General features: G+C 36.6%; 4 protein-coding genes across 5 annotated transcripts; 2 read left to right on the forward strand and 2 right to left on the reverse strand.

The window, feature by feature from the left end:
- Positions 1–44874: 44874 nt before the first annotated feature.
- Positions 44875–47792, reverse strand: chst2a (carbohydrate (N-acetylglucosamine-6-O) sulfotransferase 2a). The gene has a single exon (XM_058756178.1). It carries the CDS (start codon positions 47225–47227, stop codon positions 45833–45835), a length of 1395 nt encoding a protein of 464 aa, XP_058612161.1. The 5' UTR covers positions 47228–47792; the 3' UTR covers positions 44875–45832.
- Positions 47793–50924: 3132 nt separating this feature from the next.
- pls1 (plastin 1 (I isoform)) lies at positions 50925–67744 on the forward strand. The gene is made up of 17 exons (XM_058756166.1): positions 50925–51057; positions 51969–52076; positions 52332–52492; positions 52592–52721; positions 53108–53240; positions 53360–53441; positions 55467–55632; positions 55794–55936; positions 56773–56868; positions 59482–59674; positions 61567–61645; positions 62768–62882; positions 63228–63361; positions 65749–65872; positions 65986–66110; positions 66226–66352; positions 66603–67744. The coding sequence occupies exons 2-17, from the start codon at positions 52007–52009 to the stop codon at positions 66621–66623; spliced, it is 1899 nt and encodes a 632-aa protein (XP_058612149.1). The 5' UTR covers positions 50925–51057; positions 51969–52006; the 3' UTR covers positions 66624–67744.
- A 72-nt stretch (positions 67745–67816) lies between these two features.
- pcolce2a (procollagen C-endopeptidase enhancer 2a) lies at positions 67817–81641 on the reverse strand. 2 transcript variants are annotated; one of them, XM_058752723.1, is made up of 9 exons: positions 81423–81641; positions 81005–81113; positions 79684–79939; positions 76686–76810; positions 76424–76560; positions 75073–75239; positions 74659–74742; positions 72165–72332; positions 67817–70554 (listed from the first exon to the last, which is right to left on the reverse strand). In XM_058752723.1, exons 1-9 carry the CDS (start codon positions 81491–81493, stop codon positions 70424–70426), a joined length of 1248 nt encoding a protein of 415 aa, XP_058608706.1. In that variant the 5' UTR covers positions 81494–81641; the 3' UTR covers positions 67817–70423. The 2 variants fall into 2 exon arrangements, with proteins under 2 accessions (XP_058608706.1, XP_058608716.1); XM_058752733.1 differs by lacking the exon at positions 67817–70554 and having other exon boundaries at positions 72190–72482.
- Positions 81642–88795: 7154 nt separating this feature from the next.
- ephb3a (eph receptor B3a) lies at positions 88796–121323 on the forward strand. The gene is made up of 16 exons (XM_058752710.1): positions 88796–89348; positions 93195–93259; positions 95111–95395; positions 97029–97416; positions 101154–101309; positions 102146–102481; positions 103910–104034; positions 104423–104579; positions 105012–105120; positions 107725–107777; positions 108170–108292; positions 109470–109717; positions 113663–113878; positions 115455–115604; positions 117028–117221; positions 120024–121323. The coding sequence occupies exons 1-16, from the start codon at positions 89285–89287 to the stop codon at positions 120130–120132; spliced, it is 2778 nt and encodes a 925-aa protein (XP_058608693.1). The 5' UTR covers positions 88796–89284; the 3' UTR covers positions 120133–121323.
- The last annotated feature ends 17491 nt before the right edge of the window (positions 121324–138814 follow it).

A 138814-nucleotide genomic window follows, 5' to 3' on the forward strand; every position in this document is an offset into this window, starting at 1 on the left:
AGCTGTAGTGATGTTTTTTTCAGAGAAACAAGGGTCCCACTTTGTTTTAGGTGGCCTTAACTACTGTGTACTTACATTTAAATGAATAATTTGGTACAATGCATTTATTGTGTATATACGTGTTTTTACATTATACTTATATTTTTAAAAATACCTTTATGTAAGTACATCTGTAATTAATTTCTGTAATTACATTTATAATTACACTGTTGACCCAGCCCTCACACCTTAACCCACCCTTAAACCTATCACCAAACCTGCCCCTAACCTATACCCATATCCCACCGCAATAGCAGAAAAGGTGTTTTGCAATACAATATGACCACAATAATTGCATTGTACTTATTTTTTGATGCAAGTACATAGTAGTTAAGGCCACCTAATATAAAGTAGGACCGAAACAAGTATGTGAACTTAGAATGTTTTTCTTAATATCTTAATATAAACATAGGTATTTTTATGCTTTAATACAGTCAAAAAATGACATATAGTACCTTTAAACTCTTAAACATTAAGGGATTACTAAAGGAACATCTATTAAAACATAAAGTGCCTCTCAAAAGCATTCGGACCCTTTAATCATACTTCCTAATGTCTGAATGTCATTGCATTAATATAATTTTCATCCAAAAATGAAAATTCTGTCATCATTTACTGACTGTCATATTAAACCTGCATGACTCTCAGCTAGAGATTATAAGAGTTCATAAACAGCAGAGGAAAGAGAATCAAGCATCATATTTTAATGCATCTCAACGAAAAATGCTGTCCAATTAATCATTGTTGCAACATAATTTGTGGGTATCCATCATTTCTTTTCAAAACAACCATCAATTTCTGAAATCAGTTTTGCAGCTGAAGCTGAATTATCAATCGCGTGAAGGGACGTGCAGACTTAATCTGCATATTTGTCATCTCGATCTCAGTGTGAGGTCCAGATGTCCCTATTCATTTTTCTCTGGATTGGTTGCAAAATGATGCTCTGCCAGAAATCATAAACAAGGTTAATATTCGCAGATGTATGAGCTACAGCAGTACACAATTGCTTGCACTGCCCAAGGCCTTCATTGTTCCATTTTTCCGTTGTCTTTTGTGGGATATGCATAGAACAAAATAAGAATGAAACAAACACACATGCCTTGTGTCAATAAGAAATACAATACAACTTAGTTACGGTCTTTGAATCTGATTGGTCAAGCAGTTTTCCAAGAGTGCTGAAATAACAGTCCAACAGAATTGTGACTTTTTTTGTTGTTGCTTCACTTATCTGTGTTTGAGCATTCATTTGAGTGTTCCAATTGGTTCAAAGACGGCAAATGTGCATGGAACTTTTGATTACCCAATGGGACACATTTATAATGTTGTAAAAATGCAAGTCAAGTTTTTTTCAGAGCTTTATTTGCTCATTTATATTTTCAATATTCTGCACTTCTGATGAAGTGATAAAAAGTAATTGCAACTAATGATTTCAGAGCATGTGAGTTCCCAAACATGATGAATGATGGGATACGCTTATAGCCTCAAATAACACTCTGAAGTAAGTAGTATTAGAGAAAGTATGGATTTAATGTGCTTTAAAGAATAGTTTACCCAAAAATGAAAAAGAAAAATGAAAAGTTGCTAAAAATGTACTCTGGCCATCCGAGATATTTGTTTGTTTCTTGATCAGAACAGATCTGGAGAAAATTTGCTCACCAATGGATCCTCTGCAGTGAATGGGTGCCGTCAGAATGAGAGTCCAAACATATGATAAAAGCATCAGAATAATCCACAAGTAATCCACACCACTCCAGTCCATCGATTATCTTCTTGTGAAGTGAAAAGATGCATGTTTGTAAGAAACAAATCCATCATCGAGGCATTTAGGCAAACCATCATTTCTGGCCAAAACAAAAGTCTATAATCCATAATGACACTTGCTCCAGTGGAAAAGTCCATCCCCATATTTGCTCAGAACTGTTTTGCTGGTAAACATTGCTTGATTTCAGTGATTTATTTGATGTTTCACTTTTTCATGTTGCTTTATTATGTCCTCAATTTCATTTGAATTGACAATATACTGCAGAAGGCCAAAATTTATGCCATCAGTGTCTGGAGATTCTACTGAGCCCTATTTACACTGATATATCTCATTTAGTTCTGAAATGCATCTATAAATCACTTAGCAACTATGTAATTTTCTTGATATGATGCCTTTTTTTTTTTTTTTTGACTGAAAAATACTCACAACCCTCACAACATTTCCATTGCAGTATTCAGTGTATTAATGTTTATGGGGTGTTAAAGAGATAGTTCACCAAAAATGAAAATTTGCTGTTAATTTACTAATTTTCAGGCCATCCAAGATGTAGGTGACTTTAATTCCCCAGTAGAACATTAAAGAAGTGTTTAGCTGTAACCATGGTCCTTGGTTACAGCTGGCATTAAGTGCATGGCACTGCGACCAACTTAACATTTTTCATGCAGCAATGTGGTCGCTCAGTTTTTCTAGATCAGTTTTAATCGTGTAATAGATTTGAACAAAGAAATCAAGTGCTACGCACATGTATTGGCCATGACTTGATTGCAAATACAAATACAAAAATAAAACGAGTAAAGAAAATGCGGTACTTATTAAAAGAATCACCCCTTTATTTAAATACATGAACACAGAAAACCGCTGTTAACAGATTAATGTAACGTTTTCCATTCCATGACTAAATAATGGCAACTTATTCTCTGTATAATATCGAACAATGTAATGTTCAGTTTCTCTCACAGACCAATGATTTTGCTTCCTAAGACCTGCCTGATTGTTTTTTGTTTTGTTTTTTTACTTTCAAGTGACTGTAACCATTGGAGACCAATCAATAAGGGCCACAGTTTCACTGAAAAATCTTCTGCTGTTAACCTACATATTGGATGGTCTGTGTGTGAGTAAATTAAAACAGCAAACTTTTCTTTCTTTTTTCTCTCTCTCTTTTTTTTTGGTGAACTATGCCTTTAAAAGAGAGCTTTTTGGATCTACCAGGGTTTTTTTTTTTTTTTTTTAAAACATCAAACCACACTAGTTTCTTTTCTTTTTCTCTTAAGCTATTGTATTAATCAAATTCTATCTGACAAATCAAAAGAAATTCCATAAAAGTTTAATGGCCTTTTCATGAATAGATAATCCACATCCGACTCCTCATTGACAGACACTTCCAAAAACACAGATGGTACATTTTTAAAACCTTTTTGAAGTGCATTATGGAGCTGCCTGCTAATTGAGTTCTGTGCTTAGCTAAACGCATCATGTCTGAATATGACGACACTCACTGTACTATTATAACAGTCGAGGGAGAAGTGTTTTGACTCTAAGAGTGTGCCGTTACATAATGTATGAGTCAAAGAGATTGCAGCAGAAGCTCAGAGGTGCTTTGAGAGTCATGAGTACAAAGACAGTTTAGTTTCTATGGCCATTCTTCAAAAGGGCATTCTCATTATCAAGTGCTCCTGTGCAAAATATAACTCATAAATACACTAAATTAAGCTCAAAAGCTTACCATAATGCTTACAAATGCTTACCACGTTCCTACGTTAATAATATGCTTAGTCTGGAGATTTTTTTCTGGGTCAATGACAAAGAAAAATGAACAATCTTTTACTTTTAAAAAACTAGTTATAACATATTTGCTAGAAATGTACTCTTTGTACATTGTGCATCATATGTTTTGAAACACTTTTATACCGTTTTTAAACACTGAATACAAAAGTTATTTTATATTTTATTTTGATTTATTATTATTATTTTACAGCATGTATTATTAATGGCATGTGTAATAATCAAGTACAAGTAAGCAAATAGTTTCCTTAAACACTTTTTGTTATTATTTTATGTTTTTTACAAATATGAATTATTAATGTATTTATATTAATTAATAACATTTTATAAAATGAACTAACCTTGCCTTGTTTTAAAAAGGTCTAATTGTCTGATATTTATACAGACTTTGATACAATGTGTGATGTAATTTGATAATTTCCTGTATTATTTTCACTGCATGTTTCTGCGTGTTGACCTTGACCTTGATAGTTTACCAAACAATTCAAATATGTTTATCATTCCTTCACTATCATTTTGTTCTAAACCCACATTATTATTTTTTATTTATTTATATATATATGTATATATATATATAATTTTATTTTTTCCTTTTGTGAAGCCAGGAAATTTTTGAGAAAAAACAAAAACATTTGGGTCATTATATTCCATACAGTCACAATGAAGATGAGAAATAGGACACAAAAGCCATTAGAGTAACTTAAAGGCAATCCATATGACTTCTGCGCGGTTTTCTAATCCACTGTTATAAAACATTTATGGTCTTTTTGCAGCTTGAAATCTACAGTCATCATTCATTGTATTTACATTTAAAGGAACACTCGGCATACAATTAAACATTTCTTGTGTTTTCAAGTGAGTATAATGACAGATAAATGCTAACAATGACAGACTTGCAGATATAAAAACAGTCCACCCACTAATTCACACCAGGAAATGTAATATATTAGACCAAAATTACAAGGCGCTGCATGATGACACCTCACCCACATCTCTGACCTCGCCCTTGAGTGTTTCAGAACTGAGATGAGAAATGTTCCTAAGTCTGATCTTCAATGCAGACTGTGTCTAACAGACAAAGCACAAACACAAATAGAGACTGCTGTCTGCATCCCGTTCGCTCTCCACTTCAGAGCCAAGACTGAACCCTATATTCATTATTCAAAGGCACTGCACAGATAATAACACATCTGCATTTTGAACAGGGTGGGGAAGATAAGAGGGATAGAGACAGAAACAGAAAAAGTGGCAGAGGAAATGTATTATTGGAGACCTCTTTCGTTGTTTATAGTTATTGGAGCGTGTATATTTATTTGTATGTGCTTTATTGTTGGCACCAAAAATACAGAGATGTTGGAAAACCATTTTTAAAAGGACTTTTTTTCTCTCAAAACTGTCTACAGCCTTCGACTTGCCCTTTGATGTCTCTATGCCCGAAGGCTGATGTTATTTGCTGCTCTGCATCAGAGGTCCAGTTTAACCCATTTATTTAGGACTGTGCATCATTGCTGAGGGTCATTTCATGGGAGCCCATGTTTGTTGTAAAATTTTTAAATTATATATATATATATAGTATGTGCTCTGTAAGCAGAGAACTGTATTGAACAATGAGGCTATTGTAGCTGAGTGCTGTCCCCACTGAGATAGGGCTGTGAGACAATAGATCAAACACATCATGTGGCAGGTTGCCAGAGACTTTTCCTTTCATTCTTTTAAACTGACCTAATAATCATATCATACTCTTTCAACAACAAAAAAGGGGATCTTTCATTTGCTGTCATACAAGAATGTTTATTATACATATTATGATGTTTTAATATAAAATATGATAAATGTATTGTTATTATTGTATTCTGTTTAACAAGACATCGATTAACTTTAACACAGTGGATTTAAATTCATGGAGAGCAAACAAACTCAAAGTAGGTGAGTTATGTAACTAAAGAGATTATTCTAAATGGAGACGAACAGGGTAAACAACTAAATGAAAAATGTATGCATGTATGTATTTTTGCCACCACTATATAACATACTAATCTATCTATAGAATCTAAGAATCTGCTGTTTTTGCATAAAGTATAATATAATGAGAAAGTGACATTGTCACCAGTGTTTCCAACTGTTTTCAATTGAAAGTAGCTAAAACTGGTAGCGAACCGTCACTAGATGACATCATAATGGCAAATTCACTGATCAATGTAAAGATGAATATAGATCAGTGGGCAAGATAAAACTTAGATAAGGTTTGTCCAAGAAGTTGTTATATTCGTCCCTAAACTTCTGAAAAAAAGTCTCAAAATGGGTGGGGAAGTAGCTAAATATAGCTACAAAATTGCTAAATTGGCAACACTGATTGTCACAGCTACAGTGAATAAAACCCACGAAGAACACAATGAACAATGCAAATAGTCTTTAATGATTCATAAGAAAGTTGATACAGGACAGACAGGCAGGATGCACACATAGGGACGTAGTAGGGCAGGGGAACACAGACTGGAACTAAAGTAGGGGTGCTAATGAGGGACAGACAGGTGAGGACGATCAACTAATGAAGACATAGGTGTACTGACTAACACAATCAGACAAGGGGAAAACTGGGTCACAGAACGAATGAAAACAACACAAATGTCCAATAGGGTGTGACAGACGTATGATGTATTTCTTGATGTCATATGCTTATCAGTCAACTAAATAAATATCTAATGCGCTTATATATTTAAAAAATGTACTGTATAAATATCATGTTAAATATTTTGAATAAGGGGCAAAAAGTATTTACAAAATAAGGCCAAATACTTTTAGTATTTAGTATATTTAGAATACAATATACTACTAGTATATTGCATTTTAGTCTGTTTATTTATTTATCATTAAAGGTGTTTTCTTTAGACCAATTGTGTTTTGTTTGTTGTGTGTGTTTTGTATTGTGTATATGTGAGCCTTTTACCTAAGAAAAATTTCTGTCACTGGTTGATAGACAATAAAGTTTTTGAATCTTGAATAAAAATGGCATCTGTGGTTAACCACCCTAATAATATTTGTGGTACAGTAGAAAGTCACATGATAAATCAGAGTTGCCTGTTCATTAAATAAGAACAATACTCATATAAAGACAAAGAACATCATTGGGTTAGCACATGACTCTAAAATAATGCAATAAGCATTAACTAATTAACATAAAATGTAAAGCACCCTAATGTCCACTAGTGATAAATATGAAAATATCAATCAATTTTACTGTTTTTTTTACTGGAAATCATGTGGTAATTAATGGTATTCACTTTTAAAATCTTTAAATTTATATACATTGAGATATCAAACCATTAACCTTTTTCACTGTATATAACGTAACATATTTCATATTTACAGTCTTTTTCTGTAACAATTACAAACATTTTTACTTTGTATTTTTAAGATTTATGCATGTCAATTATGACAAATTTCTATCAAATTTAATTGAGTAATCGTACTTATCACTTAATTGTACCTACATTTAGAAAAGAGAAAAAAAAATCATAGGTTTTAGTAAATTACATGCTTTGGCATTAATTAAACCATTTTATACTTTGCAAAGCAAATTTAAAAATGAATTTAACTAATTTTAAATAATAATTTTGCTGTTGTGCACTTGAGCAAGACTTTGAGTTCTTCTCCCTATAATTAGTTCACAGTGGTGGATAAAGTACCTGAAAGCCATACTTAAGTAAAAGTACAGACATCTTACCAGAAAATTACTTTGGTAGAAGTTGAAGTCACCGTTTAGAATATTATTTGAGTAAAAGTCTTAAAAGTATGTGATATTTATTGCACTTAAGTATGAAAAGTTTTTTTATTTTTTTATTTTTGTATTTCTTATATATATTAAATGTACTTAAGTATTGAAAGTAAAAGTACAATCCGAATTCCAGAAATGTTGGGGTGTTTTTTAAATTTGAATAAAATGAAAACTAAAAGACATTCAAATCACATGAGCCAATAGTTTATTCACAATAGAACATAGAGAACATAACAAATGTTTAAACAGAGAAATTTTATACTTTTATTCACTAAATTAACTCATTTCAAATTTGATGCCTGCTACAGGTCTCAAAAAAGTTGGCACGGGGGAAACAAAGGGCTGAAAAAGCAAGAAATTCTGAAAAGATTCAGCTCGGAGACCATCTAATTAAGTTAATTGACATCATGTCTGTAACATGATTAGCTATGAAAGGGATGTCTTAGAGAGGCAGAGTCTCTCAAAAGTAAAGATGGGCAGAGGCTCTCCAATCTGTGAAAGTGTGTAAAAAGATTGTGGAATACTTTAAAAACAACGTTCCTCAATGTCAAATTCATCGGCATGATTCTGTTATTGACATTACTAAATGGGCCCAGGAATACTTTCAGAAACCACTATCGGTAAACATAATCCGCCATGCCATCTGCAGATGCCAACTAAAGCTCTATCATGAAAAAAAGGAAGCCATATGTGAACATGGTCCAGAAGCGCCGTCATGTCCTGTGGGCCAAGGCTCATTTAAAATGGACTGTTTCAAAGTGGAAAAGTGTTCTATGGTCAGACGAGTCCAAATTTGACATTCTTGTTAGAAATCACAGACACCGTGTCCTCCGGGCTAAAGAGGAGGGAGACCTTCCTGCGTGTAATCATCGTTCAGTTCAAAAGCCAGCATCTTTGTTGGTATGGGGGTGCAAAAGTGCATACGGCATGGGCAGCTTGCATGTTTTGGAAGGCACTATGAATGCTGAAAGGTATATAAAGGTTTTAGAGCAGCATATGCCACAGCCATATCACCCTGCAGCCCAAGACTGGTTGCTCACTGAAGCTAAGCAGGGTTGAGCCTGGTCAGTACCAGGATGGGAATCTCCTGGGAAAACTAGGTTGCTGTTGGAAGAGGTGTTAGTGATGCCAGCAGGGGGTTCTCACCCTGTGGTCTGTGTGGGTCCTAATGCCCCAGTATAGTGATGGGGACACTATACTGTAAAACGCACCGTCTTCGGTGAGATGTTAAACCGAGGTCCTGACTCTCTGTGGTCATTAAAAAATCCCATGGCACTCATCGTAAAAAGTAGGGGTGCAACCCCGGTGTCCTGGCCAAATTCCCTCCACTGGCCCTTGTCAATCATGGCCTGAAATTGAATTGGCTCCATCACTCTCTCCTCTCCACCTGTAGCAGGTGTGTGGTGAGCACACTGGCACCGTTGTACTGTGTCTGCCGTCTCGTCATCCAGGTGGATGCTGCACACTGGTGGTGGTTGAGGAGAGACCCCCCAAGAGCTTTGGGTGTACAGCAATATACAATAAAGCGCTAAGGTAAACGTATCTATTAAGCTCACGTACCCATTAAGCACACTTCCATTTTTGAAATCGGATTATAAAAAGAAAAAATAATTTATTATTATACTTGATGTCTTAACCAATTGATGTGTTTGTTACTACACTGAACAAAATTATAAGCATAACACTTTTGTTTTTGCCCCATTTTCATGGGCTGAACTCAAAGATCTAAGACTTTTCTATGTACACAAAGGGCCTATTTCTCTAAAATATTGTTCACAAATCTGTCTAAATCTGTGTTAGTGAGCACTTCTCCTTTTCCGAGATAATCCACCTCACAGGTGTGGCATATCAAGATGCTGATTAGACAGCATGATTATTGCACAGGTGTGCCTTAGGCTGGCCACAATAAAAGGCCACTCTAAAATGTGCAGTTTTATCACACTGCACAATGCCACAGATGTCGCAAGTTTTGAGGGAGCGTGCAATTGGCATGCTGACTGCAGGAATGTCCACCAGAGCTGTTGCCCGTGAATTGAATGTTCATTTCTCTACCATAAGCCGTCTCCAAAGGCGTTTCAGAGAATTTGGCAGTACATCCAACCGGCCTCACAACTGCAGACCATGTGTAATCACACCAGCCCAGGACCTCCACATCCAGCATCTTCACCTCCAAGATCATCTGAGACCAGCCACCCGGAGAGCTGCTGCAACAATCGGTTTGCATAACCAAAGAATTTCTGCACAAACTGTCAGAAACCTCAACCTGACTGCAGTTCGTTGTCGTAACCGACTTGAGTGGGCAAATGCTCACATTCGATGGCATCTGGCACTTTGGAGAGGTGTTCTCTTCACGGATGAATCCCGGTTTTCACTGTACAGGGCAGATGGCAGACAGCGTGTATGGCGCCGTGTGGGTGAGCGGTTTGCTGATGTCAACGTTGTGGATCGAGTGGCCCATGGTGGCGGTGGGGTTATGGTATGGGCAGGCGTATGTTATGGACAACAAACACAGGTGCAAGGATCGCAAAATCGCTAGCCCGACGTCCCGGGCTATTGTGTTTTCCAGTCGGGCTACCAAAATGTATCACTGCCCTGCCCGACGGGCTACCTTAAATACAGATCTCCCGCGGGTCCTTAAAAACTCTTAAAGTGAGTTGTATCAAACTTAAGGCCATAAAAAGTTTTAAATACGTTAAATGGTATAAGAAATGTCTTAATTATAATTTCAAGAGGTCTTACAGTTGGGGACGGAAAGACAAGAGTCGTGATACTGCTGGATTAAACATCAAAAGGCAATGATGTCATTGAATAAATATGAGAGTTTCAAGTCAAAATGCGGCACAAATGTCTTTATGTGAATGTATCTGAAGGGAACCGACTGTCCTCAGAAACGTGTCGTTGGCATTTTAATTTGATTTTACCTATAATTCCTGATAAAGCAGCATTTATGAGCACGGAGCTGCTTTGTGTACAGCGTTCCGGGAAACCGCAATATTTCAGCGCTCTAAAGCGCCACCTCGTGGCAGAGAATGAATTTGCATTTCAATAAGCCTTTCTTATTGTTTATGGTCAGATCAATGCAAATATCAACTCATGTTTTTACGCAGCAAACACATAGAGTTGTAAAAGAAGTTAATGTGCCTTCTAAAAATCTAAACAATTAAGACAGTAATATTTATAGGTTTTAAATTAACATAATTTATATGCTTGATTTATCCCTTTTCATAAGAATGGTCTATAGCCTGAAACGCTGTTGTATAAGAATTTTGTTTTGTGAAAACCTGTATCTGAACTGTAAATCATGTAATTTTATGGCTCAATACTGTATGTTACCATAGACATTGTCCAACCCCGTTCAATCTGTGTTCATTTTACTTGTGCGCCTCTTAAAATGGGTCATAAATTTCCTTAAATTTATTTTTTAAAATTCTGCAGATACCCTGTAAATAGTGAAATAAAATTCCTTCCTTCATATTTGTTGATATTTGTGTATTGAAAATATTTTTGATTGACATTTAAACTCCTATCTGATTTTCTATATTTAAAAAAAAAAGAAGTACATTTTTTTAATTTGGGCTAGTTAATTTAATTTCCAGGCTACCAAAATCTGAAGAGTACCTACCCCGAAGGGCTACCAGGGATTTTGAAATTTTGTGAGCCCTGAGGTGCATTTTATTGATGGCATTTTGAATGCACAGAAATACCGTGACGAGATCCTGAGGCCCAATGTTGTACCATTCATCCACGACCATCACCTCATGTTGCAGCATGATAATGCACGGCCTCATGTTGCAAGGATCTGTACACAATTCCTGGAAGCTGAAAACTTCCCAGTTCTTGCATGGCCAGCATACTGACCGGACATGTCACCCATTGAGCATGTTTGGGATGCTCTGGATCGGTGTATACGACAGCGTGTTCCAGTTCCTGCCAATATCCAGCAACTTCGCACAGCCATTGAAGAGGAGTGGACCAACATTCCACAGGCCACAATCAACAACCCGATCAACTCTATGCGAAGGAGATGTGTTGCACTGCGTGAGGCAAATGGTGGTCACACCAGATACTGACTGGTTTTCAGACCAAAAGAGGAGCCCCGTAATGTGCGTTTTTTTAGATGTTTAAGCCTTTATATCGGGTAAGCTTCACTACTTATTGTAAAATTAAGAGATTAATGTTCAGACTTTTGCATATTATAACCTGGAACTTGTATGTGGGAAATAATTACATTAGATCCAAAAGATAGTTTTAGCAACATAGCGCAGATGCTACAGAACACAGTTAGCTGACTAGCTGTATACGATTGTGTGCTACGCTAATATATTACTTCACAGGCATTACTGGCTTGTACTTTTACATCCATAATATTATAAATTGACAGTTTATTGCTGGTCTGTCGTTTTTACAGTGCTGTAATTTTTAAAGATTTCATATTATTTTATGGTGAGCTTAAAGGGTGCACTGTGGCAGAGGAAATGTATTATTGGAGACCTCTTTCGTTGTTTATAGTTATTGGAGCGTGTATATTTATTTGTATGTGCTTTATTGTTGGCACCAAAAATACAGAGATGTTGGAAAACCATTTTTAAAAGGACTTTTTTTCTCTCAAAACTGTCTACAGCCTTCGACTTGCCCTTTGATGTCTCTATGCCCGAAGGCTGATGTTATTTGCTGCTCTGCATCAGAGGTCCAGTTTAACCCATTTATTTAGGACTGTGCATCATTGCTGAGGGTCATTTCATGGGAGCCCATGTTTGTTGTAAAATTTTTAAATTATATATATATATATAGTATGTGCTCTGTAAGCAGAGAACTGTATTGAACAATGAGGCTATTGTAGCTGAGTGCTGTCCCCACTGAGATAGGGCTGTGAGACAATAGATCAAACACATCATGTGGCAGGTTGCCAGAGACTTTTCCTTTCATTCTTTTAAACTGACCTAATAATCATATCATACTCTTTCAACAACAAAAAAAAAGGGGATCTTTCATTTGCTGTCATACAAGAATGTTTATTATACATATTATGATGTTTTAATATAAAATATGATAAATGTATTGTTATTATTGTATTCTGTTTAACAAGACATCGATTAACTTTAACACAGTGGATTTAAATTCATGGAGAGCAAACAAACTCAAAGTAGGTGAGTTATGTAACTAAAGAGATTATTCTAAATGGAGACGAACAGGGTAAACAACTAAATGAAAAATGTATGCATGTATGTATTTTTGCCACCACTATATAACATACTAATCTATCTATAGAATCTAAGAATCTGCTGTTTTTTTTGCATAAAGTATAATATAATGAGAAAGTGACATTGTCACCAGTGTTTCCAACTGTTTTCAATTGAAAGTAGCTAAAACTGGTAGCGAACCGTCACTAGATGACATCATAATGGCAAATTCACTGATCAATGTAAAGATGAATATAGATCAGTGGGCAAGATAAAACTTAGATAAGGTTTGTCCAAGAAGTTGTTATATTCGTCCCTAAACTTCTGAAAAAAAGTCTCAAAATGGGTGGGGAAGTAGCTAAATATAGCTACAAAATTGCTAAATTGGCAACACTGATTGTCACAGCTACAGTGAATAAAACCCACGAAGAACACAATGAACAATGCAAATAGTCTTTAATGATTCATAAGAAAGTTGATACAGGACAGACAGGCAGGATGCACACATAGGGACGTAGTAGGGCAGGGGAACACAGACTGGAACTAAAGTAGGGGTGCTAATGAGGGACAGACAGGTGAGGACGATCAACTAATGAAGACATAGGTGTACTGACTAACACAATCAGACAAGGGGAAAAACTGGGTCACAGAACGAATGAAAACAACACAAATGTCCAATAGGGTGTGACAGACGTATGATGTATTTCTTGATGTCATATGCTTATCAGTCAACTAAATAAATATCTAATGCGCTTATATATTTAAAAAAAATGTACTGTATAAATATCATGTTAAATATTTTGAATAAGGGGCAAAAAAGTATTTACAAAATAAGGCCAAATACTTTTAGTATTTAGTATATTTAGTATACAATATACTACTAGTATATTGCATTTTAGTCTGTTTATTTATTTATCATTAAAGGTGTTTTCTTTAGACCAATTGTGTTTTGTTTGTTGTGTGTGTTTTTGTATTGTGTATATGTGAGCCTTTTACCTAAGAAAAATTTCTGTCACTGGTTGATAGACAATAAAGTTTTTGAATCTTGAATAAAAAATGGCATCTGTGGTTAACCACCCTAATAATATTTGTGGTACAGTAGAAAGTCACATGATAAATCAGAGTTGCCTGTTCATTAAATAAGAACAATACTCATATAAAGACAAAGAACATCATTGGGTTAGCACACATGACTCTAAAATAATGCAATAAGCATTAACTAATTAACATAAAATGTAAAGCACCCTAATGTCCACTAGTGATAAATATGAAAATATAAATAATTAAAATATAAATGAATAAAACATAATCATATCATATATATGTGAGGTTTCACACAGGGACTTCTGGTAATGTCATTTTACTGTTTTTTTACTGGAAATCATGTGGTAATTAATGGTATTCACTTTTAAAATCTTTAAATTTATATACATTGAGATATCAAACCATTAACCTTTTTTCACTGTATATAACGTAACATATTTCATATTTACAGTCTTTTTCTGTAACAATTACAAACATTTTTACTTTGTATTTTTAAGATTTATGCATGTCAATTATGACAAATTTCTATCAAATTTAATTGAGTAATCGTACTTATCACTTAATTGTACCTACATTTAGAAAAGAGAAAAAAAAATCATAGGTTTTAGTAAATTACATGCTTTGGCATTAATTAAACCATTTTATACTTTGCAAAGCAAATTTAAAATGAATTTAACTAATTTTAAATAATAATTTTGCTGTTGTGCACTTGAGCAAGACTTTGAGTTCTTCTCCCTATAATTAGTTCACAGTGGTGGATAAAGTACCTGAAAGCCATACTTAAGTAAAAGTACAGACATCTTACCAGAAAATGACTTTGGTAGAAGTTGAAGTCACCGTTTAGAATATTATTTGAGTAAAAGTCTTAAAAGTATGTGATATTTATTGCACTTAAGTATGAAAAGTTTTTTTAATTTTTTATTTTTGTATTTCTTATATATATTAAATGTACTTAAGTATTGAAAGTAAAAGTACAATCCGAATTCCAGAAATGTTGGGGTGTTTTTTAAATTTGAATAAAATGAAAACTAAAAGACATTCAAATCACATGAGCCAATAGTTTATTCACAATAGAACATAGAGAACATAACAAATGTTTAAACAGAGAAATTTTATACTTTTATTCACTAAATTAACTCATTTCAAATTTGATGCCTGCTACAGGTCTCAAAAAGTTGGCACGGGGAAACAAAGGGCTGAAAAGCAAGAAATTCTGAAAAGATTCAGCTCGGAGACCATCTAATTAAGTTAATTGACATCATGTCTGTAACATGATTAGCTATGAAAGGGATGTCTTAGAGAGGCAGAGTCTCTCAAAAGTAAAGATGGGCAGAGGCTCTCCAATCTGTGAAAGTGTGTAAAAAGATTGTGGAATACTTTAAAACAACGTTCCTCAATGTCAAATTCATCGGCATGATTCTGTTATTGACATTACTAAATGGGCCCAGGAATACTTTCAGAAACCACTATCGGTAAACATAATCCGCCATGCCATCTGCAGATGCCAACTAAAGCTCTATCATGAAAAAAGGAAGCCATATGTGAACATGGTCCAGAAGCGCCGTCATGTCCTGTGGGCCAAGGCTCATTTAAAATGGACTGTTTCAAAGTGGAAAAGTGTTCTATGGTCAGACGAGTCCAAATTTGACATTCTTGTTAGAAATCACAGACACCGTGTCCTCCGGGCTAAAGAGGAGGAGACCTTCCTGCGTGTAATCATCGTTCAGTTCAAAAGCCAGCATCTTTGTTGGTATGGGGTGCAAAAGTGCATACGGCATGGGCAGCTTGCATGTTTTGGAAGGCACTATGAATGCTGAAAGGTATATAAAGGTTTTAGAGCAGCATATGCCACAGCCATATCACCCTGCAGCCCAAGACTGGTTGCTCACTGAAGCTAAGCAGGGTTGAGCCTGGTCAGTACCAGGATGGGAATCTCCTGGGAAAACTAGGTTGCTGTTGGAAGAGGTGTTAGTGATGCCAGCAGGGGGTTCTCACCCTGTGGTCTGTGTGGGTCCTAATGCCCCAGTATAGTGATGGGGACACTATACTGTAAAACGCACCGTCTTTCGGGTGAGATGTTAAACCGAGGTCCTGACTCTCTGTGGTCATTAAAAAATCCCATGGCACTCATCGTAAAAAGTAGGGGTGCAACCCCGGTGTCCTGGCCAAATTCCCTCCACTGGCCCTTGTCAATCATGGCCTGAAATTGAATTGGCTCCATCACTCTCTCCTCTCCACCTGTAGCAGGTGTGTGGTGAGCACACTGGCACCGTTGTACTGTGTCTGCCGTCTCATCATCCAGGTGGATGCTGCACACTGGTGGTGGTTGAGGAGAGACCCCCCCCCCCCCAAGAGCTTTGGGTGTACAGCAATATACAATAAAGCGCTAAGGTAAACGTATCTATTAAGCTCACGTACCCATTAAGCACACTTCCATTTTTGAAATCGGATTATAAAAAGAAAAAATAATTTATTATTATACTTGATGTCTTAACCAATTGATGTGTTTGTTACTACACTGAACAAAATTATAAACGCAACACTTTTGTTTTTGCCCCCATTTTTCATGGGCTGAACTCAAAGATCTAAGACTTTTTCTATGTACACAAAGGGCCTATTTCTCTAAAATATTGTTCACAAATCTGTCTAAATCTGTGTTAGTGAGCACTTCTCCTTTTCCGAGATAATCCACCTCACAGGTGTGGCATATCAAGATGCTGATTAGACAGCATGATTATTGCACAGGTGTGCCTTAGGCTGGCCACAATAAAAGGCCACTCTAAAATGTGCAGTTTTATCACACTGCACAATGCCACAGATGTCGCAAGTTTTGAGGGAGCGTGCAATTGTCATGCTGACTGCAGGAATGTCCACCAGAGCTGTTGCCCGTGAATTGAATGTTCATTTCTCTACCATAAGCCGTCTCCAAAGGCGTTTCAGAGAATTTGGCAGTACATCCAACCGGCCTCACAACTGCAGACCATGTGTAATCACACCAGCCCAGGACCTCCACATCCAGCATCTTCACCTCCAAGATCATCTGAGACCAGCCACCCGGAGAGCTGCTGCAACAATCGGTTTGCATAATCAAAGAATTTCTGCACAAACTGTCAGAAACCTCAACCTGACTGCAGTTCGTTGTCGTAACCGACTTGAGTGGGCAAATGCTCACATTCGATGGCATCTGGCACTTTGGAGAGGTGTTCTCTTCACGGATGAATCCCGGTTTTCACTGTACAGGGCAGATGGCAGACAGCGTGTATGGCGCCGTGTGGGTGGCGGTTTGCTGATGTCAACGTTGTGGATCGAGTGGCCCATGGTGGCGGTGGGGTTATGGTATGGGCAGGCGTATGTTATGGACAACAAACACAGGTGCAAGGATCGCAAAATCGCTAGCCCGACGTCCCGGGGCTATTGTGTTTTCCAGTCGGGCTACCAAAATGTATCACTGCCCTGCCCGACGGGCTACCTTAAATACAGATCTCCCGCGGGTCCTTAAAAACTCTTAAAGTGAGTTGTATCAAACTTAAGGCCATAAAAAGTTTTAAATACGTTAAATGGTATAAGAAATGTCTTAATTATAATTTCAAGAGGTCTTACAGTTGGGGACGGAAAGACAAGAGTCGTGATACTGCTGGATTAAACATCAAAAGGCAATGATGTCATTGAATAAATATGAGAGTTTCAAGTCAAAATGCGGCACAAATGTCTTTATGTGAATGTATCTGAAGGGAACCGACTGTCCTCAGAAACGTGTCGTTGGCATTTTAATTTGATTTTACCTATAATTCCTGATAAAGCAGCATTTATGAGCACGGAGCTGCTTTGTGTACAGCGTTTCCGGGGAAACCGCAATATTTCAGCGCTCCTAAAGCGCCACCTCGTGGCAGAGAATGAATTTGCATTTCCAATAAGCCTTTCTTATTGTTTATGGTCAGATCAATGCAAATATCAACTCATGTTTTTACGCAGCAAACACATAGAGTTGTAAAAGAAGTTAATGTGCCTTCTAAAAATCTAAACAATTAAGACAGTAATATTTATAGGTTTTAAATTAACATAATTTATATGCTTGATTTATCCCTTTTCATAAGAATGGTCTATAGCCTGAAACGCTGTTGTATAAGAATTTTGTTTTTGTGAAAACCTGTATCTGAACTGTAAATCATGTAATTTTATGGCTCAATACTGTATGTTACCATAGACATTGTCCAACCCCGTTCAATCTGTGTTCATTTTACTTGTGCACCTCTTAAAATGGGTCATAAATTTCCTTAAATTTATTTTTTAAAATTCTGCAGATACCCTGTAAATAGTGAAATAAAATTCCTTCCTTCATATTTGTTGATATTTGTGTATTGAAAATATTTTTGATTGACATTTAAACTCCTATCTGATTTTCTATATTTAAAAAAAAAAGAAGTACATTTTTTTAATTTGGGCTAGTTAATTTAATTTCCAGGCTACCAAAATCTGAAGAGTACCTACCCGAAGGGCTACCAGGATTTTGAAATTTTGTGAGCCCTGAGGTGCATTTTATTGATGGCATTTTGAATGCACAGAAATACCGTGACGAGATCCTGAGGCCCAATGTTGTACCATTCATCCACGACCATCACCTCATGTTGCAGCATGATAATGCACGGCCTCATGTTGCAAGGATCTGTACACAATTCCTGGAAGCTGAAAACATCCCAGTTCTTGCATGGCCAGCATACTGACCGGACATGTCACCCATTGAGCATGTTTGGGATGCTCTGGATCGGTGTATACGACAGCGTGTTCCAGTTCCTGCCAATATCCAGCAACTTCGCACAGCCATTGAAGAGGAGTGGACCAACATTCCACAGGCCACAATCAACAACCCGATCAACTCTATGCGAAGGAGATGTGTTGCACTGCGTGAGGCAAATGGTGGTCACACCAGATACTGACTGGTTTTCAGACCAAAAGAGGAGCCCCGTAATGTGCGTTTTTTTAGATGTTTAAGCCTTTATATCGGGTAAGCTTCACTACTTATTGTAAAATTAAGAGATTAATGTTCAGACTTTTGCATATTATAACCTGGAACTTGGATGTGGGAAATAATTACATTAGATCCAAAAGATAGTTTTAGCAACATAGCGCAGATGCTACAGAACACAGTTAGCTGACTAGCTGTATACGATTGTGTGCTACGCTAATATATTACTTCACAGGCATTACTGGCTTGTACTTTTACATCCATAATATTATAAATTGACAGTTTATTGCTGGTCTGTCGTTTTTACAGTGCTGTAATTTTTAAAGATTTCATATTATTTTATGGTGAGCTTAAAGGGTGCACTGCTATGAAAATCACAGCTTCAGTGTGACATCAGTAAGAAAAAGTATAATTTCATAGATATTGTTAATAATAGTTGGTCATATTAAAATATGTATGAACTTAATACATAACATAGACTATTTATTTAGCAAAATCCTGTCATTTTAATGAATATTACATGAAATTTATTAAAAATTGTTTCTGCTCTAATTAAGCTCAATGTGCTCTCATTAAGCTCGTTCACATTGAACGTCTATGTATATACTTCATAAACAGACTTTAAATATTAACTGTTGGTTGTCACTTTAAGTTAAGTTAATCGATTTTCTATGGACTCTGTCAACTCAAATCTGCAGACTGGCTCTGATCTTTGGCAACTAGCATTGACTTCTCCAGACTGTAAATCTGTGGAAAATCGGGGCAAAAATTGTGTAGTGTTCTCCAGGCTGAAGAGACTATAGATAAGTTGACATCCATTTAAAAAGAGGTTTCATAATGAGGATAGTTTCTGTGTTCATCCCCATGAATGAAATGTTTTATCGGTTTGTTTTATTTGATTTTTGAATGTGTTATTTAGCTGAACGTGGACTAGTCTAGATGTTGCAATTTGCTTAAATGACACTTCACTATGAATATATAACTGATCGACTTGAATGCCTTGTTGCATTTAGGTGTATTTACAGTTTAATGTAGCTCAGAGGGGACATGGATTCATTTAACCTGCAGTTACAAATGCATACATAATGCTTTGTTTTAAACATAAAATGTTGAATACTGATATTCAAATTATTAAAACATGAAAAAATAGTCGAAATTTGAAATTAAGGTGGCAGCAAGAGACAAGTTAATGAGTGAGTCATTGAGAGTCAACCGATTCATTCAATCGGCTGATTCATTCAGGAACAAAGCATTTGACTGTGTTAATGAGTGAATCACTGAATCATTTATTCAATCGATTCGTTCAAAAAGCTGATTCTTTCAATAAGTAAACACCGTCCATTGCTCAGAGACGCAAAACAGCGCTGTGATCTTTGTTTGGAACTATTTTCAATGGCAAAATTGAGCAAAAACAGGCTTGTATAAAATGATTATTACATTATTACTGGGGAAAAACGGCACTCTTTGTGTGACATAGATTACCTATATTAAATTATACAAAAAACATACAGAAGCATTTTTGCCATCTACAATTTAGAATACCTTATTTTGAATTTAAATACACAAATAATTTCACTGTGTGAAATACTGATAATGTCAGATCGCACATCATTACAACAACAATTACCATATTATCGCAGACGATATACTTTATATCGCACAGCTCAGCCTCGACTTGAGTGGAAAATGAAATCGACCGCGGCTGTGAGATGTGTGTGTTTGTTAGGAGTCTAACTCGCAAGCGCCAGACCACTGATTCGTCAAACCTGCTTTCTTGCAGTCCATGTTCTTCTGGCTTTATTTTGTAGTAAGTAACGAATATGCTTCGGGAAATGTATCGGAATAAAAGTATACATTTTAATTAGCAAATGTAGTGGAGTAAAAGTTAAAGTTGACAAAAATATAAATGCTCAAGTAAAGTGCAGATACTCCCAAAAAGTACAGTAGGTAGCCTACTGTAACAAAGTATTATTACTTCTTTACATTACACCACTGTTCATTACTTTTAAGCGTGAAAATTAAAAGGTAAAAAAGCTCACTTTACTACAGTGTTTTTGCACCTTGTTTGCTGTCATGACAAATTCCTGTTGCAAGGCCTTGCTTTGACTTTCCCTGCACTCTTCCAACAGTCTTAACCTGACCCCGGCTCAACATTCTGTGCTATAAACACTGGCTTAATCTGGGAAAGCACCGTCCATTCAGCACAGTATGATTAGGTCCAGGAATCCATTGGTCAAATGAGTTCATTAGTTAGTCAAATAATAAATGTTCTGATACATTTTCTGTAAAGACTGCCTTTCTTCATTATAATCAGCATAATGGACTTGTGTAGGGTGGCAGTCACATACACTCACAGTTCATTCCACGATATGATTTGTGTTTTATTTTGAAAGTGAATGATGACTAAGCATTTTCACAATATCATATTTCATTTTAATGAATTAAAGACTTAATGGGGCTCAGTGGGGGGAAAATACACTGAATATTTCTGAATCTGCTATTGTGGCTATATGAGCAATGCTACTGAAAATGTCTACCTATTCAACAAAATAAGAGTTTTACTGAAACTTTCTACTTTATTCAACTTATTTTATTATTATTTTGTTGTTGTTGAATAATGTTTATATGAAAATAATTTATTTTTAGGATTTTTCCAAGTATTTTTTATTACGCCTAGCGTATGTTGGACACATTCATGGAGAGCAAACAACCTTAACTAACAATATTTGTGGTATTGTTACATTTATAGTTATTTAACTAACAATATATGTGATGCATTACTAATGTTTTTTGTTGTTGTTGTTTGTTTATATAAATTTTTGCTTACTGAATTTTTCAAAAACAAAAACTGTTTTTTAACAAAATAACTACATTTAATTATGCAACTTTAAATTATTCTGAATTTTCAATTTGGTAAACACGAGACCATTTTTATTCACACTTACACTCAGACGTGCACAGCAAGACCCGATTTGGTTAGTGATTTGTTTGGATTTGCAAAAACATTACAACCCTTGTACAACATTGAAATATAAATTTCACTCATTGGCATATTTGCAATATGCTATATCATGGCATCATGGTATCGTGGCAGTATAGTGCGATGTGAATCATTAGCAGAATGAACCTTTTGTTGATCGAAATTAGATTCACTTCAGAAGAACTGAACTATACCACATCAAACTACTAAAAACCATCCTACTTCCTGCCTAAGCAGACAGTCAAAGCAGGGCTTTGTCAAGCAAATGCCTCGGGGCTACCAGATTATCAGATGTACCCAGCATTCTTCACTAGTTCTGCCCCAGAGAGAAGACTCATTAGCTGCTCAGTGTGGAAATGCGACTAAATGGCAGCTCAATAACACGGCTGGTAACAAAGGGCGTTGAAGTGCCCCGGGTCTAATCACTGAGGCTTAGACCCCATGTGCTTCTGTGCAAAAGTTACCGGGGTCAGAGAATTCGAAACTAACGTCATTATCTTGACTTTACCTCGTTGACGTGGGCTAATGCGTTGATTTGTGTGTGAGGCCGGCTGTGCACGCATGTGATCGTGTGTAAGCTTGACAGATGAGACTAGGGCAGAGGATATTCTGAGATGCAGCTTTAAGACTCTTAAACTCCTGCCTTAAGCACTGAGAGCCTTTAAACCATCAGCATTTTGCACCCTAATGTGTTTTCTCATTTCAGATGAGAAAGTAAACAAAATGTTGACTCTCACAAAAAGTCTTTGGCGACAAACAAAGCATTTTATGGCAGGACTGGTTTAAGTGGCTAATGCATATTTTAAAGAGAAGTCAAGATTTAAGGCCTTTCCACACTGAGCGCGATGCGAAAAAGCGAATCGAATCGGCAACGCATGGTGCTTTCACACTGAGCGCGAAACGAATGTTCGCCTTCCGCTAATTCACGCCTGCACGCTAGGTGGCGCCGATCAACAATGCATTTTTCCTCAGATATGTATCTCGTATATGGATTTAACATCTAAATTAAGATAAACAAAGTTTGGTTCTACACCAGAAACACAAGCTATCTATAATGCTTACAAGCATAGGCTACATCCTAAAATATAATTAGAAGTACAATTAGCATCAAGCTACACTTGAAAATGTATGTAATTATTAATGTATTTGCTTACCCACTTTAAACCATCATCGAGTGCTTGTAATAACTTCCGATTGTGATTTATAGTTGATTTTGATTCTATAATAAGCAGACACATGTACTCTTTGTATGTTTAATAACGTTAGACTGCTAATATTTGTCATGAACATCCTTTATTGCTATAAAAAAAAACATGAGCTGCATACAAAACACATACAGAAAATATATTGTCATAATCATGTCTATTTGCTTTCATATTTCATTTGTAGAAAAATGTTTCACTTAATTTTTTTTTTTAATACGGAAGATCTAAACTAGAGAGCGAAAGACTCATAACACTCACGCACGTGCTCTACAGATCATTATTAGAAATGTTATTCTGTATAAAGAACATGTGAGAATAAATCTGTTCTCAAATACCAACGATAACAAGAACTAGCATCCACCCTTTTGCGCAACAGCAGCTGCTCCGGTCACGTGATCCTAGCTCAAATCTTATTGGACGGCCCGTGTTTTCGCTTTGCGAAACTGAAAAGATTTGTCGGACTGGATGAAAAAAAACATTCGCGGTCTATGTGGAAGCATCCATAGGAAGCTTTTGTTTTATTCCAGCACGCGAAATTCGTTTCGCTTTTGCGCTCTCAGTGTGGAAAGGCACTGGAAACCCTGTTTATTTTCTTAAAACACATTCCATGCACAACTGATGTCACCAAGGCTACGTTCACACTGTCAGTTTTTGGCACTGACAACCACATTTACTCAAAGGCATGAGTCTGGAAATGTCCTGTTCACACAGCAACTTAACATCCAGAATACCGTCTGTATGAACGTGCCAAATATAAAAGCTGCTGTCGGTTAGTGGAGATTTGATGGATGAACTCGCAGCTCAATTGGAATTTTAGCCTGATTTTGCCAAGATGTTCTTGACATAGGGTGTCGCGGGGATTCGTAAACGACAATGGGGCAACAACCGATGCCACATCTGCAACACTTCACGATGTTACCACAGAAAGACTAGCGTGTTTCATTAATTTTTTGTTGTCCATGATTAAGTTCTGTCACATCTGTGACACTGGCCACTTGGAGCACAGAAACGCCTTCGTACATGCTTTCAAACATGGCGAACCAAAGGAGAGACAATTGGTATCAGTCCTGCTAGATGGAATTTTACAATGGAGGAAATGTTTCTGGAGCTATGGCAACAATGGATATTGTTGGACATGGATATCAATTTGAATTCAAAGGCATTAAACTTTTAGATCATTTTGCTTATTTTCTATTCCAGGGTGACTGCGCCCCAGTGCACAAAGCAAGGTCCATAAAGACATGGCTGGATTAGTTTGGTATAGAAGAACTTGATTGGCCCATTCTGACCTCAATCCCCTCAAACATCTTTGGGATGAACTGGAACGGAAAATGGGAGCCGGGCCTTCTCGTCCAGCATCAGTGACTGACCTCACAAATGCTCTACTGGATGAATGGGCAAAAATGTCCACAGAAACACCCCAAAATCTAGTGGAAAGCCAGTTAAAGCTTGGGGGATGAACCCCATATTAATGTCTGTATATTTTGAATGCAATGTCATGAAAGTGAGGTGTCCCAGTTATTCTGTCTATATATTTAATAAAAATAAAAACCTTTTGGTTCAAAATGGCCAAAGTCCACCAGAGGTACAGAACCAGAAATAAAATGTAAAAAAAACAACAACAAAAACAAAACAATAAAGACAATAAATAAATTAAGACAATAAAGTTGATTTATGAAAGTGATGTACAATAATACCACCCTCATATGATTATGACAGGTACGTCAATAAATAGTGTAGCAACAGCAACAATTTGTCATTTCCTTACCTTTTCATATGACTCATTCACATGACTGTAATAATAATTAATTTTTTTATGTAGTGCGTGTGTACGCGTAAACAATGCTTTGAAAATGCTTCATGACTTGTATGTGGATTTTAACTAGAAATGAGAAATTATATTGGTAATTTACAATAGAATATCACACCCTTAGGCAATAGAGACAGCAGCAACCCCCAATACAAAATGTGTCAAACAGAGCTACATATTAAGAAAATAACATTTGATATTAATAAAAACTAAGCATATTGTGACATATTATATAAAGACAGTAGATCAGAATTTGCACATTGTTGTTGCACATGCATCACTGCCTGTGTATTACTTTTTATTGTAAAAATTGAGATTTATGCATCATAACAAACATGTTGAGATAACAATCACAGTTCATTTGTTGTTTGCAGTTGTTGTAGATTTTAATGGATGTCATGCAGTCATACATTTTAATTTTACTAGTCAGATGGACATTTACATTTACCTGAACTTTAGCTACATATTACAAATTCACATTTTAATTTTACTGTGAGATGGACAAATGAACATTTATTTAAACTTAAGCTTCAAGTTTACCTAACATTGTAATTTTATTGTGAGATGACAGATAAGAATCACTGAGTATATGAAATTAATGAGGGATTTCTAATAAAGTGCAGATGTAATGGGTAACAAGAATAGCAATGTACAGTGACAAGGCATTACTTTTATAATTATTGGAATTTTAAAAATGTCCATACAAATGTTTTTTCTAGAAATCTATTAGTCTGCATTTACATTGTGCATATCTACTTTGACATGCCATATTTTTGTTCCATAACTTTGCAGAGTGTAATTGGCCATCTGTCCTCCTAGCAGCATGTAAAAACAATACTTTATTTAACGTATATAGCTATATAGCCTCGAAAGTGCGAAAGACTTACTTTACAAATCTCTCAAAAGCTGTAACTCATCTCAGTTTGTGATGTCACGGATTTCATTTGTTAATGAGAGCACTGAACAAAAACTCCAGCGTTTTGAGCATTGAGTGGATTCTAACTTAAACACCTCTGACTGGCCATTGCGTTCAAGAGATCAACAAACATGTCTGTGATTGGCTACATTTCTCACCGCTGCAAAAGAACGTTGTAAATAGGAACATTTCACGTTCTGCAGAGATCAAACTCAAACACCAATGATCCATCAAACTACTCAAACTTTGATCCATCACTTGAAAACCAGATATCATTCTGAAGAACATTAACATTGCCATTTCCACCTGTTGGTACTTCTAATTTATTTCAAAAAGGAACTCTGGTAGGCAATGTTTAAATACACATAAAACTTTATGTATATTTATGTATATGTATATTCATGTATATTTGTGTATATTTAAATTAACACTTATGGTTTATTTAATTGTAATAATACTCTTAAGTCTTATATTAACCGGTTGAACACTGGTTGAAATGATATTTAGAAGAAGAGGAAAAGTCTGCTACCTGAGTTGCATCACGGGCACCAATCCAGGTTCGGGGATGTCATTAGCAGGTTTTTTCACAAAGGTTTTCAGGAAGGTTTAAGTGACTTGACTATGGACAGATGCAAGGTTTCCTCCAAGGTAAACACATGGTTTCTGTGAGGATAAAGAGTTTTAGGATACAGTGCATTGAAACACTGAAACACAATCTGTTAATTAACAGGGTGTAATAGCTAAAGTAAAGTCATTTTGAGATTATCCATCTATCCACATAGCAATTATATTTGGGATTGAAAATAAGAGTGCTGTAACGATAAAAAAAAATAAAAAAATGAAATTCTTGAAGATAAAATGTGCTTAGTATAATCTTCGAAACGTGTGTGACATAACCAACAAGAAGGATTTTATTTGATCATTACACCCTTGACATCTTTAGAGAATTTAAATATGAAACTTTTATTGTACAATTTATGTATGAAAAACATGGTTACAATGTCTTTAGCACGTATCCTGTCTATATTTTTAGCTTTGCACTAGTGTAAAGTGCAACGTTAAGTGTGGTATGATTAAGTACACAGTTTAGGGCCCCTCAGATGCACTAGCATGCACCTAATAACGTAGTGTCTATATTACACAGAACACAAACTTACCTCTGCCTCAGCCCATGTTTTCAAGTCTCTGAAAAACTTAAAACATTGTGTTTCAAATTTCTGACAGCCTGCAGGGCATCTTTGACTAGTAGGCCAAACAAAAGTTTCTGGCAAGAAGATGGAATGAAAGTGATTTGTTTGTAGTGATTGAAAATGGTGACTGTAAGAACATTCCCCAAAAGAAAAAAGAAGAAAAAGAAAAAAAATTAAAGACCTTCTTACCACCTGCAGTTTGAAAGTTTGGAAGAAAGGAAGTTTGGAAGGGAAGTTTGGATTGAAGAAAGGAAGTCTGGAAGAAGTTTGGAAGGAAAGAGTATATGTGTGTGTGTGTGTATTACGCATGAACAGCTTTACAGACTTAAAAATGAACCCTAATGAATATAGAATTTGCTTAATTAACTGTTGTCATATCAATGGCATTGTTTTCAATTGCAATTATTAAATAATGTTTTCTCATTTACTTAATATGAAATATTTTTGTATGAGATCCTCTTCAAATTAGACTCTCTTTTCTTTGTGCAACATTCAGCACTAAGTGAAAGGCTCAGTTTGGACAGTGTTGTCCCAGATAACTGTAAGCTGAAAGAGCACAGAATCAGTGTGAAGAGGGAGAGACAGCTCATCTGCTGTCAGGCTGTTGTGTGAAGCGCTGGGTTGATGTGAACTCTACCTCTTGCTTTGCCTTTGTTGCCGAGTCTCATGCGGCAGGCTCAGTGGACTCTTTGAAGGAGAGTAACACGTCTTCAAAATCTCTCATTCTCAGCAACTTTTCCACATTTCGTTTCCATTTTGCTGCAGCCTCATTCCTGCCCTAACCTCCAGTTCTTAAGACAACCAAACAGATGTTCATAAAGAGTTGCATCATAATAAATAAAGCTAACATCAAAAGTAGCAGTCAGTATGTGATGTGTACACCAGCTGCTTTAAGTAAAACAGTGCATCTTGTGTTAATTGACTGAGAAAGATTTCTCAATTCTTGCTGTGAGATGTTACTTCACTTTTCCACCAAGGCACTAGATATGCAGGTATATATGGTCACATGTGGTCTGGAATCACAAGAATGATCAGCTGTCCTTCTGTCCAAGCTTTTACTGTAGCAGTTTTTACCGTTAAAATCACAATCATTTTTAAAGTGCACAGCAGTTTCAACTTATTAAACTTAATATCAGAACTCTTGGAATGCTGCTCGGCCATTCAGGGGAGAATTTCCCAAAAGCATTATCAGCCAACTAGGTTGTAGGTTTCATCATTACCAACATAGTCCAATGGTTCTGTGTTTCCCGAAACCATAGTTTAAACAAATTATTGCAGCACGGCAAGCTTGACAGCTCTCGACCTGTTATTAGAAGCATAATTTCTTGTTCTCTTTGGACTTAAATAGATCATGCTCTTGGGCACAATGAGCAAGCTAACATACAGTACATTCTATTTTTATAATTCTATGTGTGTGTATGTGTGTGTGTGTATATATATATACAGTATATAACAATCATATGTCGATACATGTTTGTGACAACATTTCTGCAAAACTCAAAAAATGTACCTGTTATATGTATGAATCACTGCAGTTTACAGTTATTATTATTATTACTTTTCACTCAAATTATGATTTACAGGGCCAGTGTTTTGATTAAGAAATCTTTGATTAAGAAATCTTAATTTTCTCACAGTTCCTTGCAAAATATTATGTTATGATCTTAAAACATTTTTACCTTGCTGCGAGATTTGAAAACTGATACTTTTGAATGTTTATGCATAACATATGCTTCATAAGCATGAGTTTTCTAAATGAGCATGTTTGCTCAGTAGCTCACCCGATATGGCTTTGCACTTGCACTTACTCAAACACTCATCGAATGAAGTTATAATAGCATGGTTGCATCACTGAATTCATTTTTATGTCACTTTTGCATTCGTTAACACTATCGTGTGGGTTTAGAATTGGTTTTGGAGTAGGGAGTATGTTATGTTCCAACACAACAGAGCCATTAACCTTTTAGTGACATTTGAATTTTGAACTGCCGCAATGCGTGCTTGTACCAACATAATAAAAACGTAGTATAATAAGCTAACTCTTGTATATAGCAAATGTGTAATACAGTGGCACTCAATGACGTGGGGAAGAACTGAGGAGACTTTCCTTCGACACAATGCTTTTTCAAATCATTGGCCCAAATCCAGAACTACCACTGTCACACTGCAGATACTGTTGAGGAACAATGCATTTTGTGAGTCAGGCCACTGTGTACTGTCATGTCTGGTTTGCTGGAAAAGGGGGAAAAAAATCAGCTGCACAATTGTGTCACACAATGGCGGTACCCTCCGCAATCACCGGTCATCCTAACAAAAAGCCCTCTGAAACGCAAGGCATATCAGCCCGTGTATTCAGGTAACTGGATGTTTTTAAACAATACAGAGCATTGGTGGTAACCAGAGACAGGAAGCAGCAGATTAGAAGTAGCTCGCTCTCACTGAAGTGGTAATTCTAGGGCACATCCCAAGGTACGCATTCAATGTCATCCAGAAACTGAATCCCATTCCAAATCATCCCATTATTAGACATATTCATGTCAAATTCCCAAAGGAGAAATCAGTTCTCTTTAATAGTCTTACCATCATATTATGAATGTATTATTTGTGTGCATGGTTACATGTTACCGTCTAAGGCTCCAGGAACAGTTTAAAAACCCCTGATACATACAATGTGCAGAGTCAACAATATTCGAATGTGCACTATAACCGGGAAATACTTGTTGTGTATTTTTTCACTGTCACTGTAAAGTAAATACAATCTGTGAGCATCATGTTGTGCTCTAGCAACATTATCAAACCTATAATAGAGTTAGTAGTATATGACTTCTAACATTCTGTGACAGTAAAAATGTTCAAATTTGGCAAAATCCTTGTAATTGCATACTTTACCACAGTACAGTGGTAATCAACCACCTGTTCTGATAATGCTGCTATGATCACATCATGGTGATCAACACTCAGTTTATGCACACTGGTTTATGTGGCTTAGTTATGAGGACACAAATGTATGTGTATTACAGAGAGTAGGTGGTTTTTGAGGACACTTCCGGTCCCACTTTATATTAGGTGGCCTTGCTATGTACTTACATTTAAATGAATCATTTGGTACAATGCACTTATTGTGTACATACATGTTTTTACATTGTACTTATATTTTTAAAAATACCTATATGTAATTACATCTGTAATTAATTTCTATACATACATTTATAATTACACTGTTGACCCATCCCTTACAAGTGAACCCACCCTTAAACCTACCCATACCACCAAACCTGTCCCTAACCTTACCCGTATCCACCTCAATAGCAGCAAAAGTGTTTTGCAATACAGTATGAACACATTGCGTACATTGTACTTATTTTCTGATGTAAGTATATAGTAGTTAAGGCCACCTAATATAAAGTGTGACCACACTTCCTGTTTCCCCATAATGCAAATGGAATAAAAATACATACAAAATTATGTTTTTTTTTTTGTTTGTTTGTTTGTTTGTTTTTTTTGAAAATCTTATATATATATACTGAGTCTCTCACACACAGAACTGTTTTCAACACTGATAAATTAAATTTTAAATATATGACAATAAAAAACTATTTTCAGTTGTAATAATAATGCACCTGTTTGAGATACAACGGTTCAAATTCTGTTATGTTGCATTCTTATGCTTATGTCAATTGGATATTTCAGTTTTTTTCCCTCTTAGATTAAATCTTTGGAAATGTATCTTATCTGTTATTCATCACTATCATCAACCCCAGTGGTGCACAGGCCTGCGGGAGAATGAATGAGCACAGAGACTCTGTGCACTACCAAAGCATTCTCAACTTCATTCAGGAAGATAGGTCATGTTTACCCAAACAAATCAGCACAGATGTTTTGGACATCCAATCAAAGTATTATGGAGTAATATGTTACCTTTTGGATAGGAAAGAAACATAATTGTTGACTAAAATTTGTATGTAAGATGTGCTTAAAGTGATTGTTCACCCAAAATGAAAATTCTGTCATGAATTACTCAAACTTATGTCGTTCCAAACCCATAAGACCTTGTTCATCTTTGAAACACAAATTAAGATTTTTTGATGAAATGCGAAAGTATTCTCATAGCTTCCTAAAATGTCCTTACTACGTTTCTGTCACGTGTTTGAGTTCCTGTTTGTCCTTATTTGGTTTGTTTCCTGTTCTTATTATTAGTTTATCACCTTCAGTCTGTTAATTAATCATCTCGTTTGCTCCTTTGGTTTGCCTGTTCTTTATAAGCCTTCAGTTTCTAGAGTTTCTTTGTCTCGGATTAATGTTATTTTGTATGGTCTACATGTGTTGATGTTAATTAAAACCCCTTTACGTTTACTCCTTCGTCTTTGCCTCCTACTGCAACCACGACCCGTGACAGTTTCTGGGCCTGGGAACATTTTAATTAAAAAACTTATATAGTTATAAAGTTCTCGGATTTCATCAAAAATATCTTAATTTGTGTTCCGGAGATGAACAAAGGTCTTATGGGTTTGGAACAACATGAGGGTGAAAGTCAGAGTTTTCATTTTTGGGTAAAATATCCCTTTAAGTATTTGTCTAGCTGTCTAGAGGTGGTTTCAGTTCCTCACCCAAAATATCATCAGCACATTAGTTAGTATGTGTAAAAGAGGAAATACATTTATTTGAGAGGTAAAGGGACAGAAAGTGAAACCTTGAAATAGCATTAACATTCTTTAATATATTTGCAAAGTTATAACACATCTGTTTTTGATTTGTCGTTATGGGGTATGGAGTATTGATTGATGTGCTTTTTTTAAAGGGGTCATCGGATGCAAAATCCACTTTACAAGTTGTTTGAACATAAATGTGTGTTGGAAGTGTGTGTACACATCCATCCTATAATGATAAAAATCCACCTAGTGTTTTTTTTTTTTTTTTAAATCCCTATTTTAAAATCCCATTTCTCAAATTACGCTGTTCTGAGATTCCTGTCAGAATGACGTAGTTCTGCGCAAGCCCCTCCCACGATAGTTGATTGACAAGGACGTCTTACCTTAGACCCGCCCTGAGTGAACTGAGTGAGCTGAGTGAACTGTAAACAGTCCGACCGCCATTGTGTCGACTCCAGTGCAGGGGAAGACAAGATGTCTCCGACATTTTAAGACATCATTAAGCGATTGAGGCGTTTTGTTGTTGGATGTAATAATGCAGTCATCATTTACTCCCGACATCTGAGGATTAACGTTGCTTTCGTTTTTAAGGGAATGCGCCTACCCCGATCTGCCTAAATGTGTCAATGTTCGTGCGAACCATTTGTGATCCAGCTTCATCTACAGAATAAGTGAGTATAAGGTTGTTGTTTTTTTTAATGAATCTTTGAAAATCACCTTTCCTAATAATGTGCTAGTCAGCCAGTTTCGCGGCTGAAGTTTAAAGTATGCTCGTCACGGAAGAGAGGGGCGGGGTCAGCAGAGCTCATTAGCATTTAAAGCAACATGGACTAGAATGGCTTGCTGAAAGCATAGCTGATTTTGACAGCGTAAAAGGTGTTTTTACACTACCATTGAGAAATTTTAACCAAAGAATGTTAGAGTTTTCATTAAGACCCTAAAGAATCATATCAACTTGTGGAAAATGGGCATCCGATGACCCCTTTAAAAGAAAAAACATGGCTAAAACTGTAACATAGCAATGTACCAAAAAAAGAGAAAGGGTCTTTAAATTCTTTCTGAAACAACTGTATGGACCATTGCTGTCATATGGCTATTGGTGTTTTTAGAAACTCAGTGGAATCATACAGTAAGTATGAAACGCATTATAAATAACAGAATAATTTCTAAAGCTTTCTAGCTTATTATCAATATTCAATACAATTTACATTTATTTGTATAGCGCTTTTCATGATACACATCATTTCAAAGCAGCTTTACAGGATATGTATGTAATTTGTTATCAGAGGTGACTAAAGTAATGTTCATATGGCAAAATGTACAGTTCTTGGATAATACAAATCATGCAGTTATTGAATGACATGTATACAAAACCAAAACGCTGAAAACAATTAAGGCATTGATTACATGTTTTGATCATGCTGATCCCAATATAACAGCTAAACATGTTCTTACTGTTAAGGATTGGTGTGCAGTTAAAAATAGAAGGGAAAAAAACGTGGCTTAAACTTCAGCTAGCTTTACTCTGAGGTCAAACAGCTGAGTAAGCACAAGCAGACACAACTCCCTCTCACAGTTTGAACTCCTGATATCACTGAATGCAAATATAGAAACCTCTTCAGTAAACTGGATTAACTGCATGATACATGTTACTGTACCTTACATGGCTGCTGATAGTTTTTCATTCAGATAAAGTGCCTCCCTGGTGAGTCTTTGCAATGAAAGATCTTCTCTTTGATCTCTGGTTCTTTCTACTGAAACCTAAAAGGAAAATTATGATTTTATTTAAGGGCCATTTACAAAACGAAATGATACTATAATTATAAATATTTATTGTTTTATTGATGTTTTTATTGTTAAAAAAACACTGAAAGATATTCCAACAATATTGCTCCTCGTTTCATTATAGTTGTTGTGTGGACTCCACTGTTAGAATGATTTTTTGGTACTAGTTATTGTTATAGTTATCATTATTACTTTCACCACCCTCGTGTTGTTTCAAACCCATATTCTGGGACATTTTTCTGTGGAACACAAAAGGAGAATTTTTGAAGAATGTTCATGCAGCTCTTTTCCATACAAGGCCACGAATCCTGTCCGTGGCCTTCTGTCCACTTGCTACCAGAGGTCGCCCTCCGATTACATTGACTTTCACAACACATAAACTGGTACATATCACCCTGGACTACAATTCCCATCGATGCCAATAAACAACCTTTATTTTTTCAAAATAGTGTAGGCTGACATGATCATATTAACAGTGTATTAGCCAATACACTACCATTTAAGTCTGGGATCAGTACAATTTTTTAATATTTGTGAAATGGTGTTTTTCCATTGCGTGGTACGACTCAGCTCAGCACGACTCGGCTCGGCTTGCTTTACTTTGGCTCGGTTTGCTTTTCTACTGCAGTTAAGTACCACTTCAAAGTGGGTGGGATTATAGATTGATCATTATAGTTGCGCCACCACCTTGTCTACTGACCACAATACAGCCATTACTTTTTCAAGTTGCATGTGACGGTCATTTAAAGCAAGTCATTTAAAAAAGTTGTGCGAACAAATTATACTGTGGTGGCTATTTAAATCTAGCAGGTTTGGTGTCTTGTGGCGCAAATCCAATCTAAAAAAGTACCAGGTACTAGGTATTGTACACAATAGAAAACCCCCCAAAATTGAGCCGTACCGAGCCATACCATGCAGTGAAAAGTGCCAAAAGAAGTCTCTTTTGCTCAGCAAAGCTGCATTTATTTAATCAAAAATACCGTAAAAACAGTAATATTGAGAAGTATTATTTGTTTGCATTGACTGACTGATTGATTGATTGATTGCCTTTTTTTTTTTTTTGACTCTCAGAAATAAAGGTACAAAAGCTGTCACTGGGGCGGTACCTTTTCAAAAGGTGCATATTTGAACCTAAAGGGTACATTTTGGTACCTTAAAGGTACATATTAGTACTTAAAGTGTACGTATTTGAACCTAATACGTACAAAAGTGTACCTTTTGAAAAGGTACCGCCCCAGTGACAGCTTGTACCTTTATTTCTGAGAGTGTAGCTGTTATCTGTCATGTATCGGAAAAGCCTGTGTATGGGGAAATGCAATTAGCATACAGGTTATTCTTGTAATGTTTTCTTTTGTACTTTTTGTTGTGTCTTTTCAGGGAAGAACTATGTTTAAATGTGCAGCGCTACTGAATAGCAGACATGCTGTTGAGTGTGTGTGGGCAGATAGTTCCTTACACGAAACACAAATTCTCAAGTTTTTGTATCGCTGACTTTGCAAAACAATATCTGGATTTGATATCACAAAACCAGTTTTTCTATACCCCTGTCTATACTATGCTAACTATACTAACTATCTATAGTTTTCTCAGCAAAATTATCCCCCTGTATAATTAACACACTACAGTGAGGAGCACCAGAGCAATTAAAACCCCCAGGCTGCCCTCGCTCATTACACAGGCCTACACTTCACTCCACGGAGAGCTGAACACTGTGACCTCTGACAGAGAGAGAGAGAGAGAGAGAGATGAACAGGAGGAGGAATGTCACTTGGATGCTCTTCTATTTTCTCTCACTTGTCACTTTGAAACTAACTTGCCACAATGCACACATAATAAAAGTATTTTAATTACAGAAAAACTGGTTTGCTACACTACTAAATACAATAAATAATAGTGTGTGTGTGTGTAATAGGGTGTGTGTTACAATGTTCTTCACATAAAGAAAAATGTGTTTGGTTTTTGGAGAACCAAAAAAAAAAAAAATTATGCCATTACTTCGAAACCCCCATTTTTTTTGTTTTTTTGTTTATATCACATAACCATGTTTGGCCACATTTAAAATAAAAAGGGCTTATAAAGAACTTAATAAGTTAATAACTTTTTACATAAAATCTCAGCAACTGTGATGATTTGCACAGGCGATTTAGGGAATGGACATTTTTTCGTTTGTTTGTTTGTTTCTTAGTTTATTTATTTTTTTGGCACTTGACATTTCAAATCACGTTCCATTTTCATTGTTCGTAAGAACTGCCCAAGGACATTCTCTCCATAGATCTCTTTTCACAGAGAAAATAAAATAATACTGGGTTGGAACAGCATGCATTGCATAGTTGTTTTGAAACTATTCTTTAGTTCACTGTCATATATCAAAGATATTGCCAAAACTCTTATGACAATAACGAGTGAACTGAACAGAAGACAAGGACAGCATAAAAGGTTCTTTGTGGATCACACCCTGTAAAGACATCACACTGTCACTCAGTAGGTGTCTTGAGGGCAAATTTCAGTCATTTTTATTATTCTTGCTGACTAACATACAATTCTACGTTACACCTAAGCTCAAAAAATCAGACACTGAGACACCACAGTGGTTAGGCATCCACCCATAGTCAGCTCCACAATTCTGTTCTTGAAAAGCAAAATATGACAACTCCAACGCTGAAGCCAAGAAAAAATGGACAGTCAGACAGTCAGTCAGTTTTGACATAAATTTTCACACTGTTTTGACTGCATCTGAGTATTTTGATACAAGCCTGTCTGTAACAAAACAGATCATAATCTAGGAGGCCTGATTTCGACTGCATTTCACCTTTGTGTGGGAGAATAGTTGCATGCAAAGTATGTGTGAAGAATGTGACCAATGTTTTTGGAACATTATTTAAAAGGAAGTCCTAAAAGGAAAAATTCCTTTATTACTCACCCTCAAGCCATCTGACTGTTTCTTCCTTCAAAAGAACATAAAGTCAGGTCGTTCACATTGCTCTGGGACACTGTGAAACTGAATGAGGGCTGGAGCTGACAAGCCAACAGACCAAAAACTGAGTCGTTCATTTGTAAAAATCTTCTTGTCCAGTGCGGATCCGAATCTCATTTGCATATAATCAAATTACGGGCTTTGACACATCACACTAGTTTTCAACTTCTGTCATGCAAATGCCATTGTCTGTCACCGCCATTGTCATTTCATAACTTATCGCAAGGTAATAAGTTTAAATGTTCATGAATATGAATTAGGTTTGAGATCTACTGAGGGGAAATTTTAAATGAATAATGTCTTATTTTGGTCTGTTCCTCACACAAAGCTAAAAATATCTTCAGGAAACTTTGAAAAAGCACATCAAATGAAAGACGGAAATCACAGTTGATATCTCTTTAAAAAGTCTGTTGGTTAATTATGAAATGAGAAGGTGAATAATCAATGTGGATTAACAGTGTTAATTTTCCTTTTATTAAATCTATTTCCGTCTATTAAATACCACTCTACTCTTACTGTTTCTGCAGTATATAGCATGTATACTGTGCGTTTTCTGCCCGACTTGACCTTCCAATTCCAGTGTGACGAATGAAGCAGAAGCATTACATCTACACTTATTCATCATTCGATTGGATTGCATAAATATATAAACTAACCAACTAATGTTTAAATCACAAGATGATAACACCACTATTTTTTGCATTATAATACATTCTGATCACTGTTATTTTAGTATTATTTATATACAATTACAATATTTTACAACATATTTTCATTTTGATTATAGTTGATTTAAGTTTAGATAGATTCTTATTTTTTATTTTATTTATATATATAATTTTAGAAATGTTAGTCTTGGAACTTAAACTTATTTTATTTCACTTATTTGCCAATTATGGCAACATCAAAAATGTGTGTTAAATTTTAATTTAATTTTTTTAAATTATTTTAATTATACAGTATATTTATTTGTACCAACGCTGGTTCTGATTCACACACTATTAAAAAACATGCATTTTTTTCCTGTTATATTTTATAAAAGTATATAGTAGACACTGTGCAGTATTCATAAAGCAGTAACCTAGTATTCCATTCACTCAGAATTTCATAATATAGAAGAAATGTGTCTTTGTATATCAGTCTCTTATCTGCCCTATTTTTGTAAGCCATCTCAGAGAGCTTTTTGTTACAGAATTAGTCCTCGATTGTTCAGTCTGGCATTTATAATGCTATAACTAATTCACATTTTTGTTGCATAATTGTAATAAGGAGCAGTTTTGTTTCATACGCATGTACTACTTCAGACCCCTGATTCTGAAAAGATTTCCTTGTGTCTTCTGAGCCAGTGGGAAAAGCACTGCAAATTCCCGGCTAGCCTTATCTTCACAGGCATCCTGCAGAGAATCCGATATAGGTCATGATGCCATTGTCCCAGCATCAGACACACTCTCACTTCTCCTGTTACTCTGTCCATCTCTATCTCTCTCTTTCAGAGCCACCTGCTACTCTGCCACTGTCTATTGTGGACAGGCTTTGAGCGAGAGCAGCTCAAAGGATCATGTCATGCCGTGTTACACACACCTCTGTCTGTCTGGCTCTGGACTAAAGTGAAGTCTCAGCAGATGTAATCTTCACTTCCCAGACCTATTCACACTCGATAGACGTTTCACAGAGTTGAATTGAAGTGAGTTTAGGCTTTGCAAAAGAGACTGCTACCTTTTTCCTACGCCCCATGACGCTTTGCGAGAATTATGGGAATAACTTCCGTTTACACTGTAAATAATAACGCAATAATTAACATTTTCAAAAAACTGGGTGCAATGAGGTGACATTATTTTACTCACCTTTAAACCGTCCATCATTAAAAGGAAATTTAAAAGTGTAAAAGCATTAACAAATTACTTTCAACATACCATGAATATGACCTAAAGACTGATTGTATCCACAGCAATATTATATATATATATATATATATATATATATATATATATATATATATATATATATACAGTGTATATATATATATATATACTGTATATACACATGCATACATACATACACACACACACACACAAATATATATATATATATATATATATATTTGGGAAGAAATATGATAGATACTTAGTACATTCCAGACATGTTGTCTTTTTTCATTTACTTACAGGTGATTTAAAATTATTTTATGATGTAGTGACCTTTAATTTGGAGTGGCTTCATTGTGTCAAAGATGTGTCACTTTGCTCACAGCTGACTGGTCTAATTTCAGCTTGAGATCTCTTATCTAGAGTGTAACCTGCCCCGGAGAAAGTTAGCCATTACTGAACACTGCTAAAAGCTTAGCCATATGATGCCTAAAACCCAGCGCTGGCACAAATTAAACTGGAACTGGAGTCCCTGGAGTCAGCAACAACAATAGACACCCATGTTGACGAACGCGTGTGGGTGAATTAAGAGATACCCGATACTAGTACAACATCATTTTTATTGTACATAACTTCTGGAGAGAAATAGTGCAGACACTAGACAAAGATAAAACTTTCTAGTGCATGTATGTCGACCACCTGTGTCTGTGCACACTTCAGTTGTATGAATATGCTAAGTGTTCACGTAAAAACCAAAGCAGAAAGTACCATGTAAAAACTAGTGCTGTCAATCGATTAAAAAATGTAATCGCGTTAATCACAGTCATTGACTGTGATTAATCATGATTAATCGCAAATTTAAAATACTAGGATTTACCTGTAAATGTGTTGAAAAAGACAAGCATGACAAACTAGTTCAAGGAAACAGAACCTTTCACACTTCCGGCAGGTATGAGACATAATCCTTATTATTCTTTTATCATTATTCCTTTGTTTTTATTCAGCCATTATCAGCCTTTAAACTGGCAATAAAACGTTTACCAAGCCACATCGCTTCAATCCCAGTATACATTTACCCAACTATTATCAAAAGTGTTTCTAAATAAATACAACAAAACATTTCTTGCGACCTTACGTGAAGTATTATGACAAAATGCATTATGAAGAAGAATTGGACCTGTTCTGCAGGTGCATTTAAAGCTAACATTAGCATCATGCTACATAAGACAATTTATGAGATTAATAGTGCACTTTTACTCAGAACTCACTTCAAACCACCATCAAGTGTTTGTAATAACTTCCTTTTGCGATCACATGTGGAATTTGGTCGTTTACTGTTGTTAAAATATGCTATTTATGGCCTTTTATATCGCTGCACAAATTAGCATTTCAGATGTACACATTCAACTCAAGAAATTCACATACAGACCATATCTATCGTAATCGAGTGTTTATCTTATATAATCTATAGTGTCTGTTGTCAAGTTTATTTCTGCTGTTTTAAAGCCTTAACATGTGTGCTCTGCTGAAACTCACATTGTTTGATGTTATAACCGCCTCTCCATTCACTTTGGGATGGCCGCGGTACATTATAAAAGTATCCCAAAAAACCGCAACCCACGGCTCTGTAATTGTTTCCCGCGAATGTATTTTCAAAATAGCCCACTTGTGCCGCTGCCCTGGCAACACTGACGCTGTACCCTCATCACACAATGATAGATAACCTTCCGCGCTGCGATGACGGGAAGAAGTTGGGGTCAAACCTTATCAAACGATTCATTTGTGTTAAAAAATTTTTTTTGATTAATCGCATGCGTTAACGCGTTAACGTTGACACCCCTAGTAAAAACTAAATTTAAAGTAAGTATATCATGTAAAAACTAAAGTATGAAGTTTAATTACTACATGATGTACTCTTAACAAACTGTTTTAAACATAGGGATACAAAACAACTGAGAATCTAAAAATGTTGAAGGCATAATTTAAAATAATAAAAATAAATAAATACATTCATCCATACATTCATTCATTTTGTCATCATTTTCTCAATGTTGTTCCAAACTTGTACGACTGACTTCCTTCTGTGGACCACAAAAGAATTTACTTTTACGCTTGTGTGTGTGTGTCCATACAATAAAAGCCAATGGGGTCCAATGTTGTTTTGTACCCCGAAGACTGTTATTGTTATAGCGTTCCTGTTATAGAGAAAGACAGTTGAAACAGTCTTCAGAATATCTACTTTTGTGTTCCAGCAGAGGACAGAAAGTAATATAGGCTTGGAAAAACACGAGGTTAAGAAAATGACAAACTTGTCTGTTTTGAATGAACTCTCCCTTTAAATAAACATGAACAAACTGAAATTGAAACAGAACAGCAAGAAAAGTGGAGAAACACCAATTTTAACAGTAGTTCTTTAAGATGGATTTGCACTAGTTTCTCTGTAGCATAAGGGGTCTATATTTGTATTAGTATACATACTGCATGAGAACCACATGACAAAAAATAAATAATCATTGTGCTTTCGTAATCCCTGGATCTAACATCACAGGTTCCTCAATCAAATAGGTTCTCATACATTTTTAATCATGAGATAGGTTGAAAGTGGAAGCAAAGCAGTGAAATTTGCATACTCAGAGCAGGCAGTATGCTAATTACACTTCACACCGAGGTCAGCGGAGAGATGAGCCGATGCATATGCATGTCTGCATCTGAGATGAGACTAAAGCTCTCCAGTGTTCCCTAAAACACAACAGGAGCTCTGCTAATGCATTTATGGCACTAAAACTCCAATGCATTAACACTTAGATGATTCAACATGCATTTACCTAACTGATGCTGTTAACGATCGCTAAACTGCTTGGAAAAGACATCCAAAAATATGGACAACCAGTCTGGGAGGGAAAAAAATGAGGGGGATTGGTATAATTAGTGCTTATTGGGAATTAGCAGGGATTTTGTTAGAGAAAGATTCCTTTTGGATCCTTTCATTCCCCCAGGCCATCTAAATACACTCCATCTTCTCAGCTGTCCTCGTCTGCATGGTCACCATCTGCTCCATTTGCATGATGGGCATCACTGACCAAGTAACCATGACAACTGCATTGAGGACTGTCTCTGTGGCCTTAGAAATGAGTGTGGCAGTAGTTGACAATTAGACTGAATTTGGAGTGTTAAAAACATTTGTGGTCACAAGAGCAGTCAGTCAAAATACCACAAACCTCATGTTTATCCAATGCTTGGCTTTGTGTGTGTGTGTGTGTGTGTGTGTATTTGTAGTGCTGTAACCTAATTGCTGACTGTTTGTTTCGAATTGCTATTTTTACTTCTCAGCCTCTTCAAGCTGTTAAAGTCAGCACTATATTCTTATGTGAAAAACCCAGCAATGACAAAACAATCATTGACATTTCAGATTTTTTTTTTTATATATATATATATATATATATATATATATACAGTATATACTGTATATACACTGCCAGTCAATGGATACACTTTCTCAAAAAAAGACAAGATGCACATTTTGCTTCTAAAAACAAAAAGTTAACATTACTGTCATATGTATGATTAGGGATGAAAACGGAGTCACTGGAGGACTCCAAATAACTAAACACAGTATATGATTATTGAATGTGAATCTCACAAGACTTAACCCACTACTGCCCCCTCTTCTCCTCACGGTATCTATTAGAAAAGATGCAAATATCAGTATCTGTTTAGCAGTACTTATTTACACTGGGGTGCAAATTAAGATGCATATTTCCGATAGTGAATACAATATGAGAAAAGTTTTTAAAACTTTTATACAGTATATAAATTCATATACACAGTGCTGTTCAAAAGTTTATTCTCACCAAAGCTGCATTTAATTAGATTTAATAATAATAATAATAATAAAACAGAAAAAGCAGCAATTTTATAAAATATGAATTACAGTAACTTTTCTCTATTTTAATGTATTTTAAAATGTAATTTATTCCTGTGATTTAAAGTTGAATTTTCAGCATTATTACTCCAGTCTTCAGTGTCACATGATCCTTCAGAAATCATTCTAATATGCTGATTTGCTGCTCAAGAAACATTTCTTATTATTACCAATGTTAAAATCGGTCATTTAATATTTTAATATTCACTGCTTAATATTTTTATTACTAAAAAGAACATAATTTATTTGAAATTCAATTATTTGTGACAGATATTAACATAACAATGAATAATAATTTGTTTGTATTATAATATTTATATTATAGTGTAATTACATTAGAAAATTGTGGTAATACTACAAACATTTAATATGCAATTATTTCCTTGACCAGCTTTCAGGTTACATTGTCATTGCTAGTCTTATTGCATAATGACATAATTTAGGCATTGAAGTATAAAATGTTACTTAATTTGTTCTGTTGATATCACTTGTTCTGTTGTTTCTTTATTTAATTACTGATTGTTTGCTTGATTGAAAAAGCCATGCTTAAGAAACTTGAAGTATACATACGTAATATTATATTCATGTTCAATAAGATACAACCTACAACCTTTCCAGGCATATTTTCAATAGCATATGTGGCAATAGCCAACAATACATTGTATGGCTCGTGAGAAACTTTTCAGTCATGTGTGTCCAAATATTTCACTGGAAAGGTATATTTACAGTAAACCCAAGATCTTAAAACATCCTGTACTACTGGAAGTATAACAGTGTCATCAGGAGGTCATACCGTCATCAGCAACATCCCAGAAGTCATTTCAGCTTTCTCTGTCACCTCATGCTCTGTTTACAGCAGCAGGATAAGGGCACAGAGATGGCGTAGGGCCAGGGCACTTGCTGGGACCCACATTGAGCGCCAACAGATCTTCAAGCCCAGCTATTCAACACCCACTCCACATCCGGCCCCCTGCCCCGACCCCTCAGGGGCCTCCCCACCCACAGCTGCTATTTGTGGAGAACAGAGGCTGCTCTCTCGTGGTTTCCCATCGCTCAGTCGTTCTCACACACACACTGCTGCAATAGCAACACCAGAGACGCTGCAGCCCACTTCACAGAAGCAAGGATTCATAGTCACTGGATACCCCTGAGAGACAGACTGATTGTCTAAGATTTGTGGTCTACTACAGTTGACAGTTTCAAAAGCGTCTACATCAATGACACGTTAGGAACAGAGCAGCTGCCAGTGTTGTTTCCCTGATATTACAGACGTTTGGCTCTTAAAATAGCTTTTGCACTGGTACAGACGTCACTATAGATGCGTAACGTTAACCTAGTTTATACTACAAAATGTAAAAACAGCTATTGGTGCAGATACAGCAAAAGCATACATACACACACACACACATTTTACATACACACATACATACACATACAGTATTTTTTGTTTGTTTTTGAAAGAGGTATTTTATGCTCACCAAGTCTGTATTTATTTGATCAAAAATACATACAAATGTTAATATTGTGAAATGTTATAATTTAAATGAACCGTTTTCTGTTTTACTGTTTAAAAAACTTCAGTGTCACATGATCCTTCAAAAACCATTCTAATATGCTGATTTCTGCTCAAAAAGCATTCCTTATTATTATCGATGTTGGAAACAATTGCGTTGCCTAATATTTTTGTGGAAACCATGATACGTATTTTTCCACAGGATTCTTTAAAGAAAAGAAGGTTCTAAATTTTCATGACCTTTCATGATATGTAGAAACTTAATTCCCTGTAAAGCTGCTTTGCAACGATTTGTATCGTAAAAAGCGCTATACAAATAAACTTGAATTGAATTAAATAATATTTTAAATATTCTTTAAAAACTTTAAATACGCAAAATTACTTCAGGTTATGCAACAGAATATTTTGTCGTCGGTTAGAAACCGTAAATAATCATAAATCCAAATGTTACAATATATTATCTACTGCATTTCGGCAATCATGTCGCTTTGAATTTTGTTGTATTGAAGCAAATTTGAATTTACACAGTGAAAGAAGAACTTCTAGACGTTTGCATTCCCATTCTCCTGCATTTGAATAAAGTGAATGGAACATTAGACGTAGTGTGACCTAGTGATACTTTGAGAAAGCGAGATTTTCAATTAAAATGTGTCAATATGCCCTATGATTTAAATGACAAACTTACGGCGCAAACGTGAGACCAGGAGATGATAAACACAGCCATCAATCTATAGTGAGATTTCCAGCAAAGTTTAACTTAAATGAAAGAAATGCAGATTGTATGTTAAAATATTTGCCTACCGTCAAAGTTACGTGCTCATTTGTTACAAGGGAGGCTGTATTTTTTAAAATGTCTACATGCCTACCAAACCCAGAAGTGAAGATAATCATAGAAATGTTCAGATAATCACATACTGTAATCACAAATTACTTTCCACTTTGATTAAACCAGATTTGCATGCTGAGAAATGAGCCAAATTAAAACCTGCTGGATGTGTTTTAAGAATGCAGTTCTGCGGGCCACATTCAAATCAGGGCACGGCAAAGAGTTATCATTCCTTCACTAACCTTACGTGTATTAATGACGACAATTCTGAATTAAAAAAGGGAAACCCAGACTTCTTGTATGGCCTTAGAAGTGGAACTGAAAGAAAGCATGCAGCTGAGAGCGACTAGCTCTCAAAACTTCTTACACGAACCATGTTAATGCAGTGATTGGGTCATTCCTGTTACACAGTACCTTTGAAGCTCCCTAACATGTAAGCATTTCTATTAAGGAGTGTAGAAAAATCTTAGAAATATCAGGTCGAGCTCAAGCAACTAAAATTCAATTAGATCTTACATAACAGATAAAAAATGAAGAGCTAAAGTTAGCCACAGCTCAGAGAGACTGACTGGGACTTAGCTTACATGAGGTTGTCAACTTACAGTTGATGATTTATGTCATTTTATTACAAAAAAAAAATGGATTGCTGAGTGTACAAACCGAATAATAGCATAAAACATCACAAAATTCATCAAGTACACCGCTAATAATACTACTGCTGTTTTCTTGACGAAAATAATTTCACTTCCTGAAGGATGACGCCATTAAGGAACTGGCTTTTGTTAGTTAAAGTGATATTACAAAAGAAAACAGGATAGCTAGATAGATAATTAAATTACAGAAAGGTAACAAATAGTAACATCTGGAATAGTTCACCCAAAAATTACACTTCTCTTTTATCATTTATTCACCCTCATGTCATTCTAAACCTGTATGACTGCTTTTCTTCCGTAAAAGATACAAAAACAGATATTTAAAAAAAAAAAATGTTTCAGCTGTTTTTGTCTATAAAGTGAAAGTAACAGTAATCCGAAACAACACTGAACACATTCTTAAAATATCTCTTCTGTTATGTTGCTCAGAAGAAAGAAATACATATGTGTTTGGTTAAGTTTTAGTGTTAAATTCACCCACTTAATTGTGATACTGGGATAAAAGAAAACTAACATGATTTCCATCTTTAAAAACTGTTTAATATTTCATTCCTTAAATTAAGACACGATGGGAACACGAAAATGTACTGCATAACAAGAATGACCCGTTTATGGATATGTTAACCCAAAGACAAAGTCAGGAACTAGAGCGCGTCTCAACTGATTTGAGACTATATGTCCCTTTAGTTTATACAGTCCTGAAATGAGAGAATGCCAAATCTAAATGTTTTGATTAAATAAATATCTTGGCGTAGCTTTAATGATCAATGACACATCGTACACAAAGTATTTTTTTTCTCTTATTTGGTCAAACATGTGGTGATGCACAGACAATATTCTGGTCCCAACATACAATAAGTGGCTGTGCACAGTATGATGCAAACAAATACATTCCACTGAGCCATTAAGCATTGAACATAAATAAGAGTTCGTACAGAATGAGTATCAGGCTGTTATCAGCACGAATGCAAAACATCAAACGTCTTTGGCGGTGGTGGTTCATATTTTGGGCACTGTCAACAATGGTCTGCTCAAATCCTTAGCCTCCCCGGCCGTGCGGACGCGCAGGTATCCCAGCAGAGACATGGCATGCTGACAGTACTCCTCCACCTGTCTGATCTGCTGGTAGTTCAACACAGTTCTCCAGGCGCTGGCCGCTTGCGTGGCGTTCCTGGAGGACACGATGAACGGTTTGGTGGAGGCGTTCGGTCCTGTGGTCATATTCATAGCAAAGATCTCAATGTCGTGATTGGCTGAAAGGTTAACGAAGCGGTAAACATTCCGAACAGTTTTAATGGGGTTCTCCACCAGGTCCTCATAGCGTACTGTCATGTATTTGCCTTTGAACCAGGTGGGAGGGTGAAGAGCGGTTTTCAGAGTTCTAGACATTTGTTCGCAGATCACCTCCATGGCTCCAATGGAGTGGTAATCTGACCCGTCTTTTTTGTTCATTTTGTGGTTGGGGTCCACGAATGGCACACGACGAAGCTTGGGGTCTCTGCTGCGCACGACTTGCAAATTCTCCCGTATGAGTCCGTGTCGGGATTTAATCCTGGAGTTGGCCACCGCCCTGGGGTCTCGTACCAAATGGATCACTTTCAGATTCAAAGAAGGGTCCTCCATTAGGGGGGCCAGGACGTTGACATCCAAAATGCGAACTCCCTTGATCACAATAGTGTTGAACTTTAAACACTCCTCCTCCAGCATCTGAAGGCTCTGTGGAGGGCACTTTCTACAGACCTTTTCATCCACCATTCCCACCACATCCTTCCTGTAGGACGTACAGAAGGGGTAGGAGCAGATGACCTTATTGATGGCGGCCCCAAACAGTCCGAGAGTGGTTATGTTCTTGCCCCCTGGACTGTTGTACAGCTGAAAAACGGAGAAGTCGCACCTGTAAAGAGAGCTCAGCATGTCCCTGGCCGCTCCTTGGAGGGACACAGCGTCCCCCGGGTACAGCTTCTGCCAAATGTGCCACATGGGCTCATACAAGAAAAACACATCTGGGTTTTGGTTGAAGAGCTCCCCGAAAAAAGACGAGCCGGACCTCCAAGTGGTCAACACGTACACCAGCTGCCTTTTCTTGACCTGCGGGGCTTTGTAAAGGTAACGGATGTCTGATCTGCTTTGGAAATTCACTGCCTGCATCGGCTGGTTGCATTGCTGTGGCTCTTTGGTCCATTTGTAATTAGCCAGGTTCAGCATGGTCAAGGCCACCAGCAGAAAATAGGCCAGAAACATGATGATCTTCTTCCGCCGTAGCACTTTCATCACAATTCCAGGGTTGGCGATTATTTTGGTGTGGTTTCTCGTGCAAGACTTGTGTTTCCTTCCAAAGCCAGCATTCTTCTCCCATGGTGGTGTGAATTTTAGAGGGTAGGGTTTGTTTTTCATTTATGACACAGGAGAGCCAGTGATGTCCCAAATAGAGCTGCAGTGTATCACATGCAGCGATGATGGCACAGAAGAAAGCGTGACATCTGCCCCAAGTCCATGCAATCGATTATCGATTAGGTGAAGCGTGGGAGAGGAGGGGATGCCCGACGCTCCAAAATACGAGACGAAACGAAAACAAACCGCACCGCAATGCGCAGGCTTTCATTCGGATGCCAGACAACGGGTGCCGGTCATGTTATTTGACGGCAAACAAAGCTAAGTCAAGCACATCTCGTTTTGCTTACCGATGGAAAGCGGCGGGGGGCTCATCCCGATAACATTTTGCGTCCAGGGCACGCGCTGGTGTAAAATGGCGATAAAACGTGCGCGCGCGATCATTTGCGCTCAAAAGAAAGGGAGAGCCGTCATCAGAAAGTTCCTTTTAAAAGCACTGAATCAAAAGAAAAGCCATCTCCCGTCAGAGTGGTACCCAACCTTTGCTCCGTTGTCCGGGCGTACGCTACAACTAATTGTACTGCACGAATTACACGGCACCGAATGACCAAAAGTCCCACCTCCTCTAAGCGCTGATTGGTTGGAGCGAAGAGCGTCTTGGCTTTTACTAATGACGCTATTGGTTCGTTTCGACGTCCGTCAAATCACACTGGTCACACACAGACAGTTATGCGTACAAAGTAACATGATGCACTATATATCATGAAGTAAAACATTTGGAGATTTCAATCACTTTATTCATGACCTATTATAATTTTAGATTATGAAGTATCAAATATTTCTTATCCTTTACATTTCTGTACATGTTTTAAGACTTATCTGTGTAGATGCGTTTAGGGCTTTTTAAAGATCTGCCATGAATATAAAGCGTTCATAGTTCTTCCAGTAGGCTGTTTTTTGTGTTTAAGTAATTAAATTGTTTAATTATTCGAATATATTTACATGTATTATGGATTATATTATATATACTATTATTATATCATTTTAATATATCAGTCTGAGTATAGAATGCGACCTAATGAAAGTTTTTAAGGGTCTCTGGGCTGGTCTTGGTGGGGTTTCCTGCATTTCTGAAAGTTGAAAACCGAGTATTAAAACAGAATCTTTGGGATTAAAATCATTGGAAGCAGAATTTTGTTACATAACTCAAGAACAATGACATAGTTAATTCACGACAAAAGCAATTCTTTGTAGTTAGCGCCACCTGCTGTTTGTTTCTCTCGTTGTTCCCTCCACTTTTTGCATACTACATTCAAACTCCCACACATTAAGGAATAATTCAGAAGAATAAAATAAGGTTGGTATAGAAAAGGTGCTATTATTCACTCTATCACTCTCTCACATGTGTTTGTGAAGGGAGATTAGGTTAATACAGTAGACAGGCCGTTGCAGCAGCGCATTAGGCTGGAGTACTGCCATATTGTGAAGCAAGTCATTGCTTCAACCCACTCAAAAAAACAAAAACAAAAAAAAGTGGCACTGTGTGGAAATATTGTTAAACAGAAGGGTTGAACACTAGGTGATGCAGGCTTGTGATGTGTGTGATCTTTATGTGATTTCCAGATACCGCTGTGTATTTTCAGTTATCTAAACCTGCATTAGAAGAAAACCATGGCACTAATCACAAGAGGACTCCACAGGGTATTTTTCTGGACCAAGAGACCAAATAGCACAATTTCAGGTGAGATCATGGCTGTTTTATTTTATTTTTTTTCTGCGGTTAATGAACTCTGTGTAGCTAAAGACCATTTTCAAATCCTTTCCATGCATATATCACAAAACTGTAATCTGATATGATTATATTCGCCCCCAATATAAAACAAACAAACAAACAAACCATATGAGGATGTTACTCGGTAAAAAAAAAAAAAAAAAATTTTAATAACAATAATAATAATATGCTAATATATATATATATATATATATATATATATATATATATAGTAGTAGTAGTAGTAGTAGTATTATGTTGTTATGTTTTTTCGTATAACTATAGTGGCCAAACACTCTTAGTTTGTCTCACCCTAATGAAACAGCTCTATTAAACAAGAATATAAAATGTAAAATAAAACTAATTTAAGCAGTGTTTGTAACACTTATTTGAGGTGTCTGTTCCGTTGGACTTCTTAGCTCACTCGCTCATGTTTTGTTGGTATCAACAGAGACATTATTGGCTCTGAAATGGATCAAACATAACCTCCATAACATGCATAACCTCACTGTCCACTTGAGTAACATTTTATTAAACTAGAGGAATTATTGGTGACATCCTTAAACCACGGCCCGCAGCAACGGCCTTGGAAATGTGGTAACCGATCCTCTTCTCAGAGCAATCAATAATGCAGGTGGCAACCCAAAGGCTGATGAGTCTCTTAAAGGAGGGAGCACAGTATTGGGTATCAGTCAAACATTCTTGGGCCCTGAAACTGCTGCTTCTCTATCAGTTCATTCATCCAAAATATTTAAAAATATATATATTTTAAACTAAGGAGAGTAGAATCTGCATTGCTTTATTATGGACTGTTCAACGCTCTTTTACTGCCTGTGATCTGTTGCCTGGATCTCTTAAAAAAACAGGAAGTGAGGAGCTTTGTAAGTGGTAAGTTATATAATGTGTGTTTCTTTAAGAGTTTGTTTCACTGACTCAGCTTGCATGTATTATAGTCCATGATGACTTTTTATTCTCCTGGAAAGATTATTTTGGTTGTTGTTATCTAAAATAATTTTCTGTGCTAATGTGTATGATTTATCGTACTGTTTACATCATCTGTGTTTACATATGAAGTAATTAACCGCATAATAATGTTACACTGAAGAATGCGTCTATTCTAATAATATACAGAAAGTTCATATATAAAGTTCACAGTGGTCAAAGTCCGATTAATTTATTATCGCAGATTATGAGTTTGGCACCACTTTTATTTCACTTTCAAATTTATGACAACCATTTTATTATTTTATTTTATTTTATTTTTTTGCACAGATGCAATATTTTGTAGCCTTTTTCATCTACACTTGAATTATTTGTAGTGTACTTTTGTAATGGTTCAATCATGAAATGAGGTTTTATTTTGGTTTCTTTACATCGCACCATGTGCTAGTGCTGTATTGTTTAGGGTCATGTTTAAAACATGAAGGTCTGCTGTCAAACATCTGTCAGCTGAGGTTTCTTGTTCCACCTCCAGTGAGTTCAACAGCGACACTAAAGTGGTAGAATATTACTTTCCAGCTCATTCTTCTGTTTTATGGGTGATTCCCTCCTTCCCATCATCAGGTCAACTGATAAGGTCTGATCAGGAGATAGAGCGTGTCTCCTGTACCTTCGTTCATGCATCTAGTCACTCTAGTTATATACCAATTAAATAGCTCTTATCCCATAAATCAAAGGAGCCTTCCAGGTTTAAGGGTGTGTTTGTGTGTGAGTATTACGTAGTGAGCGTCAAGCTAGTTATATGAGCTTTTAACAAAACCAGTGAAATGTGAAGCCGTTTTGTTAGGTCACAAAGTTATCGACAAGTGTCAAGTGAATGAGCCATGGTATAAAGTACCGTACTCGCGTGTCACAGCTAGAATAAGTACAAATACCAAATGTCATGACAGCTTCAGCTGACACAGCGTTCGGTTGGGCGTTAAACGTTAACTCCAGACCTGTGTCAGTATGAGGCCATCGCCTTTAATAGACATTACGGGCCAAAGGTCTCTTACCTTACCTAACACACGAGCTCCACATATGCTGTGGGAGAGGACAGGCGACACTGTCAAGGTCTCGATTGGAATATAAGCATCTTTTCCAGGTTCATCTCAAGTTCAGTCTTGAGACGTTTAGGAGAAAGGTATCGTTTTCATATAATGGCAGCATTTGTGAAGCTTTGATTTCATTTACTGTCTTATCGCATCGAAATATGCTGATGTTTTTGTGTTCATTAGCTTTCATTTTTGCCGTATGCTGTTTATTCACTCATATTTCTGTGATTGATGATTGAAGACTTGTATCTGGGGATCTGGCATGAAATACTGCTGGGATGTTGACATGTCCTGTGGTGTGACTTAATAGCGTTTCGCTAATTCTCTTGTTTTGTGTCATGCAGCTTTCATGGTCTCATATTATTTGTACAGTACTTTTAAAAATGCATTTTTTTTTTTTCAACTTATCACCAGCAAGGTAAAGGCAAATGGTGATTAAATATGATAAAACCTAAACTTTTAATGCTGATAATTTAATTTATTTGATTAAAATTGAACATAAAAAAGTTCAAAAAATAGTTGCTGAACTGTATTCAACAAAGAATCCTGGTTTTCACAAAATATTAATCAGCTCAACTGTTTTCAACTGATAATATTAACAAATGTTTCTTGAGCAGCAAATCAGTATATTAGAATGATTTCTGAAGGATTGTGTGACACTGAAGACTGGCGTAATGATGCTGAAAATTCAGCTTTGCATCACAGGAATAAATGACATTTTAAAGCATATTAAAATAGAAAACAGTTATTTTGAATTATAATAATATTTCACAATATTTCTGTTTTTACTGTATTTTCAATCAAACAAATAAAGTTTTGTGTGCATAAGAAACTTCTCTCAACAAACCCCACACATTTGGAAGGTAGCACACGTCAACCGCTCATCTGTAAATGCATTTCATGAAGTGTTGTGTCCACCATGGATTTGCATATCATAGAGATACAGCTGTGGGCAAACAGGGTATATAGCACACAAACTCTCTGTGTGGACTTCTGGCAGGTCTTTTGCATGGTGAGAACTGCTGCAGGGACAACAGCATGGAGAGCGAAGTGACACAGATCTCCAGAGAAGATCTGGAAGACCTGAGAGAGGCTTTCAACAAAATCGGTTAGTAAATTCTGTCTGAATCTCATTTAGTGAACTGTGCATCGGAACGTGTTTGAATCATCTGACTTGGTGCTTGTCAAACATTACCAAAACTGCAATAACCGATTACATAAATGTCTGTTTTTATGGCTGAGCATTGGCTCACGCGATTCTATACACATAATGTATTGTTTTATGGAATGCTGAAGTATTATGTCAAGCGTTTGCTGCGAGAATGGATGACTGTCATTGCAAACTGTCGTTCATTCATTGCAGATATTGATAACAGTGGCTACGTAAGCGATTTTGAACTTCAAGAGCTCTTTCGAGAGGCCAGCTTTCACATTCCAGGATACAAGGTACGGGAGATTGTGGAGAAGTTTATGGCAGGTGACACCAACAAAGACGAGAAGATCAGTTTTGAAGAGTTTGTTGCGGTAAGCCTGACTATGAGTTTTTTGTCTTATCTTAAAATGTTGGTGAGCTGGTTGGTGCCTGATCTGATTTGAAAGCTGAGATCGCGATTAATTCTTCAGATATACCAAGAGATGAGAAGCAAAGAGGTGAGAGAAACTTTCCGCAAGTGCATCTCCAGGCGGGATGGGATTCGTTCGTTTGGAGGAACATCTAAGATCTCAAGTGAAGGAACTCAGCATTCTTACTCAGGTGGTGGCGTTTATATCCTCTAGGAAGTCAATATGAAACAATAATGTGCTTTAGTTATGTTCTTACTGCACGTTTCTGGTTATTATAAAGAAACGCTTTGTATTCATTCATCAAAATAACCAGCTTCGCCTCATTTTTGCCCACCTACATTCTGCCCCACTTTCACCATCCAATGAATTCCTGCTGGATAAAATCAAGTCCAGCTCTACATATTTTCATATTTCAGTATCCTGTTTCACTTGGACATGCATAAAAATAGCCTTTGAGCAGTTTCTGCTATACTTGAGCACTGCTTCAGAAAAAGTCCAAATCTGAAGCATTTGAAATGGGATTTGTCAGTGAATGACCCCTGACCCCTTAGGTTTTGTTTTTGAATCCATTCTCAGATGAAGAAAAAGTGGCCTTTGTGAACTGGATCAATAAGACCTTGGCAGATGATCCTGACTGCAAGCATCTGATCCCGATGGACCCGGGGACTGACAGCTTATTCAAATCCGTGAAAGATGGAATATTGCTGTGGTAATATAAGACGAATTGTGTAATGTTTGTTATGCTGTTAAATGCACAGAGGCATTAATTATTCATCACAGTTACTGATAAATAAGAGTTCTAACAACATCTTGGCTGTCTCTTTACAGCAAAATGATCAACCTCTCGCAGCCGGACACCATTGACGAGCGGGTCATCAACACGAAGAAATGCACTCCATTCACAATGACTGTAAGCGCTCTCAATTTAGAAACCCAACAAACAGTGTCATCAAAAAGTAAATCTTTGAACACACACACACACATTTTCATGCATGTTTTATGGGGACATTCTGTAGATGTAATAATTTTTGTACTGTACAAACTGTATTTTCTATCCCTTTACCCTAACCCTTCCCCCTAAACCTACCCCTCACAGGAAACATTCTGCATTTATATTTTCAAAAAAAAAAAAAAAATCTATATGATTTATAAGCTTGTTTCTTCATGGGGACCAAAAATGTCCCCATAAGGACAAGAATTTTGGATATTGCCATCTTTGCATGGACATTTTGTCCCAATAAGGTATACCTGAACCACACACACACATACACAAACTTATCTAGTTCATATTTTACCCCCAAAAAGTAAAAAAAAAAAAAAAAAAAGACAAAATATTACATATCAAAATGTGTAAAGAACCATTTTTGTTTGTTTGTTTTGCATTACCAATTAATGCACTTTCAATTCTCATTAATCAGAATTAATCATTAAACAGTGATTAATCAACAAAAATTAAATGGACCACAACAAATACTTACTTATACACAGTGTTGGGCACGTTACTTTAAAAAAGTAATTAGTTATAGTTACTAGTTACTTCTCACAAATAGTAACTAAGTAACTCAGTTACATCATTATAAAAGTAACTAATTACCAGGGAAAGTAACTATTGCGTTACTTTAAAAAAAAAAATTCAAATATGTCAAATAACTTGGATGCCCCCAATATTAAATATGTTAAATGAAGGAAATGGACACTAAATAGAATAAATTATTATTATAATACATTGTACACTAATCTACACTATTTTAATGTTACTGTGGGACAATGTGAGAGACACCTATCAAATTCAATATATTATTGTAAATATTATCAACCCTCTATGGGCACCTTGGCAATAGAATTGCCATTGGCTAGTAAATTTTGTACCATTGGCTAGTTTACTCGCCAGACTAATATTAATTATCTGATATACTATTTTATATCATATACAGTGTGTGTGTGTGTGTGTGTGTGTGTGTGTGTGTGTGTGTATAGGCCTATATATATCTTATGTTTGTAAAATGGCACAGTTTTTTTAAAGTATCTGACACTTAGCATCAGTCAGTCAAGCATTATAATATGATATTATGATAATTTAGCATTGTATGATAGAAATCTTAGACAAAGCGACGGAGAGATATGCGCCTTCACACTAGAGTTTACGGTACGTCAAATACAGGTAGGCTACACTGCGCATCCATTCAGATGAACTGAAAAATAAAATTATAGTAATATTATAATAAATTATAGTAACGCCGCATTTTATTGTCAGTAACGGTAACGGCGTTGTAACGGGGGAAACAGTAATTCGTTTGATTACTTGTTACTGAAAAAAATAACGCCGTTAGTAACGCCGTTTATTTAAGCACTAAGCATGATAACTATATAGATATCGCTATATATATAATTTTCTTATCCTGTACACATTTTGAAATAAAAAGTATTTAAATATATCGCATAACTTTTTTAAATGATTTTTGGGTGAAATATAACCTAACACGTTCTTGACAAATTTTGTGAGATTCATCCTAATGCACTTTCTGTATGTTTAACATCTTTAAGACCTGCTCACACTGAAAATGACAGCTATATAGATAACACTATCTATATATAGCATCCATAACATCACACAATAATGTTCTGTTTATTATAAGCGTGTCCTGCAGTTTAGTCAACTGTCGTTTTAATGCTCTAGCTTTTTAAAGTCAGGTGGATTCTGATTGGCTGTCGGTGTTAATTAACTGTAAAAAAAAAAAAAAAAGAAAAGAAAAAAAGAAGTTCTGAAAGTGACTCTAACAATACTGTTTATTTGTTTTGTTACTGTTAGTATTCTCACAGAATTAGAACGATTATTAACAATATTATAGTGTGAATGGGCCTTCAGAATCTTTTGAATAAAAGATGTTTGCATTATATTTTGACAACAAATAGTTCTATCTATTGTTTTTTACAGGAGAATTTGGTGTTGGCTCTCAACTCTGCGTCGGCTATTGGCTGCACGGTGGTCAACATCGACGCCCAGGACATGAAAGCAGGAACTCCTCACCTCGTGCTTGGCCTCCTCTGGCAAATCATAAAAATCGGCCTCTTTGCTGACATTGAAATCTCACGCAATGAAGGTCATTACTCTGCTGTAATAGCCTAAATTGAGTTTTTTATAATCATGATGCTGTACTGGTGCTGACTGCTGCCATAAATAAATAAAAGCATGCATGTACACGAGATTTACGCCTCTTAAGAGGTTTGAGTAACACGTGTCTGTGTATTTATGCCTCTGTAGCTCTAATTGCTTTGCTGGATGAGTCAGAGGACCTGGACCACCTGATGTCTATGTCCCCCGAGGACCTTTTGCTACGATGGGTCAACTATCACCTCAAAGCTGCTGGCTGGGAACCAATCAGAAACTTCAGTGACGATATTAAGGTAGTTTATAAACTTCATCACAGAAGTCATCGTTATCAGTTGCTACTGAAAATTTGCATCACTCCATTAGAACTAGGCTTTGGACTAAAGCACACACACACACAAAAAAAAAAAAAATATATATATATATATATATATATATGAAGAGTTTATTTGCAAAAACAGTCAAAATAACCCAACTGCAGTTTCATTGAGATTAATTTGAATGCACAATGAAAAAACATGATTTCTGAGAATTGTTAAAAATGGAATTATTTGTTTTTGCAAATGAGCTCTTCATATATGTGTGTGTATATATATATATATATATATAATTTTCTTTCTTTCTTTTTTTTTTTTACTGTATTTTTGCTCAAAAATGCACCCTTGGTGAGCAGAAGAGACCCCAAACTGTTGAACGGTAGTGAATATCCTAAATATATAAATTACAAATAGCATAGATGAAGGTCATATATTTTCAAAATTTAAAACACATTTCGTGTAAACCTTCAGATGCAAAAATATATTACAAAATGCACTTCAGGGGTTAAGAAAAATACATTTAGTGTAAATGCAAAATGTATTTTTTTTTTAAATTATGGACAACATAAATATATTTAGATTTAAGAAATATATATGTACATGCTTGTTGAGATGTTTTTTGAAATATTTATTTAAAGTATAAACCATATAGGTTATATGCTGAGTAAATTAATCACAGGCCTAGATATGAAAGCCTATCGGCAGTATAAAAGCCCAGTCTTTGATCTGGTTTGACATCAAATCCTTTGAGCTGTCGTTTGCATGTCAGTTAAGATTGACTTATGTAACTAAACAGAGCCTTTTTCTGCTCTCAGGACTCCAGGGCATATTTCCACCTGCTTAATCAGATCTCGCCTAAAGGAGACGGGGATGACGAGATGAGGATTGACATTGACATGTCTGGTTTCAATGTAAGTCATTCTGAATGTTTGGTCAGCGGCCTTTACCTTTTTACTGAGGAAGTCAACATGCTGATTTGTTTCCTGTGTCAGCGTTTGCTCCAGCACTTAATGATACGATGTAGTGCAGATAAGAAATAGGCCGAATTTTGATACCCAACACTGATTGCTGCTAAAACAAAGGGAAATATTATAACAAAAAACAACAAGTCAAGGACCTTAAGAAGGGAAAGCGGTTATGAATGTTGGGTTTGTTTTTGTAAATCGGAATTGGGCAGGTTTATTTGCCTTTAGATTATAAATATTTGTGATGAAAAATTCACTATTACTATTGCACTGATACTATTTTTTTTTCAAAACCCTTTTTGATTTTGACACCTCAGAATACAACATAGACCTTGTCCAGGTAACATTTCACTGCACATTTCACTACATGTCAAGTTAGTGATTCTCAGCTGATCCATGTCTACCTAAAGGAATATGATGTCTATCACTACTTCCTTATATAAGGTCCATTCGGTATTATTCAGCAGCTTATCACTTTGCTCAGGAGCCAATTAGCCTTCTCCATCCCCAGCTCCTCCTCTCAACCAAGTCAGGACTTGGCATTCAGTATTCCTCGTTGAGTTAGACTTATTATCCTCAATTATGTTGTTACATTAAATTGTCACTTAGAATATTAATGATATCTGCTCATTAATGTTGGTTCTGTTCTGTTTACTCTAGCGGGTTATTGCTGCTCTCCCTGCTCTCATCCATGCTAGTGTTTGCCCAGAACAGAACCATACCACCAATCCTAAATCGCCAGTCATCTTTGGCGATAGTGGTCTTGATAGAAATGCATTTCCTTTATCTTTATTACCTTTCAGACCTGCTTTAGCTATATAGCTAACACAAACTATAGCATCCATATCACCACATGATCATCTTTTGTTTATCATAAACACACTCAGCAGTTTTGTTGTCTGTCGTTTTAAATGATTGAGATATTTAAGGTCAGGCGAATTCTGGGTAGAATATAACAATTTGTGGGGCAAAATTCACCATTACTATTTTTGGTTACACTTTATTTTAAGCTGTCCTTGTTACAGTGTAATTATACATTTAATTTAAGTACTGAGTAATATTAATTAACTACATGCACTTACTATTTGGTTAGGGTTAGGATTAGGTTTTGGATTAGGGTTATTTGCCTGTAATTATGCATAATTAATTGTTATTATAATGGTAAGTACATGTAGCATGTGTGATAAGGACACCTTAAAATAAAGTGTTACCCTATATTTCGATACCCTTAAGCCTATGTAATTAACTTATCATGCATTGTTATGGCTACAGACATGAATGATATGCCAAAATATGAAGAACATATATCTCAATTTACTTAAAAAAAAAAAAAAAAAAAAGATAAATAAAAATATAAAAAATGTGAAATTTTATTTTGTAAAACTTATAAAATAAAAATGTGGAATTATTTTCATGACAGTTAACCACATTAATACTACAGTAATTCTCATCATAATACATTTGAATGTTTTACTTCTTTATCAGTTATTCTCAATGGTGATTCTCATTACTATTGTACGGAGCCCCGCACATGACATGCAGGAAAAAAATAGTAGGCTAAATCGTGTGCACGATTTACTATGTCGTTCCCTCGATTTACGTGCACACGATTTATAAATCGAGGGAATGAAATAGTAATCGTGTGCACGTTTTAGAAAATCGTGCGTACGATTTATCATTTTTGTCTTGCATGTCATGTGCGGGGCTGCGTACTATTGACACCCCAAATGACTTATTGAATTATACTCTAAAACTGGTGAAAGTATAATTTTTTAAAAATAATTCAATGGCCTAACAATCACCTAGAGTACCCTGAAAGCACATAACAGCCACAACAGGTTTTGTGTAAGCAAGAACCACTTAAATTTTCATCAGACAATGCAAACTGTAATTTGAGTTTACAAATGTGTCTTATTACTTTTGTACTTGCATGACTTGCATGATTTAAACCTTTGAAAAGAAAGTTGTTTGGTTATTTTAATTAACTAAGACTAAAACCATAAAGAAAAGGTTTTTTTTACTTAAAAAAAATACATTGTTTAGATTTTTTTATTAATTTATTCTTTTTTTTTCTACTAGTTGCCAAACATTTCTCATATTCATTTAGTTGAACTAATACCAAAATAACTAAAACTAACACTGACATTTTAATTAAACAAAAAAAAATATATAAATGGGGGAAAAAAACTATATAGACAAAAAAAAAAAAAAAAAAAAAAAAAAACCTAAACATTCAGTAATATTTTATATATAATTAAAAAAAAAGATTTAAAAATGTGTAATATCTAGTATCTCAATTTGTGTGCAAAACAATGTTTATACTGTTTGGAAAAAAATCACGCAAACACAGTCTATTTTTCAGGCCAAAGAAAGTGACTCAGAATACTGAATGTGGGAGTAAAGTGTATTGTTTGTAATATTACACCCTCATATTGTCCTATTATTGTGCTACAGAACATCCATTAATCACGTAGTAGCAGATGTCTTTTAGATAATCACCTGCTTTAGAGCAGTGCTTCAGATCTCTGGTTCTTTAGGTTTAATAACTGTCTGTTTTAGGAGCGTGATGATGAAAGGCGAGCAGAGCTGATGCTGAAGCAGGCAGAACGTCTGGATTGCAGACAGTTTGTCACGCCCAAGGATGTGGTGGCAGGAAACCATAAGCTCAACATGGCCTTTGTAGCCAATCTTTTCAATATGTACCCGGCCTTGAACCAACCCCCCAGTAATGGCATTGATTATACAATTGAGGGTGAGTTGTTTTATTTTTATATGTGAATGTGCCACACATGTGATGCAAGAAAGGTGTTCTGTTTGCAGTCTGGGGCTCTCTAGCGTTTCAGAGAGCTTGTTGACTGCCTGTGATGAATGATTCTGCGTTATCTTTGCTCTACATCTGAGCTCACATCCTGTCTGAATTATCAAGCAGATATTTCCTATGATCAAAACAAGAAACATACTCAAACAACTACATCCTTGAAAGCATTTATAATACATTCATAACAACATACAAAAGAAGTCCATCGTATTTTAATCTTTATTTTACAATTCATCCACCTGTATTATCATCACCACCAACATATTCTTCTTCTTCTTTCTAACACAAATTATCAGACAGAATTTAAATTGATAATAATAATAATAATAGTTGTTATTATTATTAGTATTATTATTATTATTTCTAACACAAAGCTGGATATAATAATAATAGAAATTACTTGGTAGTAGATTGTTTCCTGTGATATTTTTGAGCATCTGTTTTCCTTATAAAATTATCTCTGTGCAGAAAACTATTGTTGTTGTTATTATTATTATTATTGTTGTTGTTGTTGTTGTTTCTGACACAAAGCTTGATGATGATGATAATAATAATAGTTAGTTAGTAGATTGTTTCATATGATATTTTTGAGCATCTGCTTTTCTTATAAAATTACCTCTGTGCAGAAAACTATTATTATTATTATTATTAAGATAATATGGTTAAGTCAAAGAAGCTGAAGAAGTCGAATAAGAAGTTGTCAAAGTTAAATAAGATGAAGAAGTCAAAGAAGTCGTAGTTCCTCTTTACAACCCAAGTTTAATTCATAAAACCTGATAACAAATAGGAAACATTCAAATGTAAAGTGACTTAAAGTGAGGTAATAGATAAGGTTTCAAGATATTCAGTTACAGGTTACATTTCATGAATACATAATTACTTGACTGATCTTATCAAGATTTTCTTGCAGGTTCTGTAGACATTGCCTGTTATTGGCGAGTTGAACATGTGCAGTGCTCTGAGTGAGCAGCAGGGGGCGTGCTGTGGCTGTACTGCACATGTGTGTTAGAGGGTCACATGTGACCCTTCAGTAATTGGGGGTGATTGGGTTCATCTCACTTTCTGTTTATCTCTCTTCTGTCCTCTTGATCTGATTGTTCCTTTTTCTTCTTCATTCTGTCTCCTTAAATACAGTAGTCTATGTCATCAAGCCTACACATGAGTAGATTTGCCAGAACCCGCTTAACTGCCTTTTTTCTTCCATTCACAGTGCAAAGAGAGATAAATGATTATTTTACCAACATGCCCTTGGCTCCATTCATAACACAGTTTATTCAGTCTGCAGCCTGGCTTTATTGTTAATTATGACAAAGGTCTATTGTGCAAACTAAGAGAATATTTAGCTCGGAATTATGCAACAGACTATTATCATGTAATCACGTTATTATTCAGATTTAAAGTGCCTTATTAAAAAACGTATTTACCAGGAGTATATCATGAGAAACAGGATTTTCGCTGTAGCTTTTTTAGATTTAGCTTCCTCCCAAGTTCACTTAGAACATTTATGAAAACAACTGAAGAAAGAAAGAAAAAAAGCTTAAGAAATTGTTATTGTTATAAACCACAATCATTACTACCCACATTTATATATCAATGTTAATCTGTCAAGTCTATATATAGAAATCATAAAGGTAGCCTACAGCAGCAAAAACAGCCAGTTTAATTTTATGAGAGGGTGGACAGTTTGTACTTATGTGAGTACGGTATAAACACGGACATCCAATTAAAATAGTCAACATATTAAAAATAAATAAATGCATATAAAGTACATATAATCTTCCAAATGAATACCAGATGTAACACTGTTGTTATGTCTTTGACTACAGGGGAAACGCGAGAGGACAGGACATTCAGAAACTGGATGAATTCTCTGGGAGTGACTCCACATGTCAATCACCTGTACAGGTAACACAGCCGTTTGTTTTAGCTTACAGTAAGCCATAGTTTTCTACAGCTGAAACATAAGGACTAATCTTGGCCCTGGAATCAAAAGCTAAAAACAATATAAACCAATAGGGGGAAGAAAATAAAATAAAATCACAATATATAAGACTTTTATTTTATTTTATTTTATTACATTTTATTTTATTTTATTCATAACTGAATGATGATGAGCAGGGCAGGGAGGTTGTGAGATGGTGATAGAAAAGGCAAAATATATTTAACAAAAAATATGTATTTATATGGTTTGTTTTTTTTAATGTGGAAAACAGTTCATATAACTTGAAATTTAACTAAAGTATTGAAATAATAGTATACTATGGTGTTATATACAGAACATTGCCTTTACATGTGTTATTAGTAGTTCTTTTTAAGGCAAGCATCATTATTGCTAATGCTTAAACTTTTCATTTAATTTAAATTGAATTAAAAAGTATTAAATTTGGGCATATACTGTAACTTGTGCATACATTTAGATTTATATTACTTAATTTAGCTGACCTTTCTTTCTTTTTCTTTTTTCTTTTTTTCTTTGGTAGTACTGTAGGAAATAAATCTGTAAAATAACTATCAGTTCATTCCCGGGAGATTATCCATTCATTTTATGGACATTTCCATTAACTCTAAAGTACAATCAAATGCAAGTGTAACATTCCAAATTCCAGTAAAACACCTGTTAAAAAAAATATGGAAAATTCCTTCAAATTCCCACAGTACTTTACACCCTACTTTTATTTTATTCTAGCAGTGTAGCAGTAGATTAAACAGGAGTTATTGTTATATAAATAGATAGATGAAAAGGAGTAGCTGAAACTTTTTTAGGCTGTAACAATATTGTAACGTACCATTTGTGCTATAGATATGAATAATCATAGTGTTTATCACAATAAAGGTTACTTTATTACTTTATATCACTTACTTTTTCAAACTATTAAGTGATGATACATACAGTTTTCATCTGGTGAATGATATAACAGGCAGATATAACATGGTGTTATGAAGAAACTTTTACTTGAGCACAACATAGAAACATTATAACCAAAAGAGTGAAGTTCATCATTCATCGACATTCATCTTCTTCTCCAGTGATCTGCACGATGGTCTCATCATTCTTCAGCTGTATGAGAGAATCCAGGTTCCTGTTAACTGGACTAGAGTCAATAAACCTCCCTATCCAATACTGGGGTCCAACATGAAGAAGGTTTGTATTGAAGTTTTATATTTGAGTTAAAAAAGCTACTGAATGAGATAAACAACTGGCTCACATTCCAGTCAGATTTGTTTTGTTTTTTTACATCACATTAATAATCAGTCAAAAATATGTTTGTTTCTGACAGCAAATTAAATACGGCTGTATTGTAACGTTGAATTTGTGTCCCTGCTGAAATGATTTCCACAGCTGCCTCAGGGTACTGGCTAGCTGCATTTAGAATTTAAAATGCACGCTTTATTCATCAAAAATGCTATTTATGTATGGAGACCTGCAGTTGTTAGGGTTGAATTATACATGTCATGTTAATTTGGTTGACATATGTTTGTTTTGTAGCTTGAGAATTGTAATTATGCGGTCACACTGGGCAAAAAGGAAGCAAAGTTTTCCTTAGTAGGAATCGGTGGTGAGAATATCAATGAAGGAAGCTCCATGCACACCCTTGCATTGGTCTGGCAGCTAATGAGGAGGTACTTTATTTTTACAGTATAGGTTTCAACACAATCTCATGGCAATTTGTAACTATTTTACATTTTGCCAAATTTATGGAAAATTCATATGAATTTGTATTAATCTAATACATTTTTTTTCTACCTGCTTACTCCCCACCGAGTGTTTCTTTTAGGGGTAGACCTTTATTCTTATTATATATATACTGCATGCAGGTATATATTATATTATTTTATTTTTTGATAATAACTTTTTTGTATAATTAATTTAAAATTGCAAACTCATTAAATAGTTAGGATTAGGTTGAAGAATTACAACTTGACCCATATGGCAATAAGTTGTGCTGCTTAATATTTTTATTGAAGCAGCAATACATTTTTTCCCAGGACTCTTTGATGAATAGAAAGAACAACATTTATTTGTTATTAAATTTCTTTTGTAATATTTTATTTTGTAAATGTCTTTACTGTTACTTTTGGTCAATTTAATGTACCCCTGCTGAATAAAAGTATTAACTTATATAAAAAACTATACATATAAACTGTATCTGAATATATATACATATATATATATACACACACACACACACACACAGTATCTCACAGAAGTGAGTACACCCCTCACATTTTTGTAAGTATTTTATTATATCTTTTCATGTGACAACACTGAAGAAATGACAATTTTCTTCAGTGTAAAGTAGTGAGTGTACAGCTTGTATAACAGTGTAAATTTGCTGTCCCCTCAAAATAACTCAACACACAGCCATTAATGTCTAAACCGCTGGCCACAAAAGTGCAAGTACACCCCTAAGTGAAAATGTCCAAATTGGGCCCAAAGTGTCAATATTTTGTGTGGCCACCATTATTTTCCAGCACTGCCTTAACCCTCTTGGGCATGGAGTTCACCAGAGCTTCACAGGCTGCCACTGGAGTCCTCTTCCACTCCTCCATGGAGCTGGTGGATGTTAGAGACCTTGCGCTCCTCCACCTTCCGTTTGAGGATGCCCCACAGATGCTCAATAGGGTTTAGGTCTGGAGACATGCTTGGCCAGTCCATCACCTTTACCCTCAGTTTCTTTAGCAAGGCAGTGGTCGTCTTGGAGGTGTGTTTGGGGTCATTATCATGTTGGAATAGAAGGGAGGGGATCATGCTCTGCTTCAGTATGTCACAGTACATGTTGTCATTCATGGTTCCCTCAATGAACTGTAGCTCCCCAGTGCCGGCAGCACTCATGCAGCCCCAGACCATGACACTCCCACCGCTTGTCTTTGCACTCCTCACCTGGTTGCCACCACACACGCTTGACACCATCTGAACCAAATAAGTTTATCTTGGTCTCATCAGACCACAGGACATGGTTCCAGTAATCCATGTCCTTAGTCTGCTTGTCTTCAGCAAACTGTTTGCAGGCTTACTTGTGCATCATCTTTAGAACAGGCTTCCTTCTGGGACGACAGCCATGCAGACCAATTTGATGCAGTGTGCGGCGTATGGTCTGAGCACTGACAGGCTGACCCCCCACCCCTTCACCCTCTGCAGCAATGCTGGCAGCACTCATACATCTATTTCCCAAACACAACCTCTGGATATGACGCTGAGCACGTGCACTCAACTTCTTTGGTCGACCATGGCGAGTCCTGTTCTGAGTGGAACCTGTCCTGTTAAACCGCTGTATGGTCTTGGCCACCGTGCTGCAGCTCAGTTTCAGGGTCTTGGCAATCTTCTTATAGCCTACACCATCTTTATGTAGAGCAACAATTCTTTTTTTCAGATCCTCAGAGAGTTCTTTGCCATGAGGTGCCATGTTGAACTTCCAGTGACCAGTATGAGAGAGTGAGAGCAATAACACCAAATTTAACACACCTGCTCCCCATTCACACCTGAGACCTTGTAACACTAACGAGTCACATGACACCGGGGAGAGAAAATGGCTAATTGGGCCCAATTTGGACATTTTCACTTAGGGGTGTACTCACTTTTGTGGTCAGCGGTTTAGACATTAATGGCTGTGTGTTGAGTTATTTTGAGGGCACAGCAAATTTACACTGTTATACAAGCTGTACACTCACTACTTTACATTGTAGCAAAGTGTCATTTCTTCAGCGTTGTCACATGAAAAGATATAATAAAATATTTACAAAAATGTGAGGAGTGTATTCACTTTGTGAGATACTGTATAGTAGTCAATATTTGAAGTGGATCAAAACCTTTCATCAAGATTGTCCTAAAACCTAAAAACAAAATGTGTTCTTGTCTTAGGACAACTTTCATATATATATATATATATACAGTATATATTATTTGCCATATGGGAATGGTCATCATGTTATGGTCACATCTATTTTTGTTGAATATTTGTGACATATTAATCATTTTGTCTGTTCATTACAATGAATAACTCCTGCAGGTACACACTGAAGGTTCTGTCTGACATCGGTGATGGGGAAAAAGTCAGTGACCAAGTTATTATCGACTGGGTGAACAACACTTTGAAACAAGGCCAGAAAGACTCGTATATTAACAGCTTCAAGGTGAATCCCATTCACTATCAATGAATTCAATATCAAACATGCCTAAGTTTAAATGTTTTTTTTTTGTTGTTGGTTTTTTTCACTTAAACCTTCTATGTAATGTATGATTTCAGGATAAATCAATCAGTACCAGCCTGCCAGTGATTGATCTGATCGACACCATCATGCCCAAAGCCATCAAATACGAGATGGTGAAGACCGGAGAGCTGACGCCAGAGGACAAGCTAAACAATGCAAAGTAAGTTCGCCCCATGCACGGCTCCTCATAAATTACCCTGATACACATCTGACACCAAATTGCCTGTTGTCTCGCCACCAGCAACCTTATCCGTATCTCTGCTTCCCACTCGCAGATATGCAATCTCAGTGGCGCGAAAAATCGGAGTCAGGGTGTACGCCCTGCCTGATGACCTTGTGGAGGTCAACCCCAAGATGGTGATGACGGTGTTTGCATGCCTTATGGGAAGAAGCTTGAAGAAAGTAAATGGCTGACCTTTCTTGAAGGACGCTGTCAGAAAGCACAACCCTCACTTTGCACTTTTTCTTCTTCTGACTTCCCTTCTGCTTCATTGACCAATACTTTCATGCATTTGTTTTTTTAAATATTTCTTTATGAATATCTCATCTTTGATTAACTGACCTCCTATTAATTACATTTCACTAACCATTTCATTTCTCCTTGCTAATATGCTACATGTAGATTATTAAAAGTTGATGATATTTCTTAAAGGAACAGTTCACCCAAAAATGAAAAAGTGCATCACATCACTTGCTCACCAATGGATCCTCTGCAGTGAATGGGTGCCATCAGAATGAGAGTCCAAACAGCTGATGAAAACACCACAACAATCTACAAGTAATCCACACGACTCCATTAATGTCTTGTGAAGTGAAACGCTGCATGTTTGTAAGAAACAAATCCATTATTAAGATGTTTTTAACTTTAATCTGTCACTTCTGGCCAAAATGCATGTCCATAATCCTTAATAATGCTGTGAAAAAGTGACAAAGTCCATCTCCTCTTGTCCTCTCACATCAAAATCCACTGACAGATTTATGTAACTGTTTTTGCTCGTAAACAGATCTGTGCATATTTCTCTCCCAATTCAGACAAGATATATTTTTTACTGAAGAAAGCAATATTAGAAATTGAGATCCTATATGTAGCCGGAAGCAATGGTTTCAAGTTTAAAATGTCTTGATCAGTGTTGGGCACGTTATTTTAAAAAAGTAATTAGTTATAGTTACTAGTTACTTCTCACAAATAGTAACTGAGTAAGTAACTCAGTTACATCATTATAAAAGTAACTAATTACCAGGGAAAGTAACTATTGCGTTACTTTAAAAAAAAAAAAAATCAAATATGTCAAATAACTTGGATGCCCCCAATATTAAATATGTTAAATGAAGGAAATGGACACTAAATAGAATAAATTATTATTATAATACATTGTACACTAATCTACACTATTTTAATGTTACTGTGGGACAATGTGAGAGACACCTATCAAATTCAATATATTATTGTAAATATTATCAACCCTCTATGGGCACCTTGGCAATAGAATTGCCATTGGCTAGTAAATTTTGTACCATTGGCTAGTTTACTCACCAGACTAATATTAATTATCTGACATACTATTTTATATCATATACAGTGTGTGTGTGTGTATACATATATATATATAGGCCTATATATATCTTATGTTTGAAAAATGGCACAGTTTTTTTAAAGTATCTGACACTTAGCATCAGTCAGTCAAGCATTATAATATGATATTATAATAATTTAGCATTGTATGATAGAACTTTAGTAATTAGAATAACCATGTATGAATGCATTTTTGTCATGTTGACTGAACTTAGGACTGGTGGTGGTGCTTAAGATATTGTTTGTAATTTAGTGTTTCTATAAAAGGGCGGGGGGGGGGGGGGAATAAAATAATAGGCTAATGATAAGATAACAAAACTTCTACGAATTCTACTACTAATAACAATATAAAACGCACTAAGGATTAGTAAACTGCTGGGTTCCTGAATATTAATCACGTTGTCTGCGTTCGCTCAAATTGATTTGCTGAAATGAAAACAGGGACGATAATAGGTGAGCGCCAGCCAATGAGATTGTCGTTTGCGCATTAGTTCCGCCCACTACAAGAGAACCCGGCAGTTCTTAAAAGCTGAAGAATTCCAAAGGAACTCCGTTATTTTGACAGGAAAATACAACAAAGAATATTGTTTACATGTAGCGCGTCAATTCTGCCTGTCTCTCGCTCTGTCTCTTTCTTTGCGTGTGTGAGACAAAGCGACGGCGAGATATGCGCCTTCACACTAGAGTTTACGGTACGTCAAATACAGGTAGGCTACACTGCGCATCCATTCAGATGAACTGAAAAATAAAATTATAGTAATATTATAATAAATTATAGTAATGCCGCATTTTATTGTCAGTAACGGTAACGGCGTTGTAACGGGGGAAACAGTAATTAGTTTGATTACTCGTTACTGAAAAAAATAACGCCGTTAGTAACGCCGTTTATTTATAACACCGTTATTCCCATCACTAGTCTTGATGGATTTGTTTAGTACAAACTAACTTGTTTAAAGTTAGTGGATTGCTTGTGGATTATTGTGATGCTTTTATCAGCTGTTTGCACTCTCATTCTGACGGCACCCATTTACTGCAGATAATTCATTGGTGATATAATACTACATTTCTCCAAATATGTTCTGTTGAAGACATAAACTCATCTACATACTGGCCTGAGGAAGGAAATCTTGATTTTTGAATGAACTATTTCTTAATAATTGTGAATAATTGTTTTGATTTATTCATTGACTCATTAAAATGATTCTTTCAGTTGAGCCAGACTGTAAATAGTTGGATATTTTTTACATTACGTAAATAAAGGTGCCCACAAGAAATATTTGAGCCATGTAGATATCTGCACATTCATTCAGTTTGTTATTTAATCAGGCTTAAATGCAGCTGGCAACCTGTTTTGGATTACAGACCCACATTTTGGATGTCAGTCTAAACAATATTTGCTCATCCAGGGAAGCGCATTGTAATCCAGAGGAGGATATTATACAGTGAAATTTCAGTCGAAAGCAGAACAAATGCCAAAATCGAAATCTTTTCAAGCCATGTCAGCTCTCCAAATAGACAGAAATAATAATTAAACCAGCATCCACATCATTTAACAGTGGCCAGAAATGTATTTATAAAAGCAAACACTTTCCTGGACTCTGCCTCCTATTTACATTCATCACTGCTACTGTCGAGTGAGTCCAGCTCTCCTCTAGAGAGAGTCTCTCAGTGTCATTGTGGAATTCCAGATGTGTTTGAGTTTCTGGGATAATTTCAGCCGAGCTGAGTGTTCCCCTTTGACAATTGTACCATCACGTAGAGCTACGCTCGATTTCACCCAGGAGAATACTGTAAGCCCCCTCTGGGCACAGTGGATTCACTTACAATGTGCCTCATTCTCTCTACTGCATGATATTACTGTAGAGAAACACTAGCAGATCTCAGTATTTAAATGAGTTTGCTGCCCAGTTCCAACACTAATATGCCAGTTTAAATGCCAAAGTAGAAAATGATCCGCCACCTTTGCTAAGCAAATCCCAAAGCTATTGCATGGTAAGAAAATTGCATATATATATATATATATATATATATATATATATATATATAAGAAGCTATAGCATTAGATTTAATGGTATTATTTCACTTGATAATATCAACATTTCAAAAGCTGATTAAAAATGATCAGAATTAAGCTGATCCCCTCAAATACTCAATAAGCAATTGTTAAATGTAGCTTTCATTTCCATTCTAATTTCCCTGCCATGATTTTAATAATACAGTTATAAATCAAAAATATTAAGGGGAAAAAACTGCTATACTCTTTTATACAAATGTTTCCCTAAATTACAACAGAAGCTCTCTTTTTTTAATGGTTTCAGAGTTCAAATAACAGGAACAACTGGGGATCTTTTTGTAGTAACCTCAGCTGACATAATACCAATTTTACAGTGCACTTCATTTTGACAACATTTCATTTTGTCATCTTCAATCTTCGTTCACTCATTACAACACCAGATAGATTAGATAAATGTCAGATTCAAAGGCCAGCATGTCCAGATCTCCTGGAACGTAAATGTCACCACCCCGCAGCTACTGCAAATGATAGAGTTTGTGTTGTAGCGAGTGCTTTCATTTATATACAGGCTTTCTAGAAAGCTCTGCTACAGTTCAGTTCTTCAGTTGAACTGAATGTGAGAGAATCATTGATTCACGTGGTCAAAGATATTTAAAACACAATAAATTATCCTCAACATTAAAAAAAAACAAAAAAAAAAACATACAAACTAAAGATTTTTTAAATGTTCTATATTGGAGTAAATGTGCTTCAGAAATATGAAACAAATTAGACCACTCTTAAATACTGAAAGAGTCCTTCAAGTATGAATGTTATCAAAAGCATGTACATCAAGTGAATCACAGAAGTCATAGAAATGAACAGTCATGGAGGTGACCTGTGCACATTAGCAGCGTATATTCTTCAGCACTCCCAGATCCCGTTGCTTCTTGGTTTTGAAGGCCATCACAAAGTTATGAGGAGACACAATACCTTGTCCCTGTTCATCTGTCTGTCCCATGACAATGTAGTTAAGCCCTGAAACCAAACAAATGAGTGAATTAATTAAATGTCAGTTTCATATGTTGCTCAGTGTTTCAGCGGTTCTGCTTTGACTTTGTTTGGAACTATATTTGCTGACAAAGGGGGAAAAAAAAGAAAAGAAAAAAAAATGGAAATGTTGTCTTAACTGTACATTGCTTAATATTAAAGTGAAAGTTCACCCAAAAATGAAACTTCTGTCAACTTCTGGTAAAACTCAAGCTGTACCAAACCTGTATGAGTTTCTTTCTTCTGTTGAACATAGAAGATGTTTTGAAGAATGCTGCTAACCAAAACAACTGTTTTGTGTTCAGCAAAAGAAAGACATTCATACAGGTTTAGAATAATAGAATAATATTTTTGGGTGAACTATCTCTTTAACTTCTTATTTATTTTTTAACTATTGTATAAAAGCTGTATCACAATCGTGCTGCATTTCTGTTACTAACCATTAAATAACATGTTAGAAATAGTCCACCCCTGTGAAAAAGTACTTTAGCATATTTTTTTTTAAAGTATGAAATTCGTATGAAAATATGGTTAGATATATGGTTAATATGGTTAAGAAATATGGTAAGAGTGTACCGTTGAATATACTGACAAGCATTTATGGTAAACTAAAATATATTTTAATTTCATTCCTATTGAAACTTGTATGTTGTGTAATTAAATGTATTTGCAATATGTAATAGTAATGATGAAGTTGCAATTCAGTACATTTAAAAATATATTACCATTAAATATTATATCAAATAACAAATTACAGTTAAAATTACAATTGTGCATAAATGCATAAAAAAAGTTTACATCTTTAAAGCATGACAAATTTAATTAAACTTAATATTTTAAAATGTACTTTAAAGTAATTTTGACATTAAAACTGTATTGAGTGTTAAGAAACAGTCATGAAAATGTATGCTCTTTAAGAACAATTATTTGTCCATTTACTGTAACTGTTTCATAACAGAAGAACACAGCCATGTTGATATAAGCTCATAACACACCTTTGCTCATGCGAAGTATAACGTGAGGCAAAGCATATAATATTTTGTTTAATCCCTTGCTTTTCATCTCGACAAAAGTTCCACTACAAATGATTAATGTTAAACTGTTCCTCTGAACTGCCAAAAACTGTTCCTGCATATTTCAACACACATTCCTCTATGGCACATTTCTAGAAATTTCCCTCAAAACAAAACAGTTGCTTCGCAGAGTTTCCGAGCAGTGGCTTAATATTTCGACACTAAGTGAGCTGAGCTAAAGCATGGCACAATAAAGTCACATACCATCCATGTGGTTGAAGAGAACTATTATTCTAGCTGTCCGTGATTCAAGGAAACCAACTGAGACTCTCTCCTGAGCGAGCTTAAGTTACACACCGTGACGCTGAAATGGCATATCCTGCCTGAAATATCTCAACACCACAAATGGAGCCAAAGGACTTTGGGGGAGCTCGAAATTTGCACACTATCACCTTCCAAAGTCCACCTCAATCAACTCTAAACATCTGCTGGACTCGCCAAGTGTTAGTTTAGGCTGTGATGGTTTCAATTAAAATGATTAAGGTTGGAAGTTCTGTAGATCAAGGTCAGTGTAAAGATACTCGCCTCTTCTGACCAGAGGGCATTTTTTACAGAGGACCTTGACTTTGGTGCTCATGGTCTTCCCAGCCTGTTGGATGGCTAAACTTCCTTCCTTATAAAGGTGCAGGATGGAGAAGGTGGCAAGGACGCTGTGTTCCCTCATGGCTGCTGAGATAAGGGTGGCGGTAATCACTGTGGGGGGGAAAAAGACTGTATATTCACCAAATCATGCTTTCGTCGTTGAACAATTGCATAAAACGTGTGTGCATGGTAATGTATAAAGTACGTATATTTCTGCTATGCATGCTGCCATTTTTACTGTGCTCAGCAGCTTTACTGCCACTGCAATTAAAAAAAAGAGCTGAGTCTCAGTATCGGCCTGAACACATTTTCCATCTACAAGCATTATTAAACGGAGACCGAGAGGTTTAGTTAACTTTTAAAAGCAGCATAATGCATTATTTCTGTGAATAGAATTGAGTTTACATCACTTTTTGGTGTTATATCTCTTGAAACTTTAAAATATTATATTCTCAAATGTGTTCATATGTGACCCTGGACCACAAAACCAGTCGTAAGGGTCAATGTTTTGAAATTGGGATTTATACATCATCTGAAAGCTACAACTGTTCTCAAAAGTCTGGAATCTGAGGGTGCAAAAAATCTAAATATTGAGAAAATCACATTTAAAGTTGTCCACATTAAGTCCTTAGCAATGCATATAACTAATCAAAAATTATGTTTTGATATATTTACAGTAGGAAATTTACAAAATATCTTCATGGAACATGATCTTTAATTAATATCCTAATGATTTTTGGCATAAAACAAAAAAAACTGATAATTTTGAACCATACAATGTATTGTTGGCTGTTGCTACAAATACACCTGTGCTACTTATGACTGGTTTTGTGCTCCAGGGTCACATATTTGAATGTATCAACTATTGTTAGCAACTTGTTTGTTAATTACAAATTATTTTATTATATCAAGTTATTATAAAGTGATACCAATACACTACCGGTCAAGCATTTAAGATAACTGCAATTTCTTTTGTTGTCGATGTTTTTATGCTCACCAAGGCTGCATTAATTTTACAATTGTTACTGTTTTAAAGTGCCCTTGTTATGGGTAATGAAAGGTTCATATTTTGGTTTTGGGCGTCCCAGACAACAGGTTGACATTAATGGAAGTTCAAAAAACATGTGATTCGCTCAACGATTCAGTTTTCCAAACCCCTCCTTTGCATGACGCTAATCTGCGGTGATTGGTCCGATTGGTCTCATTTCCATTTCATCTTGCTTGTAATGCCTGATAAAGCAGCGTTTGTGTGCAGTGCTGCTTTGTGTGCAGCATTACCAGGGAAACAGCTATTTTTTCCGCTCCAAAAGCAGCACCTAGTGGCAAAGAATGAATTTGCATTTTCATTCAGACCAACACTAAAAGACCAACAAGTGGGCGGGCAATATGGTAATGTTTCATGTTGACATCAAGATGAAAACGACTCATTTCAATGATTCAGAGTCGACTCTTTCTTTTGAGAGACAATAACTTTATTCACGGTGCACTTTCAGATTTAAAACTTTGCAGGATTTTTTCATCAACTTAAAGCTGTGTTGCATACTGCATGAAAGGTAATTTTTAAATATCCATAATAGGGGCACTTTAATATATTTTTAAAATAGTCATTTATTCCTGTGATGCGAAAATGCATCATTAGGCTATCATTAGGCTACTTCAAACTTTCAGTTTTACATATGCTAATTTGCTGCTCAGTTATTATTGGTAATCAGTCAATAATGGTTTTTAATATTATCAATGTTGCATTTTTCTTGCTTAATATGTTTGTAAAAAACCCAAGGAAATATTTTTAGGGAATTCAAAGAACAGTATTTATGAAATAAAAATCTTTTGTACCATAAATGTCTTTACTGTCACTTTTGATCAATTTAAAGCATCCTTACTTAATAAATGTATCAAATTCTTTCTTGTTAAAATCATACAGCAAATAGTGATTTCAAAATTTAAAATAATAAGAAATGATTCTTTAGCACCAAATCTGTCTATTAAAATGATTTTTGAAGGATCGTGTGTCACTGAAAACTGGATTAATGGCTGCTGAAATCACAGCATCACAGGAATACATTACATTTTTAAATATGTTCAAAAAGACTTGTTCAAATGTTTACTGTATTTTTGTATTTATATCAAATAAATGCAGTCCTGGCGAGCGTAAAAGACTTCTTTCAAAAACATTTTAAAAAATCTGAATTATTTAAAAAATTTCACCGGTAGAGTATTTTTCCTCAGATGTCATTTTGATAAAGAGTAGTACAGATATTTTTAAAGAAAATGATACTTAGCTAAACAAGACTAATTTGTTTAATGCCTTTGTAAAAGCCCTGAATGTGTGAAAAAGTGCCTGAAGCTGGAATTTCAAAGAAATTCCCAGAATTCCCGCTTTTATTTAGGTTTGCAGAAAGCAAAAACACATTTAAACCAAACAACGGCCACTTACCAAAGTTACTGGAGCAATAATGGCTTTCAATTGTTCCAGTCCTTTTGCATTTCTGCTTGCAAAGACCTTCTGAATATGTAAGGGCTTTTTTGGAAAAGAGAGTGGAAAGCTTAGCTTTAATAATTCCCAGCTACAGAATGTCCTTATACACTAAAATGGAGTATAAAACACAGCAAAAGTCACATACATTTATTTCTGTTAAACCACTTTAGTTACAAAATAGAAGCACATTAGTCTTCCCATGTGACCGAACTAATGCGTTCCATATGAACCAAACATAATAAATCTTCAATACATTCCAATGTCATTACCTACACACATTTATTCCCATAATGTACAGCAGTTTTACACCGTGCCGCTACTTGCATTTTTCATTTGAAATGAAACCTTCTGGAAAGTGGGCTGTGGACTGACCTGCGGGCGGTGTGGTGAGTGGGATAGTGCTCACAGTGGTGAGAGGGGCACTGGCTGTGCTGAGACTCCGTGATTTAAAGCGGTAATGGCCAATGAATCCATCCGCAGTTAGACTCAGGTCTGACAGGAACATGATGAAGAGATGATTGCCATCAGAATAAATTGGCCTACGAGACAAAAGAAATAAATAATGTTTGAAATTACCATATATCCTTCAAAGTATCTCTGAAAAATAAAGCTTTATCGACCATGTGGATACACTTTATTAATCATAAAAAGCTTAGGAGATGTAACGGAAAGAATACATTGCATTGACTGATTACGGTACTGTTTTGGCAGAATTCAAATTTGTTTTTGAAAGAAGTTTCTCATGGTCACTAAGGTTGCATTTAATCAAAAAAAAAAAAAGAACAAATACAGTGAAAACAGAAATATTTTTACAATTCAAAATAACTATTTCTATTTGAATATATTGTAAAATGTCATTTATTCCTGTGATGCAAAACTGAATTTTTAGGCAGTCATAAGTGTCACAGGATCCTTTAGGGATCATTCTAATATGCTGATTTGATACTCAGTTATCAATTATTATTGGTGCTTAATTATTAATAATGATTTTTATTATCAGTGCCGAAAACCGGTTTTGCTGCTTAATATTTTTTTTTTTTTTTTGAAATCATGATATATTTTTTAGTTCTTTGATGAACAGAAAGTTAAATTAACAGCACTTATTTGAAATGAAAATCTTTTGTAACATTTAAAAAGTTTTTACTGTCACTTTAATTTAATTTAACTGATTCAATTGTATGTGTTCTTGCTGAATAAAAGTAATAATTTCTTTCTTTTTTCTTAATGACCCCAGACTTTTGAATGGTAGTACATTACAATTTTCACAAAAATATTAAGCAACACAACTGTTTTCAACATTAATAATAATAATTAATGTTTCTTGAGCAGCAAATCAGCACATTATAATGATTTCTGAAGGATCATTTGACCTCCACTGAAGACTGGAGTAATGATGCTGTAAATTCAGCCTTACCATCAAAATAATAATTTACACTGTAAATGTATTTAAATAGAAAACATTGTAATAATATTTACTTTTTTGTCCTAAATAAATCAAATAAATGCAGCATTGACAGACAAAACATTCAAAATATTTCCAAAAACATTCCAAGCTGCTGACCAGCAATGTAGACCTGTTACACACTCAGATAAGATTCTGTATTAAATAGTGAGGCAAAATGCAATAATGTTGCATCAACCATTGAAAAATCCATATCAGTCTAAATACTGGAGGTGGATGGTGTATAGGTGCATATTATGTGATGTGGACTGAGGGTCTCACATGGGTGGGCTGTCTCCACAAAACTTGCCGATCTTCCGTGACTCATTCGTTTCTCCACCATTAAACACAGCCACATGGTCATAGCGGCAGTAGCTGTCTCTCTCCACATCAAACTTCTCAAACTTCAGCTCAATGATCTGAGAGGGAGAAGATACTTTGCAATTTAAATAAGATATCTATTCATACTCATCCTCTCAAGGTGCTGTCAGTGATGCATGACTTGTAACATGATCTGAAAAGCACCGAAATGATGAATTATCACCTGGTCTTGAGGAGCAACAATATGCCAGGAACACGTTACTCCTGCTGGGTAGTCTTTATCTGGCCAGTTAGGGGTCTTTATCGTCCCAGAGGGTTTGTCTAAAAGACCCCCACAATACCGGTCACCTGCCATGAACAATCATTAGATATTAGTTGGATGACATAGAAAAAATACAGATCTGAGTCAAAATCTGCATTTTACCCCTTACGCACGTTATCATGTCTGTCAAAAACGGTTGGAATATTATAAGTAAAAACATTGGCATAACACTCTTGTGGGCATCAGGCGAACCGGGAGAATTCCCGGTGGGCCGCTCTGGCCTGCTCATAAATTGGGCCGGCAGACTCGCCTGCTTTTTTTTACATTTATTTTAATTTCTTTTACATACACAGAATAACGTCTGTGTGTTAAAGTTACTGTGTGGCTGATAACTAAGCTAATATCACTAGATTTGAATTTAACATTAAAATGTGACGTTTTCTGTTGTCAGAGCGCGCGCGCCCTCTCTCTCTCTCTCTCTCTGTCTCTCTCAATTTCAATTCAATTCAAGGGGTGCTTTATTGGCATGACAAAAACTATACATTTGTATTGCCAAAGCAATTGCAGCTGGGCTGCTTACAAATAGTGCATATATGTATTAACAAAGAGAAAAAAAAAAAAAAGAATAATAGTAATAATAAATAAAAAGTATTAAGCATGTAATGCAAAATTAATTTCTAATGTATGCAAGTATATAAACTAGAAAAAATAAATAAATAAATAAGATCAGGGATTAGACAAATTTACAGAAGCAAAATGTACATCTAAGTAATATAGCAGAGTAATATGGTTTAATATAATCTAGATGTGCTGGAAACTTCAGATCAGGGCAGATTGAGTGTTTTCTCTTCTGTGGTGACAGGCAGACACATATTGAGCAGCAAACACACAGCAGTTCTTGTGTTCTCCTAACAAATACGGCATCTTATCCTGGTCTGAGAGAGTTTTAAATGTCGGATGGATCTGCTGTATTTTATCAGAGAACTCTGTCCGTATGTCTGTGTATTTGGAGCATTCAGTTAGGAAGTGCAGCTCTGTTTCCATCTGATTCAGATCACAGTGTGAACACAATCTCTGCTCCGGGGGCAGCCATGTTTTTCTGTGTCTGCCTGTCTCTATCATCAGCTTGTGTCCGCTGAGTCTGTATCTCGTCAACGTGCTTCTGAGTTTCTTATCTGACACCGTGTACAGATACTCTGCCATACTGTACTCTCTCTTTAGGGCCGAATAGCATTGCATTTTACTCTGTTGTTGTGTTTGGGTTTGCCAGTGAGTGATGTAACTCTGTTTGATTTGTGCAGAAATTTGATTGATTCTGATGTGATTCAGAGCATCAGTAGATGTTAGTGAAGCATCAGGACTGAAGCTCTGGATCAGCTGAGGGAAGGGGTTGCTTTCTTTGCTCGTCTCTTGGTATTGCAGGGCTTTATAATGATATGATTGGGGGTCACTGAGTTTCAGATGTTTCCAGAATTTAATTGCCCTTTTTTGTGTCTTTATGATTAGAGGATATTTGCCTAATTCTGCCCTGCATGCGTTATTTGTTGTGTGCCGGTGCACGTGTAATATAGTTTTACAGAGTTCTGCATGCAGGGTCTCAATTGGATGTTTTTCCCATTTGGTGAGATCTTGATTTGGATTGGTCAGTGGACCCCACACTCTCTCTCTCTTCCTCTACACAAGCGCGTGTCCCAGGTCGTTGCCATGGAGACAAACCGAAACCATTAATGCTGTGGTGTGAGTTAGCCAGAGTGCGCTAATCGCGGGAAGAATAAAGTGGATAGTAAAAAAAAAAGAGCCAGGTTAAAAAAAAAAGAAAGGCATTGGATGATGACGCAGCCAAATGTGTCAAACTGACAAATATTTTTTCAAGAAGACAAACGAGCACAAGTGAACTGGCGACTCAAGGTACAGTGACTAGCAACATTTACAGTTATGCATTTAGCAATTAAATGTAAGTGACTTTAGTAGTGCAAAAAGTATATTTCTTACTGCACTACTTTATTTTCGTTTGAATGCAAACCATTTTTTCATAATGTAACAGTTGGACTACTTGTTGCAGAAAACTCAGTATGACCATATTGGCCATATTTACATTATTCATATTTTTTATTGAAACATGTCAAAAATAAATATAGCAGGATAGTAAGAACAGATCTGTCACTTCATTTATCCAGATTCCACCACGGTGGGAGGGGGTTGGATGGGGATAGGTGGGCTGGTCTTGAGCATTACACTCCTGGGCTGAAAATGGATCCCACTCCGGCCCTGGTGGGCATCAATCACTTAAGTGAATACTTGCTAGCTAAGAAATAAATAGCCTAATTATTACTTTATGATCACTCTGTTTTCAAATCCACATAATTTGAATATCAAGTCATCGATGTCTGTCAAAAAATAACGTACACAATACATGGTAGTGTTTTCGAGAAGCAGAGGTCCAGTGAATACACTACCGGATGTATTGACTTCGTCATCGCTTACAGAGAAGAAGAAGAAAATGAGGGCCTAAGCGGCTTCAACAAGCTGTCAGTCAGAGACGATAACGTACCTAATACATAATACCTAATACAAATAAATTTGTTCTTGACTCGCTGAAACTTACAGGTGATTTGTACTTCTTTCAACTTCTCAGAAGGCTTTTATCAAAGCGTTTGATAAAATGCCGTTTACTTTTCCAATAAAAGAGGATATATTTTGACATGATTTGTTACATTTAATTACCCCTGCAGAGTTTGGGACATTTATTTAAAATACTGAGGTCTGCAGTGCTGTATTTTAAAATAATTTCCAGAAATTGTAGTGTGCATTTACAGTGCACTAAACGGACTCTATACCCTATTTTTCAGAGGATTCAAATGACCTGATGAGTAAAATAAAGCACAGTCAAGCTGAATTTAAATAACAGGGAAGGGACACTTTCTATATTTGGATGGTAATGAGTTGGTAGTCTTGTTACCTCTTTCATTTGGGCGAATCGCTGAGTATACAGCTAGGAAACCACTCCCAGCTGTGTTGGCATCTGACACCATGACCACTTGCATCTTGTTTCTATTGGTGACCAGCGCTCCGGGTTTGGCGGTACCACAGAAGCGGCCGAGACGCTGCCCATTGATGTGGCCATCGTATACATCAACAAAGTCATATCTGCAAAGACTATCACTCTCAAGATCCAGAGCTCTGAACAAGAGGGAGACAACCTTCCCTTGAGGAACCTGAAGATGGTTAATTGAAAAGAGTCAACACTCATAACAAACAGCATACAAATGTAAAATAGTTACATTTTATTGTGAGAATAGATCGAGAAGAGTAAAGAATGACTTTTTAGCATGAATATCTACACATCATTTACACAGCTTTGTATATTTGAATTTAAACTGCAAATGTGGCACAGAAGCGCTTCTGAAGTGGCATTTAGGTGTCTTTACACAGACTGTTCAATGCTGCTCAGAGCTGAATTTCAAATATAACTGATACTAGGGGCTGAGGCGGGTCAGAGCAGGCTTTTATGTGTCTTTACAAAGAATTTTGAGAAGTCACAGAATAGCCTTAACTCTGCTGTGTAAAGATGACTTAAAGTTGCTCAAAAGACATAAAGACCTAATGCCACTAAAGCCTGACAAAATAATGTCAGCTCGGACCCACCTTAGCGCCTAATATCAAAGTATATGGTTATCATTGCTGTATAAATGTATTCATGCCACCTCTGGGCAGCTTAAATCAGTCTGTGTAAAGATACCTAAATGCCACTTCAGAAACTTTTTTTGCATTTTTGCAGTGTAAATTTGATATTAGTCTAAAAAAAAAAATCGTATTAGGTCACAGCTAATTAAAAAAAAAAAAAATAACAATAAGAAATAATCTAATTCATTAGTAGTGCTAGTGAGTAACTCCTCCTTGCTGGATGCTTCAAGTCGTGTTGCTTGTTGAAGTGTGCTGCCAGTGTGTGTTACTTTTTTAAGCAAAAAGAATTACATTTTTTTGCCTGGTAAATGATAAAACAGCCAAAAATTCTATATAATACATTAAAGAAGCCCAGAATATGGACCAGAACAGAGGCTTGGGGCAGTAAGCAACCACCCAGACCACTCCACAACCGCCTAGCAGCACACTAACAGTGCTATGTGAAGAAGAAGAAAAAACACTTGTATTGCAACAGCTAATAATTACTAAGCTTATTTATTTGAGAGAGAGATAAGGGAAAAGTTTCATGGTGGGAAACATTTTCTTTGACAGAAAGGCCATTTAAAGACTCATATCTCCCACACATCTGTCCTTACAGTAATTCTCCACACACATTTGTTGTTGGGTGGGTAGACACCGGGATACCCCTGACTCCCAATCAGTCCTGTGTCTCCAGTAAAGTTCCTGCCACATGTAAAGACTGGTCTACAACGGGAACATATGGGAAAGCATAGTTTAGTTTGGAACTCAACAGGACTTCACAAGGACTTTAGTGCTCGTACTCTAATTATGCTCACCGTTAGTATTAGTTAATATAAATGAACAACATCATACTTTATACGCTTTGATTTGCTATTGTAATAAATTAGCAAACAATATATCAGGCTACACTACAGGAACTATGTATAATGTTACAACAAACCGGATTCATTGTATTCTTCATTCGCAAAAACTATCATTTAAATGCTTTATGGAGCATGATACAGGGCTCTAAATGTTTATTTAGGAACTTACCTTCGATGTCGTTGCGTAAAAATGACGCTGAACAGGAAAGTGCTCGCGATGATCAAGATTATAATCCTCATTGTATGAGGCGCGTTTGAACAAATGTGACATTCAGAGAGAAAGAGAAGTAAATTCTCCAGAGATATTATACTGCTGGCTGACTGACTGACTGACTGCTGCCTATGAATGTGCTGTTTGTTCTGCGAGAGCTGCAGGGAGCAGTTTCCCTAAAACCCTGAAAGTGAAGGCAACTCGTGTCACATTCACCTCGAAAGTATTGTGGAGGTAGTAAAGCATTACAACTGCTGCTGTAGCCTACGTTTCTTTTATTAGGAACCTAAATGCGATTAAACTCCAGAATGCGTTTAGATAATACAAATATAGCCTATATGCAGTTTAATATCAGGGATTCAAATGTGTTTTGCGCAAAATATTTAGTACTTCATGTGTGTAATGCGACTTTTCCTCTGTATACATAGTTATTTTAAAATAATATACTTTTATAGTATATTTAATAATCTGATTTACTTCATTTCACTTTACGCTGATGGAAGACCACTAGATGTCTACCTTGCACAAGATTTTATCAAATTTGATGCGTATTTCCTTGTGTATTTTAATATGGCCTATCTACGTCATGTAATAATTATAATTTGTGGACAGCACCTCAGCTTAGACCAATAAATAGTAAATAATAGCCTATACAAGTGGAGACTAGTCAGATTAATCAGAAATTAGTTAAAAATCAAACTGACCCTATTGAAGGCCCCCCTGGCCAATCTATCAACATATTTCAGCTGCTTATTTGTTCTCACTTGTTATGTCTGCAGTTTTTGATTTATTCCTGATTGGTTATCATAAAAATGTACTGATTGCTGACATGTCATATACTGCATGAAGCAAATCTGATTGCCACTGAACTTCCAAAAGCAGCCAAAGTTTTGCATTTCTCTTATAAAAGAAAAACTAAGTAACATGAACACGGTGTTACCAGTAACCAGATGCAATACAACTAAATGTTATTATGTTTTTAGGTTTTATGAGCCAAAGTCTTCCCAGAGGTAAACTTTATTGCTCCACAGTTGCTCTTTCATAGCTCAGGTTCTCATTTTAGTTTCATTTTTAGATATTAACTTTAAAACGATTTTACAAGTAATAAAAAGATAAGCACATGAGACAATCGCTAACAAACTATAGGAGTATAAATGTATATCTTGTATAGATCTTGTATCAAAGTTTGCAGTGTTGGGATCTCTTCTGAAAGATTCTTATTGGAGTCGTGTGATAATACTGGCATCTTTCTCTCTCTCAGAAGTCTCCATTTGCTTTCCAATTAATCTCTTTGTCGTCTAGGAGAACCTATTAAGATATTAAAAAAGATCTCATTTATTATTTTTCTCTCCCATGTGCTCTTCTAATTCTGAACAGATTGAGTCGCAAGGCACAGCGTGTGTCCTTCTCGGAAAGACAACAAGACTTATCAGAGAGCAACATGTGGGAGGAATTCTTGCTTTACTCTGAATATTACATACAGATTTGAGCAATTTCCTGCTGACCAAATGTTTGTTGATTGCCCTCTAGCATAACTTGGCCCACCGCAAAATGAGGATAAGTGATTTTTACGATGCACTTACAAGGCTTTATTTATTGTACTTGTCTCTGAGCTCTGGCACCACCATTGAATCGGCCTCTGGCACCACAGACAAGGGCTTCCATTTGGGCTGTAGCCATTCTGTGGATTAATATCGGGCTTAATGGAACGAGATGTGGCCATACAGCCAAGTGGGTGACATATAATTCATTAATGCAAACTGTTGGCCCAAGGGAACGCACTGACCTAGTAATATTTACTCAAGCGTAAATTAGCATCTAATGACTCCACTACAGGTATTACGTGCAAAGGGGAATCGATGTCGAAACTGACAGGAATCAGAGTGGGCAGAGGGAACTTTCGCCATGCTCTCTTCCTTTGAAAGAAGATCAGATTTCAGTGCTTTTCTGAAGTTTCACCCAGATGTGGGTTCACTGGCAGGCTCAAAATGGATGTCAGTCTGTCTTTATGGGAAACAACTCTGTAAACAATTTACACGTAAACAATTACAGGCAAATTGAAGGAGCCCACCCCTTTGTCGAGGGGACTAGAGTTTCAAATATGCACATGGAAGTCATGAAGACCATTACATGGTTTGTTTTTGTATGCCATGGTCCAAATATCGTATGTCGGCTTGTGCTTCTGCTGGAGTCTGTGTTATGGTGAAGCCAGTTTTTATTTCCCTGGATAGTTTGTGAGTGTGTGGCAGTCATATAGAACAGCTTCGGTAAATATTCCCAACCCAGCCCCCCGGTAAGCTGGTTTTCATTCACACTGTTATCTGAGCCCACTCCCAAAAGACACATAGTCAAGTGATGCCAGACCCTGCTTAGTGTTTGATCTACAGCTTTAATTGATTGAAAACTACGATGGTGCCTTTGAGGGAGACTCGCAAAGGCAACGTTAAAATAGGTTCAAGGATAGAAGGAGACACGGATTTGGATCATTTAGTATTTATACCAGCTGTTGCCAATTCGGTGAAAATGTCTCAAAACAATGCAGTCTCACACTGAATAAATAGCAAATGGGAACACAGAAGGCAGGAAAATTGATCAACGGCACTGAATCGCATCTTAAGTTTAGTACCAACCGTGATGTCAGTTATTGAGTTGCACCTGTTCAGTACTGGGATTTGGTTTAATAAACCGACTGTATGTTTAAAAAGAAAAAAGAAAAAGAGAAGGGCCTGTGCCAGTTACTACTGCTTGGGGATTTGGTTATAATGAAATCTTCCGTAAAAATCGTTTTTGGGTGATATTAAAATTAAAAAAGGCAGCTGTGAATCTGTGAAGAATGGAAAAAGGAAATCTTTGAGCACTGCAATAGGAAAATGCTTCAAGGCTGTCTCGGTACTCACTGTTTATAGCAAAACAACAGAAAAAAACTAATCAGTCTTAGGGACAATTATTATTATTAGTTCAGAAAGATATTGGTTGGTTAATTTATAATGTTGTTATTGGACAATGTACAGAGAAACTTTGTACTCAGCTGGAACAACAAATCAAATCTATCAAAAATTAAGCAATTGGTTTTGTGCCATGTGAAATTCAATCATCTCAATAAGCATGAAACTGCTTTTAAATGTCAGTGCAGATTCAATTGCTTCCATTTTAGTAATTGGTCTAGTACATTCACTATGATTTATTTTGCAGTGTCTCTACCATTCAAAAGTTTGAGGTCAGTTAGAGTTTTTAAAGAAATAAATACTATTATTCAATAAGGATGCATTAAACTGATCAGAAGTGACAGTAAAGACTATAACATTGATACACACACACACACACACACACACACACACACATATATATATATATATATATATATATATATATATATATATATATCAAATAAATGCTGTTCTTTTGAACTTTATATTCATCAAATAAATTATTAAGGTTACCACAGAAATATTAAGCAGCAAAACGGTTTTCAAAATTAATTTAAGAAATGCTTCTTGAGCACCAAATTATTGTGAATGACTTCTGAAGAATCATGTGGCACTGAAGACTGGAGTAATGATGCTGAACATTCAGCTTTGCACCACAGGAATAAATAAAAAATTTTAATGTATTAAAGACAAAAAAAGACATTTTCAATTGTAATAATATTTCACAATATTACTGTCTGTTTTTATAAACCAGTAAATGCAGCCTTCCTGAATGGCAGTAAATGCTGCCTTTTTTGGAACAAGTCTTATACTGCCCCCAAACTTTTGAATGGTAATGTATCTCCAGATGTTTTATTTTCTGTCAGAGTTTTAGACAAACCCCGATTATTCACCAAAAATTCCTGTAAATTTAATGTAAATGTGAAGACTGCTGTGAGAAGCCACAGGGATCACAAAACTCAAACCGTAATCCCACTTGAACTAAGCGAAACTTCATTCAAATTCCCGCACAGGGTAGATTAGTGGAAATACAGTGTAAAAAAAGTGTTAAAACCCAAACATAATTTCCTCTCCACAAGGACCTACTTAATCAATGCTACGGACAAGTGCAGACAGGGGGAACACTCTCCAAATGGAAAATGAATTCTGAGTCAGCCCACTGGAGATTAAAAAACGGGCAGCAAATGAATAATGGAGGAAAACCATGAAGCAAAAACAGCATGAAAAAATGTGCTGAATCACCATTATTCCTTATTGAGATTGTCTCCCAATGAAAAAGTATAGCTGAAAAAAAAAAATCCTAATGGAAATGTTTTCGCTTCATTTTTGTTGTCTAGTAAAGGTATCCGTTCCTAAAGTAGAAAACTGGGCGATGAAGAGATTCACATAATCTTCCCTGGTCTCATTTGTATAAAGTGTCTCAAAGTAAAAGTGCTGATTTAAGATATCCGCCAAATCTCATTCAGCAGGAGAGGACCAAAACTAATCCAAAATCACCACCCCTGCCTTGAAACCTGACAATTGTTTACTGTTGTGCGGCTCTCATGACAGTCTTCAAAGCACAGATGACAGAGGCTGCTCCAAACCGCAGAAAAGCGTGACTGAATATTTGTTTAATTAATGTAAAAGACTTGAAACCTACTCAATGACTTCCCAGTAATTAATATAACGTATACAGTCATGCGAATTTGCATATTCTAATGAATTGAATAATACTGCTTTGCAAAAATCATAAGTCCCATTAATGGAACACAGCCTTTACTAGTAGGTGAAACCATATGTGAAATGTGTAGTATGTCTGAATTTATGGATTTCATATAACAGTAGGCGAAAAGTACCCAGATGAGATTTTGATGTGTACATCTGATGGACACTTTACCATCCCATGAGGCACGAGTTCTGAATGGCAGTGACGCAACACAACTGATGCTGTAAGTCACATGACCATGACAATAAGCGCATTCAACCCCATCTCATGAGTAAACAAACTATATTAAGAGTTTTGTATAAAACCATACTTTTCTTAGAAAAAATAATCATTAAGCTTCGCCCTAAGCCCAACCCAAAACTTAATCATCAATGGGACATAAACAGATCATACAATAATGTACAAATGGGATTGTTCGAAAACATACATATGGAAAGGTATGAATGGAACATATGAATTAGCTGCCAATTTGCCAAAATACTTACGTTTAGCCATATGTTGGATTTCATTCATGTTGCACCCCTGATGTGTTGCTTGTCAGCATTTGGTTCTTGTCATTGCCTAGCCCTTAAATCATAATTGGGGTCAGTGAGGCCTTGATGATCTTCACAAAGAAAGGAAAACAAAGTGTGTGATGAGGTGTTTTGAATGGAGAGGAAGTAGGTCACAGCTATGGTCTGTTGCTTCTGTAATTATCAAATGCTTAAGCGACTGAATAAATAGCCATTATCTGGTCATAGTTTGCCAAGTTCAGAGCCGAAGAGGAGAGTGCAGTGACCTTTGTGATTGCATTTACCAGCTCTACTCCTGGTTTCTGAGAAGGTTCGATATTCCTGTGATTCGCAGGCTCAGCGGTGACAAACTGAAAGCTGTTTTCATCGCCACGCCAGTCTATTGCACCCGTGCGGCCCGAGTGGCTCTATATTTCAGCAGTGTCTTGAAAGCGAGCCACACAGGGAGAGTGCTTTATCCACCTCTGTCAGCTTACTGTATTGACTCGCCGCCTGGCCCTCCGGCACCCTCCCTCTGTTCTCCTTCATCTTTCTCTCTTCTTCCTGTCTTCTGTTCCCCAGCCAACCTCTGCCAGTGGCTAACTGTCCAAACACTAAAAAACAAGCTCCTGTTGACATCTGCCACTTGAAACAGATGTGAGGATGGCCGAGGATTTGAAGTCTTGCGTGTATTACAAGGTCTGAATTTATGTTGCACACTGCGTGATACTTTGATCAATGTCTTTCAGCATTTGCTGTGAAATCACGACTATATCAGATGATCAGACCTTACCAAATCCCTGAGATTTGAGCATTCTCTGAACCAGGTAATATTTGCATCATCAAAGATTGTCTTACCCGAAGATCGAAGCTGTTTCCCTCAAGAGTCGGAGTTGCGCTCTGTTTACTGCAAATCTCTGAATGATCTCCCCTAAATTCCCAGGATCCATGATGCAATGATTAGGTTAAAATGCTGTAGTTCTTCTGCCGAATTTTATTTCAGTGTATGAATCATATATTTTCCCAGAGATTATATCATGTTCTTTGTGGTTGTGATTACTTCAGACTGAAGTAATCACAGCACTCCTCAGCAAGTTGAGGTGTTAAGACCAAACAAAGGATTTCGCAAGGAAAAAAGGGGGGTAATTGGAACGCATTCTGAAAGTGTCTCTTAAGAAAATTCTTTTATTAGCAGCAACAAGGGAGTAAGAACATGTTTGTTTAAAAGTGTGAAATCTCAGTTTACACTTTTATAGATAATTCCATAATTAATGTTCTGTTCAAATTAATGTTATGTTCAAATGAATCAACGAAATTATTTAATCATTAAAAAAATGACAACAACTAGAAGAATCAGACATATCCTTAGGTGCTGTTCATTAAGCAATATTTTTTTTTCCAAGACAAAATTAACCAAAGGCAAAATCTAAACAAAACATATACTAAATGCATCTTTTTTTTTTTTTTTGTAATAGCTTTCTCTACGTCCTCAAGTGGTTGTGATTACTTGAAATGTAATATAGGATCAATTATACATCGTTGCATGGTAAATTATACACTGTGGCAGTCCTTACCATCACAAAAGACTATTTTTACTAGTCCTATACTGTTGTTTAATTAAACTGAATTGTTACTTAATGAGTGTTAATTGGTATTTATAATACACTTCAAAATCAGTGATTAGGCTTTCGTGAAAACATGTAGGTAATAAAAGAAACTGTGTGCTGATCTGTGTTTGTCTTTTCAAATAAGTACAAGATTGTGCATGTGAAGCCGAATAAATAAGTTACTGTAGATCAAAATTAAGAGAGTGGTAAGCTGACTGGATTATATGTAATAAAAAAACTTAAAAAAACTGTTGTGTAATAAGTAACAGATTACATTTCTGAAGTAATATTTAGCACTGTGCATGATATCACTAATGTACAGCTTTGAAGATTGTTTACAGTATCCCATAACCTTCCTGTCAACATGCAGCCCATTATTTAATCAGCAGAAAGCTGGATGATGATTTTATTATTGGTGTTGGGTGACTTACACAAATATCCTAGTGGTGGCCATTTGCCAAGTCACTCCCTTCTTAACTACAGTACACCAATTCCTGCAGTAAACAAACAGTGAGTGGCGCTGTGCATCAAAGAATACCCACACATTAGTGATTCGCCACAACTCTGGTTATGGGGATTCTGGAGCTGTTTTGCCTTATAGTGGCATATACAATAAAAGAGTTACACGTCGATTTAACACGTCTCTAAAACAAATAATGAAATGCATAAATAAAATAACATGGGGGAGTACTTGGTCTGTAAGTTATCAGCGGTATCCCGCAGGGTTTTGCTTTGGGACCAATAGAGCTTTCTCCCCCCATCCTTTCTCGCAACTGACACTCCTCCGTGCAGTCGCAGAGAATCAACAGCTTCTTTCACACTGAGGATGAGGATGATGCCACACATGTAGAAGAGCATGATAGACCGCGCTCACGAACGAGATCGTCCGTGGATTCCTTAGTGCGAACAGTTGTGAATGAAAGACGTGAAGACAACCATAGCAAGAGGAGCTGTGCATTTTTTCCCAGGCTGAAATTTCTCAAGGCGTGAATTCGCTCCTCCAGTACATGAATGCTGAGATTTAAGGAGACTTTCTGTCCTGGTGACACATAGACAAAAAGCTATTCATGTTGCAACCTCAAGCTTCATGACAATGGATTATTCGCTGTTATTATACAGCCTTTGGGTACCCGTTATTCTCGCTGTTGAGGGTAAGTGTAAAAGCTCTTTGTTACAGGGCTACTCGGTATCCAAGCTGCTGTTATATGGTCATCAGTCGGCTATTGCTTTTATTAATTCCACAGAATGTATAATAACAAAAATCTGTACCCAACTACAGCTTGTGATCTACAGATCGCTCAGACTGTTCTGGCTCGAAAACTTCGCGTTTGACGAAAACTTGAATAGTCTTGGTGCGATTTTGCCTTTTATTCGTCGGGCAGGGATGTAGATGAATATGCAAACGGCGGCAAATGTATCTACAACATTTTATGGCGTTTAAAGTGAATAAATGAAAAGAGAGAAGAGATTACGTCCGTTTAGGTGTAGCCTTTTCTGGATGACTGTCTGATTTTAGGGTTCATATAATCATTACGAGGGCTTAATGTGTCCGTTTCTGAATCATTACTGCATTTGTTTCCCATTATTTTGAATAATTCTAGTTTCCGAAGGTCGGTTTGGGGGAAAATGTTTTATTCCGTGTGGGATCCTGTATGTGGAAGCTTTACACAGACCAGTGAGGTGTTTGTGTTCTGGCATGTCCATGTATTGATACAGACGATGCTGTTTGTCCACATGCTCCGTACGTGCCTTTGTATAACAAACTGTAAAACCGTAGACTAAATCAAATCTAATAGGTGCTTTTATACATCCAAGCATCTCTTCAATTTGATTGGAAGTGTAGAGTCTTGTGAATGACGGTGTTCTGCTTTGATCGTTGCTGTATTAAAAATCCCATGTAGTTGTTAGATTTTCAGATGTGCTTTGTGCTGCTTGTGACACATGGTTTAGGACTGCTGAAAGCCCCCTGTTGCTCTGGTGTGACACATTTCACCCTAAAGGCTTTTAAGTCACCCAGATAGTGATAGCAGCATCACTTCAGTGTAATTGCCACACATGATAATTGGCTTGCATGATCACAGCTGTTCAAAGGATATACCTACTAGGTGAGAAAACAGAGTCGCCTCAAAGTAACAATGCATTTTGAAATTAAATCCAAGTCAGCTGCTATTTTGAAAACAGTGGTGAGGTGAAACGTGCCAATTTTGAGCCTAGGTGTGGTTTTGGAAAAGCTATTGATACCTTTGAGGTTTATTGATTTCACACTACACTCTTGTTAAGGACTCCAATGAATAGGTTACTCTCCCCTTCATATTTTCTAGCCCTGAAAATGTAAATAAATATATTTTTACATTTGTAAAATTTGTTGTTTGCATATTTAACAAAAAATGCGTACACGCAATTAGTCTCTCTCCTTTTAATTTAATGCTTGAGAATTATTAATTTCATATTCAAAACAAATTGCTGCTTGGCAAAAACAAGATTACAGTCTCACGGCAGGATTTTGTTTGGTATTATGCATAGCTGACTTCATTATGTACCTCGGTCATGTCCCAATAATCCTTAACTACAGTGGAGCCAGATACTCCTTCACCTTGGCCATGACTACCTCGATTCTTCATCAGTTTCAGTGTGAGAATTTCAATCGATAGTGTGTGTGTGTGTGTGTGTGAGAGAGAGTAGGTGTTTGACTCATAGGCCTAGTTTCCGAGCAGGTTTCTTAACCGACTACATTAGCTACACTTCCAATGGAGGTCAAGTGGGCCAAGCACCTAATGACAAGAGGAAAAGTGTAAGGCTGCATCCAGGGTCCCCTGTGTCAAGTCAGTCCATCTGTCAGAAGCCTTCCAGGCACTATGGTGTCTAAATAAAGAACAAACCATACGTGATTTGACCCTGTTAGTTACTGTGGTCTAAAACAGAGTGACAGTTTTTGTCATTACAGTTTTATTACAAGATAATAACACTTTCTTAATTTACATGCACAGTTTAATATTTATTTTTTGTATTCCACTGCGCCGCTTTTCCATTGTTTTTCATAGCAATGGAAACATGCACTAGACAGACACATTTTACTGCTGTGTATTGCATCTTTTGCAGTGTCTCGCACGGCACGAAAAAATTTATCTCTATACCTTGCTTTTGTTCATTCCACTACACTGCATCTCACGCTGTTAAATACAAAAACACTTTTTGTCTGAATGCCCCCTAAATCTGTGTTTAAAAGTACACAATGCATATACGAATAATCAGTACAGACCAGTAGCATACCATGCTTGTGTTGCATCCATTGCAAGTCAGTTCTGTAAACTCACAACAGCGAGTCCAATTGCAGTCAGATTAATGTGTACACATTCTGGATGAAGCCAAGCTACAATCGCATAAATAGGACTGTTAAGGTGCAGTCACATTGATGAAATGTCTGTGACCAGTTTAGCCAATACAGAATATGCATGTGGAAATCTTTCATCATCATCATCATCAAATTGCCTGTTGAAATGACTGGATTTTGAAATTACGTGAAAAATCGCTGAAAAAAATGATAAATGTGAGCACATCTTTAGTCCAATTTTGCAAAAACTGGATTTGTATGACTTCATTTGGACTAGAGGTCCATTCTTATCAAGAACCATAACTATAAAGATGACTAACGTTTCGTCCATGTCAACGCACAATAATATTCTGTTTATTCTAATGGCGCAATTCAGTTATGTCGTGTGCCAACTGAAATGCTCAAACTCTTTAAAGTCAGGTGGATTCTGTTTGGCTGTTAATAGTTTATCATTTATCAGCTAAAAAAAAAAAACATGTTTCCAATGATATTGTTCCTCTGTGTTGTTATCATTGTGATGCGAACTTCCTATTCTCATTGAATTAGAGTGATTATTAAAACTTTATAGTGTTAGTTATTGTTATAGCCATCATCATCGGTGAGAACATTCCTTAAAGTATTTACAGTTAAACTGAAATCAAATATTGCATGTTAACATACTTATTCTAATAAAACAAATAAGCACTATTCTTATTTTACTCCTTACAACTGCCACTAAAGGTTGTTTGTTTTTTCTTTATAGTCTTAGATTCTGATAATAGTGGAGTAACAAAAGATTTTAAAGAATAATGAGGCGTTTTGTACATCTGCTGACTGTACAAAACAAAGTTTCAAAGAACATCCTGTACACTCATTTGTGCAAAACAGACTGCGATGAGCTGCTTTGTGTAAAAATAAGTATCATGACGTTGTTTTCCACAATGCAGCCAAATGCACAGATGCAAAGAGCCTTAAGGAAAGGCTGAATGCGGTCATAAGGAATTGATCAAAGCATCAAAAGAACTTCCCTCCAATTTTATGAATATTTCACGCAGCGGCGAGATGCCCTTATAGCTATTTCATCACACAATTAACTCTCTCTGTGATTTACAGCGCTGTAAAAGCGAGGTGTACAATCCACATAAACGCCATGTGTACGTTTGCCATATGCGTATTTGTCGGGGCCTTAATCAGCTAAGTTGATGTTCTGCTCTAAATATTCCACGGATTTGCTCGCAGATGTGTGTGTGTCACATTAATTTGAAGTGAGCGCTCGGCTTCATCGAACACTGACTTACAAAGTGAATAAAACATTCGTATGTGCGGTTAATTTGCGGAAGCTGGCTCATGCAGTTTTGCTCCACTGATCGGAGTGTATTTAGAGAACAGCGAGCGCCTGCGATGCAGAATGTCACTGTGCTGCGAGCATCCCTGCGGTACGCAACAGGATCTGTTCTCAGATCAGCCACAGGCCAGAGCTGGAGTGGGTAGATAAATGCGGATCACATTATTAGTGTGCGGAGTGAAAACAGTGATTAGGCCTTCCGCAGACTATGCAGGGAATTCAAATGAATGAAGTGCTTTGATATGTACCCTTTTAAATTACAGTTTTTAGCGCGCTGATGCTCTGTTGTGTTTGGAATGGAGGCTACTGTTGTTGGAGTCTCATTGATTGCTTGTTTTGCAGAGACTCTTATGGACAGCAGGTGGGCTACTACAGAGCTGGCGTGGACCACCTATCCAGAAAGCGGGGTGAGTTATAGCGGTTTCCTCTTTGTAATTGTCCAAAAGGGTGGATATCAATCAACCCATGCATTGACGAGACAAATGAAAGGTGGCCATTAACAAGCACGATCACTCACAACCTCTCTGTTTGCAAGCAGTAGTTTATTTTACACTTGTGACTGGTGAAGAAATTAACCACAGCGGGTCTGACCTTAAGCCTGACACCCCCACCCAAATCCACTCGCTCCCGTAGTATGATTTGTCTTTGGAATGTGCATGCGAAGTCAGTCAATGGAAATGATGGGTTGCCATGGCAACAATCTTAAGCAGCTCAGCCCTTTCCGCAGGCTGCCGCTCGATGTCTGGCATCTCAAAAGCCATGCATCATCATAAGTAATGTGTTCCTTCACACCTGGAGATAAACACATGCTACCCCTCGCTGCGATGCCTCTTAATTGTGTTGTGAGAAGTTCAGGCAACCCAAATGTCACCTTTGAGAAAGCATTTCTATTTACCCTAACCACCGACATGAATTTAATTGAGCATTTGAGTCGTTCATTATTCCTACTTCCATTTAGTGCTGCTTTGAGGCACAACTTAAAGGTATTGTCTTAGTAATGACCAATAGATCCAGATCATTTTAGGATTTTTAGGTTTTGTGTGACACTGAGTCTTATAGGATATAACCAGACATGATGCAACACTTTTCCAATGATCATTTCTCAGTCCATAGTAAACAAGAAATTGTGGCATGATTTCAAAGTCAATCTGAAAATATGTAATGTTTATATACAGGTCAATGATGAATAATGTCTTTATACCATTTTCAAGAAAATTTCAAATGGTATGACTCTAAAATTGGCATGTGCCAAGGAAAAAAGTAATATTTTCTTAACTTGGAATACATGTGAGTGTACAAATCTCAATTGTTAATTTCATTTCAGTAATTTAAGGCAAAAAGGTAAACCTTTTTATATTTACAAATATGAATTATTCATTCAGATGTACTTTTTTGAGAGTCGCACCACTTTTTACAACCAGAACCTTTCCTTAAAAAGGTCAAATTATCTGACTTTTGAAGAGACTCATTGACGTTGACATACATTTTTGAAGGTCCTCTCCATGATATAATTTTCTGTTTTATGTTGATTTTATTTTTCTTTATGTTTCTGCATGTTGATTGCACAAAAATGTCCCTAAGGAATAATAATACAAGATTATGTCAAACAATTTAAAAAGGTTCTCTTTTCAAGAAAATGCAAATATTGATTGATTGATTGATTGATTGATTGATTGATTGATTGATTGATTGATTGATTGATTGATTGATTGATTGATTGATTGATTGATTGATTGATTGATTGTTCATTATGTCAGGACAGTTGTATCATCCTGACATGTTTGACTTATATAATATCAAAATAAATTTAATTCAGAAACTACAACATGGTCACCATAAAAAAAAAAGATGCATTCAAGTCATTGAACTGCATTTATTTTTGCACAAATGAATAGATCCAGACACACACAAAAAGTGCTATGTCACTGACATATACAATTATGTGGAGAAATATGAACTGTCCTGTCATGGCCACAGCTTATTGAGAGAAAAACCCAAGTTAACAGTGAAGATTTTATAATATATAGCTTTATTGCACCTGGTCGGGACACTGTTACATTCTTTATATATAAAAACTTTATATAAAGAAAGATTTCACTACATAAAGAGTGAGGAAGGTCATAAGTTACAGCATCACTGAGTCCCATGGTTTGCTAGTTTCATTGGAATCAAACAACTCAATAAGCCATTTTTCAATTGAACATTTCATTTCAAGAAATCATTGTGCAGTCAGTGACAGTATTTTATGCTCTTCTCAGTGGGAGGAAGTGAGTGGATATGATGACCACTTGAGCCCCATCAGGACATACCAGGTCTGTAATGTACTGGAGCCCAATCAGAACAACTGGCTCCGGACAGACTTCATCCCTCGTCGAGGAGTACTTAGAGTCTATGTGGAGCTCAAGTTCTCAGTGCGGGACTGTGGCAGTATTCCCAATATTCCCGGGTCCTGTAAGGAGACCTTTAATCTGTTCTACTATGAATCGGATGGAGACATGGCCACAGCAAGCAGCCCACCATGGAGGGAGAACCCCTACGTAAAGGTCAGCTGGAATGATCTTCTTTTAATTTAAGACTTTACATGATGATACATTTTACAATGTTGTGGTGAATTGTGCTGTCTTAACTATTTAATTGGAAATATAACAAATATTTAAAGAGACTGTTATGATTTACTCATGTCGTTCCAAACCTGTTTGACTTTCTCCTTCTATATAACACAAAAGAATATATTATATCAGTGTATTTTCGTCTGTTTAATGAACGTCAGTGGTATCAGATGCGGTCACGTTTTTAATGGGTGAAATCCCAACGGACCAACGGAAACGGAAAGCTGCTTAACTTCTGTGGTTCATACCTTGCTACGCTATTGACGATAGACAATGGACCAATGAAATTTCACCAAAATTTGTGACCTTTAGACCTTTAGAATGACTTGGGGCCCTATGCATTGCGCCGGGAACAACGCAAGTGTTTTTTGCTAGTTTCAGCCCGACGCAGTTATCATTTTCATGTCCTGCACCACGTTGTTTAAATAGCAAATGCATTTGTGCCGATTTGTGCGCTCATGTGCATGCTGGTCTGGAAACGAGGTGCGTTCAGGCGCATTGTTGGCATGTTGCTATTTTGAGGCAACTGAAATAGACTGCGCCATTGTCCAACTAAAACCTGATCTAAAGTCAAAGGCGCGGTATTTTTTAAAATTTTAATTGATTTATTTGTTATTTAAAGAGCGCGTTAGTAATATGCCGCTATAGGCGGGTCCACAATGCGCGTACACTCTACTTATTACACACACAGGGACACGTAGCAGCACACAAACATGCCAAAAAGATTTTTATTGTGTAGGCTACATAAATATAAAAATGCCTACATGTTAGGGCTGTGCAAATAATCAAATTCGTGATTAGTAGTAAATCTCCATCACATGCTTTCAAATGGAGCAGCATTTACTACACAGAGCTGTAGTTCACTGACAAGCTACGCAATATCGCGTTCATTATCGCAGGCAATACATCAGCGATAATGAACGCGATATTGCCTAGCTTGTCAGGGAACTACGGCTCTGTGTAGTAAATGTCACTCCATTTGAAAGCACGTGATGGAGATTTACTACTAATCACAGAACCGGATTTACTGACAAGATGTGCATGATAATCGAATTTGATTATTTGCACAGCCCTACTACATGTCATAATGGATAGTCATTGCATGCATCAGAATTAGGCTACCTATTTGCTTGCGCACGTGTTGCCCTGTTTCGTCTCTGGAGACGCGTTGAGTCTTTGCGCTTGGAAATTCCGCCGTGTAAATAGCGAATCCGCCATGCCGCGAGCACAACTGGCTCTTAAAGGAAATGGGAGATGAGACTCTGATTGGTTCAGTGCATGTTATGCCCAAAACACACCCATTACTCATTAAGAGAATAGGGACAACCCTTTTAGACCGCCGACCATTTTTCCCGTCATTAATCTAACAAAAGTGGATTCGGACACGTCCTAAGTGCACCTGCGCCTTTCGCTTTAGACCATGTGCTTAGATTGTTAAAATAGGGCCCTTGGTGAGAAAATGATGACAGAATTACAGAGATAAAGGTTCACAGTCCATAGAAAGGTTATCCTAACACTCGGTGATTGGACAAAAATGTCTTAAGTTCTCTATTGTCTTTTGTCCCAGGTGGACACCATAGCCCCTGACGAGAGCTTCTCATTGCTGGAGTCTGGAATCGTCAACACCAAAGTACGGAGCTTCGGTCCTCTTTCCAAAGCTGGTTTCTACCTGGCTTTCCAGGACCTGGGTGCCTGCATGTCCCTCATCTCGGCCAGGGTTTTCTTTAAAAAGTGCTCCACCACCATTGCCAACTTCGCTGTCTTCCCTGAGACAGCCACTGGTGCCGAGGCCACCTCTCTGGTCATCGCCGCCGGAGCCTGTGTGCCAAACGCCATAGAGGAATCGGTCCCTCTAAAGCTGTACTGTAACGGAGATGGAGAATGGATGGTTCCCGTGGGAGCGTGCACCTGCATGCCAGGCTTTGAGCCGGCTAAGAAAGATACTCAGTGCCAGGGTAAGTGTTTGGCTTTTTAAATCAGAGGAAAGCGGATTCTGGTTAAAGCTTTTGAGTGTTTGCTGGCAGATGCTACAATACGGATTATAAAATTTGTCTGAAGCAATGCAAAGGTTACTTGCAGGTCAGAGCAGTTTTATATCCTTGTCACTGGCAAAGCTAATTTTTTGCACACACATATCTCACACTGAATAACATAACTACATTTTTCACATTAAGTAGCTTCTTATTGACATTCAAAGAATTTCTTTGGTAAGTTTTTTTCATAATGTGAACTAATTTTACATTTAGTGGATTGCTATTTTTATGTTAAAAATGAGTTTGTATTAACACATGGCTCCAAATAGATTTAAATTTTTCATGTTTCTGTAAGTAAATTTGTAGAGTGTTATGTATCTTATAGTAAAATAGTAAACAGTTTAAATTGAAATAGTATTTCACAATTTTACTATTTTTGCTGCATTTTTATCAAATAAATGCAATCTCAATAATAATTAGAGACTTTAAAATTAAAAAAAAAAAAATTTAAAACTAATCAGCCTCAAACTTTTGAATTACAAATTCAGATTAGATTTTATACAAATCTACACCACAACAGTAATATGCAAAGAAAAGACAAATTTAAAAACACAATATTGTCTGCGTTATACCTTCAAATATCCCCAAAAGACAGTTTTGCAAATTTGTCCACACCAAAGTCAGCTCACAACACATATACAATTACATGAATAGTTCACCCAAAATGAAAATTAGTTTTCTGTTTTACATTTAATAAATGTAAATGGGAATCCTTGTGTGAGTAGTCTTATTGACTGCTTTTATGAAACTTTTATGGTGCTTCTTTTGTTCACTTACATTAAATGAATAGCCAACACATTTTTCAGCATTTCTCTATTTGAATTCCATAAAAGAAAGAAAGTTGTATGCCTTTGGCACAAGTAGTGTTATAATACTATTATCTAATTGGATTTCTCTTTGCATTCTGGGGTTAAAGGCCAAAACGGCTAATAGGATTTTTAGGTGAATATGAAAAGATCAGAATTTAGGAGCTCAACAAGACTAGTATCGCCTGCCAGTCCGAAATCTGGAGTCTCGAACAGTGAGAACAATGCGAGGATTCGCCCGTACTGATCCACAGTCTCCCCGCAGACCTTATCTGGGCTCAGCACAGAAGAGAGAGAGTCTCAGTAATGGGTGGAGGACTGCAGTGGTGTAAGAGAACAAAGCTGCCAACAGCGGCAGCCCACAGCTTCCACTGACACATCTGATAGGGTCCTAACAGAGCGATATACCAGAGACGGATAGTTCTGCAGAAGGCGAGACCAATTCTCCGACGCGAGTCTGGGAGAGTAATGGGGAAAATTAAAAGATAGACTACAGAGAGAGCGGGGGAGGAGAGAGAGGGAGTGCAAACGAATGATGAGGTGGGCTCCGAGTAATAAAATGTGAATTGGACGGGCTTCCTGGTCTGTTCTCTGGGAAGGAACTGGTGGACAGAGGGGAACTTCCTTTGAGATTGCCAGTATGTGGCGGCTCATTTGTTTCCATCTGGTTGTTCAAGGTTAAGAGCTTGCCTTAAAGGACTGATAAACGACTCTCCTGGGCCGCGCTATACAGCCGTGAGATGCGCCGTGGCCAATGGAGAGTGCGTCTAATTTCCTTTATCACCTTCCAGCTTTAATCCGCAGGCCCACTGACACACACACACACACACACAGAAAGGAAACAGCCAAGCCCAGTTAACATTTATCTGTCAAGTTGGGCATATTCTCACTCTCTCTCTCTCTCTCTCTCAAAGCTCTTCCAGTCTCATTCGCGCGCTCGGTCTGAATGCGTAACGCCACGCATGTTAAGGCTGAGAGCAGAGGCCACTCGCTTGGATTTTCCACTGTCTTATTACACTAGCCGTAAAGTGATATGTGTCATGTGAGGAATACTGAAGATGATTTTTTTCTGTATTTGCTATAATTCACCTGCGGTGTCACATGCAGGACACATCTCTCAGCATGGTTCCCATTAACTGCAGTGTTTTGTGTGGAGATACGGGTGTGGTGGATTGTTTACAGGAAAAACAGAAAGCAGCCAATTCTGCAGCCAGACTGTTACATCAGCCATTTTCTTCCAAATGAAACAGACTGATTTTAGTGCATTATTATAGCACAGTTGGCCTCAACGGCGCGATTAGAAAACTAACTTTATCTGAGTTTAGGTGATTCATTCTTGGTATAAATGTTTTGAATTATCTTTGTAAGTGTGTCAGGTTTGCGATGGAAAATATTTTATTCGCAGCTGGTTCATGACCCAGATTTTACTTTGGATACGAAGTGGCGACACAATACTGAAAAAGTGTTATCCTTTACAAGAATATTCCGATACAAATTAAGCTCAACTAACAACTGATAATGTTAATTACTACAAGAAATAATTTTGTCATCCCTCTCATTACCTCCATTAAAAAGAGAGAAAAAAGAAAAGTCGTGGTGCAACACTCACAATAGAAGCCAATTTCTGGTGTATTTAAAAGCAAGGCAAGTCACCTTAATCTGTTTATACAACACAGATTGTTTCAAGTATAATAGCTTCACAGTATAATAAACAGGAAACTAATAGAATCAATGATTCAAACCTCATCAAATATAAGACAAATCCAAATTCTGCTGTAAACAGCTCTAAAAAGACAATAGTGTCATTATTCAGCTCCAATCTGTTCAGTGTTGATTTAAGCAGAAATGTGAAGCTTATAATATAAAAACACATTAATTCTTCTGCTAAAACATGAGTATATTATGAGCTTTTTTTTTTTTTTTTTACAGCCGTTTTAGGGTTTCAGGCATTATCTTGTCATGGCAATGATGTTTCTGTAAGGCATTTACAATGGAAGTGAATGGGACCATTTTGCAGGATTCTGAAGCAGAAATGTGAAGTTTATAATATAAAAACACTTTAATTTTTTGAGCTGTAGAGTTTTTTAGAGTTCTGGGCATTATGTTATCATGGCAATGGATTGAACTTTCACTCTTAAAAACACTGATTTTTAAAACCACCCAATTTGGGTTGTTTTAGCCCAGCGGCTGGGTAAATAGAGGACAGAACACTTTAGGCAAACCTTACCCAGAAAGTTGGGTTGTTTAATCAACCCAGCATGATTGGTTGATTTTACCCGTCTATTTTTACAATACTATTAAAATATATGCATATTGCATTAAAAATATGCATTAGACCCAGCCAACACAAAAACTACCCAAAAAAATGGCCCAGGCTCAACCCAGCATTTGGCTTGAACAAAATAACCCAACACCTAAAAAATAACCCCCCAAAAATGACCCAGGCTCAACCAGTGTTTGGATTCTTAGAGTGTTACATAGTACAATCATGTTAACACATAGACTGTTCATCTTTTAGCTATACTTTTGATTAGCCCCATCCACTTCCATTGTGTCTTATTATATTGTAATGTTGTCATTATATTGTATTGAACTTGTAATATTCCTTTAAGGAGCTATTTCTATTTGGATTTGTTTATGTAACCAAATGTATTTAGGCTGATTCAGTGATGTTCAGTAATATTTTTGACTAAAAATAAATTAAATTAGAAGCATGTTATAAGTTACTGTTTGTTTAGTGTACTATTAGTACTAATTTGTTAACAATGTCAATATTAAAATAAATGTAACTTTGTATGGTTTATTTTTGAAAACTACATGTTGTAACACACCTTTTTCTTTATGACCCTTTAGCGTGCACCCCAGGGACCTTCAAATCCAAACAGGGCGAGGGTTCTTGTATGCCATGCCCTTCCAACAGCCGGGCCAGCTCTAGGGCGTCCAGCATTTGCCCTTGTCAAAGCGGCTACTACCGCGCTGACAGCGACCCCCCTGACGCGGCCTGCACTAGTAAGTGATGATCATCAGTAGCACTTGTCAAATTAACATAGCTCCCACATTGTGCTAATTATATGTTGAAAAGGTCTGTCCTGTGCATTCGGCCCGTTTGATGTGGCGACTAATGACACAGGAAAGCGTGTTGATAAAAAGGTCATGATCGCTAATGTAAGCCTGTCGGTTCTCAGCATCTAGCGCATAAAGTGTGCGATTACAACCGGTTAGCTTCAGCACCATTGAATCTTGACACATGGATTTAATTGGAAATATCACATGAATTCACACATTGATGCAATGTGTTGCAAAATCCCCTACTTGGAGAGCATTTTTTTTTTTTTTTTGCATTTTCATTCGTCTTTTGAACGTTTTCAGAAAGCCTGAATGTTGTTTGTTATTTATGAATTTATAAAACAGAATTGTGCTGGAGGTAAGCACAAAAAAAGGGAAAAAAAATATTTATTCCTTTTCAATAATTGTAACCAAAGCTTCCAGTTCCTTAGGCAGTTGTGCTTTGAAAATCCAGCCTCTGGATTTAATTAGTTTACATCATGATTCACTGAGCAAGATTTGTTGGTTGGAGATTTGACCCTGACAAGTTAACTATGGAGTGCATTGTAAATTAGACATTTTTGAAACAAATATGCAAGAATAATTAGTTAATTTACCCAATGACAGCCTGACTTTAAAGCTCCAGATTTTTTTATTAGACTTGGAATACTATATAGCGATCTACAAAATTGTATTTTTTATTCCTCACTAAACATATACCGTAGGGTATGTGCAGAAAATATTTTGCTTCAGGACATTAAATTATACATGTTTCACGAGTATGACCATTGTCTTCCTAGCTGTTCCCTCGGCTCCATTAAATGTGATCTCCAGCGTGAACGAGACTTCAGTGTCACTGGAGTGGTCCGAGCCGCGGGATTTGGGCGGGAGAGGTGACGTGGTGTATAACGTGGTGTGTAAGAAGTGCCTGCACGATGGTGGGTCCTGTGCGCGGTGTGACGATAACGTGGAGGTGTCGCCGCGGCGGCTGGGTCTGGCCGAGAGGCAGGCGGCGGTGAGGAATCTACAGGCTCACACCCATTACAGCTTTGAGATCCAGGCTGTCAACGGGGTGTCCGCCAAGAGCCCATCCACTCCGCAATATGCCACTGTCAATATCACCACCAATCAAGCAGGTGAGGAATTCATTTTCAATTGTCTAATAAACCAGTAATCCACAGGAGACTGTTTAAACTGCACCAAACAGGTAAAATCACAGTAGCTCAAATGGCTTATCTTTTTTATAAAACATTGGCACAAGGGTCAATGACCAATAACAGTGTCCTCATAAAGAAAATGAGAAGTCTTTTAAAAAATCTAGTACATCTTTTAAAGTTCTAAGAAATGTACTCTTTGAAATCATGTTGGTTTCATACAGTTTTGAAAAAATGTTTTAAATGTAATGATGTAAAATGTGGTAAAAAGTAAATTCCATATACATTGAATATGTTTTCAGTATATATATATATATATATATTTTTTTTTTTTATTATTATTTTTTTTTTACTTTTTACAACATTTTACATCATTATATTTAAAAGATTTTTCAAAACCATATGAAACCAATATTATATTATATACCCATTTTATATATATATATATATATATATTTTTTTTTTTTTTTTTGTACAATACGCCATCAAGCATATATATATATATATATATATATACACATATATAACAATTCTCAGAAATCACGTTTTTCATTGTGCATTCCAGTTAATCTCAATCAAACTGCACTTGGGTTATTTTGACTAGGTTAAAAATAACTTTAAAAACAGCTAACTAACACAATAAAACACAATAAAAACATGATAACATAATAAAAATATGTGTTTTTGAAAATAAACTTTGCAAATAAACTCTTTATATATATATATATATATATATATATATATATATATATATATATATATTTTTTTTTTTTTTTTTCTAAGCTTGCCTTGCCATAAAATGTAATACCATAATATAATATATTATAATATAATATAATATAATAGTTTATTCATTTTGCATGTTAGTCTCACCACATGACTATTATTTGGTGGCCAAAAGTTGTAATTATTAAAGAAATAAATTATTAAAGGTCATGTTAGACTACTTTATGATATTTTGATATTTAAAAAAAACAAACTTAAATGATCAAAACATGTTCATCAGAGGTTTGTTGCAGGTCAGTTTGTTGCATGTATGAATCTTTGAATAAATTAAAAAGAGACCATTGTCATTGCCATTGACCCACAAGTAATATGATCAAAATAATGATAAACAAGTATTTTATGTTTAATTTTTCTGTTTATTTCACAAAGTGATCTGAATACACTATTCTATATTGCATAATTTTATTAATTTGCGTATTTATTTTCTCTTCAGTTTTAAGTTAAAATTTTTATTTTTGTAATTGCATTTAGAATTTTATTTCCCAGCTGTCCGTTCTATCAGAACTGACTAGAGACCTTTTATGGGTCCCGACCCACCAGTAAAGAGTCACAGCCTTAAATAATCTGATGTTATTCTAATAAAGTTATTCTGCTTTTTCCCTCTCCATCTCTGAACACCTCCAGCCCCATCAGCGGTCCCCACCGTCCACTTAATGCGGGCCACAGCTGGCACTCTCAGCCTCTCCTGGCTGCCCCCAGAGCGGCCCAATGGCGTGATCCTGGATTATGAGATCAAGTACCAGGAGAGGGTGAGGAACTGCTGTGCATCTAAATCACCCCTGACTGAAGAACTCTTGAACCCCAGCCAGATGACATTACACCAGGCACCCAGCATGGGTTTAACTGGCTTGAGCTCAAAGTAACCCTGGCTCGTCTTAAAGTGGAGTACAATGGAACAACAGATGGCCACTGGTCAAAACCCAATGGCTAATTCTAAAAAGAGTGGAGCTTAATTCGTCTATAGGATTTACTTGCGGCCGCATGTTTGGTTGACAGTTTTAGCCCAGGATTGTCTTTTCAAATACTTTTGATCTGCTAATTGCAGTGAAAACTGTTAACTAAACATTCACTCTAAGCATTCAATGACTCAAGAGTCTAGTTTCGGTCCTTTAATCTCTACGTGTTTCTGTTTCTCAGGGAGAGTCGTTCTCGCACACCGTCACTGCACAGCACACTTCTGCCAAAGTGGAGGGTTTAAAAGCTGGCACGGTATACGTGGTGCAGGTACGTGCTCGGACCGTAGCCGGTTACGGACGCTATAGCAGCCCGGTGGACTTCAGTACAAGTCTGTATGGTAAGAACATAGACTTTTTCATTCTTTTGCATCTGTTTCAAAGATACTGAGTGGCTAAGTGCATTTGTAATATGCCAAACCATGTAAACCTACCCATAGGAAGAAATAATCACAAATAAGATCTCTGTAATATCCGAATTGTTTATCCTTCGTTTAAATCTCCTGCTCCATAGATATTTCTCCTGAGAAAAAGACCCCAGAAATGTTGCATGTCAAAGATTTCATTACGAATTGAAACATTTTGCATCAGATTCTTTCAAGGCTGTATGATCTGATGCCATCCATATTCATTTATTAACTCTTACCTTGTCAACAGCAACAGTCTACTTTTATTCTTCCTGATAGATTTTAAAAGAAACATTGCATATGAAGTGCAGTTTTACATATTTTACTATTACTGGTATTCTAAATGTATTTAAATTTAAATGACAGATGACCCAGAGCGGTCAGTACAGGACCTGTTGCCGCTCATTGTGGGCTCTGCCTCGGCTGGATTTGTGGTCATCCTCGCCATGGTGGTCATCGCTGTTGTCTGCCTTAAGTAAGTATTATTAATGAACACCCATACATGACTTAAAGGGGATGGTTATGTCATCATTTACCCACCCTCATGTTGTTCAAAACTATATTATTTTCTTTCTTCTGTGGACCTCAAAATAAGATATTCAAAAAAAAAACATTCAAAAAAAAAAAACATTGCTTTGGACATTGTCATTGCATATATATATTGGTTAAAGCATTCTTCAAAATATAAAAATAAGTCAACATGAATCCTTGCATAATGTGGCTGAAACAGGGTATTAAATGGGGAAACATGTAGCGAAAGGTGCATGGTGAGGCAAAAATTTGATAAATGCATGTGTGTATGTATGTATGTATATGTACTGTATATATATATATATATATATATATATATATATATATACACTGCCACTCAAAAGTTTGGGATCAAGATTTTAAGGGAGTCTCTTCTGCTCATCAAGGCTGTATTTATTCGATCAAAAATACAGAAAAAGCAGTAATATTGTGAAATCTTATTGCAATTTCTAATATTGGTTTCCTATTTTAATATACTTTAAAATAGAATTTATTTCTGTGATGTAGCGCTACATTTTCAGAATCATTACTCCAGTCTTCAGTGTCACATGATCCTTCAGAAATCATTCTAATATGCTGATTTATTATTAGTGTTGAAACTGTTGTGCTGCTTCATATTGTTTTTGGAACCTGTGATACTTTTTTCTTTGATTTTTTGATTAATACAATAGAAATCTTTTCTAACAATATAAGTCTTTACTATTACTTTTTATTCATTTAACACATCCCTCCTGAATAAAAGTATTAATTAATGAATTTTTTGAATAGCATTGTATATTATAACACAAAATTAATTTTTTTAAATAAATGGTGTTCTTTTTAACTTTTTGTTAATCAGAGAATCCTAAAAAGAAAATATCACAGGTCCCAAAAAATATATATAAAGCAGGACAACGGTTTCCAACATTGATTATAAATCAGCGTATTAGAATGATTTCTGAAGGATCATGTGACACTGAAGACTGGAGTAATGATGCTGAAAATTTATGCAGAAATAAATTGTTTTCGGTATTTTTGATCAAATAGATACAGCCTTTATGAAGAAACTAAAGAAATACCATTGTGCATTTTTCCTTTTGCTATTGGAGGAAATGGGAACAGAATAATTATATTTGTTGTCATTTCTGCTCACCACTATAGAAGTTTAACCAACTAAAACAAATTACACTTCTGAGAACCCTTCAAATGTGAAAAAAGGTTCATTCCAGTAGGAATGAATTTCGTAACATATTCAAGTTGGTCACACGGATTCACCAGACTTACCAACCAAAAGCTGCTGGATTTGAAAATGAGCATAGATTGCTACACTGTTGACAACAGACAATGGACCTTTTTGACTTTGCACACCTGAAATTCCGCTAATGTGACCTCGCCTTTAGACCAGGAACTTGTAGTAAGAAAGTAAACAGGGTCCATTTAGATTTCATGTTGATTTAGCAAAGAGCTATTTGTATTGTTTATCGTTTGAATGTCTCAGTGCTCGGTGTCAAACAAACTCAATAGCCCAACAGCAAAATGAGATCAGATAAAGACTGCAAACCGACTTCAAAGTGCGTCTGACTTCCGATATTTATGAGACTCGCACAAGATGCTCATTTGAGGCCACTTCGCCCAGATCCGAGCGAAGACTGGGACATTGCCAATCACTCCAGAGACGGCAGACTGCCACTGTGTCTATTTGACACATTCTTCTTGACTGTGACCGCCTTGTTGTGCCAAAGCGTCTCCTCCTCTCCGCTTCAAGCTCTTTCTTCTCTCTCATTCATGCCCTCTGCGGTAGTATCCTAATGTGTTCTTTGTGTGTGTGTGTGCGCTGAAGCGTCATTCTTTTCCTTCTGACATTTAAATTGGAGATGAGATGCTAATTAGCATCAGGCGTCATTGTTAGCACAGGTCAAGAGACAAAAGGAATCCCACAGATGGTGAATTCCAATAGGCCCCTTTGCTCCCATTCCCTTTCAAACATGCTACTTATGCAGAGTTAGCGAAACAAAGAGATCTTAATGAGAAGGCCGAGATTTAAATACACTGTTCACTGTCTTCTGATACTTGATACAGGCATGAACCCAGCACAGATTAGCATGTATGTTCTTGGGCCTGGTTATTTGTTCCTCGCTTAAGACTCAACCTATGATTTGGTGTTAATTGACTTACTGTTTTTGGAGTACATCCTACATTTTGGCTCATCTGAACCGTGTAATGGAGCGGTTCTGGTTTGAAGCGACGACAAGACAGTCTTGACGGTTGATCTTTCGTGCTGCTTGTTGTGGTGACCCGGCCTTTGAATCCTGCATGTACCGTATTGCAATTAGGCAGAATGGCGAGAAATCGTAGGCATTTAGAAAGTGCATTACCTGTGTAAGTTTAGATGGATAAAACTAGCTTGTCGTGCAATTTGAGGGGCATAATTGATGATTGAAGCATATGAAATACCTAAAGCACTCAAATGTTCTCTTTCACAAAATGCCCCAGTTACATTTTTTTGTGCCTGTAGTGTGTAAATCCAGTCTTAAGCCAGACTCTCAGTGTGTGTATAATCTGGTTACAGACGGCAGCGTACTGGCTCTGAGCTGGAGTATACTGAAAAATTGCAGCAGTACGGTGAGTATATCTGCACTGTTTGCCAAAAACATATTTCTTGCTATACATATTTATTGCTGTGACGAGAGAAAGCTTGTGAAAATGATGCAGTGATATAGCGTATAAAAAAATAAATAAAATGATAAAGTCAGAGCCATCGCCTTAAAGGGTGGTACACATGATCCAGCGCATTGCATTGTGACTTATGTGCAGACAACCTATATCAATTTCCACTTCTACACTGTTAAAATGTTCATAATTTTAATAAGAAAATAATGCAAAAAATATTGGCACATTGGACTGTATTATGTTTCCATAAAACATTTAGGGAATTCTTACAGTGTACCTAGCCTATATAAAAAAAAATTACAAAAAGAATGGACTGAAAAACATTCTTTGTCTTTTGGTTTTAGTATCCCCCGGTGTAAAAGTTTACATTGACCCTTTTACATATGAAGACCCGAATGAGGCTGTTCATGAGTTTGCCCGAGAGATTGACATCTCATGTGTGAAGATAGAGGAAGTCATTGGAGCAGGTAAACCACATTTCTCGGTATTAAAAACAGGCTTTTCTGATTAATGAAGAATATACTAACACCTGATATCAAGTTTTACATAAACCTAGAAAATATTAAAGTTTGGTGGAATTCTCTAACTGTGTTTTCAGCCATGCCTTGGAGCAGTGGTTTTAAACTGGTTTTGCTTCAGGAACCAAATTTTACATGACAGAGTACCAATTATTTAACATACAAAATTAACAAAGTGTATTTAAAACCAAGCTATGCCATTTATGAACATTACCATGAACTGCATAGGTCTTACAATATAAAAATCATACACCACCATTCATAAGACTCTTTAAGGCTACGTTTATTTAATCAAAATGAATGTAAAAATACTAATATTGTGAAATATTGTTACAATTTTATATATATATATATATATATATATATATTTTATTTTTAAATGTAATTTATTCCTCTGATGCAAAGCAAAATGTTCAGCAGCCTTCAGTGTCAGATGATTTCTGAAGGATCATTCTAATATGCCGATTTGATGCTCAAGAAACGTGTTGTTACTATTATCAGCTGCTTGAAAACAGCTGCTTAATAACTGTATAATTAGTTGCGTTCTATCATTTACATTCATGTCCATAACCCCTGTAAGAACAGATGTGCAACCTACCAGTTAAGAACCACTGCCTTGGAGGAAATATTTCTTTATAATTGTTTATAATACACCATATTCTTGGGAGATAAAGTAGAGAGTTTATTCTGTAACTAATCGTATACATGCTGCTTGCTGCCTTTACCTATGTTTTTTATTATTATTTATTTATCTATCCCTGTGCTTGTGTTTGGCCACTCCCATGTTTTACGATCTGAATCAATTCCCTCCACCTCGTTTCAAACTTTCACATCCAGAGTCCAGGCCCAAAACCCCCACAACCCTTAAATTCCTGTCTCCTCCTTCACCACAACGTGTCCCTAAACTCCTCTCTCACCCTCGCTCTCCATCCGTCCCCTGCCTATTCAAACCCTAAACTGCTGCCATCCATTCTTCTCTCTCGTTCGCACTTTCCTTGGTTTTCAGCGGTGCATCATTTCTTCCCTCGAATGATTTTTTGATCCTGAGCTCAAACCAATAATCCTCCCTCTCCCTCACGCCCCCCACCCACTCCCTCTCTCCTCTTCCTCTGGTCCATTCATTCAGGAGAGTTCGGGGAGGTGTGTCGAGGCCGACTCAAGCAGCCTGGCCGAAAGGAAACGACCGTGGCCATCAAGACGCTGAAGGCAGGCTACACGGAGCGCCAAAGACGAGACTTCCTTAGCGAGGCCAGCATCATGGGCCAGTTTGACCATCCCAATGTCATCCACTTGGAGGGCGTTCTGACCAGGAGCTGCCCGGTGCTTATTGTTACGGAGTTCATGGAGAACGGAGCGCTCGACTCCTTCCTAAGAGTAAGACTGAGATCATATTTAATGCAAAAGTGCTTTATTGCATTAGCCTTACTTATTTGTTTTCTCAGTAAACAGCATCAGGAGCTGAGCCCATGGGCATTTTAGACATCATTAGTGTGACCCGGCTAAGTTATCCAGGTTAACGTGTTTCTAACCCTGTTCAATTTGCCCACTGGTACATTTGACAAAAATATTGGCTAAAGGTTATCATTGTTGTCCAATTATTCATCATAATGCATAATACACTTTCTTCTGGAGTCCATAATCAAATTTATACTGCTTTAATAACTAAAACTGGAATAAAAGACAATCAAATGTATGGAATACACTGATTTCGTTCACCAGAGGTCTTTACGCCACATGCATACAAATCTGGTAATATTAATACAAATAGTAAATAAAATACAAACTATGAAATATGAATATCAATAAAAGAAGCCATCTAAGTTGATCATAAAAAAGAAACTTGTTTTAAACCATGTATAATGTTAAAATTCTGGGTATGATCATTATGTTTGTTATGTAGCTGGATTCAATAAAATTCACACAAAAAAAAATCACACTGTGAAAATTACAAAAAAATCAGGTAAAAACAGTAAATATTTAACATTAACTGTTATCACATGAGTAAACATTAAAACACATCATTTTTAAAACTGTACTTAACTGTATTTAAACATTTGTTTTTCAAAACATTAGAATTTTCTTAACAGTATTTTAAATATTTTATTTGATTTAAAAGTTGGATCACACTTTATTTTAGGGTCCAATTCTGGCTATTAACAAACCATTAGCTACAACATTTGCCTCAATAAACTCCTAATTTGCTGCTTATTAATAGTTAGTAAGGTAGTTGTAAAGTTTAGGTATTGGGGATGCAGAATATGGTCTTGCAGAATATGTGCTTTATAATTACTAATAAACAGCCAATATGTTAATAAGAGGCATGCTAATAAGCAACTACTTAATAGTGAGAATTGGTCCCAATACTAAATTGTTACCAAATTTTGTTTGTGTGCTTTCCTGAAACTAAAAGAGTAGAGGATGGTGCTAGCAATGCGAAGATTGATTCTTGACAAAACTGATGATGAACTATGAATGAACTAATGGCATGTTCATGACCCTAAATGAGAAATACACAATTTAGGACAGGACATTACACGCCTGCATCTCAGTCAAACTCATCAAATCAGTATCAGTGCATCTATTTTAATATTCATCTCTTACAGAGTTCAAATCAATTGTGAAATTCACTCTCTATCCCTAAATTCTTTCCTTGTACCTGTCCATGATGCCATTATTGCTGTGAGTGACTCAAAATGACAAATGTTCACTGGGAACAGTTTCGGCTGAAAAGCACAAGTGTCCACTGCTACGCATAAAATAGACCACTTTAGCTTTGACATTTAATTAAAAATGAAAAAAGTTTCTTACTTGCTTTATAATAAATGTAGAGAATGTTGAAGTTTTTTTCTCACCTCAAACCATCCCACAATCTGTCTTTGAGACTCTGTTCTACACAAATTCAAAGCGTTTAAAACTGCACCCCATTTATACTGCTAGCAACGCAATGTGACGAACTAGAACACTCCCATTATAATGAAAGAAACTGTTGAGTCGTGTTGCATTGCTTGCTTGCGGTCTAGATGGGGTGTTAAAATACATCAATTGCATATTAAATCAAGTGTCATTGCAATAAAAACTGCTGCAGTGCATACATTAAAAAGAATGAAAGAAAAAGACCCAGCGTTTTCAAAAATATGCAGCTTTTGAAAAATATTCAGGGCTACGCCTTTCATTAGCCTTTTTTTTAAGAAAAAAAAAATGCTTGGATTCATAATCTTTCATCAAAATGGAATAACCCTTTCAATCAATTCCCGATGGACAAAATCAAGTTTCACTGAATATTCTGTTTCAATCTGAAGCACGTCACATTACTTTACATAACTTCGATAGCAAAACTTCCCTTGGCCAGAACTTCTTTTGCGCTGTCAGGGGAATTTGATAACCCCTCAGCATTATACAGTTATTCATGGTGCTTTAGACAGAACCTTGCTTCACTTTTAACTTGTGTCAACATCTGGCATTTCAAAACCTTAAAAATACCATAATCTTGTGAGACCTTGTATAATCCCTCAGTTTCTACAGTTAACAGTTTGCACTCCAGAACCTTAACGAACCCATGCAGACAGTCGATGCAGAAAACTGAGAGCTTAGACATCCAGAGGTGGGATGTTCTTGCTCTGTCTGACCACCAAGCAGATGACACAACTTAAAGCCCACCCAGCCAGTCCCTCACCCCCCAACATCTTCCTACGGCACAGCTTGTACTCACACAAAGTCCAGCCAGGGACACAAGCGCACTCATTTCCACGCATACACACAAACACGCTTCTAAAAATATCTATAAGAACAAGCTTTGGCATGATTCATCTTCAACTTTAGAAGAAAAAATAAAGCATCAACATCAAAATCTTGTACCAGAATGTTTATCGTCACTGGAGCCAAACCAAGTGAGAATGGCTACAGACGTGATGATGTCCTTTTGCTTGGAGGCTTAGCATGAACCATGTGCTATTTGTGAACAGTAGACTTGTGAATTTCCCCTTAGAGGTTTCTCTAACACCAGAACTTGGGCTGTAGCATTACTTTTTTATGTTGGACATAAAACATTAATAAAAAACAAGATCTCTCTTATGCTCACCAAGGATGCATTTATTTGATCAAAAATACAGTGAAAATATTAAATAACATAAAGTGGTAACACTTTACAATAAGGTTCATTAGTTAACAACATTAGTAAACATGAACTAAGAATGAACAATACTTCTACAGCATTTATTAATCTTAGTTAATGTTAATTTCAGTATTTACTAATGCATTATTAAAATCATAAGTTGTGTTTGTTAACATTAGTTAATGCACTGTGAACTAACATGAGTAAACAATGAACAACTGTATTTTCATTAACTAACATTAACAAAGATTAATAAATAGGGTAATAAATGCATTGTTCATTGCTTGTTCATGTTAGTTAATACATTAACTAATGTTAACAAATGACACCTTATTGTAAAGTGTTACCCATAAAGTAATATTAAAAAATTGTTTAATATATGTTAAAATGATATTCATTCCTGTGATATAAAGCTGAATTCCTATCATCATTACTCCAGTCTTCAGTGTCACACGATCATTCAGAAATCATCCTAATATGTTGGGTTGCTGCTCAAGAAACTTGTATATTTATATGTAACATTATATTCAAAAGAGGTTATCTTTTGTAACATAAATGTCCCTTTTGATCAGTTTAATAAGCTCTGCCTCAATAAAAATATTAGTTTTGAATGGTATGTGCATTAGTTTGGTATTCATTTTTAAATGTCTATTAGGCACTGTATAAACTAGGTTGCATGTGAACCTGTAGTCGGGATCATATTTTCTAATTTGTGATTGACGTGATAGCAAATGGAGTCGCCGATAAGCCCATTTATTTTGCTGTCCCAACTCTGTACGATAACATGGTCATTTGCATTTTATTATTAGAATTTAGGATTGTTTTATTCCTGCTCTGATCCTATCCAAACAGACTTGCCGCCCAGCAGAGAACCACCGCTTCAGAGTTTCTCTATTCAGAATATGAAAATGAAAACATGTGGCTTTGATATTCTATGTGAAGTGTGTAATTGAATTATGCTTTCAAATATTCAGTGCTATTGCAAAGGAAATTCCTCCATGAGGATTAGCTTTGTGGAGTTTTGTGGAGACGCTTCTTCATAGCATTGGCATCCTGATACTCTGAAGAAGATTACGGGCTGCCGCGAGTAGAATTAGTCCAGCGGCTCTGTCAGAGTCAGGCTGATTAGAACGAGGAGAACTGGTGTAGTGTCGTGTTTACATCTGTTAATGTCACTCTCCCTCTTCTATTGTACTGTTTCCTCTCAGCTGAACGATGGCAGGTTTACCGTAACGCAGCTGGTTGGCATGTTGAGGGGGATCGCAGCTGGCATGAAGTATCTGTCCGACATGAACTACGTCCACCGTGACCTGGCTGCCCGCAACGTGCTCGTCAACAGCAACCTGGTGTGCAAAGTGTCTGATTTTGGCCTCTCTCGCTTTTTAGATGATAACTCATCGGACCCCACCTACACCAGCTCATTGGTGAGTTTGGTTAAGGTCACGCATGTTTGCTCTTTTCATATAATAATACAAAAGCAATAATGAAATATCCTTGTTCTATTAAATCCTACAATCCCCACTAAGCCATTATAGTAGCTTATCTTAAGTACTTTGTCTGTACAAATTGGTAACCAGTGCACTTAGTACAGACAGTTCTTTCCTTTATAAATAATAAAATAAATAATTATATAAAAATTAATATTAATTTAATTAAATTTTTTACAAATAAAAAGGACATAACTTTGGCCATTCCAGGCCATGTAAATTAAAAAATAGGAAAGGATGCACCAAATCACCGGAATAGGCTACCAGTTTTTATTAGAAATGCCTCTACATTGCATGAGTTTAAAGCAAATCTCAAAACCCTTCTTTTTCTCTGGCTTTTAATTGTAGTTAATTGTGCTGTGTCTGGTCTTTTCATTGCTGTAATTCATGTTGTTTATGGTGTCGATATTTGATTTATTGTACAGCACCTTGGTCAACAATTCTTGTTTTTAGTGGTACTATATAAATATAAATTTGAGAAAAAAATCATTTTTCATGGTCCATTTTATTAACTATTATTAAATTACTATGTTATTATACTATTATTACTATTATTACACCTAACTATGTTAGCTGTTTATGTTAGCATAGATGATGGTGCTATCATTTGTATTTTAATTGGTAATCATAATATCAGTTGGCAATATTGTGATACTTTGCTTTACACCATGATATTGAATGATTACCATATCAAAGTATTAAGTATTTATGGACTTGATACATCTCCTAAACCATGTTAGCCTGGTGCTGTTTGGTATTTTTTGTTAGTTTATTAACCTGAAAGACCCCATGAAATCATTTTTTGTGGATTTTAGTCTCTGAGGGAATTTTCAGAGAGCATTTTATCGAAATCCAGGTGCCAGACAGAAATGTAGCGATATCTGCGCTTTACAGATACAGTGTGCATTAAGAATTGATAAGAACAGCCTTGACCATCAGAATCGGGAGTACAGATGGCATACTTGATATGTGGAAGAAGCCTGTCTCTATCTCTGTCTGTTGGAAACATATGGATGTAGTCAGTACAGTACGTGATGGCTTGTTCAGTGTGTCCGACATGATAAGCTACGGATAAGGGAATTGAGTGACTAGAATCCCGTATAAATCCTTTCATTTTATTTTTAACATTTAGCCAAAAGAGTTGATGTAGATGCTGTGTAAACATTTGTGTCGTTACCGGGCATGCTAGTAGTCAGTGAAGATTTAGCACTAGCGTGCTCGTTTAGCTCGTACTTCGCTTGGATTAGTGTATTGATTAGTCTTCCCGTTCACATTGTCTGTTTGAGGGATAGATCAAACCCTTATGTTTATAGTTAGATTCCTTCCATTTTATTTTTACTGGTTTTCATCTCAGATTAATGAACCCAGCCGGATGCCCCGTGGGAAGGAAGCCGTGAGTAGGGGCCGAGTCTTAGCGCTAATTAGGCAGCTGAAGACTCAAGCCATGTCGCTGGTTTTAAAGTCTGTGTTTGAATTTAATGGCTTCTCTGTGTGTATGTGTGTAATTGCGTAGGGGGGAAAGATCCCAATCCGCTGGACCGCCCCCGAGGCCATCGCCTTCAGAAAGTTCACCTCGGCGAGTGATGTGTGGAGCTACGGGATCGTGATGTGGGAGGTTATGTCATTCGGGGAGCGGCCATACTGGGACATGAGCAATCAAGATGTAAGTCAACTTTTACATCACAGGTGAATCTCATAAAAACTTGTGTTTAAGTGACAAGTAAGAAATTGGATGTTGCATGAAAAATTTAAAGTAGTTTACATTGTGACATTATTTTCATGACAATTAGTCATATTTCTTCCCAAATTTATATGCTTTTCAACTGAGAATGTGACGCATCATGATATTGAGTTGATAATGATAATCGTAATTGAATTGAATCGTGAAACCAGTGAACATTCACACCCCTATTTTTAAGATGGCAGTACTGACATACAGAGATTCCAACTATAAACAAAAAGCATAGAAACTGCGATTTTTGAATTTTGAAGTTGTAAAGATTTTAACAGCAGAAGAATTAATCGTTTTGGAATCGGATCGTGACTCCCAGAATCGGAATCGCATCGGATCGTGAAGTGCCTGAAGATTCCCACCCCTAATATTTATGCAGAAATTAAATAAAAATAAAAAAAACATTCTGTTACAGTATTAACAACAGAAAAAATACTGTAATAGTACTTTTTAAATTTTTTTTATTTTATTTTTTTAATCAGACTAAATAAAAGGTAATTCAATAAATACTACACTAAACACTTATAAAATATATATTATTTGTTTGCATTACAGCAATGAGAATTACATTTTTCCATGCATTTATTATGATACATTTATGATTATTTATATAGTAAATTAATTATATTAATATATAATTGTAGTTATTATATATTAATATATTGAAGATATTAATTCTTATTTTCATTTATATCAGTTATTCATACTTTAACTTTATTTATTAACAATAAAAATCACAACTTTGATCAAATAAAAGGTAGGTTTTTTTGTTTAGTTTTTTGTCATTCTGATAATTCTAATGAATCAAATTATCATTTATCCCGATAAATCAAATAAATGGGAATACAACATATACTACTTCGCATTTTGAATAATATAATATGAGAATGACTTTTTTGAATTACATTAATGTGTACAATAATTTGATAATGGGTTTGTATAAAAAGAATAAATATTAATGCTACTTCTTTTTTTAATGGGCCCTTCTTTTTGTGTAAGAAAATTATTATTTATTATATTCTTTGATTTTGATTATGTGGTGAAATATGTCCCAGACAAATTCCTGACAGATTTAATGAGATCCATCCTTTTACATTTAATGCTAATCTCTTTTGTCAAAATGTTCATTATCTCTATTCAGTGCTAAAGCTTCTGCTGTTTTGTCTATATTGCAACCACAGTGCTACGTGTTTTATTCTTAGATGCTCTTTTTTTCAACTCTATTAGTCTTTATTATGGTTTAACGATTGTAACATTCCGGTCATATACTGTATGCCTAATAAAACTCTGCATACTGGCGAGTTTGTCCTAATGCAAAAGGACAGTGTAATTGCTCTGTCTGTTGATGCTGTAGGTAATGAACGCAGTGGAGCAGGACTACAGGCTGCCTCCTCCCATGGACTGCCCCGCAGTGCTGCACCAGCTCATGCTGGAGTGCTGGGTGAAGGAGCGGAACATGAGGCCGCGCTTCGGACAGATCGTCAGCACTCTTGACAAGCTCCTCCGCAACGCCGCGAGCCTCAAAGTGCTTACCAGCACACACTCAGGGTGAGCAGAACACAGGCCAGATTAGACACGGGTCAATTATGGCTTTGACTTACAGGAAAAGACGGATCTTCCTACTGGAATATAGTTTGTGAAATCCCAATTGGCAGAGCAGTACGCTGTTACTGCTAAGCACAAAAATCTGTCATATCAGCATTGTGATCATTTAAATATAGACTCTATTATAAAAAAATGTCATCAGATTGTACTGCTCAGAGGTTGCTTTTTCATGAATCAGGATACATAGTTTGAAGGTATATGTCATTTACGTATTAACTTGTCAAATGTATGAAAGCCTGTTTATAAATTAATTTAAAAATGTTAAAAATAAATAAACAAAAAGTAAATAAATACATAAAATTAAGTCACTTTAATTTCCAATTTAAGTACAAGAAAAAATCAACTTTTAAAGTCTAAAATGACAATTTGAATTGCTAAATACATTCACTTTTGCGCAAAATAAATTACAAGATATAAAGTCAGTTGTGATCACACTGTGCGATGTAAAGTCAATTACAAGAAACTCATTTGCAAGACAAAGTAACATTGTGATATTTAAATTGACAATTAGAAGTTGTAATGGTGAGATAAAGTCTCTTTTGTCTCTTTTATTCATTTGAAATTACAGGACATCCGAAGACTATTTGCAATACAAAGTCACATTGTGAGATATAAAATTGCATTGAGAATCAAAGATGCAATGTGGCTGAGATGTAAAGTTACATTTTGGGATATAAAGTCACAATTATGAGAAACTTTGCAATTTTGAAAGTTGCAATTTCAAAACGTTACAGTTGCAAGATAAAGTTTAGGAGATAAAGTCATTGCAGTCTAGCAGAAACAATGGAGCTATTAAAAAGAGATCTATCTTTCCTACGGGTAAAGCACAAGCTGAATTTTTAAACTGAACATGTGCAGCAAAATACCTATCATGATAAGCTTACCCCTCCCAGCGCCAGCGCCTCACTATGCAAATCATTGTTTACTGTGTAGGGCTTTTTCCCCTCCCAACTCCTCACGATAAGCAGTTTCAACCACATAAATTATCCAGCAAATAAATGCAATCCATAACACTGCTGAGTCTGACTTAGTCAAAATAAGCACGCTCATTTCACTTGCGTTGGTAAACGCGCTGCTCTCGCCTCGAGCGCTTTGAACCGCACCGTCTTGGGAACGGAGTAACGGCTGACTTACACACAGTGCAGTGCCCTTTCCTCCTCACTGGCTGCTGTGTCTGCTCGCTGGGGAAGCTGGTTCGGTTCAGACTAGGGCTAGAGGAGGTGGCGGAGAGAGCTTAATAAGGGAGATGGAGGAGATGCTAAAAGAGAGCAATGACTTTAATTAGTCAGCTAATGAGCTTTTTAATGTGCCGGCAGTGGAGCCCCGTGCCTAACGGTCGAGTGTGTACGGGTGCGCGTGCGGGCACGTCCTGCCTCCGCGTGACGCTGCATGCTGATGGCCTGTGTATGATTCATTTATGTTTGCATCTGTATGCACAAGCAGCCCTGGCCAGGCTGTTGACATGCCATGATCCAATCTCCAGAGACAGCTGTGTGTCTGTCTGCGTGATTACTGTTCTCATTTGAATGAGAGTGTACACATTTGGCCTTTTTTTATTGGAAATTGAAGGAACAGTTTACCCCAAAATGAAAACGCTGTTGTCACTCCCTCTCATGTTGTTCTTCCACACCTATATGCTGATATGTTTTCACTGTTAATCAATATTAGGAAATTTTGAAGAATCTTTACTCAGCTCTTTCTGCACCAGAGTTGTAGTCTTCCAGAATTGAATTGAGAATGGCTCCAATTAAGTTTCTAGATTAAAATTAAGTAGCAAACAGAATTGAAATTTGAATTTGATGTTATGTAAGAGATAATTATATAGAGAGATGGATAGACAGATGGACACATATATAGATGGATGGTTGGAGAGACAAATATATGAATGAATGGATGGATGGATGGATGAGTGGATGGAATTATATAGAGGGATGGATAGATAGATGGAGGGATGGATAGACAGATAGATGGATGGATGGATGGATGGAGAGACAAATACTGTATGGGTGGATGTGTTACTAAATGGCTGGCTGGATAAAGAAACAAATTAGTGGGTGGATGAGTAAATGGATGGATGGATGGGAATACAGATATATGAGTGGTTGGATGGATGGGTGGATGGGTTAATGGATGGATGGAGAGAAAAGTATATGGGTGGATGGGTTAATGGGTGGATGAATGGATGGATGGATGGATGGAGAGACAAATATATGGCTGGATGGATGGATGGATGGATGGACTGTTGGAGAGACAAATATATGGGTGGATGGGTTAATGGATGGAGAGACAAATATATGGATGGATGGTTGGATGGATGGATGGATGGATTGATGGAGAGGCAAATATGGATGGATGGATGGATGGATGGATTGATAGAAAGATAGTGATGGATAGATAGTTGGAGGATGGATAGATGGATGGACAGATAAACGCATATGTACATATGGATGAATGGATGGATGGATGGATGGAGAGATAAATATATAGAGGGATGGATGGACAGATAGGGAGAGAGAGAGAGATGGATAGACGGATGAATGGACAGATGGATGGATGGATGGAGAGACAAATATTTGGAGGCATGGATGGATAGATAGATTATAATTAATTCTCAGTGGGGTATGTGACCAGTTCAAATCAAATTGAAAGCCTTTTTGACAACTATGCCTTGAAACAAAAACCTTCAGTGCTGTCATATGTCAGTGTTTCCTGCATTAGCTGATTTTTGTATTTCCCTCTCCGTAGTGATCTCTGTCGAGTTGGCGGGACCCTGCCGGGCCATCAGAGGAAGAGTATAGGAGATGCACAAGACATGAAACAACAAATGAGCCAAACTCTGCCCATACGGGTTTGACTGATTAAAAAAAACACCTGCTGAGCCTCCAGGCTAGCAACAAATTCCCATTTGAAGAGTAAACCTGACTGGGACAATCCATAAAAAGCCAATGGAAAATTACTGGAGCCAACTATTGCTTGAAGAGCCAATGGAAAACCTGTATACAATTTGGGACAGTGTCGCACCCCTCCCAAGGAGCCTGTGGAAAACTATGGCGTGTCCAATGGAAAACTGTATGGGCCTGACGGGCAGCCTGTGTATGGGGCACCTGGGGAGTGCTGGGAAAACACAGCACATGTTAATTGGAATTCTGTATGATGGCGCCTCAGGCAATCGTCTTTGTTCTTTCCCTCCCTTTTGTCATGACTTTCTCGTGTTTACACTGAATTTTCATTACATGGATTAAATTGACGACGTTTCTACTTCTCAGGTTCAGTTTGCATGTGTGCATGTGTTTCTCTAATGGCAAAAAGTGATCACTCTCTTCCGTAACTCCAATCCCTTCCATTCTTCCTCTCATTTGCCGAGGCCACAAACGATGAGACGGACTCGAGAATTATAAGCTAACTGTAATAATGTTTTAAAAATGTATTAAATGTAAGCCCGGGCTGTTTGATGTTGGCTTGAGGATATTTTGCCGCTCTTTTTCCCTCAAAGACTTGCTTCTTCTGATCTTTTCTTCATATTGAAGAAAGGAAGAGAGGAGTGGAACACATGAAAGTTTCAAACTAGCCAGGACGGACTCAAACTGAAACTTTCAGAAAGAGAAGAGGACATTTTCAAAGAATGGAAAGTCCTTTAAGGGCGAGTTGACTTTAAAAAAGCGGACTGTTACGATTCAAGAAAAGTGTTTTATTTACCTCTGTTGTATTTTGTCTTCCATGAAACGCTCTTGAGAGATTTCTCCACGTGGAGGACTTCGGACTGTGATTTAAAAACTCCCGTTTCCCCTGCCTGTGAGCGAGGGGGAATTGTGCTCTGTGTGTGTATGCGTGTGTATGTGTGTGTGTGTGTGTGTGTACAGTATGCTCATGTGTGCTCGAGAGAGCCAGTCGAGCTCTACAGCTTTACATGCATGCCATATTCAAAACTCAAACCTATTCGAGAGGTGAGACAACGACAGTTTGACTCGAGAGCTGTTGTTTGATGAATATTCCACTTATTTTAATTCAGTCTGTTCAAATATGCATAACTATGTAAATAAATGCCTCATAAGAACTGAAGAGTCATCGACATGATTATAATGGCTGATTTACGAGACCCATGACACCCACATGAAATGTTCCAAACTGCTTTATTCAGTGCATACTGCAACAAAACGCTACATTACTGGTTTTTGTTTCACACTCTATTGCACATGCAGCAATAGGCAATAATCAAACTACAATTTCCCTTAAAATATTTCCCTTCTCATATGAAGCATTAGGAAGTCAAATTCATTTTAGTGAATCAGTTTGTTCAGGCGATTCATATGGTTCAAAAAAAAAGATTTGTCAAATCATGATTCCCTGCACAAATGATTTTAGCTCTTTAAAAAATATTGTGATTTTTTTTTTAATTATGCATTTAAGTATTAATTATTAATATTATCAATTAATATTAAACATTATAGATCATGTAGAAGAATACTTATAATAACTGTTTTAATATTATTCATAATATTATTATAATAAATATGAAATAATAAATATTAATAAAATAATAAATATTAAATTATATATTAAATACATGTATTTAATAATAAATTATATAAATATATTCAATACATATATTTATAATATTACAGTTAAAATTATTATATGTTAAAGGGTTAGTTCATCCAAAAATGAAAATTAGCCAATGTTTTACTCACTCTCGGGCAAGGCCGTCCCTGGTCCGGTGCGAGACAAAGAGTGGGGCCCCCCTCGGTCCGTTCATGATCGCGTTCCGGGGGGATGGGGGGATCACAGCGCGGGCCACGGTGCGACCGCACCAGTTGCACTGCCCAAAGGACGGCCTGCTCCTGGGCCATCCTAGGTGTATATGACAGATGAATCCAATCGGAGTTTTATTAAAAATTGTCCTGGCTCTTTCAAGCTTTATAATGGCATGGGTGGGTGTTTTTGGTCAACATATATATATATATTCAACTATTCAGAAGTTGAATGTAATATCTACTTTTTGCTACTTTTTGTTAGTGGCTCTTTCAAAAAAGTAGCTCGACTGTAGTTTAAATATGTACAATTTTGAGTCACTTGCTTGACAAGCTAATTTCAAGATTCCTCAATACTGTCAACATAACGCCATTCCATGCGCGCATCGACGTCCAACATCCAATTATCCACAAGTTTGCCTGATATATAATAAAGTATAATCCCCCCGAATCGCCAGCGCTTATTTCTTTACGAGCAGACTTGGAAGGCGGTTTGTCAGTCTGATCAGAGCTTCTCTATCTCTTGTGAATCTCCCTGATTTCCCAAGTCAGATCTCCCTCTGCGCCGAAGCTCCGCATTCCCCACGCTGCACAAAAGCACGTTTGATCTTTCCAATTACGCCGGCCGCTCTGTGCAAGCCTGCAGATCGGAGAGAACAGCTTGGCAGCAGAATTGGTTGCACATCAGGCTCTTTTACTGGCGGAGATATTCGCCCAGAGGTTCAGATCCGCGTATCTTCCTTTGCTGCTGCCTCATCAGGAGAAAGGGACTGTTTGGGCCAAAAGTGCAGTAATAATCACAACGCGTGAACTCTCATTAAGATGGTGGAGGGTTATGTGTGTGGGAGGTTGTGTGTTTGTGTTTGTGTTTATGTGTGTGTATCTGTGAAAAAGGAAGGGAGAGTGTTAGTGTGGGTGGTGGAAATACAGTAGCTTTGTTCCAAAACCTAGTGAGCTGCCTTACTGTTTACTGCCTACATAAGCATCCTGACGGTAATGAAACCTCATAAGTGACCACTGTAGAACACTATAAAGGCAGCATCTCTACATATGCTACAAACAAATAGCCTTCCATGCAGGAGCCTAAATTTTCCTCTAATTTAATTGGTTGTATGTTTTTTTTCCCTTTGGCATTTTGATAGGACAGTAGCTAGACAGGAAGCAAAGTGGGAGAGAGAGGGGGATCAGGAGAGGTGCGCAAACCAGGACTCGAAATCAGGATGCCCAAAGTGCAATGGAGCTATATGTCGACACGCTGCCCACAATTGGTTGTATGTTAGTATGTTGCTAAGCTAAACATCTTGAAAGTCATAACCTCACAAGAAATTATGATACTCTCTACATAGGCAGTAACTATGCTGCAAAACAAACAACATTCACACAAGAGCCTAATTCTTTCAGATTTTAATGTTGGCATGTTGCTAAGCAAAATACAGTGAAAGTCAAAACCTTACAAGTGACTGCTACTACATATTTTCCTCTGATTTTAATGTTTGCATGTTAGCATGTTGCTAATCTAAACAGCCAAACACTCTGAAAGTCATAACCTCACAAGTGACCAATACAATACGCTCTACATAGGCCTAATTTTTTTTTATGGTTTGCAAAGCTAAAAAATATGTTGCTAAGCTAAACACCCTGGAATTCATAACCTCACAAGGGGATTTTTATGATAGGCTACTCTCTGCATAGACAGCAATTCTATATATGCTGCAAAACAAATAGCATTCACATAGGAGCCTCATTTTTATTTTTATTTTTTTTTCAGATTTTAATGGTTACATGTTAGCTGTTAGCATGCTGTTATGCCAAATACAGTGAAAATTATAAAATCACAAGTGATCCCTACAATATGCTCTATGTATACATAGGCAGCATCTCATATTCTACAAACAAATAGCCTTCCAAGCAGGACCTCAATTTTCCTGACTTAATGATTGTATCTTAGCATGTTCCATGAGATTGTTATGATACTCTCTACAGCAACTCAAGCAGCCATCTGAAAAACAAATATCATTCCACACAGGAGACTAAATTTTTCTCAGATTTTAATGCTTAAATGTTAAAATTGCTGAGCTAAATACTGTGAAAGTCATAACCTCAGAAGTGAAGGCAACTACATAGACAGCAACTCTATTTATGCTGCAAAGTAATAGCCCACCATGGAGAAGTCTGAACTTTCTATTAATTTTAATGGTTGTATATTAGCATGTTGCTAAGCTAAAAGCCCTTAAAGTCATAGCCTCACAAGTGACCGTTACAATACATTCTATATAGGCAGCAACTCTACATATGCTACAAACAAATAGCATTCCACACAAGAATGTAATTTTCCCATTTTTTTACATGTCATGTATGTTGCTAAGTTAAACACCCTTAAGTCATAACCACCAAGAGATTAAGAAACTCTCTACAAAGGCAGAACAAACAGTATTTCACACAGGAACCTCAAGTTTTCTCTGGTTTTTGTTAGCATGATGTTAAACCAAATACTGTGAAAGTCATAAAATAAAAATTGACTACTAGGATATGCTCTACGTAGGCAGCAACTCGTAATATGCTGCAAGCAAATAGAATATCACACAAGAGCCTCAATTTTATTTTCAGATTTTAATGGAACATGTTAGCAAGATGCTAAGCTAAACACCCTGCAAAGTGACTGTTACAGTACACTCTATATATGTTGCAACTTTACATGCGAACAAATAGCATTCCACACAGCTGTCTCAGTTTTTCTCTGATGTTAGTAGTTTTATGTTAGCATGTTTCTAAACTGGTATTCAGTTACATGTTAAAATGTTGCTAACATGTAGCCTAAGCTGGTTGGCTAGCTGTTTTAGCTGGTCTCCCAGCCTAGCTGAGCTGGTCATGGCTGGTATTCAGCTGGTTAGTCAGCTGGTCACCCAACCTGACCAGCTAAAGAAGAGGTCAAAATGCCTGTCAACCAGCCTGCATGACCAACCAACCAGCTTAGGCTGGCAGGGAGGAGCCTTGATTTTCTTCTGATTTTAATGGTTGCATGTTAGCGGTTTGCTAAGCTAAACACCCTGAAAGTCATAAGCCCACGACTTTCAAGTAACCATTACAATACGTTCTACATAGGCAGCAACAAATAGCATTCCACAAAGAAGTCCCAGTTTTTCTCTAATTTTAGTGGTTTTATGTTAGTAAGTTGCTAAGCTAAAACTTACTAAGTTTAGTTGCTAAGCTAAACACTCTGAAAGTCATAACCTCACATGTTATCTTCTTTTGTCATAACCTTTTTTTTATTCTGCATGTTATGGGTGTAATTTTTAATTATTCTGAAATATTATTAAATAGTTTTCAGTATTCACTGAAGTTTATTTATAATCTACATTTTTTCTCATTTCATCCTGTTGGATTTATTTTTCACTGTGCTTCTTGAAGTGCATTCTGGGATTGCCATCTCTGTGGAGAATACATGTGATGCTGCTTTAGGATTTGGCCAGAATTAGATATCTAATGAGGCAGCATAATTAAGATTGGAATTAAGGTTTGGAACAGCCTTCACATCGGGAGCGTGCCCATCATGCCTTAGAATGCTGCCTCCATAGTTTTGGAACAGTGCGTGTGAGTTTGTGCGAGGACAAGGAAGACGCAGACAGACGGCCCGAGAGTGTGTTAGCATCTGTGCTGTAGGAGAGAAAGATAGCAAATAAGAGTGAATGGTGGAGTGTAACTGCGCGCTGAAGACTCAGGGGGTTGTCAGAGACACATCACGGCATGCTGCAGAAGTTGCGTCGAACGTATAACTAACGTTCTCTCGGTGCGTCTGTAAGTGGAAGCTGTCAAGACGTGCTTGCTGACTGTCGGCTCAGGCTCGAAATTCCAATTAGATGGACATGGCAGATTCGGCATGTATACGGGACGGAAAACAGCTCGCAGTACGGTTATCGCTACAGATGTGGGAGGATGTTCTGACCTCTTTCAATTTCCATGGGTTTTACACTGATGACAACTTGATTTTCTCGATTTTCTGAAGAAAATGTGATCGGTGCTTGCAGTGCAAAAAACAAGCTGCCATGATGCTAAAGCATTTTGGGTGACTGCCAGAATGTTGCTATGCAGTTTATAAGGAGTTCTGAGTCATTGTCATCATGTTGAGAACAAACCATATGAATTGAGGCATAATTCATGTCTTTAACACAAATAGTGTGGAATGAGTTACACAATGACCATGCCTATATACGTATAAGCACTAATAACAATAATGATTTTACCCCAGCATGTACTGCTAATTACAATTCTGTGCACTGCTTCAGTGGCGCTGCGTAATTTTCTGTAGCATCGCACCTCTCTTCATGGATTAGATGATATTTCTTAGAGACTGTTCTGCCCTATTGATTTCCTCCCACATACACACGGGAGCAACACTGTGACACCATCGCAGCATCTACTGACATTCATGCTCCTTCACAAGTGTTTATCCAGCGTCTACATGACAAGAGAGTGTAGAAACAGGCGGAGGTGTAGATATGAATACACTGTTGGTTTGTACTTGTTTATTTAATAACCAGACACAAGAATTACATGGTTGTTACCTGCCGCCTATGTAAAGGAAACTACATAGAGGAACTACGTGTTTGAATTGCTATTTAGGGTTTCTTGTAAAAACCAGCAGTGAAGTAATTGTATCTATTTCTGTGGTTGACAAATATGATAACCTAAGCCACGTAAGTGTTTCCACCTGGCATTAAGATGCATTTCAAGTGATTCGATCACAAGTGGTCGACTGAGATTGATTACCATTTAGATGGTCTAAAACATGCATTTTCAAATGCATCTGCTGTGACAGCTTTTGTTCCCTTTTAGTTCATCACACTCTATATAGCTTTTGTGAGAGCACAGTGTGCGGCATACAAATATGATTAAATGAATGATGTCATCACGCTGCTTACGAGTGAGCGGGAAAGCAACCAAAAGCAAAGGATGCAAATGACAATGCTGATTTTGCAACAACATAGTGAGGTTTGAATATTGTTATTGTGCTCTTTCAAAATTAGTGCAGTCAAAATTAGCACATTAACGCAGGAGATTAATTTTTTCCAATTTAACGGCGTTAAAAATATTTAATGCAGTTAAAGCAGAGGCAGAGCTAGGGTTGGTCACCCCTCTCACAACTGCACAAGAATTGCATTTATTTAGACACAGAACCTCTTCACGACCACATCTAGCAGGAGTCAATGAGCACGGAAAATGTACACGTGACGAGGGAGCTTCACTAGATCAACAGTGAACTGTGGTCAGATGAGATGTTGTCAGGTCTTATGTCAGTAAAAACAAATTTTTCAGTCCTGTCGGCCATCATACTATGCTCGTAGCGGCGTAGCGCATGCTCTTCAGTTGCACGCGGCCTTTCTTAAAGTATTAGCAGCCAAATAACCTAATAACCCAGCTGCTGTGATGTCTGTTAATCAAAGAACAAAAGAAAAATGAGGAAATCAATAACTTTTTTTAGCTTTAAGGATCTATATTTAATTTAGAATTTAGTGTTTGATAACTTTATTCCGTTTCTGTATATTTCCTACTTGTTGAAGGGCACAGGTAAATATGACATTTATTATAATTGGTTTATGTGAAGATTGTTTTAAGTTCACTAAAATTAGAAGTTATTTATTGTAAGACTAACAAATGTTTAATGTTAAATGGCTATAGTCAATGTTTAAATATTACGAAAAAAAGAACAATTTCATAGAGACATCAGTATTGATATCAGTGACACTCACCTTTAGTGCCAAAAAAGATGCCATTAAACAAATATTAAAAATATACTGTCTTTATGTTGTTTCTACGTTAATTTGAAGACTGAATGTGAAATTATTGCAATATAAAAGTATATTTAAAAACTTTAATGTTAGGTGGGATTAATCGTGATTAATCACGGTTAATTTCAGAACAAAATGTGCAATTAATTAGTAAAAACATTTTTAATTGATTGACAGCACTACTCAAAACACAGTCTATGATGCTCCCTACATGTTAGGTTGTAGGGTTTGAGCGCATTTGACCACATGAACAACTACACTACGAAAGTCTTCCATTTAAATTAAATTTTCTACCTCTGGAAGTGGTTAAAAGTAGACAAGCTCAAAGTGTTATAGCCCACCCCATTTACACCTGCATTTAGCATTGTCTACTTGTGGTCGGATTGATGAAAACACATCTTAATAACTGTGTAAACAGGGCCCTAGTGATGACAATGAAATGTGTGAACTTGCTTAAGCTGGCATGTTCACGTGCATTCCTCACGTGAGGTCTCAACCTTTCGTCAAACACTATTAGTGTGAACGTCAAGCTCACCTAAACCTGCAATGTTTGAGTCTTCGGGGCACAGGGGGAGCTGACCTGAGACCAGCCTTTAAAGGCACATTTAATGCCTGTCATTTATATTTATAGGGCACTTTGACTTAAACACCTAGTGAAGCGCTGCAGCCTTTCACTGCCCGCCTGAATGACTGAGTGACTTTCACCTTAGAAGGGCGACATCCCCCAGTATGGACTTTTAAGTGCTAGCAGAGGGGCTTCCAGGGGCCAGATAAAGACTTTCTTACCACACTACAGCTCAGTCGCATTTTGGAAAGCACAAAGCACAGATTAGAGTCCCTCTGTTTGCCGATGGGATTGTGGAGGTTCGGGACCCCCCAATGGTGTTCCTGCCAGCAAAGCCAGATTGTAAATCAGAGGAGAGAGGCAAAGAGAAGCAGGAATAAAGAACCAGCTGGAAGCTCATACATTATCTTTGACGTCAACATACAGTAAGGATATAGGCCTGTGGAAAGCACAGAGGGTTCTTTTCAGAGGCCTAATAGGCACACCAGGTCTCAGGAACCTGCTGAGGAGACCACCCTGTTCAATTCGTATCGACTTTGAGAAAGTGAAGTGGCCCTCAGGACATCGGTGGAAAACCCTGAGAAAATCTGCACCACATCCCTTCGAGTTTCCCTCCTCCGCCTGTTACATTTTCCCTCCTCATTTCTCTTGTTCCTTATTCTTTCCATCCAAGCTGCAACTGACATTTGCCACCTGAGTCATCCAGACAGAGATGGACCAAATACTCCCATTCGATGAAGTCATGCCAATGACCCTTGTCCCTCCCCCACCTTCCATTTGTGTTCCTATCCTCGCCTTCAGCAGAGATATTAATAGCATCCGCTCCTGCCTTAGTTTGTTTTCCGGCAGTTGCAAGAATGGTCTATAATACAGTACGCTGTGATATATGAATGCTGCACATAGGCTCTGTAATAAAAACCTTTGGGCTGCACTTACAGGCAGCATCCTAAACGTCATGGAACCTCATATGTGACTCATTTAGAAAACTCTATATAGACAGCTACACAAATAGCACTCAACATGGAAGATTTGATTAGTGATCTAAATAGAATTTGACATTAGCATGTTTCTAATGTTGTGATTCCCTATAAGCACAAAAATACATATAAAATTGAGTAAATTGAATTATTACTTTCAATTGATTTTCAGTATATACATGTATTTATGCATGTGTCTATCTATCTATCTATCTATCTATCCCCTTTTTCCCTTTTTTTCATGTGCAGGGCTCCATAGTTAAGAGACAGTCTTCCTGTCAGGATGTATAGTATACTTACGTTTTTGAACGTATAGCCTTTAAAAGTATACTCCTTTTTGTACCAAGCAGCCAGCACATGCACAATAGAAAATTTTCCTTGTCCCATGTCTCCACCATTTAAGTCCTAAAATTGCGAGTGATAAATGTTTTTTTTACTAGCTTAAAATAGAGTTGTGTGAATCTCTTTATCCACTCACACAAGTGTTTAATAACGCAGATGTCTATTGTTGTCACAGTCTCCAGTAGTTTGTTGTTATTGTCAGTCACATTCATTTCTTTTTCATGTACTGTGCTGACGAGAAAAAATTTGAGTCACATGCATCATACGCATATCCTAGCGTACATGTAAAAACTTAAGTATTCAACCAATGAACTTCACCATGATGGTTTCTAACTTCCGATTAACTGTTGTCCTTCTGATCTCCACAGGAACAAAAATTTTCGAATAATACTAAGAATAAAATTGAGCTGAGGGTCAAGCTGTGTTGTTGATACAATGGACATTGTCAAGAAACTGGCATTGACTTGTTTTGATCACCAGCAATTCCAAAAAGAATTTCCATGTCGTATGCATTGCATTCTATGCCAAAGACCGACGAGAGAAAATGATCATTGCTTGCAGCACTTGTTAAAATACTCCCCAAAGTAGGAATCTGAGTGTTCTTATCATTTTGTGGACAAAAAGCCCTCCAAACTTCACAGCGATTCAGAAATATATGTAGGAAATAAACGCCCACCTGTTATCTATGTAGTTAACCTCGGGCCACTATATGTCATCTACCCACTCGATAAACTTTGACAAGCAAGGCACTGCCAAAAGACGATCATTGTGAAAATGAAACACCAGAGACTAGAAATGTAAAGCAGTTTTCCGGTAAGAGTAAGGCGAGACTTCCACATTCAGGTTTTAAAATGCTGCCTCCATAGGCAGCTCACTAGGCTTTGAAGCACAGAATTCCATGTGCATCTGATGATGAGGCCCACCTTTAATAGCGGCATTATGCACCTGTCCAATCTAGATTCATTTACACAACGTAGTTTGGGTCATTATAAAATTGCATGAAATTCCACTAAAATATAATCAAGAACGCTGGATATTTTAGAGGGCTCTGGTATACAGCAAAGATGGTGTTAAAATGAATCAGTGGCACAAATTAGTAGAGTCGACCCTAACCCAGGGTTAAATGTTTTTGAGGATGATCCAAAAAGCAATTAAGAAGCATGCGAGAGGAATGCGATGATTGATTGTTCTCCGAGGGCCGTGTTTTACAATGCCCCTGTCCTTGCCGAATGGTTGCTATAGCAACAGGAAGAAGGAGGTGGACTTCAGGAGCGGGAGAGGATGACAGATCAGTTTTGGAGAGTATTGACCCTCTGTTCTTTTCAACTCGTCTTCCATTTGAGGCTGTTGCGCGGAATACTGCATTTTAATCACCCGATTTAAAATGGGATTCATGGAACGTCCCCAGCAACTGCTGAGTCACAGCTTTCATAAGACAAATGAACTTTCGAATGATATATGCATCGCACAAGACGTCTGAGCTCTCAGAGATGGATTTGCATGCCGTTTGTGAGTCCGTTTAATGCCGTTCGACCTCTCAGGGAAGTGACGTGCATTCATGCGGGCTGAAAATATCAGCGCACCTGAAGTCACGAATTAAAATGTTTGAGTTGATGCGATGATGACTGCCCTGACATGCTTTGAAGTACATTAAAGTCAATTAACGTGTCTACCGCGCTGACACGGAAGCAGGTGGCGGTATGTAGATTTAAAACAATTATAGACGCAGTTAACCTTTAAAAAAATGACAGGGAACGAGAGCACTCGAATCTCAAGAGATGTCAGTGTACATATTACCTAATCTTATTCTCGAACTAATCAAAACCAATTATTTGAATAGTCACATTTAAAGAACAACATGGCAACGATCAGTTTAGCACTTGGCCTTATTTGTCTTAATTGGACTAGTCAATTCAGAGTATCTGTCTGTCTGTATGTTTGTTTGCTTGCTTGCTTTTAAGGCGTGAGGGAGAAGTGTACTTCAATCCCATCAGGGACGACCACCCAAACAGCAGCTGTGCTTTCTACCACCCCAAAACTGCCACTGCCGTCTTCAAAGCGATGGGACAGATGTGCCCCGAGATTAGTTTTTGGCAGACGAAGTGTGTCTGTTCGGGAGGCTGATCACACAAGGTTGAGTACATGTATTCAGATATGAACTTGCTTTGGAGGACCAGGTGCGTGATTGCAACAAATAAACTGACTGCAAATGAATTCCTATTGTCCACAAGCTGCGTCTGGCTATAACACCCAATTACATGAACTGTGTGTGTCGCCAAGAACAAAGGAGGGAGAGCGAAGGAGAGGGAGATATGATCAGAATGGAATATTAGCCTGCCTTTTACTACACAGAATATACACTGTACTACCTACTATTAAAGTAAGACAGTGTGCTTTATGGATGAATAAATATAGGTTACATTGTTGTCACATGACCTCACAGAGCACAATGGTAAAATTCACATTCATTAAGAGTTACTATTAAATGGCCAGGAATAAAGAAACAGGATTTTTGCTTGCATAATTGTGTCGTTACATCATCAAATGCATTGCACTGTGGGAAACAGAACATAGTGCAATGTGCTTTTTGCCAAATGTAGTAGGCCACTTGGTTATTCATACCAGAAAATTTGCATGCCATGTACACACTGGATACCGCAGAAATAGAACTATGCTATTCTATTCTGACCACAGCCGAGAGAAGTTTCAAAATAGGAAAGTGTGAGGGGGGAAATCAGTGGGTGTATAAGATGGGGAAGACGTGATGTTTGAAATGCTGGATTTAGTGGCATCTATTGTAGTGGTATTGTGGTAAGCCTCAGACGCCACCAGAAGAAAAAATGCATGGAGTTATGGAACTGGAAGATATAGATGTTTGTGTCGACCCTAGAACTCACTTAAAGGAATGTGTCAGGTTAAGGTTAAATTCTATTGACAAAATGTCAGAGTAATGTTTGAAAATAATAATAATTAATTTCTTAGTTTGAAAACACTTACATTGGAATTTTATGGAGTGATCGCACAATCAGCACGTTTCGAAATTACAGTATGGATGCACAATATTTTAGTAACATATCAGTTATCTTCCAATTTAGTGATTTTTTAAATTTATGATGTCGTCAACATTGTTTATTAAGGTGTACATGCTAATTTCCAGAATTTTTGATTACCTTTGTTGTCATCTAGCACTTACTTTAAGTTATTTATTTATATATATATTTTTTTTTGGTTAAATGTTAAATCTTTAGCAAATCTTAAAATGAATATACATTTTCATACTGTACATTCTAATGTTGTTTTATTTCAAATAACTTGCATTTAGGGTGACTGGTTTTAGTTTTTAAAAAATGTATTTACGCAAAATAGAATTTTAATACAGTCCATAACGTGAAATAATTATCAGCTTATCACTATCAGCAAGAATGTTAATATCAGTGCATTCTTTGGTAATGCATAACCGGATGTTCATCCACGAAGAAAGTACTTCCAGCTTGAAAAGAACAATTTAGACAAGTTATAGATCAAAATTTGACTGAATTATTCATGTAAGTGCTTTAAAATAAAAATACTGGCTTCACATTTCTGCCTTTAAAGCCTCTGGCCATTGTAAGTGCATTACTTTAAACAAGATTTTCTGTTTGTCTTATAAAGGAACGAGTCAAAGTTATTTTCAATGGTAATTGACAGCATACCACATATACTGTTGCTAGAGGTTGAGTTGCATTTAACCCAGAATATTCTTTTAAACAAATCACAGGGGACAGCGTGAAGTCAGTAGGCCCTGGGGGGGGGCGGACTTTGACGCCCTTCAAAAGTCAGTACTATCGTTTAACAGCATTATATTACGAACCATTTAGAGCAACCTACTGTGGACCAACCGTGGAGTTGTAACCCCCCTGAATTCATAAAAACATGTCCTTGAAGAGTTTTTCCCAAGAAAGGAGGCCCCCTTACTTACAGTTAGCAAAAACAGACTGTGAAAGTGACACTGCGGCGGGGCTAAATTGGATTGATTATATGATTAATGGTGACACGGAGGTTAGCTGGAATTTTCCTTTGCTCCTGCAGTGACACTGTCATCAAAGCTCTGGCATGTAGACAAGACTGAGGTCCCTTTAATCAGATTTGCTAAAGTGAAAACTCTCCTGCGCACAAAGGCACCATTGATACGTGGTGGGTGTCAACAAAGGAAGAGCTTCGACAAGGGGAACGGGGGGTAGCTGGAGAAAAGAGTGGACTCGGATGGGGGGAGGGCACGAATGAATGGGTGCATCTCATTGTAAAGTTAACATTTGTATGGGCCAGACGAATCTGCCGGAGGACTGCTGAGGAGCACAACTGTCACTCAAGCACCGACTCAACATGTCAGCAGTATCTAACACTGCTTTAAAACATAATGCAGAAGATACATGGCTTTAAGAACTTGACATGAGACATCCGAAGGAGAATGTGGATTTGCAGCTTGTTGATCGCTTATGGTCCTCACAGTTTTGCATTGAGAGGAATAGGATTTTAGAATTTTTATTATTGTTTTTTGAACAATAGGTTATGATGTACAGTTCAGAAGAAATATTTCACATTGCATACTATTTCTATGCAAATTTGCAATTGATCATGTGAATTGTTTGTACAGATGGTCAGATGCTTTTTGGATTGTTCTCAAACTATGATGGATGGAGAACGTGATCATAAGGTTTTACACAAACTTGCTGCCGTCATTAAAGCATTTAGACTGTAAAACATATTTTTTCAAAGTTGTAAAGAAAAAAATGATTATTGAAGTATATTTTAAGAAAATACTATTTCAAAATTACACGTTTAATTCAATGTGTTACTTGCAGTTTCTGTTATTGTGAAATTTACTAGCAATTTCTGAGTGAAAATTATTTATACATCAATTTTTTTTCCCAAATATGAAGACATGAGTAGATTCAGTTTTTTAAAAATTGAATGCAAAAAGTGTTATGTAGACACTTTTGGTACATTTTTAGTTTTTAAAATTGTGAAATTATGTGCAGTTCATGAAATTCATTCATTATATTCACTCTCCTTTCTACAAATATATGTATATATATATATATATATATTCAAAGTTGTGAATGAAACAAAGATCGTCTGAGTATGTTTTACAAGAAAATGCTATTTCAATCTTTCTACTTCAAAATTCTACATTTAATTTAATGTTATTTGCCATTTCTTTGTATTAATTGTATCATTTATCAGCAATTTCTAAGGCAAAATTATTTCTACATCTATTTTTTTTTTTTTAATTATTGTGTAGACTTTATCTTTATCTTTGTAGTAATTGTATAATTTATCAGCAATTTCTAAGCGAAAATTGTTTTTACACCACATTCTTTTTAGTGCATTGGCTAAATTAATTAATTTATTACATGCATAATTACCACTTGGGTTTGGTTACGCAAATGAGTATTAGTCAAATACATTTGTGCTACCCTGAACTGTTTGGAGCTCAATCTGCTGTCATAAAAGGGTTGTTTATGGAGAGGCTCATTAACTACAAGTTCACCTACGTGTTCTGGATTCAAGAGCGGAAAACATGGCATTTGCCGGTTTCCAACGTAAACAGCGTGTCTCGCATTATATTCCGGATCAGCTGAGGACTAGTATCCAGCACCATGGGTACTTTAATCCAATTCAGGAAGTCTGAATTCATTGCTTATATTTCGGCCGCTGTCTCTGTCACGGTATTATGCGTGGTGGCAGGGCGCACACAAGCTGCCCTTTCACAGAGAAAAATCACACAAGGCTTTGGAAATGAAGTTACCATTACAGGGACAGCAGATTCAATTAGGGACAAAGCCCTGGACAACAGTGACCTTCCACTGGCCTGCTTCTCCTACACTGTATTCCAGTTGGGTTGAATTCAGTGGGAAATATCCTTAACCTACTGTAAGTGATATCAGATGATCTGTAGCCCAGCAAAAGAACATTCTACAGTTCTTGCGCCAAACAAACCCTCGCTGGATGCATGAGATTTGGATTATTATGAGTTCGTTTTGGAATAAGTTGAGAAATTTTCCAGATATTAATATCAACATGTAATGTTTCTTTAATGATGAGGTCTGGACGCATCTATCGTACGCAGATTTTCCCAGCTCCGAGGGAATGCGTGCAAAATCCCGGCAACGCATAAATGAGTTTTCTCAACAATACCTGGAACGTCTACCACAAAAATACAGGCCCGCTTTGAACAAAAGAAAAGGCTTGCAAAAAACGGATATGAAAGATTCTCATCAAATTCGATTTTCAAGGTGTGCGAGCGTCTCCGAGACGCCAACCCTAAAGAAATGTAATTTCCACACTTGCATATTTAAAAGACCCACTGGAGTGAAGAAAGAAAAGGAAGGAGAAGCTTAAAATCTTTGTGGATCCAAAACAAATAGACGTCTATATTGTTGATGCGCAGTGTGGCTGGGACGACAATGCCGCCTGCACTTCAGGTTCAGTCTTAGTGCCAAGAGGACAGCTGGAGGGCCGCCATGTTTGTGTTAAGGGAGAAATGGTGATACACAATGGCAAATTGGACTGAAGCCCCCCAGCTGAGCCATTGTGTCTCCCACTGAGCGCCGAATGGGAGAGATTCCTGAGAAAATGGCCTGTGCTCACAAACGCACGCACACGCTTGTGCAGAAAGAGGATCAGCGAGGTGTGCGTATAATAAGTCCAACACAAAACCAGACGTGCAGAGGCTTAGACATGCAGATCCACCCTGCCTCATCGCAGCGCCAAAACCTAAACCTGTTCTCTATCCAAATAAAGCTGCATAACTGCAGTAGAGTTCATCAGCGCCTGACCGGTCTTTCAGCGCCGTTTCAGTGGCATTCATCTGAATATTTTTATGGAAGTCTTTGTTTAAGCATTAAAAGTCATGAACCAAACCAAATTAGTCTTCAGGTGATTCAAAGCAAAACTGAATTTTAAATTCGCACAAAACTTCGAAGGTACGAGACTGTATATCTAATAGCTTTAGTGAAGGGAAAGAACTACAATCCCATTAAGCACTGCGAATGACATTGACTTAAAAACGATGGTGAAATATAAAACTATTCATTTAAAGTCATTGATTATATCTATAAAAACTAGAGATTATTTCAAAATATGCACAAACTCATTTTGAGAGCACTGGAAGACCAACACAAATTGTTTTTGGTGGAATTTTCTGTACAGCATCTTAGTTTCGTTTTTCATCAAGAACACAAATTACTTTAAAAATAAGGTCAAATAATGCGAGCAAATGACTTCAACAAAAGCCTACCATCGATTAACAACCTTGGAGCTCACAACAGGTCTGTCTTCAAAGGTTTATTGTTCTTTCAGATTTGTTCTATATTCTTTCAAATGTATTGTTTAAAAAAGTCTATTTCTCTACTGAGAAAATGAATGGAGTTTTTACTTTCTGAACCCGACTGTTGCGCTCAATGGTTAACTGAAAAACATCATCAAGACCCTATGATACATTCGTTTGATTGTTTCATTTGGGTGCAATTGTATACTTCACAAGTGGACAAATAGAATCATTGTTTTAAACCGCTTCTGGACAGCTGACAAAAGCAGATTATGTACATTTTTTGAAGTTTACCCCCTCTGGGCTGAGTCGTAGCCGGTCGCTAACTGCTATCTTTGTTATTGCTGAGTAGCACACAGACTGGCTATTGTGTAAGGCAAAAGATAGGATTTGCATGCATGTTAGACAGGATTAAACACTCCAGAGTCTGGGTTGGGAACCTGGACCTCGTCAACCAACCATCAGTGGGCGTTTCCAGCGTCCCATTGTAGACATATATTGAACCAAAGAGGAAACCATCCTTAAAATGAAGCAAACATTACAAGTTTAAGCCTAAAACAGCACCGGAATTTGCACCGGACCAAATCCCACAACCTTGTTTAGGCAGACTTGTTGATTCGTGTTGTTACGGGCCGGACAGGACTAATCCATTAATCCCTGGTGGGTGATATACATATCAACTGCATTTTAATCCCCCTCCACAGGACCACGGGGCTGAACGTTCAACCTCCTACATAATCCATTTGATTTCACGTCTGCGGTTTGCACGTACACGGCCCGTATATATGTCCTTTTAGAGGCGACAGGATTGCTTTGACCGAGTCTCCTGGTGGTAGGTGTGAATTTGCCAGAGTGCAGCTATTGCTTGCACACCTCACGGTGACCTGCGGCATTAAATATAAATGACTTTTAAATAATGCATTGATACACAGTGGTGAGATATTTTATGCGGTGCTGCTATCTGTATGGGGCCGAGGTGATTAGTGAAGGTGTCAGCGCAGCCATTAACTAAAAGTAACAAGTGGATTTGTCATGTGAAGTATTACTTAAGATGAAGGCAGAGGAGGAATTATGCAAAGTTGCACTCCTGCAAATGCACAGGACCCAAATGGATTGCTTGAAATGAATATTCCAGGTTCAGGACGAGTTAAAGATTTGTGGCATAATGTTGATAACCACAAAGATTTATTTATGCTTGTCCCTCCTCTTAGTAGTAGTAGTAATACATTAATAAATAAATAAATAAATACGTACATACATACGCACATAAATAAATAAATTGAATTACTATATTTTTTAAACAGAATTTCTGTAATAGTACTAATAAACTGAATGTGTTATAAATACACAATCACCAGATTAATATACTGAATAAATCCAAAAATAAATTAAATTTCTTTCAATCTCATAATTTTAACATTTAACATCAAAATTCCATGAACCCTTAAAATCCAAAATTACCATGAAAATGACGTCTTAAACAGTTTTACAGCACAAATAATAAAGAAGAACAGAAGAATCAATGTTTTTATAAAATTCTAAGCCTCACATTTCTTCCTTTAAATTCCACACAAATTGGCCCCATTCACTTTCATTGTAAATGCCTCACCATAACCTTGATTTGTGCTTCTTTTTTAAAGAATGAGGCATACTCAGTTTTCAAAATAAATAAATAAATAAATAAATCATCATCTGATGACTTTTGAAAAAAAATATTGTTTGGCAACGTTTTGTTACAAGGCGGATCTGTTGGTCAGTCTAAGTCTTTTTAATATCATCCCACTGGATTTATTTTCATGATAACATTCG

The sequence above is a fragment of the Onychostoma macrolepis genome, chromosome 02 (assembly GCF_012432095.1).
Source record: "Onychostoma macrolepis isolate SWU-2019 chromosome 02, ASM1243209v1, whole genome shotgun sequence".
NCBI classification, from domain to species: Eukaryota; Metazoa; Chordata; class Actinopteri; order Cypriniformes; family Cyprinidae; genus Onychostoma; species Onychostoma macrolepis.

Coding starts and splice junctions, on each gene's coding strand:
- chst2a (XM_058756178.1), bottom strand. CDS start 47,227: ATGAAAAACAAACCCTACCCTCTAAAATTCACACCACCATGGGAGAAG.
- pls1 (XM_058756166.1), top strand. CDS start 52,007: ATGGAGAGCGAAGTGACACAGATCTCCAGAGAAGATCTGGAAGACCTG. Junction 53,442..55,466: donor GCACTCCATTCACAATGACT/GTAAGCGCTCTC, acceptor TGTTTTTTACAG/GAGAATTTGGTGTTGGCTCT. Junction 56,869..59,481: donor TTGACATGTCTGGTTTCAAT/GTAAGTCATTCT, acceptor TGTCTGTTTTAG/GAGCGTGATGATGAAAGGCG.
- pcolce2a (XM_058752723.1), bottom strand. CDS start 81,493: ATGAGGATTATAATCTTGATCATCGCGAGCACTTTCCTGTTCAGCGTC. Junction 72,333..74,658: donor TTATTGCTCCAGTAACTTTG/GTAAGTGGCCGT, acceptor TCCCCCCCACAG/TGATTACCGCCACCCTTATC. Junction 70,555..72,164: donor ATGCCCTCTGGTCAGAAGAG/GCGAGTATCTTT, acceptor GTTTGGTTTCAG/GGCTTAACTACATTGTCATG.
- ephb3a (XM_058752710.1), top strand. CDS start 89,285: ATGACAATGGATTATTCGCTGTTATTATACAGCCTTTGGGTACCCGTT. Junction 105,121..107,724: donor ATCGCTGTTGTCTGCCTTAA/GTAAGTATTATT, acceptor ATCTGGTTACAG/ACGGCAGCGTACTGGCTCTG. Junction 108,293..109,469: donor AGAGGAAGTCATTGGAGCAG/GTAAACCACATT, acceptor CCATTCATTCAG/GAGAGTTCGGGGAGGTGTGT.